Source organism: Filicampus tigris, chromosome 4 (genome assembly GCF_054856515.1).
Source record: "Filicampus tigris isolate MCC_2025a chromosome 4, RoL_Ftig_1.0, whole genome shotgun sequence".
Classification (NCBI taxonomy): Eukaryota; Metazoa; Chordata; class Actinopteri; order Syngnathiformes; family Syngnathidae; genus Filicampus; species Filicampus tigris.
The window spans coordinates 28,973,307-29,109,285 of NC_141220.1; the positions used below are offsets into that span (position 1 = coordinate 28,973,307).

At 46.2% G+C, this 135,979-nt stretch overlaps 14 protein-coding genes, 2 long non-coding RNA genes, 1 other non-coding gene and 1 pseudogene across 29 annotated transcripts in view; 8 read left to right on the forward strand and 10 right to left on the reverse strand.

Moving 5' to 3' along the window:
• Positions 1-857: 857 nt before the first annotated feature.
• On the forward strand, positions 858-2,329 carry LOC147149342 (uncharacterized). Its single transcript, XM_086028435.1, has 4 exons — positions 858-1,212; positions 1,475-1,591; positions 1,690-1,911; positions 2,033-2,329. Exons 1-4 carry the CDS (start codon positions 1,149-1,151, stop codon positions 2,254-2,256), a joined length of 627 nt encoding a protein of 208 aa, XP_085884561.1. The 5' UTR covers positions 858-1,148; the 3' UTR covers positions 2,257-2,329.
• Positions 2,330-3,939: 1,610 nt separating this feature from the next.
• Positions 3,940-15,544, reverse strand: LOC147149343 (ceramide kinase-like). 2 transcript variants are annotated; one of them, XR_015086608.1, is made up of 13 exons: positions 15,188-15,544; positions 13,974-14,129; positions 13,036-13,158; positions 12,840-12,965; positions 12,237-12,303; positions 12,011-12,156; positions 10,691-10,765; positions 10,349-10,607; positions 9,391-9,470; positions 8,447-8,655; positions 7,153-7,370; positions 5,504-6,776; positions 3,940-5,434 (listed from the first exon to the last, which is right to left on the reverse strand). XR_015086608.1 is itself a non-coding variant. In XM_086029140.1 (12 exons), exons 1-12 carry the CDS (start codon positions 15,321-15,323, stop codon positions 6,689-6,691), a joined length of 1,683 nt encoding a protein of 560 aa, XP_085885266.1. In that variant the 5' UTR covers positions 15,324-15,544; the 3' UTR covers positions 3,940-6,688. The 2 variants fall into 2 exon arrangements, 1 of the variants encoding a protein (XP_085885266.1); XM_086029140.1 differs by having other exon boundaries at positions 3,940-6,776.
• Positions 15,545-17,188: 1,644 nt separating this feature from the next.
• LOC147149344 (zona pellucida sperm-binding protein 3-like) lies at positions 17,189-28,522 on the reverse strand. Of its 2 annotated transcripts, none has more exons than XM_086027439.1 (9): positions 28,067-28,522; positions 21,417-21,707; positions 20,537-20,655; positions 20,186-20,289; positions 19,936-20,113; positions 18,861-18,978; positions 18,667-18,749; positions 17,425-17,534; positions 17,189-17,292 (listed from the first exon to the last, which is right to left on the reverse strand). In XM_086027439.1, exons 1-9 carry the CDS (start codon positions 28,175-28,177, stop codon positions 17,228-17,230), a joined length of 1,179 nt encoding a protein of 392 aa, XP_085883565.1. In that variant the 5' UTR covers positions 28,178-28,522; the 3' UTR covers positions 17,189-17,227. The 2 variants fall into 2 exon arrangements, with proteins under 2 accessions (XP_085883565.1, XP_085883566.1); XM_086027440.1 differs by lacking the exon at positions 28,067-28,522 and adding an exon at positions 23,511-23,679 and having other exon boundaries at positions 21,417-21,712.
• On the forward strand, positions 28,054-32,457 carry LOC147149345 (chemokine-like protein TAFA-5). 5 transcript variants are annotated; one of them, XM_086027445.1, is made up of 5 exons: positions 28,054-28,670; positions 28,754-28,871; positions 29,390-29,539; positions 31,564-31,691; positions 32,230-32,457. In XM_086027445.1, the coding sequence occupies exons 1-5, from the start codon at positions 28,479-28,481 to the stop codon at positions 32,236-32,238; spliced, it is 597 nt and encodes a 198-aa protein (XP_085883571.1). In that variant the 5' UTR covers positions 28,054-28,478; the 3' UTR covers positions 32,239-32,457. The 5 variants fall into 5 exon arrangements, with proteins under 5 accessions (XP_085883571.1, XP_085883572.1, XP_085883573.1 ...); XM_086027446.1 differs by having other exon boundaries at positions 32,242-32,457; XM_086027447.1 differs by lacking the exon at positions 31,564-31,691.
• On the reverse strand, positions 31,138-37,158 carry LOC147149346 (uncharacterized). Its single transcript, XR_015086404.1, has 3 exons — positions 36,834-37,158; positions 32,199-32,351; positions 31,138-31,716 (listed from the first exon to the last, which is right to left on the reverse strand). It is a non-coding gene; the product is annotated as an uncharacterized LOC147149346 (long non-coding RNA).
• Positions 37,159-37,918: 760 nt separating this feature from the next.
• On the reverse strand, positions 37,919-51,778 carry LOC147149347 (bromodomain-containing protein 1-like). 2 transcript variants are annotated; one of them, XM_086027437.1, is made up of 12 exons: positions 51,453-51,778; positions 47,447-48,839; positions 46,454-46,613; positions 46,250-46,378; positions 45,419-45,547; positions 44,974-45,286; positions 43,909-44,571; positions 43,088-43,235; positions 42,688-42,821; positions 40,136-40,230; positions 39,706-39,887; positions 37,919-39,346 (listed from the first exon to the last, which is right to left on the reverse strand). In XM_086027437.1, exons 2-12 carry the CDS (start codon positions 48,826-48,828, stop codon positions 39,175-39,177), a joined length of 3,507 nt encoding a protein of 1,168 aa, XP_085883563.1. In that variant the 5' UTR covers positions 48,829-48,839; positions 51,453-51,778; the 3' UTR covers positions 37,919-39,174. The 2 variants fall into 2 exon arrangements, with proteins under 2 accessions (XP_085883563.1, XP_085883564.1); XM_086027438.1 differs by lacking the exon at positions 40,136-40,230 and having other exon boundaries at positions 39,176-39,346.
• Positions 51,779-53,169: 1,391 nt separating this feature from the next.
• Positions 53,170-54,045, reverse strand: LOC147149348 (uncharacterized). Its single transcript, XM_086028782.1, has 3 exons — positions 53,938-54,045; positions 53,607-53,828; positions 53,170-53,473 (listed from the first exon to the last, which is right to left on the reverse strand). The coding sequence occupies exons 1-3, from the start codon at positions 53,996-53,998 to the stop codon at positions 53,247-53,249; spliced, it is 510 nt and encodes a 169-aa protein (XP_085884908.1). The 5' UTR covers positions 53,999-54,045; the 3' UTR covers positions 53,170-53,246.
• Positions 54,046-55,164: 1,119 nt separating this feature from the next.
• On the reverse strand, positions 55,165-55,985 carry LOC147149349 (myoblast determination protein 1-like; annotated as a pseudogene).
• Positions 55,986-56,131: 146 nt separating this feature from the next.
• ftsj1 (FtsJ RNA 2'-O-methyltransferase 1) lies at positions 56,132-59,868 on the reverse strand. Of its 2 annotated transcripts, none has more exons than XM_086027442.1 (11): positions 59,799-59,868; positions 59,259-59,394; positions 58,915-58,984; positions 58,646-58,757; positions 58,438-58,516; positions 58,311-58,363; positions 58,181-58,234; positions 57,616-57,718; positions 57,446-57,529; positions 56,874-56,977; positions 56,132-56,800 (listed from the first exon to the last, which is right to left on the reverse strand). In XM_086027442.1, the coding sequence occupies exons 2-11, from the start codon at positions 59,377-59,379 to the stop codon at positions 56,636-56,638; spliced, it is 945 nt and encodes a 314-aa protein (XP_085883568.1). In that variant the 5' UTR covers positions 59,380-59,394; positions 59,799-59,868; the 3' UTR covers positions 56,132-56,635. The 2 variants fall into 2 exon arrangements, with proteins under 2 accessions (XP_085883568.1, XP_085883569.1); XM_086027443.1 differs by having other exon boundaries at positions 59,259-59,397; positions 59,799-59,849.
• A 929-nt stretch (positions 59,869-60,797) lies between these two features.
• Positions 60,798-64,137, reverse strand: LOC147149351 (serine/threonine-protein kinase pim-3-like). Its single transcript, XM_086027095.1, has 6 exons — positions 63,866-64,137; positions 63,579-63,688; positions 62,820-62,870; positions 62,200-62,563; positions 61,594-61,770; positions 60,798-61,474 (listed from the first exon to the last, which is right to left on the reverse strand). Exons 1-6 carry the CDS (start codon positions 63,942-63,944, stop codon positions 61,308-61,310), a joined length of 948 nt encoding a protein of 315 aa, XP_085883221.1. The 5' UTR covers positions 63,945-64,137; the 3' UTR covers positions 60,798-61,307.
• Positions 64,138-65,500: 1,363 nt separating this feature from the next.
• Positions 65,501-65,574, reverse strand: trnan-guu (transfer RNA asparagine (anticodon GUU)). The gene has a single exon. It is a non-coding gene; the product is annotated as a tRNA-Asn (tRNA).
• Positions 65,575-66,565: 991 nt separating this feature from the next.
• Positions 66,566-68,863, forward strand: kbtbd13b (kelch repeat and BTB domain containing 13b). The gene has a single exon (XM_086027391.1). It carries the CDS (start codon positions 66,566-66,568, stop codon positions 68,021-68,023), a length of 1,458 nt encoding a protein of 485 aa, XP_085883517.1. The 3' UTR covers positions 68,024-68,863.
• A 960-nt stretch (positions 68,864-69,823) lies between these two features.
• Positions 69,824-77,515, forward strand: LOC147149354 (peroxisomal succinyl-coenzyme A thioesterase-like). Of its 2 annotated transcripts, none has more exons than XM_086027094.1 (11): positions 69,824-70,150; positions 72,452-72,682; positions 72,851-72,950; positions 73,163-73,350; positions 74,333-74,502; positions 75,491-75,610; positions 75,783-75,865; positions 75,950-76,043; positions 76,362-76,442; positions 76,526-76,667; positions 77,200-77,515. In XM_086027094.1, the coding sequence occupies exons 2-11, from the start codon at positions 72,487-72,489 to the stop codon at positions 77,298-77,300; spliced, it is 1,275 nt and encodes a 424-aa protein (XP_085883220.1). In that variant the 5' UTR covers positions 69,824-70,150; positions 72,452-72,486; the 3' UTR covers positions 77,301-77,515. The 2 variants fall into 2 exon arrangements, with proteins under 2 accessions (XP_085883220.1, XP_085883218.1); XM_086027092.1 differs by having other exon boundaries at positions 72,449-72,682; positions 77,200-77,514.
• A 783-nt stretch (positions 77,516-78,298) lies between these two features.
• Positions 78,299-80,290, forward strand: LOC147149355 (uncharacterized). The gene is made up of 4 exons (XM_086027096.1): positions 78,299-78,548; positions 79,030-79,183; positions 79,444-79,590; positions 79,970-80,290. Exons 1-4 carry the CDS (start codon positions 78,394-78,396, stop codon positions 80,237-80,239), a joined length of 726 nt encoding a protein of 241 aa, XP_085883222.1. The 5' UTR covers positions 78,299-78,393; the 3' UTR covers positions 80,240-80,290.
• A 953-nt stretch (positions 80,291-81,243) lies between these two features.
• On the forward strand, positions 81,244-109,907 carry LOC147149356 (metabotropic glutamate receptor 8-like). Of its 3 annotated transcripts, XM_086027088.1 has the most exons (11): positions 81,244-81,473; positions 82,912-83,590; positions 89,325-89,541; positions 102,907-103,042; positions 103,889-104,043; positions 104,129-104,266; positions 104,813-105,013; positions 106,635-106,774; positions 107,555-108,499; positions 108,963-109,209; positions 109,497-109,690. In XM_086027088.1, the coding sequence occupies exons 2-11, from the start codon at positions 83,084-83,086 to the stop codon at positions 109,544-109,546; spliced, it is 2,736 nt and encodes a 911-aa protein (XP_085883214.1). In that variant the 5' UTR covers positions 81,244-81,473; positions 82,912-83,083; the 3' UTR covers positions 109,547-109,690. The 3 variants fall into 3 exon arrangements, with proteins under 3 accessions (XP_085883214.1, XP_085883215.1, XP_085883216.1); XM_086027089.1 differs by lacking the exon at positions 108,963-109,209 and having other exon boundaries at positions 109,497-109,907; XM_086027090.1 differs by lacking the exons at positions 81,244-81,473; positions 82,912-83,590 and adding an exon at positions 83,643-86,820.
• On the forward strand, positions 89,841-96,657 carry LOC147149357 (homeodomain-interacting protein kinase 2-like). The gene is made up of 3 exons (XM_086027091.1): positions 89,841-92,549; positions 92,688-92,901; positions 94,273-96,657. Exons 2-3 carry the CDS (start codon positions 92,889-92,891, stop codon positions 95,577-95,579), a joined length of 1,320 nt encoding a protein of 439 aa, XP_085883217.1. The 5' UTR covers positions 89,841-92,549; positions 92,688-92,888; the 3' UTR covers positions 95,580-96,657.
• Positions 109,908-116,285: 6,378 nt separating the features above from the next.
• On the reverse strand, positions 116,286-118,451 carry LOC147149358 (uncharacterized). Its single transcript, XR_015086385.1, has 3 exons — positions 118,169-118,451; positions 117,496-117,638; positions 116,286-116,780 (listed from the first exon to the last, which is right to left on the reverse strand). It is a non-coding gene; the product is annotated as an uncharacterized LOC147149358 (long non-coding RNA).
• pot1 (protection of telomeres 1 homolog) overlaps positions 118,036-135,979 on the forward strand; it is a 22,926-nt gene continuing 4,982 nt past the window's right edge. The window contains exons 1-13 of one of the 2 annotated variants that reach the window (XM_086027329.1): positions 118,036-118,154; positions 120,840-120,962; positions 121,082-121,154; positions 121,250-121,341; positions 122,817-122,924; positions 123,816-123,893; positions 123,987-124,104; positions 125,504-125,634; positions 125,708-126,001; positions 126,986-127,141; positions 133,601-133,785; positions 133,891-133,988; positions 135,306-135,332. In XM_086027329.1, coding sequence (XP_085883455.1) covers positions 118,047-118,154; positions 120,840-120,962; positions 121,082-121,154; positions 121,250-121,341; positions 122,817-122,924; positions 123,816-123,893; positions 123,987-124,104; positions 125,504-125,634; positions 125,708-126,001; positions 126,986-127,141; positions 133,601-133,785; positions 133,891-133,988; positions 135,306-135,332 — 1,591 coding nt within the window. In that variant the 5' untranslated portion in view covers positions 118,036-118,046. The remainder of the gene's footprint in view (positions 118,155-120,839; positions 120,963-121,081; positions 121,155-121,249; positions 121,342-122,816; positions 122,925-123,815; positions 123,894-123,986; positions 124,105-125,503; positions 125,635-125,707; positions 126,002-126,985; positions 127,142-133,600; positions 133,786-133,890; positions 133,989-135,305; positions 135,333-135,979) is intronic. The other variant, XM_086027330.1, reaches the window with a different exon arrangement.

A 135,979-nucleotide genomic window follows, 5' to 3' on the forward strand; every position in this document is an offset into this window, starting at 1 on the left:
ACAAAAAAAAAAGAGTGATAGAAATGTATCTTGATTTATTTGATGAAATGCTTTTGCCCGTAAAAGAAATAAAAGTAAAAATTGTATCCATGGTAGAGTGTATAAAATAAGGTATCCTATCAGACATTTTGAGCTGGATGTTTTCTTAAAATTATTTAATGAGCAAAAGTGGTTTGTAAAACAGATGAAGACAAAGTTTTATTTAGCTAGGTTTTTTTTCATGATGATAAAGACCTCAAGGTGCAATTTAAAGCACATTCCTTTCCTTTAAAGATGGAGAGTGCATTACAATGAAAGGAGGCCCTTATGAAAGCCTTGCCTTCATTTGACCCCACGCCCGTACGGCCTCATGGGGGAGAGAAGGGCAGATCTTGTTGAATCATTTCATCTCATCTTTTCCCGCAAACTCCCATTTTCTTGAAAATGGGACTGTCAGCACATTTTTGTCCTCCAATATATTGAATTCATTGTCAAAAATGACTTTTTTCATGAAAATGAATCAGACTTGATCCATTTCTTTCATTCACTCCTCTCTGCAATTCTGAGAAAGTGTTTCTGAAGAAAATCCCACCAACAAAGTGTGTCTATTGACTGATCCAATATTGAAAAAAAAACAAGACTTTTTTTTTTGCTATCGATAAAAATGCCCTCTTTTCCTCAACTTTAATTATGACATTTGCTGAAAACTGTCCTTAAACGGTATTCTTTGTTGCCCACGTGGACAAGGCCTTGAACAAGAACGTCACGTTCGTTCCGCCGCCGACGTTGCGTCATCAAAGATCTGGAAGGGGTCAAAAGCAAAGCAGACGTGACGTCATCGAGCCCGACCGACCGAGGGCGAGAAACGGAGGCCCGGCAAGCGTGACTTTGTTGTGTTGTTTTCGCTGCATGACGCAAGAGGGCCTTTGATGCCTTATGACGACGACGGTGGCCCTGTCATGCGCCTCACGAGCGCTCTATGACGACGTCGGGCCACAGAGGCCAAAAAGGAGGCGCGGAGGCGAGCGAGCCGTTCAGTCAGTCTCCAGCAGCCATCCGTCCGTCCGTCCGTCCGTCCATCCGTCCGTCCATCCATCCATCCGTCCGTCCGTCCGTCCAGCCAGCCACCCGGTCGACCGATCGCCATTCTTTCCGCGCGGCAGGCCACGATGAAGAGCCACGTTTGCTTGGTCCTCCCGTTCCTCTTCCTGCACATGATCACGCACTCGTCAGGTAACGCGCGCACACGCTTGTGGGCGGGCAGAAGGCACTGCAGGAAAGCCGAAAATCCACATGATCGGGAAAAGATTTGCGGGTTTGTCACAAAGGCGACTCTGACGCCCAAATTGCTCTTTTGACGCGAATGGCGGAGCTCCTGCAAAGCTCCTGCAAAGCTCCTGCAAGCGCCGCCGTCTGCCCGGGGGCCCCGCAAAGGCCGCCCGAGCGCGCTCGAGCCATCCCATCGGCGCATGCATTTTGTGTCTTTGCTCGGCAGCTGCGGTGAAGTGCTACAAGTGTGCCGATGAGACAGCCTGCGCCGCTTGTCTTGGCCGGACCTCGACCTGCACCGCCAGCGACTGCGCTGACGAAGAGCAATGTTCCACCGTCATTGGTGAGTTTGTCATGACCCGACCCGACGCGACCCCATGCCATCGACGACGCCGATCACGCGAAGGGACGCGTGCTTGTCTTATTTCCGACGCCTTGCAGAGAACAACAAGGTGAAGACGTTGGCCTGTAAACCGACGGCGGATTGTGCCACCCTAACCGATGGCACAACATGCTGTGACAAGGACTCGTGTAACAAGCCCTTGACATGCTACGCCTGCACCGGCACCGGCGCCGACTCGTGCAACAAGTGTACTGGAAATTACTCAAGCTGTCCGAAAAAAGCGTGTGGCGCCGGCATCGGCGGGTGTTTCACTACCCCGGGTAAGTTTGGTGCGGCGAGTGCCTGACGCGCCGGGTCACGTGATCGTGGGGCCGCTCCTTCAAGTGCTTGCTTGCTTGTTTGTTTGTTTGTTTGTTTGTTTGTTTTTCCGACGCCTTGCAGACACCGCCGACAAGACCAAGATAACCGAGTTGGGCTGTAAAACGGCGGCTGCTTGTCCGGCCACCGCTGGCACAAAATGCTGTACGGAGGAATTGTGTAACGGCCCCCCATCCGCCGACGCCTCCAACGCGGCGGCCAGGCGGCCTGGCGGCCCCAGCGGCGTCTTGCTCCTGCTGCAGCTGGCCGCCGCCGCCGCCGCCGCCTTTCCGCCGCTCTCGGCGTGAGAATTGCGCACCTGCAGGCATCCTTCCGCTCACTTGCAATTGTGTCCCGTGCAATAAAGCGCATGCGCCGGAACCGCCGGAGTCCGTCTGTCTTTGCCACCCACACCCACGTGCCACGTGCCTCCAAAAGTGCAAACGCTCACATCTCTCACGCGCAAGTGCATGAATTCCATATTCTCCCCAAGGTATTGGCCCATTGCCACGTGTGTGCCCAATAAACAAACGAGAGGCTACACAAATACAATGTTTTCTAATTCACAAAACAATAAAAGCATGCAGGGGCAAAGTTGCTGTCAGTTGGTGTAAAAAAATGTAGCCAATGGCTTATATTTATTTCACTAACTTATGTTTTCACCACTCTTATGTTCCGGAATATCTTATACATGAGACACAACTCAGTCTGGATTCTTAAAAGGATCAATTCATAATAATGTACGACTGGTAATGGATATTATTGAATACAATAATCTTATTGAGGATGAGGGATTCCTTCTATTTTTGGACTTTTACAAAGCCTTAGATTCGGTGGAGCATTCATTCCTCCTAGCTGTGCTTGAATGATTCGGTTTTGGCATTAAGTTTAGAACGATTGAAAGTCTTTATCAGAATATAAACAGTCTCCTTACATCAACTCCTAGTTTCAAAATAAATGTAGGAATCCCCCAGGGCTGTCCAATATCACCATATTTGTTTATTCTAGTCGCACAGATGCTAGCCGTATACAGAAAAACGTGTGTTGACGTTAAAAAACTAAATAGGAACTGAAGTAGTGATCAGCCAACTGGCTGATGACTCAACACTTTTTCTTAAAGATCCTTATCAAATACCCATAGCTATAGAAAAAAAACATTTCTCTTTAGTGTCAGGGCTAATTCTAAATCTTCAGAAATGTGAACTTTTGGCTCTACATGACACACAATTAGAAAATATTCATAACATTCCAGTAAAATCTAATAAAATACCTAGGTGTTTATCTAACAAAGAATAAGAAGCAGATCCAGACTCTGTTTTATTAAGTCCCAACTTGATTTATGGCTGCAGCGAGATTTATCGATCGTAGGCCGAATCGATTTAACCAAGTAGAAAGTTTGTCAAGATGCACTACTCCCAAGCAATTCCAAATAAACGGATCAAATCTATCAACCAAATTAATTTCAACTTTATTTGGCGAAATAAACCATATTACATGAAAAAAAGGTCACCTGGTTAAAGAAATAAGTGAAGCGGGCCTAAAGGCAATCGATTTTGACTGCCTCAATGGAACCTTGAAAAGAAATTGGCTTCAATCATGGATTATTAATAGACTCCTCCAGGCATCGCATCCCTAACTATATATTTAAAAAAGGAGGCTTAGTTTCTTGCTTTCTGGCTGCTGTACGTAGACTTTTGTACGGCAAAATCGATTTTATATTGGAATAATGTAGAAAAACTGAAGCGCGCTTCAAACTCTTTAGATGCACGTTCAATGTCTTGGGGTTTTTTTTACCTTTGAATTTGCAAAATTTCCCAAAATATTTTTTTCCTCTTTTCATAAGCCGTTGTGTGTCGATTTTTGGTTTTCCTTTTAAAAGAATGCGTGTGGTACAAATGAAGCGCTGTGAATCCAGGTTTTCTCGGCTTTTAGAATTTTGAGATGAAAAAATGAATTCCATCCATTTGGAAAGAAAATAAGAAACAAAAGCAAAACTTTTCTTGGTTTTATTTCTTCCATGTGAGGCTACAGCCGGCAGGAGTGCATAGAGATCCAAAACTTGCATATAATTCCAGTGGCTAGCATGCTAATGACAGCTAACTAGCATGCAGTGACATAAATACTAGCAAGGTCGCCATAGTAACAATTCAAGAGAAACTGGACATATTGTGGAACCTCTGGAGTGTCTTGTCATGTTGTTGTTGCTATCGCGTTAGCCTCAACGCTACAAGGTGGTGCTACAAGGACACAAACATAGAAACGCTAACAGGCTAAATGAGATGCCACTACAGCTACTCATCATCATCATCATCATCATCATCATCATCTTCACCGTGAGTCCAGCTCAGGTCCGCAGAGGAGACGAACTACCAATCAACAGCGATGGCTGTCAATCAACAATCAAATACAAGACGACAACTAAAAGCGCTACATTAGCGGCGGCTACAAAAATGTCCATCGGGGAACGTTCATCCACCGCATTTACATCACTTGGAACGTTCAGGGAATGACAAAAAGATATTTTTGTTTCACAAGACCACGTTTAAGTCAACGCCCAGGTAGCGTTGAGGTTTCGGGGAAAGGAAAAAAAAAGTCATATTTTGGGTAAAAAACATTTTTTTCATAGCCTTTCCTAAACTTTGAATTTGCAGAAAGCGACAAAAATCTCCATCCTTACACCCCAAAAAGTTCTATTTTTCGCAAAAAAAAGGTTGTAATCCATGAGGAAAAAAGGACATTTTCAAGAATATTCGCTTTTGAGAAACCACTGTGGTTGTTGTGTAACAGACGCTAATAAATTAATAAATTAAAACGTGAAGTCATGTAAGAAAAAAAACCTGAAAGCATGAAGTCGTATTTTTCAGAAAAATTGTCGTTTTTCCCCCTTGAAACTTAAGTTCTATTTAAAAAAAAAAAAAAAAAAAAGCATATTTTTGGGGAAAAAATCCTCCAGAAAACAACTTGCAATTGGTCAAGACGTCTTTTATAATAAAAAATTTAAAAAAAAAAAAAAAAAAAAAAAAAGGGTTTCAGGAAAAAACAACCAAACTCATATACACAAACAACGTAAAAATATTTGGAGCAAAAAGTGAAATTTTAACAAAAAAGTCAAACTTGCACGAATGCAGTCAAATTTCTTCAATGTTAAAATCATTATTTTTCCATTTAAAAAAAAAGGAAAAATCACCCTTTTTACATATTTTGGGAGAAAAGTATGACTACAAGTTTATTTTTTGGGAAAAGGTTTTTCTGACGTGAGAAAACGTCAAATTATTTGGATGACAAATTATTCCTTTAAAAATAAACTTGTCACAATAATGAAAAAAAATTTCATTCATTTCAGTTTTGGGGGGAAAAAAATCTTCCAAGGATAAAGTGTGAGTTTCTCAAGAAGAAAGTTGTGGTTTTTAAGAATACATTTCCTTTTTTTTTTTTTTTTTTTTTTTTTGCTAACAAGGTCCCAATCGTCTGAGAATCAAGTTGGATCTTTCAACTTCAACCCTATGAAGTAAACGGCGTAGTAAACGGCAACATCCAGCTAGCGTCAGCGTTTACCTTTGGAGGAACCATGGTCAACGTCATGTCTTTTCAAAAAAACGTCAGACCTTTCGGAAAAATTCTCAAATTAACGTAGAAAAACTACGACTAAAACATTGCAATCCTTTGAGAACAAATCATATACCGCAACAATCGTTGTGCAGCAGGCGCAAATAAATAAAAACATTTCAATATGGACAAGACGGGATGGGGGGGGGAAATAAACATCTTTGGAAGAGTCCCAACAAGTCGTAATCAAACCCGACTAGACAGACAAGACTGAGACGAGACTTGATTTGGACATGTCGTTTTAGCAGGACTTTAGACACAAGAGTGAAACCAGACTCTACTCCAAATTCAGGCCCGACTAAAGTTGGGACTTGAGTTGGCCTCATCACTCTCGAGGAGACTCAACTCCCAAGACTTCTAGGCCTCTAATCTTCGATTCAACAGTCAGACCCAACTGAGGTTGGGAGTTGAACTCTATCTAGCAGGACTTTCCAAATCATAGACCCAACTCTATTCCAAAATCAGACTCAACCGAAATTGGATTTATCATTCGGACTGGATTCGACGAGGACCAACTAGAGCCAACGGTCGGACCCAACTCGACTCCTGATTCAGAGCTGACCAAACACGGGACTCAACACTGAGACCTGAGGTGGACTTCTCATTCAGACTAGCGGGACTTTGACGCTTCGATTTAACAGCCCTAGCTCCACTCCAAATTCAGACCCGACTAAAGCTGCAACTCATCAACTAGAAACTATGAGCTGGGTTTGTCATTCAGCTGAACTCACTGACTGACTTTTAACGATTAGAATCGGATCTATCAAGTCCAAATCCAGACCCAACTAAGCCCTCAGACTAGATTCGAGTAGGACTACTCAATATTCAGACCCGACAAAAGCTACTCAACACTGAGCGTGGACTGGAGTTGGTCTTGTCATTCAGTAGGAGTTTGACACGACAGTCAGACCTAACTAACTCTTGTCTAAAGTCAGACCCGACTCAAGTGAGTCAAAACTGATGCCCAACTGTCTGGATGTTACGTGGCTGGCCTTTCGGGTTCTTTGCCCCAACGCTGTCACTTTCCCCTCATGAACTCAACCCGATCAGACCCGCTGAACGCAAGACGACCAAGAGGAAGGGAAGACGGGGCTCGTCCAGGGTCCGAGGCGGCCGGCCGGCCACTCGCTCGGCCTACGCGGAGCAGGCGGGCGCCAGCTCGTCAAACATGGCCGCTTCCTCGATGCCTCGGGCAAACAGTTGGATCAGCTGGCAATGCACTCTGGCAAACAAAAACACACACCGCAAACGTCGATGGCTAATACACGGGCGGGCGCCGGGCAACGGCACATTTCGGCAGGGGGACATATATTGAACTCCTCAAAACGTGTGTTGATTCATCTCAGAACTTGTTTTCTCATGTCAGTTTTACGTACTGAAACTTTTGGCGGGTTTTTAGCATGAAATTGGCAAACACAGACGGCGGGCACGATAGTCGTGATAATTCTCTCATTAAAAAGTCAGTATCTTTTGAGAATGGGTTTAAACATTTTTTAAAAATTGTTTAAACTAGGGATGCCCAACTTGGGTTTGAATATTTGAAGCAACCCATGAACTACAAGCGGGTTTTGTGCGAAGCTGCGGTCGCTGCATGTCACCTGACGTCGATGGCCGTGTGCGGGAGGATCTCGCCGTCGCAGTTCCAGCTGCTGAAGGCGGGCGCGCAGCCGCAGGCCGGGTGGTCTCGGCAGATCTTTCCGAAGATCTGCCGCTTCCCGTCCAGCAGGTCCAGTTCCAGCTCCGAGTCACTGCCGCAGTGGCGCGGCGTGAAGCGGAAGCGCCGCACGCGGTGCACCTCCACGAAGGACAGGTCGAACTGCGGGACGTGAGGACGGACTAGGGGTGAGTATTGGCAAGGATGTTGCGATACGATACGTATCACGATACGATATCACGAAGTTCTACCCGGGTTCCGTATTTTTCCGGACTATACGTCGCTCCAGCCATAAAATGCATAATAAAGGGGAAAAAACATATATAAGTCGCACTGGAGCGACTTATATACGAGATGAATTGTGGATGATTGTAGGTTGTTGACTCAAGATATTAAATCGCTATCGCTAATGCAATCGCTATTCGTTAGCATAGGCTCATCTTGTTCATGTCTATGAAAATACATGTGTATGTAATGCATAGATTGATAGTATTTTCTGTTTCTTGTGCAGTTTCACAATATAAACAGGCAACTTAGCTGCACACCTAGAGTCTGTGGAGTTTGTTTGTGAATGATTAGCTGTTTGGATAAACTGGCTTCCTCCACTAGCAAGGGTTTTAATTACTTGTTTAATAAAACATTAGACTTTAACCGTTTAAATTCTTCATGCATTTTAATAGCTTTTAGGATGTATCTTATGTTTCTTTATGTTGGTTACAATAACATGTGAAATGATATAGAAGTAATTGTCATGGCTTGTTAGTGCTGACTTGCTGTATTTATGATATTTTGTCTCCCTCTCTGCAGTGGGAGGCAAAATATAAGTCACAAGTCAGCACTAACAATCCGTAACAGTAATGTGTTAATAATTTCACACATAAGTCGCTCCAGAGTATTAGTCGCATCCCCGGCCAAACTATAAGAAAAAAAAAACTGTCACTTATAGTCCGGAAAATACGGTAATATCAAAATGACATATAGAGAAGATGAGAAATGAAGTTGCTGTATATGTTCAGCAGAAGAGTCAAAACTATTTGCTTCAAAACATCCTATTTTTTATTTGTGCTTTTGTACATTTTCTCTGGAAAAAAAAAAGAAAACACTGCCATCATTAAATCGAGATTAGAAGCTGAAAAATCGATATTATATTTGGCGGCCGAAAATCGCAATATATTGGCAAATCGATTTTTTTCCACAACCCTAGGAACGTGACGCCGGCGACCGGATTGGGTCCTCACCTGGTCGTCCTTGCTGGTGTGGCGCAGGAGGTGCCTGAGGAAGTTGAAGCGAGAGCACTTGCGCACCAGGATGAGGTCGGCGGTACCGTCGGCCAGGTGAGCGGCGGGCGACAAGCCTTTGGGGCTGCGGGGGCACGCGCAACTCATGCTGGCTGCGTTGATGGCCAGGAACTTGCCGCGGATCGTCCGCCAGCCGCCCTCGCCATTTTCTGCATCGGAATCACACGTTTGTTGGGCTGTTAGAATTTGGTGCGGTGTGCCACAGAGGTCTGTCCACGTTCCTCTTCTCATTTTACCTGTTTAAGCGATACATTTTTCCTGCCCAAATTTTTTTTGTCTTAAAACAGCTTTATATTTTTTAGCAAAACATTTTTTTCCCTTCAAAAAAATTCTTTTTTTTTCCTTCCAAAAATCGTTTCTTTGCGAAATAGTTTTTTCTTCATAACCCTGTTTTTTTCCAAACATATTTTTAACAAAATAAATTTTATTACTTATATATAAAATATTAGAGATAGACCGATATGTTTTTTTTCAGCGCCGTTACCCATACTGATTATTAGTAGTCAAGGCGGCCGATAACCGATATTTGGAGCCTATATTCATTTTTCGTAAAATAGACAATGTTGGCATCAAAATCAAAGTAGTCGACAGTAAATGAAGCTCTCCAAAATTTCAAAATGACAGAAAATTTAACATTCACGTCGTTGGTTTGATTTCAACAGTTTTAAATTGATTTATTATCGGCCATCAGATGTTTTAAAAAGGCAGATTCCGGTGTTTGTCAAAACACAGAATATCGGCTGATAATCGGTCTATCCCTATCAAATATTTTCCCTACCCAAGTACAGCCCAGCCCCACCTCCCCCCGCCCCTATATTTTGCGGATTTTGTTTTTAGAATGTATTTTGAGAGACTGTACAACATGTAGACAATGTGTTAGCTACCGCTGTCTTCCTTTGGGTCCGCCCGGTACACGCTGGCTCTCTCCAACAAGACTTTCTTGTTGTCCTGACAAACCGAGCAACTGCAAAAGAAAACCAAAACATTTTTGTTCATTTCATGACGGTCCCAGCACAACTTGTTGAAACCCTAAAGCAGGGGTCTTCAATCCTGTTCCCCCGAGGGCCGGTGTCCTGCCTGTTTTCCTGGATCTCTCCCTGCTGCAACACACACCTGATTCAAATAATCAGGATCGCTAGCCAGCTTCTGCAGACCTTTGGTGAATATCTGTAGCAGGGAGAGACGGAAAACAGGCAGGACACCGGCCCTGGAGGAACAGGATCGAAGACTCCTGTCCTAAAGCCAATAGCTTAATTTCAAACCTTAACCGAAGACAGGTTTGATGCCCTACGTTGAAACGCTAACCTTTATTTAAAAGGTTTCCTACTGTCTTGAAAGCCTACTCTGGACACGGGCGAACCCCGGGGTTTGCCACACGCGCCACGAGTCCTCACCAAGGTTGTCGTAAACGGGAAAGAAGGAAATAACGAAAACTAAAATTTAAAAAACATTTTCGTTTACGAAATCTAATAAAAACAAAAATGTTTTGGGAAAAAACGATAACCGTTGTCCGCTCACAAGGCCAACTAAAACGAACGATAATCGTAGCGAAAATATCATTCGTTTTCCTCTTTGTAAGCTTTTGTGATCATTTCAAATGTAAAACATGGCGCTGCCGGTTGTACGACAGTTGTACAGCCGTACGGGCACTTTGACGTCTGAAGGTCTGATGGGTGTAAAACAAAAATCAAATGAAAGTGGCGAAATCTTTTTGCTCGTTTTTATGAACGAATCTATTCTAAAAACTAATGAAGACTAACTCCATTAGAAATAAAGAGTCAAAAGGAAATAAAAAGTCAACTAAAATGAAAAGTGCCAAACTATAATAAGCCTGGTCCTCACCCGGATCGACACCTGGACGCGTCCCTGGGCTCTCCCACGCCGGCGCCGGCCGGCAGGTAGGACACGGTGCCCTCGTAGTGATGGTGCGTGAGGAACATCTTGAGGCCCGCCAGGTCGTACCTGGCGGGGCCCATCCAGCGCTTCCTCTCGCTGTCCGTCAGCACGTCGCCGTAGAAGCCGTAGCCCAGCAGCGACACCGAGTAGCGCAGGAAGGTGTCGTCGTGGTGCACCGAGCACACGTCCATCGGCTGACTGTCGCCTGGCAAGTTCATTCGCTCGTTACTTAGTCAGATGACTATCAAATTTGTGTTTCTCCTGCTGGGCACGTGGTGCCTGACTGACCCACGATGATGTGCAGGGCAGAGGTCACGGGGTCGTTGGTGCCCACTGTGGCAAAGCAGATACAATCTGTGGAACCTGAAGAACAGAAACAACCAAAGAGAAAGGAAATCAAAAAGGATCACTCAACTACAACGGGCACAACCGACTAACTGACCAACTACAGTGACTAAAACCAACTTGCTCGTTAACCACCTCACTGACAACCGAACAAAGCAAGAACCTACTTCAAGTTCATACCCATGTAAACAACCAACATACTATACAACTAATAACCGACCACCCAACAAAATAACTAACTATCAAACTAACCAACGAGCAACTGAACTTACTAACCAACTGTTTGTCTGACAGCTGAACAACTAAACAAACACAACCCTACCTACTGAACAAAATGTCAAACCAACTAGTAAACTGAACACACAATAGCTAACCAACAAGCAAACTAACTGACCAACTAATAAAGGGCCTGTCTGGCTGAATGAATGACTACCAAACCAGAAACCAATCAACAAGCCAAATTACTAACTAACGAGTATACAACCTGATCTAGTTAGTCAGAAAAAGGGTCTGTCTGTCAGACTGACTGGTTGGCTGACTAACTAACCAACCAAAATCCTATTCACCTACCTCACTAACCAACATACTAATTGATGAACAAGCTATCATACCCACAAAATAAAGTAATTGCCATACTAACATGCAATCACTAATCAACAAGCAAACCAACAAACAAAATCTGTCTGGTTAACTCACTAGCTAAAAACATATCGAATCTGAGACAACAAAGTATCAACCTACATACTCGCATATTAACCTACTAACCGATGTAAACTAACATAACCAAAAGAGACAATAAGTCAAGTTAAGTAACTAAACAAGCAACATATTTGCCAAGTGACTGAGTGACGGCAAAATACGACAAACGACCGAGCTAGCATACTAACAAACCAACGAGCAAACTATCTGACTAACAAACTGTCCGTATAGCCGAGTAACAACCAAAAACCTGCACCAACATACTAATCAACTAACAACCTACGCACCAAAATAACTATCTACCATAGTAACAAACAATAACTAACCAACAATCAAACTGACTAGCTAGCAAGATGTCTGTGGAGTTAACTGACGAACCAAATTACCCAACAAACTCAACAAGCAACCGACCTACGGTACCTAAAAAAATTAAGCTATCAACCAACTAACCAATGCTAGCTAACAGAACCAAAAGGTGTCTACCAGTCAGTTCAACTTCGTGACTTGCCAACTAGCAGAGGCATCAAAACAGAAGCAAAAAAACTACGTGGCGCGAGCGGCGACCTGCTGGTATGATCCCAATGCGTAGCGAGCAGGCGGCGAGCGCCTGCTCGGGGCTGTTGACGTCCACGCCGCCGTCCCTCTGCGTTCGCCACACCAAGCCGTGCACCATCTCGCTGAACATTCCGTCGCCGCCCACGCACACCACGCTGGCGACGGAAAACACGCACGTTAGCGCTCCCGCGCTAGCGCCCACCGTCGCCTCCCTCATCGGCCGCGTTGCTCTCACCCGTCGTACTTCTTTAGCTCCGCCTCCTCCCTCAGGTGGTCCCGGGCATGGTTGGCGTACTCCGTCACTGTGGTAACGCACATGCGCACACGTCAGACGGGTTTGAAGCACATTCACGCGACAAATTCATGCGCTTATCGTTATTACGTAACGGTTGTGTCTGTATATTTCCCCCATTTCATTTTTCTCCCCCCGTTTTATTTTGCATTTATTTTCTCACGAATGTTCTACTTTTGTATATGTTCACCCCCACTTTCTATCAACTCATTTTTCTTTTCGTTTATTTTTCACAAAACAGTTGACATTTGTTACACTTTTGTTCCCACCAACTCAAAGTCTTTTCAGGAGACCCCACTTCGGATTTGTCTTCCCCCCCCCCACTCACATAACTACCATTTTTGCCTTGTATTTCCCACTTCATATTTACTTCACTAATTTGGTGTCTTTTAATACCACTAATTGTCTTTTTTTTCTCCCCGCGTACTACTTGTGTAATGATAGAGGAAATTTTAAAAACTTTGACGAGTGGCAGGAATCCACGAAGGGCCAATATTTGAGCCAAACTTTGCGGTTTGAGAGGAGTCGAGTGTACGGCCGGCGTACCGATGACCTGCGTGCTGATGCCGGCGAGGGCGAAGAGCGGCGCCACCTTCTGCTGGTAGACGCGCTTAGCCTGACGCTTGCCGCCGTACGGGTTGATGTACACCAGCAGCCGTGTGGGTCTGCTGCCTGCAACAACAACAACAACAATACTCACGACCTACCTGGCAACTATGTATGTGTGTGTTGCGGTACATACTGATGGCCGCCAGCTGCTCTCTGATGGTGCTCACCCAGCGGCGGCACAGCGCCACCTGCAGACACGTGAAGGTGACATCGGCGCACCGCCAGCGGTGCTGCCGACACCTCTCCACGTACGACACTGCAACGCAACACAACGCAAGCCAGAGTATGCTTAGTATTCTTTACCATTTATGGTCATTTTTTTTTCCCCGCAGAAAATGTGCAAAAACAAATAGGATGTTTTGAAGCAAATACTTTTGACTCAATTTGTCCTCCGATCTATATCTTCTGATTAACATATACAGCAACTTCATTGCTCATCTCTACATGTCATTTTGATATTAACTGGGTAGAACGTCACAATATCGCGATATCGTGATCATATCGTATCGTGACCCAAGTATCGTGATAGGTATTGTATTGCAACATCCTTGCCAATGCTGACCCCTAGTCTCGCGGGATAACGTAACTGATCAACAAACATTTGTCGACTAAATATTAGCCTAGTTACCCAACTAGCCAAGCAATATTCTAAAGACAACTACTAGCCAATTTAGTGACTCATACAAAAGCCCGTGCAAACTAAAACCGAGGTTGCACTCTATTTCATTGGACTGCCCTCCCTTTGGTACAGGCAGTTGTCACGTTCATCCTCAGTTGAATCAGATCCGCTGGAAGGCACTTTGTTTCAACACGGATGTGTCGTTATATGGAGTCACAAATATGACAGCGATATATTTCCAAGGGCTCTTTTTCAACAACACGTTTTCTCTACTCTTCGTCATTTGGATTCAAGTGGCTTAGGGGAAGTCAGTCGACAAAGGCAAGTTGCAGGGTGACAAGCGTTCCGAAGCGCTGCACTCCAAAGGTGGGCCTTGCTAAACGGGCGAGACAAATCCAATTTGATGATCTTCGCTATCATGGTTATTAGACGGCCAAGTTTGCTGATGACACCTGTGAAAGAACGCCGGCGCTCTTTGTCTTGTCTCTCTCTGATCTTCTTCCAGCTGCCATCGACTCTGCCGCTCTTCTCCTCCTCTTCCTCTTTGGCCTCCTCCTCCTCCTCTCGCACGCTAATGATCTCCGACACACACACGCTGTGACACACACCTGACAGACGCACACGCACGGAGAAGTCATTAGTGCTAAAAAGGCAGTTATTTCCTGGGGAAAAAATTCATGTGACTACAGCGCGAGGTCCTGACTTCCTTCGTTTCCTGATTGCGGAACAATGTGATGAATGAGAAGGGCCGCGGTGGTGGCATTCACAGAATGAAACCAACATGCTAACTTGTGCCCCACGTCTTTTTCAAGAGAGCCCTGGCCGAGACAGGCAGGCAAGCAGCAAAAAGTTACTGACCAAGTAGAATTTACAAAGCACAACATTTGGGATTAGAACATCTACGAGACGTTGTTCAAACAGCCAACATTTTAAAACGACATGGAAACTGCTTCAATGTCTTTCAATTGACATTAAAAAAACAATTAGCGACACGAGTTCCTTGATGTGAGCGTGATGCTGGAGTCAGCCTAAGCCGCACCAGCAGGCAAACAAACGTTAAAGATTCACAACCGGGTTCGACTATTCCAGCAGTTGTCATGGCGACATGACTCAGGTGCGATCATTAAATCAATAACCGACTGAAGGCGTGAACCTGTCACGAGAGTTAAGCCCTTTTGGAAGTCATAACATCACTAGACTGTTTTTTACTTGTCAGGGCACAGACAAATATAAATGGAATAGTCGCCTCGCCAGCCAATGTTCAGTCACGAAGAGACAAACAAGCAGGCTAATTCAGTTCAGTACGAAAGACGACAAAGAAACGAACGTAGCATATTTCCCGTCAACAATCTGCCATTTTCTTTTCATTCATATTTTTACGAGCAACAGTGATTTTCTTCGGGGTTGATGATGATGGCACGTGGCAAGTTACGTAAGCGGATGCTGTTGAAAACGTGTGTTGTCAAATCAATCTTTTAATAAAACAAAAACAAAATAATCAGGTCGCGTGACATTGACACGCCAACAATTGCGCTCGACTCGTCGTTAGCTCGTCGTCTTTCTTGTGTTTGCCTGCCACGCACGCTCTTCTTCTTCAGTGTGTTCCGAGGGAACAAATGTTGCGACACGATTCGGTTCGGTTCGGCTTGGCCGTTTGGATTCTTACTGGCTCTGAACGGGTGGTACACCGAGCTGGAGGTTTGCCTCTTCCAGGTGAGCAGGGACCGGCACAGGCTCACTTCGTGGCCGACGTTGCGGACGCTCAGCTCGGACAAGAGCAGCAACCTCACCGGCCTCTCCATCGGACCGGCTCCGTTCGTCCTTCAGGCCCGGGGGAAAGGTTAGCTCGGTCGGGCCATGTTGTCTCCGACAGCCCCTCCCACCTCAGCCGGTAAAGGGTGCCCGAAGAAGACCCGAAGAAGAAACGGGAATCGGTCTTAATGGCCACTGAGTAGCGGAACGGGCTCAGGTTGTTTTTTTGTTGTTTTTTTCCCCCCTGAGACAGTGGGTACTTAACGGAAGTGGGAGTGGCCTAATGCTGCATTCAAGTATTGGCGTCATACTCGGAGTTTCATGCTAGTTTACATTTTAAAGACTTTCATTTCACATTAAAGTTTTATTTCGGACTTTTTGTAACCTAATAACTATTTAAATACAATTAAGTATAAATAAAATTACATTTTAAGGTCCACGAGTTTCATTCATCAGTACATATTGAAGTAGTAACACTGCCAAATCTGACGTTGTCCTACAGTATATGAAATCATCTCCACGCCGTTATTTTAACGATGAGCAAGATACAGACCGCGGGCCAGGTGTGGTCTTAATTTAGCGGTTTTCCACAAAATAAAAAAAATAGTTATTTGTTAGGATGTGTGTGTGTGTGGGGGGGCTGTGTGAGCACAGGCGTGCTTGTGGATATACTGTCTGTCTTTGTGTATGTTAGGAGGGAGGGGACGGTTCTTTTTATGTTGTATTTTAAATGTTTTTATTGCAAAGCACTTTGAGTTGCATTTTAATGTATTAAGTGCTATATAAATAAAATTTGATTAATTGGTTAATTATACATACACACACATACAAGAACTACACAATTTAAAACTCATTTGTATTTTTTCTTGAATTTAGAACATTACAATTTATTCATCTCTCATTTCACATTAAATAATTGGCTAAACCAAATTTAAAAAACGTAAAACATTTCCATTAAGACCAATTTATACGCGCATACATATGCAGTTCAAATATATTAAATAATGTAATTAAGTGCAACTAATAAAGACCTGTTTTGTAATTAAAATTAAAGCAACACTGTGTCATGTCAGTTTTTGTTGATTATGGCGGCGCCATGTGGACAAAAATGGTAGTGTTTTGACAGAAGTCAACCACATTTCCCATGCGGGCCAGCGCGTAGTGTCGTGAAATCCTGAGCTCTCGCTGGCCTGCAAGTTGGACTGAATTACATTTCTATTTCCAGTGGCTGTGTGGAAGATGAATAGCGATGAGGTAATGCATCTAATTTTGTTTAAACAATACTTTTGTTTCTTTGTTCGTATTGGGGCTTCTGCCGTGACACCAGTAATAGCGCGTCGACATCCGAATCGACTTCCGTCCTTTTAGTGAAAAGAGAAATTGAGTATGCCGCAAAGCAATTCAGGACATTTGTATTTCTTTTGTGTGCCAGGGTTGATCCCATCCTCCTCAAAGTTGCTTAGTGCCAGTAAAAACGATACAGACCCCCCCCCCAGGGCATGACAAAGTTATTAAGGTCGATTCCTTGCCCAGTGCTGCTTTAAGTATTGTAAATACAGACATGGCCCGTTTGTTACTTTTAAAATTCAAATGTGGCTCTTCAGCGTAAAAAGTTTGTGCACGTTATAACATTGAGCAACTTTTTTTTTTTTTTTTTTAAAGCATTTAAGAGCCAAAGTAGTAAAATCGCACCAAGCAACATTTAGTATGCCTTTATCTGTCCCTCAAATTCCCCAAATAAAAAAAGAAAATGAAAAACGTACATTAACATATTGACCATATCCAGACATATTTCGCTGAAATAGACACAGTGCTGTCATGAGAGTGCGATACTTGACTGAAACAGCAGGGGGTGCTGGTGAAGTCAAATGAATATTCTCTGGCATTTTGTGGACGCAAACAGAGTGAGGTCATGTGACTGCGACCAGAGGAATTTAATCTTGCTCATAAAAGGTCACTTGACAGGTTTTTCCTTCACTGTGATTGGTCCGACTGCAACCTCCTCTTCCCATTTCGCATCTGCAATAGTCAAGAGTCACAAAAAAAAAAAAAGACATTTAAAAAATAACACACTGTCACAAACTCCATGAGACTGATGATATTTTGCAAAAGTAGAGCCTGAGCAGCCCCCCATCTTGTCTTGATGCCAACCTGTTCTGGTGAGGTTACTCGTGTTTCCTGTCACTCCCCGCCAACTTCCTGTCCCACAGTCCGTGTCACAGCAGGAACATGCCCGATGGACCCCGCTTGCCTCCGTCCACCTGCCCACACACACAGTAACAGATCTGAATGTAAATTAATTTTTTTTAAAAACACAAATAAAATAAAAATTTGTATTTTATGCTTCCTTTTTTTAATTTTACATTTGATCATTTGAATTTCAAATATTTCAATGATTACATATACTACGGATGGACCGATTATTATATTATATTCTGCGTTTTGACGAATATCGGCATCTGCCTTTTTAAAACATCTGATGGCCGATAATAAATCCATTTAAAACTGTGTTGGAACCAAAACAAAGATATGTGAAAGTTGAATTTTCGGTCATTTTGAAATTTTGGTGAACTTCATTTACTGTCGAAAACTATATGGAGCTTTTTCTTTTTTTAACGCCAATATTTTTCTTTTTTTAAGAAAAATGAATATCGGCTTGAAATATCGGCCCGGAAAAAAACCATCTCTCTCTAACATATACTTGCATATTGTATTTTCATTCCTATGTGTACAATTTTGACACTATTTTATCATGCGTGTATGGATGCATGTGCTGTATATGTATTAATGTGTATGTAGATATTAAATAAGAATCTTATTGGTGTATTATATTTTTACATTTGTACCGTAGATATAAAAACAAAGAACATCTGAACTTTATTTGGGGTAAATCAGAGTGACTTTAAATGGTGGCAGGTGTGCGCGCCGATCTAAATTTGAACGTAATTGGCTAAATGCCAACACGGCCACATCTCAGTTTTTCACAGCGCACTTAGCAGGGCGCAGTGTGCCGCCGTCGACGAAGCCATTCATTGTGCACGTGGCGAGGGGCGGGCGCCACGGAACGGAACGTCGCTGGGCAGCATGGCAGACAGTCGTCTTGCCGCGACGACAGGATGCCTCCGAATAAAAGATGATTACCCGATTCAAGAGCGGCGGCGCCGTGACATCAGACAAACACCATTGAATGCTATTTTGGCAGACTTATTTTCATGAGGGCAAGAAAGTTTTATGCTGCAATCAAGAAAATGACAAAGGTCAGAAACTTGAGCCATTTTCATGTTTGACTGGACCCGGCTGGGGATTCAAATCATCTCAACGTGCCCTTTTTTCTGAACGGCCGTCAGTTCGGAACGCAGCACGAGGATCGGCGTCCGGCGATCGGCAACTCACCCGTCGGTGAAGGAGCAGGCCTTGTTGGTAGAATCCGCCACCGATGTCACGGCCGTGGCCTTCAAGTTGCAGGTGATGTAGATCTGAAGAAGAAGAAGCAGGAAGTATTGCCGACCCGAGCTCGCGGGGGTCATCGCGGCAACAGAGGCCGCCGCGGTCGGGTCGCAACGTCTACGGCGCGAGCGCGGTCTCACCGCGCCTCTGTCGTCCTGCTGGAACTTGAACGCCTCCACCTCAAACTGCAGCCGCTCATCCCGCGAGCGCGGAAGGAAGCGGGAGTTGGAGCCCGTCAACTGGCTGTCAAACAAGCACCTGAGCCCACCGCAAGGAGAAGAGTCGAGTAGCCAAATACAAACGCTTGGCGACTGCGATGGTAAAGTTCATCTTTGATATTGTACAGTTGCTTTTTGCATCTTCAATAATGTATCGCAACAGCTGGTTGAATGGCAGCACACAAGTGACTCCAGGCTGTCTGCTCAAGATCAAAAGGTGGAGGTGTGCGTGCAAATCCACGAGGGGAAGGAGCCATCCCCCCGCCCCCCACCCCCCCATCTGAAACCTCCCGGTTTTACCTCAAGCTCTCTTTTTTGTTGTTTTTTTAGCTTTCACCAACTTAGTTTGTCTGTGGTATGGGTATGTGTGTGTACTTTTACTACAAGCTGAGTACTAGAGATAGACCGATATGCTTTTTTCAGGGCCGATACCGATTATTAGCAGTCAAGGAGGCCGATAACCGATATCTGGAGCCGATATTCGTTTTCAGTAAAAAGGAAAATATTGGCATCACAATCGAAAGAAAAATTTACTCTTAACTTTGTTGCAACGTCTTTAAACATGTTTATTGAACAATGTTTCAGGTTTGCATAATGATTTTTTAAAACCTATTGTTTCAAGAAATGTTGGACAATGTATATTTCTGTTATAAAATTCTAACAAAAAGTTCAGTGAGCACCCGGGGTTGTCAGCATGTCTTAAAATGGATAAATGAAAACTTAAACAATAGCTCCATGTAGTTTTCTACAGTTGTTTAAATGAACATTTTAAAAAGACAGAAATGTTCAACTTTCACATACCTTTGTTTTGATTTCCACGGTTTGAAATCGATTTATTAATCGGCCAGCAGAGTTTTAAAAACATCCAACGCCGATATTTTTCAAAAAGCCAAATATCGGTGCCGATAATCGGTCCGGCCGATAATCGGTCTATCCCTACTGAGTACTTTTGCCTACTCTGCAGGAAGGTTAAAAAAATGAAATAAAACAGACGCACCCGTTGTTGCCGAGGAAGGCGTAGCGAGGGACCGTGTCGACGTTCCTGACCACAGTGGCAACGCAGTCGTCCACCGTCACCCTGAGGGCCGCGTGGTGAAACTTCTTGACCGCAACCTCAAACTTCATCATGTCGCCCAGCAGGAAGTGAGAAGACGGCCGGGCGAAGCGCCAGTCGTCTTGAGAGAGGACGACCACAAGCCAGAGCTTCACCTCAAACAAATTTCACCTTGAACCCAAAAGGCACCCACCGGTCATCAGTCTGAAGGAGAAGTGAAGGCTTTCCTCAGAAACTTGAGAGTCACTAAAAGGGATCCAGGTGGGATTCAGGAAGCTGCTGCTCACGTCATGCTTCCTAAAAAGGCAAAGTTGGAGAAAGTGGAACATCGATGCGGCTGAAGGTCACTTCAGCGGCACCTTGACGTAGGCGTCTTTGAATGACATTTGGTTGATTGTTTTCGTTGTGTTGCGAGACAGCTTCCGATATGCCGGCGCTCAAGGCAACATTGACTCGATAATTGAGTAAACTGAGGTCCCGGAATGAATTAAAAGTCCTAGGTCAAGGTAGCGCTGTACAGTACTTCAGTTCTGTAGACTGCCACCTCTGGTATTGACACTGGACGTTGACGGTGACATCTCTGGTCCGGACGATGGCCGTGTCTCCCAGAGGAGAAGGGCTGTACTGCAGCGTGAAGACGTAGACGAAGGCGTCTTCAGACATCTGAAACGGGTAACAGGTCAGTTTGCCTCATCCAGAAATCCATCCACGGTTAACCTCAGGTCTTGGTCGCAAGTGCCAAGTGTTCCCAGGTCAGCTGTGAAACTGTCTAGTCCGAGGTCTACCCTGAGGCTCTCCTTGGGGTTGGTCCAGAGTACCTTCACAGGGAGTAGCCTAGGGGGCATCCAAGATGGATGCCCAAGCCACCTTCTGGATCTTCTCCATGTGCAGGAGCCACTCGGAGAACATCCCGGACAGCTGTGCTCCTTAAACTCGACACCTTACAAAGGAAGATCCTTACCCTAAGGTTTGTGACTGTAGGTGAAGGTAGGAACTGACTGGTCGAGTGAGACAAAGGTGTCCTCAGGAATGCCATCGGAAACCGTTTGCAGGTCAGCTTCAAATCAAGAATCATTCTGGCATTTTCCCGAATACGTCCGGCTTTGGGTCACAGGGTGCAGATTGACCTGGACATTGCCAGGCCAGCTGTGAGACATAGCCGGAGGTCTGGCCCCAGGCGAATACATTTCTGGCTTTAATTAGAATTGGCATTTTGATCATTTTTGTTCCTGAAATTTCACACCAAAGTCTGATTTCCTGAAACTTTTGGGAGTAGTCGCGTATCTCAAATAGCTCCGAGGCTACTCCCTGAGGAGGTACTCCGGGCATGTCCGGGCCGACACATCATTCTCCAAAGCAACATGAGTCAAGGACTCCTCGGTATGTGTCAAGTCTTAGGACTTCGGATCCAGTAAGAAACTCACCAGCAGCCGGCTGTCGCACCCGTGCAGCTCCGACTCAAAGACCAGGACCCGGTCCTGAGCGTCTTCCCCGGTGGCGTGACAGCCTCCCAGGGTGACATCCGCAGCCTTGACAAGCTGACCGATCCCCAGCAGATCTCGCTTGACCTCCACCCGGATGGAGTTTTCCTCGCAGACGACCAGGATGCTGTCGGGCGCCTCGGGAGGCTTCAGCTCAAACTGCGGCGGGAAGCGGGGCTCCTCTTCCGCCGGGGCAGGCGGAGACCTCCAGGACAACGCTTCACGGAAGGACTGCTTCTCTTGGGCGGATGGAGGAAAAGGTTGGAGAGATAATCAGCGCTTTTTCTTGAAAGCGTGTGGTCTCCAATGAGGATTCCGTGGAATTAAGTCATGAAGTAGCTAAAAGTTAGTAAGGGGCCTTTTGGGGACCAAGACATCTTCAACCAATCAGTAGAGCAGTGGCCCCCAACCTCTTTTCTGCCACGGACCGGTTCATACAAGTCCTTACCGTTGGCGGCCCGGCCCCGTAACTATTTGCCGTTAGCGGGGGCCGAAACATTGGTTTCTTCAATAAGTCTGTTTGTTTTACTCATTTGCTAGCTTGTGCATTTGATATTAGCGTTACGCAACGGAGATGCTAGCACGGATATGCTAGCTTGTGCATTTAATGTTTGCGTTACGCGACGGACACAACTTGCCTTCCCGGGGGCGGGGTGGTTCGGGTTGCCGCGGCCCCGTCCTAAGCGGCCCGCGCGTGGCCCCGGTGGTCGACTCCCCTTAGTTGACGCCATGATGTCTGCTTCTTTTGACGGCGCACAAATTGAGACGTCATTTCCACACAAATTGACCGAATTCTGGACAGACTGAACCTTTCATTGATTATTAGGAATGTAACGATTCACCCAAGCCCCGATTCGATTCGATTTTCGGTCCCTGATTTTCGATTCGATTTTTAAAAAATTGCTACCATGCTTGTCTTTGTGCACTGGTTTGATTCTGCAGCCATCCACGAGCGCAAATCGCAACGATGTTAGGCGCAAAAGCATCATTTGATCGACACATTCAAAATGCGCTATGCGTCTGGAATGAAAAAACGTTTCAAGACATCATTTTCTAGATGAATTTAATCAACTCGATTTGCGATTAATCGAATCGATTAATCAAGGCGAAGCGATTTTTAAATAGATTTGCGATTAGTCGTTACATCCCTATTGATTATCATACCCGAAAACACCAAAAGGGCGCTTGGCAGCAACGTATTGTCCAATCAGAAGCCAGCAACAGCTCGTAAGCATTTTGGATTAAGATGTTAAAAAAAAAATTTTTTAAATTAAGAAAAACTGGATTCAAAGGTACAGAAAGACAAAACTAAATCTTGAAGTATTTCTCCTGAAAAAAAAAAATACATATATATATCTCAAACTTTTTTACATAAAAGAGCAGCCCCTTACTAATAGCTGTGATTATCATAGATAATTTTGTTTAAAAACTTTGTCCCAAAAACTTTGTACTCGATTGTTATAACATTGCTACTTTTATTAAAGAAGGATTTGTGGTTGATGAAAAAAAGATGAAGTGTATTTCAAAATACTTGCAAGTATTTAATAGTAAAATCTCATTTTCTAACCACAATACGATATAATGTACTTCACTTAGCACATGTTAAAATGAATGACACGGTAAATGCATCTATCTCGTTCTCTCATCTATCCATTTTACCATTTAAATAAAATGAAAATGAACAAACTAACCGCTTGATTAATGAGTACCAAATTTTGAAAAGAGAATACTACACCACGACTGATTTTAATGAAAACATTTGACAATGAATGCAGGAATGATTACAGGATTCTTGTTAACGTAAATGCCGCTAGCCTTGCGGAAGCCATCAAATGCAATCGCGTCTTGAAATGTCGCTAAATGAACAACGAGAAAAGCAGGGGAAGAAGTTCACCAAAGACGACGTGTTGGCTACAAAACCCGGAAAGCGTAAAAAGCTTTTCCGTGTCCGCTTGTAAATGTTTAATTTCACGTACAAAACGTCATGAAATATTAACTCCTGCTCAATTTATTAATGAGGACGTTGGAAATGTTTACCTGCTGCCTGCTGGACCTTTGGCCTCAAATTCAAGCCGTGGAAAGAGGCTAATAATGCTACTGCTAAAGCTAGACGTAAAAGTACTTTGTTAGTCGTCATGCTGATGATGTTACGCTTCAGTGTGTTTCTTTTTTTTGAGAGCGACTCAGCTGAACAGCAAGCAAAAAAAAAAAAAAAAAAAAAGCTAATATTGCTCATAGACTCCTCCCACTGGCTGATTGCACCGCTTCTCCAGGTGCGCCTCGTCCACCTGCTGACTGCCTCTCACCTGAGGGACTCGAAAACATGCTGCGTTCAAGACAACACAAAAGAGGGAAATTAAGATCTCTGACTCAGGAACGCTAAATGCTAGCAATGCTAGGTTGTCGTCAGCCATGATCTTTGTGTACTTTGCCAGTGTCATGTGACATATTTCTTGATGTAGGCTATGTACTAATAAATACTTTTCAAGTATTTTTTTTCATCCCAAAGTGAGGAATACCCCACTTTCGAGCAGTATTGAATGCACCACGAGACCAAGAATGGTCGAGAATGGTTGTCGTACGACTTCATTTTATGAGACTTTCTAAAAACATACAGTCGTCGTGGCAGAAATAAATTGAATGGAAAGACTCAAACCCTTTTTAGTCACACTTTTTCCTTCAATTCAATGGACAGTGCCTTGCTCCTTGTGCTGTGAGCGCCTTGGCCACCGGGGGGCAGTATGATACGGACGTAGCGATATATTAAACATGTAGACAGTCTCTCCTCAGTAATATTCGTAGTCCTTCACAGAGGATAAAGAATATATACGCCTGAGAGTATTGCTATACTGTACAAGTTTCGCTCAGTAGTAGTTTATGGGACTAATAAAGTTTATCTGATCTCATCTTATCTTATAACTAGTGTTGTTCCGATACCGATACTGGTATGGGGAAGTCACCCGTGATACCACATTAAAACACTGGCAGGATCTGTCAGTACTTACAAATAATGTGCCGATGCCATTTCCCGATGCTGTACTAGTAAAGAATGTTGAATGCGGCGCTTTGTAGTTTGCTCCCTGCTGCTTTTTCATGTGTGTGTGTGGGGGGGGGGGGGGGGGCACAGCGGGGGACAGGAGATATAATGTCGGCGATATGTAACTACTTCAACACAGAAACTCCAGCTAGAGCGAATGTTGCACGAGGCGGAATGCCAAAAAATGGCATTGGAACAACACTACTTGATAGTTGTTATTTGTTAGCCCGTCTGCGGGGGGGGGGGGGTGCATTGCTTGTTTGACATCCAAAGGAACAACTCCTCAAGTCTTTTGCTTTAAAAAAACAAAAATGATGCAACGTCAGCTCACCTCAGTTTAATTTAATTAATTTAACAGAATTCAAGTTTTGTTTTTTTTACACTTAGAGCAGTTAAAATCGTCATGTAAAACATCCGCACACACAGCGAAAGGATCATGCGTAGTCGCGTTAAATCTTTGAGATGACGTCATTTTTGATTTAGCAACTTCAGTTGATAAATGTTGTGAGACTCTGACCTATACAACTTTACACGCACACACGCACATTTAAAGGTCAGGTGTGCATACTCTTTATTTCCACAAACGAGATTTTTTTTTGTTTTTTTGGGGGGGGGCGTAAATGTTAAAAAATGTTTTATGCATAAGAAGACTTATTTATTTCCAACGTCATGTGTTCACTTCATGTGGATTGATGACATCACACACCTCCTCCACGGAGGGCAAAAAGTACAAAGTGTTCAGGCAAAGCAAGAAACGCATTGTGGACTCAACCGATTCGGTTGCGTCACTCACTCAAGCGGACAGACTCGGGGGGACACAGACTATTCCGTTTGCGTCGGCTCAGATGAGTCGCGTATCGCTGCGGTGACACAAGTTAAATTCAGGCAATTTGATTCCATCCCTTCACAGACACCGACTCAGATGACTGGGATGTGTCGGTTCGTTGACTGACATAAGGCTCGGATGATAACTGACTCGAGTAAGCGGAGTCGTGGAAAGAGGAGATTCCAATGTCTCGGATGTGTCGCTTTGTTGACTGGATTTCGCCCGCTCGCTGTAAACGCAGCAGACTCAGATGTCACACTTGAGTCGGTCAACTGACTCAAGTAGGCAGACTCACCATAAACACTGCAGGCTAAGATGACTCGATTGTATCGGTTCACTGATTCAAGTTCACAGACTCAGCAGAAACAAGCACTGAAGACTCAGATGATTCGGTTGGTTTAAGTCCACTGACTAAACCTTTGACCCGTGCCATTCATTTGCGTCGGTTCACTGACTCAACTTGGCAGACTCAGATGATGCAGTTGTGTCGATTGACTGACTTGAGTACGCGGCGTCGTAGTAAACAGAGAGGATTCCGACGATTTATCGGTTTATTGACTCAACTCAGCGGACTCACTGGAAACTTAGCAGACTCGGATGATACAGCTGTGTCGATTCACTGACTGAAATCAAAACCATTCGGTTGCGTCGACTCACTGAGTTGAGTTGGCTGACTCACTAGCAACACCGCAGATGAAGATGACTCGATTGTATCGGTTAACCGCCGCAAGTTTGCAGCCTCAGAAGCAGCATAGGCTCGGACGATTCGGCTCTATCAATTCACGGACTCACGGTGAACACTGACGACTCCGGTGATTTGGTGGATCAGTTCACTGACTCAACGTCAGACTCCGATAATTCGGTTGCGTCGGTTGGTTCCCCGACTTGACATGATGATGTTGATGCACCGGCCCAAGATGAGACAGGAGCCAAGGGGCGAGGAAGCGTGCGCGCGCCCGCCCCCCATCATGCTTTGCACCTCATCAACATTTCAGGTGACACTGAGCAAGTGTAAACATGATGACGCAACACAACCGCCTCAAAGATGCATCAGAGGCATCACGCCGGTTGGCGCTTCCCCCGCCCTTCTCCGGATGGGGAGGGGGGGGTGTCACCGCCCACGATGAAATATTGACCGAGTTGAATATTTAGGAGGGAAAACAGGAAGTTCCCTCGGGCACCATCAACTTGTTAGCATATGACATGAAAAACCACAGTTAGCTGTTAACAGCTAGCATGATAGCGGACTCACAAAGAAGAATCGGTTGTATGTGTTCACCGACACGTCGTCGTGGACTCCTTTGATTCAGCCGCGATGGTTCACCGATTCAAGTAAGCGGACTCACTGCAAACAGGGAGGACGCAGATGATTCGCTTAGCTGAGTCATGACCGGATTCAGCTCCAATTTATGGGTGGTGTCGGTTCGCTGACTCGATTCAACCGACTCCCTAGAAACACAGCAAAGTCCGATGATTTGGTCAACCGATTGATCACCCGATTCCCCGTATGCACCACAGAAGAATTGGTTGTATCGATTCACCGACTTGAGTTTGCCGGAAACACAGAAGACTCAGATGTTTTGGTTTTAACTGACTCGTTACCCGATGCACTATGAACACCTCAAACAAATCGTGTGACTCTATCGGTTCACTGACTCCAGTTAGCGGACTCAAAGGAAACACTGCAGACTCTGAAAATTCGATTGGGTCAGTCATCAATTGGACTTCCAAGAAATTGAGCTTTTCCGACTCAAGTTAGCGATCTCACCCAAATCTCAAAATGAAAAATAAATGCACAAACTGCTACTATAATTTCCCTTTTTCCATGTTTTGTCTGTTTCTCGTCAAGAGCGCACGCTGCTGATTGCACAAATCGATTCCCGCCGGCCAAACTTTCTGAAAGGATTCAGCCTTGTATATGAATGGACAAAGAGATCTCCCGAAAGGGGCCCGGTTTTCCCCTAAAGGTCCCGCCGCTCCCGCGAGACGTCGGGGAATTGTCCCGCCGTGACAAAAAGCCTTGCGGAACGTTCAAGTGTCACACAAAGACTTCCGCGTCATTGTTTGTGACATTTCTCTAGAATCCTCCGGAGGGTTCTTCACTTCTAGTCTCTGCCACAAGCTAATTATTAGCATAGAGCTAATTAGTCAAGCGAATCAATGGGCTTCATTCATCTAAATGTTTCTCAAATGTGTTCTTTCGAAAGTTCTTAGTCTCCCAAAATTGACATTTGGCTCATTAGCTGAGCTGGCTAATGGACTCAAGTTAGCAGGCTCGTATTAGCATTTTGGCTAAAGTGTTAAAGACAACATAGCACTACTCTGCGACAATTCATTGATGATCAAACTGATTAAACTGATTAAACATTTGCGGACCTTGTTGAAATAGATACATCTCTCTCTCCCATTCATTTAAATGGAGAAAGATGATTTGCAATAGGAACGTGGGATATTAAAGTTTAAGTTGTTGTTAGGGTTAGTGTTCAACCATCCTTTGTCTTGATTTTTTGATTTTTCAAATGTGTTTAAATTGTCGCCAATATGTTAGAGCGCTCCTGTCATATTAGTTTGCACAGATATAAACGGAGGGGGGGGGGAAAGTAAGCCTCAAACGAGGTTTTGTGACTTCTGAAATGCAAAGCTCACGCATGCGCACGCGGTCGCCCCCATTTGTTCGCTTTACGCACCGCTGTGACGTCACAGAGACGAGAGTGAAAGTGAGCTTTCTACCTTCTTCTTCCTTCGTCGCCTCATCTTGTCCAGTGAGTCAAGCAGCTCCGTCCGGCCTACGTCTCCCTCTCTTCCACCGACTCCTTCGTCCCGAGCCGGGCCGGGCAACATGTCCGCTTCGCCCGGAGCTCCGTTCCGGTGACCCGGTGACCCGGTGACCCGGCGACCCGGCGACCCGGCGACCAGGCGACCCGGCGACCCGGCGACCAGGCGACCAGGCGACGGCTCCTCGGTCAGTCCAGCTGGGATCTGTCATTGCATCGCTGTATGCTCGAAGCGGACACGTGTTCGTGCGTGGGATCGTGACTTCAAAAGTGGATTTTGTCACGTGCGCGTGGCATGCCGTCCCTCCGACGGAGCCGACCAGGACCGGGGGCCGCCGCCGCCTAGCTCGGTCCACTTTGGGGCTGCCATGCAGCTCCTGCGGCTGCTGCTGCCCGTGAGCGCCGCCGGGCTCTGCTGGTTCCTCGTGTGCGCGCTCCACAGGCACGCCCTCCTCCAAGGTGCGTGTCGCTCGCGCGCGCGCGCACGCACGCGGGCATACCTACGTGCCGACAGGTACCCCGTCGTCCCTGAGTTTGGAGTGAGACGTTTACATGCACTGGTAACCTTGACGTATCAATTTTAGTGACGAGTAAACAAAAAACAAACTCAACTTGTATGTTTTTCGAACCATTTTTCCACCAGTTGATTCTGAGGGTGCGTGTGCAAAGTGAGGCCGCGGCGTGGTCAATTTTGCATAAATTGCGCAACCGTGGTGCATTTGCTTCATCTTTCCAACTTGAGAGCAAGCATCAGAGACCGCGTGGGTTAATTGGCTCCCACGTGACATAGTGGAGCGTCATCTTCCTAAGTGAGTGCGATGAGAGGCGGGACAAGGACGTTTCTCTGTCTTCTATTTTGTGTTCAAGTGTCGGGCACGAAGTGAGAAGCGTGCGACTGAAGAAGAAATCCACTCAAGGTTGTTCTTGATTTTTCCATCAGCTCCACTTCACGAGTCCCTGCACGCACACGCACACGCACGCGCACACTCTGCCAGCGGAGCAGTGAGCGTGTGCATCCCTTCTGACTCCGTCTGCTTCAAACAGTTAGGAATGAGCCCTGCACGAAGTCTGCCTAGCAACAAGTGACCACGAGAGCGTGGAAAAACCGGGTGATCAATATTGATTGTTGTGGCTACTTCGTTTGGAAGTTTTTATCATGAATCACAAATTACTCGTGGAAAGGGGGAAAAAAAAAAAAAAAAAGGTGGAAAATGGCAAATCCAATCTCGGCAATCAAAAAGCCGATTTTCTTTGAAGGTGCGTCTTGTGTGTGGCGCAGGTGAGCCGCCGACGGGCATCTGCGAGGTGCTGACGCTGGAGCGCCACGGCGGCCGTCCCGGACCGAGCGTGGCCCGGCAGACGGCGCGCTGCGCTTGCGTCGCGGGACAAATGGCCGGCGCCACCCGAGCCCGGCCCGCCTGCGTCCGCGGTGAGAGCGTTACGCCTTCCTCACCGATGCTGTGCATGCTTTTCACACACAATAGCAAAGCTGCAAAAGGCCAACGCCGTACTTTCTAGTTTCGACTAGTCCCGCAGGGTTCTGTCCTAGGTCCATTTACTCATCCATTTCATTGCCTTTATTCTTTCATTGTTGATTTGAGTTTGTTGGTCAGTCAGTCAGTTAGTGAAGATGTTTGCTATGTAGCGAACTAGGTAGGTGTGTAGTAAATAGACTAATGGGTAGTTAGAAGGCTGTGCATCTCTTCACAAAAGACGATTCCGACTCAATACAATTCACGGATGTAACGATTTTAAAATTGAAGGTTGAATTCAAGTTTGAAGAAGTTTGAATTCAAGGCAAACCGTCCAAGTTGATTAAATTCAAAGAAACAACACATCATCAGCAACATCAAACCGATTTCTAGCTGGTGCGCAACTCTCATAAAAGACAATGCGATACGATACGTACCTCCATACACGGGGTGCGATCCGATTCAAGGACGCAACAATTTTAAAATGTAACACTCCGATTCGGTTGGTCAAATCCAAGCCGATTTTCCGATTCAAATCGGGTTTTGGCACACCCCTTGTAGTTAGCTAATCAAACAGTTCCTTTGTTTGTTAGGCTTCTGGTGGTTAAGGGGCGGTTAGGTAGGCAGGCTGTTGGGTAGTTAACTTGGTTGTCTGTTGGTTAATTAAACTTCTGTGTAGTCAATTAATTAGGTGTTAAGTTTATTAGTTGGGTGGTTGGTTAATTAGGGACTTAGCATGTTTGTTAGGCTGTTGGATGGTGCTGAATTTACTCCATTTTGTCGCGGTTGCCAAAATCAAATCGTCCGGATCCGCGTGATTTTACATTGTGCAACCACTTCACAAAATAAAATAGAGGAAATTAAAGCAACATTTTTTCAGTGTAGTTAGTTTATCATTTAGGTTATTGGTAGGTAGTTAGTTTACTGGTAACGTTGGTAGCTGAGCTTTTGGTTACTTAAAGCGGAAGTCAACCCAAACATAATTTTTTCAAGAATATGTTCCCAGCAGGCCCACTAGTTGAGACACGGCAAATATTATTGCGTTTGTGGAATATAAGTTAAGCAGCGAAATGCACTCGTTTTTCGCCATCTCTGGAGGCGGCCATTTTGTCTTGTGTCAACTGAAAATGACATCACAACTGCTCCCAACGACCAATCACTGCTGACCTGTTTACTGAATCTGAGCCGTGATTGGTCGTTGGGAGCAGTTGTGATGTCATTTCCAGGCGACAGAAGTGACAAAATGGCCGCCCCCGGAGATGGCTAAAAACGAGTGCATTAACACTTATTCCATAATGCCCCGTTTCAACTAGTGGGCTTGCATAGAACATATTCATGAAAAAATATGTTTGCCTTGACTTCTGCTTTAAGCTTGAGTGGGAGCGCTTGAGTCGGCCATTTTGAGCTTGAAGACACTTTTTTTTTTTTAGGCATGCAGCACCGATGTTTGTTGTTCACGTGTAGACGTCACGTGACAACATTTGTGTTGCTCATGCCAGCTGCAGGATGATCAAATGTTGCGAAACAAAAACATCTTTGACCTTTTCCACAGCACTTCGTTGGTATTTATGTCACGTTAGCTTTATTCTGCTAACCGACAACAACATAAACGTCCTTAAAAAAATATTTTAGTCCGCATTTCTTTTCACTTCCTATAACACTTATGTCCATATTTTCACCACTTTTTACTTTTTACTTCCCGTGTATGTCACAACACTTTTGTCCAGTCCACATTTTCACTTCCTGTATGTGTCCCAATATTTTGTCTAAACGCCCCATATTCAATCCTTGCAGGCGCCCCAATGCTTTTGATCACAATTTCTTCACTTTTCACTTCCTGTAGCCGAGGCATCAGTTAGCCTAAATTAGCATTCGCATACAAGCGTACCTAGTGAGCTTGTGCACGGTCACTTTAAGGTTAGATCATCTAGATAAGAGCTAATGATGTCAACAACGCGTTTGCCCCTCCCTGTCCGGTCAGCTGACATCGTTCGGAGTCGTCAGTGGTGCGAGATGAGTCCGTGTTTGGACGGCGAGGGCTGCCAACTGCTCGTCAATCAGTCAGGCTGGACCTGCGCGCAACCGGGGGGGCGAGTCAAGACCACCACGGTGAGGACACTGAGGTCAACCTCGGCTGCAGAAATGAAAGACATAGAACCTGACTTTTTATTTGATTTTCATCAAAGAAAGCCATCAAATTGATATGGTGTCTCACAGGGTTCTGTCATGGGTCCATTGCATGTTTGCAAGCTCTTCATTTGATTTACAAAATAAAGAAAAAATGAATTGGTTGTATTCATAAATGAAAGACATAAAATGGACAAGTAGTCCCGCGGGGTTCTGTCATAGATGCATATATTTTTTATTGTCCTCGTTTTAATTTTGGCTTCATATATAAAAAGCCGTAACATCTTTTTATTTAGTCTTCGTGTTTACTTCTTTACAAAAAGCTGCCTTTATTTTTATTTTATCCTCATAAATGAAAGCCATAAAAATCAGCAGGTAGTCCCACAAGGCTCAGTCATAGGGCCGGTCCATTTTTGTCCACAAACAATGTCCTTTTTAGGGCTAACAACAGCAGCACCATTTTCTTCAACCTCCCCCACTTCTAATCACCTGTCGACCATGGACTGGTCCTGTCCGGCAGGTCTCCTGACAGTGGTGACGACGGGACGGCAAACTCGCATCATGGATCTCTAGAGCTCCGCCCAAACATCGGCCGCCATCCGAAGCGGCGAAAGCAAGTCGTCATGTCGGACTCAAATTTGCCTTTCGGGAGAAAATTTGTTTTTTTGTCAAAGATAGAGACATCAAATCTATGAGAACGTGTTGTGATATTGTACCTGGACAGTGCGGAATAAAACATGTCAACAACTTTGAAGGACTATTCATCATTATTCTGATGATTTCCGCACATCATAAGGTTGATGGCTCCGCAGCACAAATGGGTGAAAAAGATCCTTTGTTTGACAAGTCCAAAAAAGAATCATGACAAGAGCCGCACAACAAATGGGGATGAAAATGGAGCGGCCATGAAAAATGCAGCGGTTAGCTTGAAAGCGCTTGTGGATGCGGTGTGTAGCATTAGCATGATCTACGCAAAGGTGCACTTCATCACAGACTTGCACGCTTGTCACTACGCGCACACACAAAAAAACAACAACTCAGTTTTCCATTAAGCTGAAGGATGCTGCATGCATTGTAGCATGCGTGCGTGCGTGGGTGAGTGCGTGCGTGTGGAGAGAATCAACATAAACATGCATCATATCCCGCAGACATGGCTGAGCTTCAACTCAATTATTCAAATTCAATTATAAATAAAAATGATACAAAAATAAATACATAAATACAATTCATTATTCAAAAATTCCTCCAAAAATATGCACATTCAAGACCAAGATCAAGACCGCCAAAAGCTGCTCATTCTAAAAAAAAATTACAAAAAAACCCAAACAGGACAGATGATGTTAAAACCCTTTAAAATTGTGCATGTTAAGGTAATTCACCAAAGAGCTGCCCTCCAACAAAACAAGACCACTGTAAACCTACCTCAAAAGTTGCGCAGGTTCAACCAACCCCGCCCCCCATAAATGACACAAAAGTATAGCATCTTCAGAAAAGGCCTCAAAAGTTGTGCACATTCAAATAAGACGAGCACAAATCCCCCAAAGTTGCGCAGGCCGATCGGGCGCGACTGTCAAATCTTGCAGAGTTGTTGGATCAAGGTTGGAGTGAAAAACTCGATCGACTAGCCAGGTAGGAGCTAGCCGAGCACTTTCTGCAGCTCTTAAATCATCTTAACCACTTGAATGCATTTGAAACTTTTCCGAAACAGCCTTTTAGCGGCTGAGAAACAAATCCACTCCAGGCTGAAGGCGCCGCACGCCCCAAGCAGACCGCGACTTGCTCGGGGCTCAGCTAACCACCAATCACGGCTGACCTCTTTTCGGAATCTCAGCCGTGATTGGTCGTTGTCAGCAGTCGTGTGAGAAAATGGCCGCTCCCAGAGATGGCTAAAAAGGGCTGGATTAACTTTTATTCCACAAACGCAATATTCATCAGAATGCCCTGTTTCAACTCGTGGGATTGCCTAGAACATATTCTTGAAAAAAAAAAAAAAAAGGTTTGGGTTGACTTCCCCTTTAAGTGTTGTTTTTGAAACTATGTGAAGCACACAGATTTATTTACCTAGTATATGAAACGTGCGATAGAAATACAGCTGCCTTGCCTTGCCTTGCCCGAAGATGAAATCAGAGAAAGTTGGACGGTCGCATTTAAGTCGACAAAGTGTCGTGACGTGAGCCTCGCTGGGTGCCGTCTTTGTCCTAGAAAATCAAAGTTCCATGATCAAGTAAAGAATTTTGGCGTCGCAGACGACAAGCGAAAAGTTTGTCAGATCGGCGCGAAAAGAAGCCGGCCCCAAAAAAAAAATACAAAAAAAAAAAAAAAACTTGAAAAGTCGTCAGGTGACGAAGCCAAAGTCACGTGTCGCTTTCATCGAGTCACCTCGTTATTCCTCCGGAGGTCCAATTAGCTCGGCGATGGCGACAAATCAAGCCAACGGCCGGACCGGCGCCATCAACGCTTTGGCGGCGTGTACAAAAAAAAAAAAAAAAGAACACTAAAAATAAAACGTTTCAAGCTAATGTTGCGGCCAAACCAAACTGGGAAAAAGTTTGAAAGTTTTAATTGTTACGGCGGACGCACGTGAGCGAGCGCGGACATTGTTTGACGTGGCGCCACAACACAGCCACTTCCCCCCCCCCACCCCCCACCCCCCCCCGCAAGCCGCTGAACACACTTCTGTTGATTTGGAGTTTGTTTGTTTGTTTTTTTTACACGGGCGGCCACGCAGCGAACATATGGAGACTCCACGCCGAACAAGCGTTCCGTTGGCTAGTTTGACTCGCGTAGGTCATCCAAGTTGTTTTCCCGCCGCACAAGCTGCTCTTACACTTAACAAACGGCAACTCTTACGCGGAAACGACTCAAAACCTAAACGAGCCGAAATCAACAACAACAAAACGGGACAATCTTAGCAAAATTCCGCTTGAGCTGACTTCTTTGGACCAAAAGTGGAATGGATGACGTTGTTCACTTTTACACTGCTTAGAAAAGGCGTGTTGGAAAAGTTTGGTGCAAAAAAGTAAGGCGTCAAAGTCAGGGGTAGGATTTCAAGTTTGGGCTAAGTGAGGTTTCCAAGTACTCCATCCCACGGTTATCCGATCGCGTTCTACTTTGTGCGGCCTCTACGTCAGTCGACGCTCGGGGGCCACCGTCCTGCCTGTTTTGCATGTCTCCTTCCTTCCTTGTCTCTATGTCTCCTTCCTTGATGCATTCGCAGCTAATGGCGGGAGCGGGACCCCGTCGGTTAGCTGCGGACGCTAAGGCTAACTCGCTCGTGGATGGAGGAAGAAAAAAAGTTAAAAAGTAAAAAGTGTTGGAATTGTGTGTTTGTCGAGAAAGAAGCACCGAGGCAGTCTGGAATACTCAAAGAGACATTTGAAATCATTAGCAGCAACGAGAACAACAATTGGGATGTGAAGAGGAGACGCGATGTCGCAGCGCAGCTAACTGACGGGCCTACTTGGCGGCCATGTTGGGAGGGGCGACACTTCATTCAAAGGCAACGCATGGACATCTGTCGTTCGTTTACACAAGCAGCTACCAAACATGACAATAGCACGTGTTTAGGCTTCGTTCTTGTCTGCATATTAGAGGTGTCAAAATTCGTCGACAACTATTTTGATCATCGAGTAATCGTTTAGAGTCATTGGTGAACTTGAAATGGTCCAAATTCTCTGATTTTGGCCTCTCAACAGTAATTGTTCTCTGATTTCTGCTGTCCTTGATGAAAGCAGACTGGTTATCTTTTGGATTGACTCACAACAAGAAATGCGCAAACATCAGCTTTTACTGCGGGAAACAAAGACGGAACCAATTTCGTAAAGGTTGCTGAGTACAACAGCAATCCCTCTCATGTGATATTGCTTAAGTGTTGTTTAGTTGTTTTTTTAATTGGCGAACAATACCAAATGAATAATATTTGGTTAATACGCAGCGGTTGTAAATAACGGTTTTCTAACACATTTTAATGCAAAATAAAATTTTATCCGATGATCGATGGAATAATTGATCAAGTAATTGATTCTAAAAGTAGTTGATACCGACAGCTGTAACACATATATCATATTAGTATAAGTAAATGACATACGTAGGGGCTGGGCGATATAGCAAAAAAGAAATAAATAAATATAACACATTTGTTTCATACCATACAGTCTTGATTATGATCACTTTTTTTTCATATCGTTTTTAAACTGCCATTTTCAAAGCATCTGTACTGAAAATGAAAACTAGACTAGTCAACATATGACATACTGTAAATGATCAAAATAAACAGACAAATTCGACAACTATTACAACATTTCTTTTACCCAGCATAGCCAAATTTAAATGCGGTGGCAATTATGTACAGCAGGGCTGCCCGTGCAGGTCCAGTCCTTGAGAGCCCCCATCCAGCCCGTTTGCGATGTTTCCCTCCTCCACCACACCTGACTCAAATGATCAGGATGCCCACCAGGCTTCTGCAAACCTTGCTGATGAGCTGATCATTTGAATCAGTCATGTTGGAGGAGGGAAACATCGAAAACAGGCTGGATGGGGGCTCTCGTCTCGAGGCGGGACTTGGCCACCCCTGGTGTAAACTATTGTGAAGTGATATGAAAATGTCAGATGACATTCATTTGTGTGGTTTTCCGAACGAGCAGAAAGCGACGAAAATGACGTTGACAGCCCTCACACAAGTTGGGCGCTCAAGTCGCACGGTACGCCAAAAGAATGCAAAGGGAGCTCCGTGATGACGACGTTCTTGGGGAAGATTCAGAGTTGAGGAAGGGACTTGAGCACCCCCCCCCTCCCCCGCTATTACCACCTCCACCTTGTCAAAGAGACATTCGGCCACAAAAGAAAGTGCATTTCATTCGTTTTTCTTACTTTTATTCCTGCTAACTTTTCTAACTTTTCTAACGTTCCTCATATTTTGGCACTCTCATGGGGCTAATTCAGTATGTTGTAGGGGTGGGAGCTGTGCATCGACTGGATTGTTATGGTAACTAACTCAAATACACCGTAAGGCCAATTTGTGGGGGAGGGCATCTCTTTTTGATACAGCAGTTCATCAACATTTGTCCTGTTTGCAAAATGAATTCGCCAGTCCACCTCGACAAGGATTTGATGTAACACTCTTACCTGAACCTGGCTCTCGTTTGCTGAAAAAAAACATCTTATTTCCATGAGGATACCCTCTCATTCTGCGCGCACATGCACAGTTTGCCGCTCAAAAACAGGTGAGGTGGATGTTTATTCATGAGTATGCTGTTCAATTAGCTAATGCTAATCAGCAGTTTAACAGCACAGTCACGTTCATCTCCAGAGACGTTCAAGGAAGCACCAAAATATCTTCGGCGACGAGTCAGACGGAACGAATTTAGTGGAACAAATAGAGTAAACATGGATTTTGTCGCAAAAGTGAACAATACAACGATAGAACACTCACAGGAAATAACTTTTGACATTGTGAATATACTGTTACAAATCATGTTTTGGCATCCACGTAGTGTTTTTTTTGTATTGTCTTCAACTCGACAATTAGTAGCTTGACCACCACCGCCCCCCGGTGGCCCAAAAATAAATGCATACAAATGCATTTTATTTCTTTATTTTTAAAATGGAACTCAAACATTCAAATGAGTTGCAGTTAAAAGCAAACCAATGAAGTCCAATGTCAGGTGTATACGGCAAAGTTCAGGACTAGGACACAAGGAAGCAAGGAGGCGCATTAGAAGGCGAGGATCTGGGGTGTCCGTAAACCCTCCTTCGAAAGCCTGACTGATTTAAGAACTACAGCTGTCTACTTCAGTGAGTCGCGTGACGTGGGGGGTTTGACATAAAATCCTGCGCTGGCACATTTTAAACGTTGACGTTTTAGACTACCCTAGATTTTAGAAGCCCTGTAAAAATGTGACACCACCTTACATTTGGATTTTTACTCCATTGTATAACCGCTGTTAAAATCAGGACCCTGCGCGAAGCCAAACCGTCCTCTGAATCCACGACTGCTTTAAAAGCCGAGGTCACGCAATCTGACAGCTGAAATGTTCAACTCGATTGTTGAGCGCTTGCAGGTTATTCGCCTTTGCCGCCTTCATCGCTCCTTTCAAAGCCTGACTGATTAAGAACTCAAGTCTTGCAGTGTTTTGGCATTGAGGAGCGGGCCCGTCCAAGGATTATATTGCCTCAGCCTTCACACAATTAATCATTTCATAGACACAATCAGTGATTCAATACAGATTTTAATTTTTCAGTGTTTTAGTATAAAAAAAGAAAAAGCCAGCATGTTGGCTTTTTTCCACTCCCGTTGGCTATAATGACTTCTTTTTTTGTTGTTGTTTAATTCCCAGAGAGAAAGTACCAAAACTATTTACACACACACGCGCACAAAAAGAAAATAGGAAGTCGATCCACCCAGTGCTCTACCCTGTCAAAACTTAAGCTTGCTCGCTACGTAGCTAGTATGAAATGTGCCCCCACTGTCATCTCACTATCATCTACTCATTCATATACATTTACATTTATATATGATCTGCTTTACAATAAATAAACACAGCCACATACTGCTTCCTCCTCTAGTTTGAAAACACACATACACACACAAGCTAAGGTCCAAATTAAACAAAAGACTAGAGTAAAATAAGAAAAAACAAATAGTTGGTGAACTTGTGGGGAGTTTTTTTTGTTTGTTTTTGGTTGGTTTTGCGCCGCTTCAAAGGACCAGCATGTCTCTATAGATTTAATATAAATATGTACAAACGAGTAGTTGTGTGAAAACATACTTTTATAAAAAAAAACAAAAATTAATGCCAAAGACGTTGTAGCTTGACAAGTCAATAACTTAGAGTCCAAAAAAATCCAAACAAAGTGATACAGTATGAATGAGATAGCACCACATGATGACGGCGGCCGTCGTCGTCGTCGTCGTCACCTCAAAATGTCCGATGACGGGAGGACCAAGTGAATAAATTAGTGTCAGGTCGGGACCTCGGGTTACAGGAGCTGATACGCACATACGCGCACTCGGTCGCATTTGCGCAAATGTGTCAACGCACATGCGCACTCACACACTCGCGAAAGGCAAAAACACGCTCACACCCAGAAACAGTTGCACAAACACACATAAGAACAGACACAAACATGCACAAACATCGACGCAACCTAGCTCGCAAATGCCTGGACGCGCACACACACACACGCACGCACGCAAACAGACAAACACACACACACACACACATTTCGTGGCAGTAAGATAGTTGCAGCACATGTGAGGCGGTCGGTCTCACGGGCACATTCGTCCGTTGGGGCGTCTTTCTCCCGTCACCAAAGTGTCGGCGTTGCATAGGTCTGGTGACAAAACAAGATGGCCGCCGCAAGCTACAGAATATCAGACGTTTGCACGCGAGGAGGCGTTCCCGTCCCGGCGGCTGAAACAAACGGAAAGCAGGGGGGAGGTGACGTGGGACGGCAGATGTGCGCGTCAGTGTTGAGCCCTCCCGCCCCCGGCCCCGCCCCCAAGGTGCTTCGTGGCCCGCTCGAAGGCTCGCTGCACCGACTTGTGCAGGCGAGAGCGGCGAGACTCCAGCAGCTTGATTCGGTCCAGGCCGTGGTCCACGCCGAACGGGGACATCTTGGATCTAGGAAGCCATTGCCTGAAGGGGGGGGGCGTCATGTGACCAACAAATATAAATTGATTCAGTTCCTGATCGGAAAAAATGTTGATCACTGTTTTCCAAAGTAAAAGCAGATGTCTTATTTTGGGGGGAAAAAAACAAACTAACAAAAAAACAGTCTGCTCTCACGGAGGTCTACAGAAATCTGCGATTTCCCATTGAGAGACTGACTTTCCGAGGAGTTTTCTCAAATTAAGCCAGGTATTGAAACGATGAATCCATTTAATCATAAATAATTATTGATTAGTTGTTGATTAATCAATCAACCCCAACAAAGTACAAAGCACATGAACATTGGAAAAGAGGACTCGCTCGACGTCGACCATTTTGCGTCTCACCAGCTGCGCTTGCTGTCGAAGAAGTGGACGAGGAAGAGTTTCTCTGCGGACCTGAACTGCATCCGCTCGCCGGCTCTGAGCACGTCCCGCGGGGGGCGGGGAAGCTCCGCCCCCGTTGCCTTCGCCCCGCTGCGCCGGCGCCGCGCCGGCCGCCCCGTCCTCGCCGCTCGCGGGTCCGCGATCTGCGGCAAACAAGGCGCCGAGAGGTGAGCGCGCTCGTCCGACAAAGGAAGGAAGCAGGCCAAAAGGAGGGCGTCCACGTCTCAAGTCACAAGCATGCAAATCAAAACGCCGCGTGAGCCCAGCGTCACCGGCGCCGCGAGCGACCAATCACAAGCACGCACGATGGCACGGGGGGGGGGGGTGGGGTGGGGTGGGGTTGTGGCTGATGGGTAATGAGACATGGCGGGTGGCTTGGCAAGTCACTCACCAGGGCGGGATAGGAGGGATATCCACTACATTTAGCCCAAACTAGCTTAAGAGGCTCCACAACAAAGGGGAAGGCGGCCGAGGGCTTCCACGCCTCTACAGGAACAACACAAGTCAATTACGAGCCAGCACACAGCACGCACGCACGCACGCACGCACGCACGCACGCACGCACGCACCACAACTGTTGAGCACCAGGATTGAAAAGTTTGGGATCAAATGTGCGATGACCAGCACTTTGAGTACACTACAACCATTTGGCCCCCGCATGCATTTTGCATCTATTTTTTATTTTTATTTTTTTTGCATGTCCAGGGATCATACTGATTTGACACATGAAACCTCTCACCCCAAAAATTAAGATGGAGAAAAAAAAAAAAAAAAAGAATAAAATAAGATCAAAAATGAAAAAATATCGAAGCAACCATGAACCTGTTTGAACGCAAACATGTCCACGGACCTCAAAACAGCCGCCGCCGCCACTTTTGGGGCACGCAACCACGTCGCGCACGCGAATGTGACACATTTTGTGCGCCTTCTGGCCTTTTGTCCTTAACAGCTTCGTTAGAAATTAACGGCAGCGTTTCAAGAAAATGCTGTAGTCTATAGGAAAAGGAAAAAAACTGTAGTTTGTCTTATGAGGAAAAAGTAAAAACTGTTTTGATTTTTAAGGAATGAAACATCAGAAGTTGTTTTTTTTTAAGGGTAGACTAGACAGGGTCCTGCATTGCACCTTTCAAGATCTATTTGTTTAAATGATTATTTCTTTAAGAAGAGATTAGTTCTGTATAGTTACTTTTTATGCAATATAAAATCTAACTGAACATTTAACTTTTCCTGGACCTTTTATCTTGTTCCTAATGGAAGGTTTTAACACGACGCCATTTTAAAAAAAATTTTTTTTTAAATCAACTGACCAATTTCCGTGGCAAACTGGAAATATGAAAAGAGCAAGAACGTGCTGGTTTCATTGCGTCAATTCCTGCAAAGTGTACAGCGTCGGTCAAGTCGAGGCGGTGCGACGGTCGCAGCTCAAGGCCGCCGGGCCACTGTTGATGTCGAGGCCCGCTCGAGCAACCGCCATAGTTTTCGTAGTCTTCGATTGACTTGAGTGGCGCACCATCGTTGGTTTTCTTTTGAGGAAAGATCAACGTCAAATAGTTTGCCCCCTTTTAAGGAAAGTGGGGCAGTTCGTCTTGTTTGAGTGGGAAGCTTGAACACCGTTGGTTGCACATCCTGTCCCTACCTTGGGTCACCAAGTCGGGTCGGGTCCTCAAGGGCACCTATCCTGCATGTTTTCCATCCCTCCCTGCTGCAACACACCTGTTTCAAGTGATCTGTATCGTTATCAGGCTTCTGAAAAGCTTGCTGATGAGCTGATCGTTTCAATCAGGTGCGCTGCAGCGGGGAGAGATGGGAAACATGCAGGACAGGTGCTCTTGAGGACCGGACTTGACACAAAAGTCACGGTTCGCTACGGGTTCGCTACAGCAAGAAGTTTCAAATGCATAAGACTATGTTGTTTTTTTTTTAAATTTAGTTTTAACAGAGAGCAAGCTACAATTCAATTTGCTATAAAGAAAAAAACATTCCTTGTTATAAAAGCACAAAACAGACTAAAAACTTGCACATTAGGGTTGTCCATAAATAATAATAATGATAAATAAAAGATTAAAGGGATGAACCCCCCCCTTTCTTGTATGGATAGAATGAGGTCGCAGATAAAGTCAGGTAGCACTTGCCAACTCGTAACTTTTCATTTGGTTCTTGGAGTTAGGGGGCAGCAGAGGACAGCTCATGCTCCACCACGGCTCTTGCGCGGCGATTGTATATGACAGGGGAGCGCGGTCTTGCTATTATGCGCCCGGGATGGAAAAATTCACAAAAAACGGGGCTGCAGCATGTTTCATAAACGTTTGCAGCCCGGCTCCTCGACTAAAGCGCATGGGCAGCGCATAGATGTTGCTTCGTGTATGCCGATTGCTTCAGTCATTCCGAATATCTTTGGCTCCGTCTGCTTTCACTTGGCCACGCTGCTTCAAAGTAGCGGGGATAAGTTGTTGGTGTTGAGCGGCTTTCTTTTTTCCACCCCGCCAGGTAACTGTAAGTGTTACCTGCAACATACCGAGCGGCGGTCCAACAACGCCGACACACAGTTCTTGTTGGCTCCAGCGCTCGCAGCCTTGCAGTCCATCGCCGCCGTACGCAAGCCGAAACGTGCAGACGGCTGATTATACAATGCACCATACAAACGGCTGATTTGTATCGTGCAGACGGCTCCTCTAGTTCCATGCTTTCTCCCTCACTAACCATTTTTCTTTTGATCTATTTCTTCTTAAAACAACAAATGTAGCGGTCGCTTGGTCTCAGGTGTTGACTCCGTATCGTACACTTTCAACGACGTACAAAGCGATGTTGTCACTCTATTCATGAATGAGGGCGTCCGAATTTGAGCCAACGCGAGCTGATGTTTTGGCGGCCAAAATGCAGCCAAGAGATGACGGCCGTGTTTTCACACGGAGAGCGAAGCGGACAAACGAGTCAACCAATCACCTGACGAGACCTTGACGGCGTGGCTCAACTCTCCGTTGTCGGCGCAGGACGCGGGAGCGCTTTTGTCGTCCAGCGTGTTGCGTCGAGCCGCCGCCGCCGGTCGCCCTTTTCCGCTTTTGCAGGCCGCCACCGTACTGAAAGGCACAGAAATGAAACAAGCCGCAATTGCACAGGGAGAAATCGGCGAGTGTCAACGCAATCACAATTCGGGCTGCTCGATTATGAATAAAATATGAATCATGATGATTTTGGTAATAATTGAAATCATGATTATTCAAATGATCTTTTTTTTTTGCACAAAACAAGTAAATGTTGAAGCATAAAAAATATAATGACAAATACATTTCTTTGGAACACTAGAATTATGTAAGTTCCTTTTGAACAAAAGAGGACGGCCCACCTGGCGCCGCCGGACAGGGCGCTGCCGCCCGACGAGATGCTGGACTCGGAGGCGCAGCGGCGTCGGGGCTCCGGCAATCGAGGCGGCGAGGCGTCCTCCTCCTCCTCCTGGTCCGCCTCGCCCCCCACCACAAAGCCGTTGGCCATCCCTGCCGAGACAAACCAGTTTTTGAAGGCTTTGGCGACGCAGCGGAGCGCACAAAGAAAGCCAACGGACGCAAGCTCAACCATTTGCTCTTATTGAACAAATGAATACATTATACTCCAGATGGACAGGGCAGTCGTTCATATTTTCTGCATATTTCCATACATTCTACAAAGAAATCCTGCCGCTGATCCGAGGTCGGGTCGCGGAGGCAGCGGCCCGGACTTCCCTCTCAACCCTCGACGGCGTCCCTCCCAAACGACCGAGCTTCTCCCCCCTATCGCTAAAGGAGGAAACCCATTTGGGCCGCTTGTATCCGAGATCTTGTTCTGTCGGTCACGACCCGCAGCCCGTGACCAGAGGTGAGGGTAGGAACGTAGAGCTACAAGGTAAAAATAGAAATAAAATGAAAAACCTAAAGCGGTACCCATCGCAACTTTGGAATCTGTCAAGTTAAGAGCTGTCGGCAGGTCCATTTTCGGCGTTGTTTTTGCAAGAGAGCTTTACGCATGCCTCCGTTCGAGCCGAGTGGGGGCACAAAATGGCCGGCGACAGTCGCCACTGCACTTTGGGTTGTTTGTTGAACGGGACCAACATTCAAAAACACAAATCTTGAATGAAAACACCGGCCAGGCGCATGGAGGAGACGCAAAGTGGGGAGCCATTTTCCTCGGTACCTGTGCCCAGGCGCTTGATGGGCGACTCCTCGTCTTCCTCGCCGTCAACGCTGCCGCTCCTCGGCCGTTTCTTGGGCAGCAGGAGCGTCTCCAGTCGAGGGATGACCACCGACAGGAAGGTCTTGGCGCCCAGCGGCGGCGGCGGCGGCGACTGCGAGGGGGTGGCGGACGCCTCCCGGCCTCCGGGCGGCTTTTGCGGACTGACGCTCTTGGACTTGCGGAAGGGGGCGTTGCTCCGTGGCTCGGCTTGGTCGCCGTCGGGGAGGTGCCCGTTGAGCTTGGGGCTGGGCGCTGAGGTAGCTGAGGTGCAAGTGACGTCGCCCGGTTCCGCGGGGACGCGCTCCGCCGGCTTCAGTTCGGGCGGTCCCAGGTCGGGCGGCGGCGGCGCCTCCGCCGGCGCCTCTAGCGCCGGCGGAGCGGCGGCGCTCAACTCGGGAGGTTCGGGCGTCGGTCGCTCCGCCGGTCGGGCGGCGGCCGGTAGCGACTTCTTGAGGCTTATCTCGCTCCGGACATCGGTGATGGTCTTCTTGAGCAGCTTGAGCCTCTTGCTGCGAGACGGACTGTTCTTCATGGCCGTGCTCAGGTCCAGCTTCTCCAGGAGCTCCTTCAGCTGTTCCTCCGGCGGAATCAGGCGGCGGTACGAGGGGCTCAGCAGGCGGTCCACTGGCAACAGGAAACACATGACCATCAGGACAAAGACTTTAAGCTAAATTGTCATATAAACTTCATGTAAGTTGATGTGGATTTCGACCTGTCTTGCTGCTGCTTCCCCCGCCCCTCAACCTTCAATTTTGCTCTGTCTTTGAGACTCTTTTGTGATTCTGGGCTATATAAATAAACTTGACTTACTGATCTTATACGGTGGGACATTGGGAGTACTACGGTCGTACACATTACTACCTTCAAGTACCGTTGTCTTACACAGAACTTGGTACGCCGATCTTCTGCGTGCCGTGCGGGGACATTTGTGTCCGGGAGAACCGAGTGGGGACGGAGACTCCTCCCGTTAGCGTTGCGCTCACTTTGAGGTAGCACTTGCAGGAAAAGTCCTGAAAAGTGACTCACCGTCCTCCCAGGTGAAGGGCGGCGGCGCCTCCACTTTGGGAGCCTCGGGCAGCAGCAGGCCGCTCGGGAAGTCGAAACCGATCCGCTCGGCCTCCTTGCGGGCGCGGCGCAGGATGACGCCGCCGTGGTCCTGCATCCTCTGGGCCACCTTGTAGAAAAAGGTCTCCTTGGCGTTGTATTTCATACAGTTGGCGATGATCAGCTCAAAGTCGGCCTCAAACTGGTCCAGGCTGCGGTAGGCGTGGCCGTCGATGCGCGTCCGCATGGTGGAGAAGTCCATGGGACGCTGGATGTGGTCCAAGTAGTCCGGGACCTGCGGGGGAGGATGCAATTGGTGAACGGCGGCCATTTGACGTCACGTGCGTACATCAAGATTTGATTTGTTTCGAGCCAAACTGGCCAGGCCAGCCCCGCCCAGGTAACCATAGCGTGTGCAGTGGCTGACCTCCTTGGTGCTGACGGGCTGAGCAAAGACATTGTACTGGTCCTTCTGCTGCAGCTGGCTGAGCACGGCCCTCAGCAGGATGTTGAAGGGCGTCAGTTGGACCTCCAGCGCCGACTGATGCAGCTTCATCTGGTCACCAAACACACACACACACATGCGTGAAAAGAACTGGCTTTCCACTGAGGTGGAAATGAAGTAGCGCAAACCCCGACGATCTGTGAAAATCGACAACCTACAGAGCGCACGCACGCACGCACGCACAAAAAGTACACGATTGATAAGTGCTGTGTGTACCCTTTGAAGGCAGTAATGGTATGCAGATAAGCGGCAGTGGGGCTCCTCCATTATGAAAAAAATATTAATCGCGATTATTTGGGTGATAACGGAAATCAGAATTATTCAAATGATCATTATTTTTGGGTTACAAAATGAGAAAATGTTTTAATGAAAAAAAAAAAAAATATGAAGACACATTTCTTTGAAACAATAGAATTATGTACGTTCCTTTTCGTCCAAACAAAATTTATGAAATGAATTGTAATAACATTTTAAACAGGTGCAAATGTATAAATTCAAGTATGATTTCCTTGTGTAAACAAAGAGTGTGTTGGATAGAAATGCATATTAATAACAGGGTCATCTTTTATCAGAAAAAAACTACTGCCGCGATCAAAATATTCTTAGCAATGAGTATTCCATCAATGATTCAAGTAATCGGCTAAAAATGGATTGTGCATTCTGAAACGCTACCATGTACTGTACGTGTATACGGCAGTAGCGCAGCGCACTAGGTGACCCCGGCCGGATAAAGACTGCTGCAGGTGTCGCTACCTCTTCCCTCTTGAGCTTCTCTCTCTTCCTGATGAGCTCCAGCAGCAGTCGCGCTCGCTCCAAGTCGTGTCGGAGTCGGTGCCACTCCTTCAGCTGCTCCTTCAGCGCCTGGTTGGTTTCCGCGCCAACCTGAAGGTTGGTTCAGCAAAATGAACCAAAGAGACAGCCGAAGCGCCACGAGCGCCAATGCGGGTGCAGGCTCACCGCCGATGTGGGCTTGGGCGCTTGGGACGGGTTGGCCTGCAGGCGGCGGATGAGCGGCACGTTGTTCCTGGACTGCCTCTTGAGCACCCAGTAACTCAGAACGCGCTCCACGAACAGACGCTTCCTCTGGACCGCCACCTGGTTCAGGATGGTGTCCAGACTGAAACAGAAGGATGTTCACGACACATTTGGAGACTAAAATGGGGCCGACTTAAGGCGATTTTGTCACTTCTGTCGACTGAAAATGACATCACAACTGCTTAGGGCTCAGGTAACGACCAATCACGGCACAGCTTCAGATAACAGGTCAGCCCTGATTGGTCGTTACCTAAACCCTAAGCAGTTGTGATGTCATTTTCAGCCCCCAGAGACGGCTAAAAAACAGGTAGATTAACTCTTATTCCACAAACAAAATATTTATCCGAATGCCTTGTTTCAACTAGTGGGCTTGCATAGAAGATATTCTTGAAAAAATATGTTTGGGTTGACTTTTTTCCCTTTAAGAAGGCGTTTTGTGAATGTTGTTGTAGCCACAATGGAGATGTATTGTATGGTATTGGGGAGCCGTTTGCTGCTGTGACATTTTCATTCCAAGGTTGGGGGCTTCGCATGACTTTAAAGTACTCGGCTGCCGCCGGCTTGGTTCTTGAACTCTTTTGATCGATGCAAGTGTTAAATGAGCGATTGAATGTATATTTTTAGGTAGGATTATGTGGACGTGAGCGTTCAATAGCAATCTAAGGTATAATACAACTTGAATGAAGCGTTGCCTGGGAACCCCAATGAGCTGGCGTTGTTGTTGTTTTTTTTTAACCTCCTGTAAAATTGTCATTTTGTCGCTACGGGGATTCTGCACGACAGCGACGAGGTCATGTCAATGGAGCACTTGCCGATGCAATTCTCCTGGCATGTTTGATGGGACAGGAGTCATCTCAGAAGCGTCAGTGTGATAAGCTAGGCTAAAAACACGTCAGCGTGAGCGCTTGGGCCTACCTGGAGGGGGTGATACTGGGCCCAGGGTTGCCGGGGCCCTCGGGGTCGGCCTGAGGCTCGCACGGCGGCTCCGGCCGTTTGCTGCGCTTCTTGCACCAGGCCTTGGCGCGGGCCCTGCCGCGCCGCTCGCCGCGCTTGTGGCAGGCGCCGTTCTTGGGGTGCGTCTCCTCGTAGACGTTGAGCGGGCGGCGGTCGCAGCCGTGGGGAGTGTGGCTGCAGCAGTAGGCCGTCTTCTTGACCGAGAAGGCGCCCGGCGCCGTCTCCTCCTTGACGGGCTCCATCTTCATGAAGAGGCCGGCCTTCTGGGCGCAGCTGACGTGGAAGGCGGCGTAGCAGTTGACCCGGTCGCACTGGATGCAGGCGCCCGCCCCCTTCTCCTTGCACAGGTAGCACGTCAGCTTCCAGCGGGCGGGCGGGATGTTGCGCACGCCGTCGATGGGCTCGATGAAGACGGTGTCCGAGAAGCCCACTTCGGGCACCCACAGGGCGCAGGCCACGTGGCCCCAGCGCCCGTCGTCCGTCTTCTTGAGGGCGCCGCCCCGGTTGGGGCAGAAGACGCAGTCGGCGGGCCGCGCCGGGCACTGCAGGCAGTGGCGGCACAGCCACTGGCCCTCGGGCACGTAGGGCACGCCGTAGCACTCCTGGTGCACGGCGATGTTGCAGGCGTCGCAGAAGAGGATGACGTTGCTGTCGGCCCCGTCGCCGTCCATGCACACGCAGCACACGGCGTCCTCGTCCACCAGCGACTGCGGCTCGCTCTGGCCCCGCGTGGCGGCGTACGACTCCTTCTCCAGCCGGTCCATGAGGAACTCAAAGAGGTTGTGGGACACCTGGCTGACGCCGTCGCTCTTGCGCTTCTCGTTGAGCAGCTCCAGCCAGGCGTAGTCCTCCTCGTCCATGTCGTACTCCACCTCCTCGTCCAGCTCCTCCGCCGTCCGCTCCGTGTACGTGTAGTACGCCGCCGGCCTCTTGGGCACCACGGGCAGGTTGTACTCCACCGTCCTGACTTTGGGCTCCAGCAGGGCGGCGGCGGCGGCGGCGGCGGCAGCGGGGTGGCCGGCACCGTGCGGAGGCGCCAGGGCGGCGTTCTTCTTGCGCTGGCTGTCTTTGAGGCGCGCCGAGCGCACCGGCACCTGCTGGGGCTTCTCGCTGTTCTCCTTGTTGCTGTTGCACTCCAGGATCTCCTGCGCCGTGGGGTCGTCGTCGCCGATGATGTCCAGCTTGTCGTAGATGCTCAGCCGGTGCACGCGGCCGTCCACCTCCAGCTCCACCATGCGCTGGGCCTGCGCGTACGTCAGCGTCTCCCGGTTGGGCGACGGCTTGATGGGCGACGAGTCCCTCTTCAGCGCCGCCGGGCGCTGGAGGCGGGCTTTCTTCTTCATGCCGCGAGTCGCTGCGAAAGCAAACAGTGGGAAAACCGGTGAGTGAGTTTGCTCACCGTTGCTACTGAAAAGAGAGCCAACCCCCGTTCATCGTGGGGGAACACGCTTTAGACGCACCGGCAATCGGCGAAAATCCGAGCCATCGAGGAAAGCTTGAAGGAATTGAAATTTCCGCCAATGGAAATTTTGCACCAAAAGTGCAAGTACAGTTTGTTTTTTTCCAGTATGGGGGTGTCCCCGTAGGAACTGCCATTCAGCTGCTGATGTGCTTGTGACATCTGGGGGACAATGACCATAAATTCCAAACACTTGCTTCTCTTCTCCCTCGGTAGAACAGGAAATCCTGGCTAAACCCGCAACCCGACCCTCCCGCTTTGCAGAGGCTGCTCTTTCGCATACGTTTTGTGTTCACGTCCTAATCCGTTTGCCGCTTTGTACACTTCACTATGTTTCCTCCTCAGGTTGCGACACCCGAAAAGCTACGCAATCTCTCGCGCTCTCCTCTCACAAAAGCTTTGAAAATAAATGAAAAATGACAGTCGGGGGGTTAAGGAGCGAGACCCACTGCAAATAGTAGACACCACCCCCAGAAAAATGTTAACAGTTACCTTTATTAACTCCCTCACTGGCAGCCGCTTTAAAGCGTTCCGCCTGATCTCTCCAGACTGACAGAATGCTGGGGTCTGTGACAATATCGGCACCAAACTTACCATAAGAAAGAGTAGTCATCTTTCACCAGAAAGTTTATTTCTACCTCTTTCAGTTCTTTGATTATGAACAGAAGAACCTGGGTTGGTTTTACCAAAAAAAAAACCGCCAGTTTCTGGCCAAGAAGTAGCAAAAACAAGCTTTTCCTGCAAAGAATATTGTAGAAAAGACACTTTGACGCATTATCCCTTTTTTTTTCTGCTTTTGTGACACCTCAAACTCAACACAACAAAACTAAGACCGAGAGTGGGCTTTTGATAGGAAACAATTCTTTCACAGCTTGACAACGATGAAAAAAAACATAGGCGTTCATTTTCATCTTCTACCCAAAAGATGCGCTGACCTCAAATCCAAAGCAATGCAATGCCGACATCCATCAAGATCTATTGGTCATTATTATTACAGTGCTTAACGAAATTGCATTTCACAGACCAGCTGGTCTATACCCCCTTCCACACCTACTTGATACTGCAGTAATAGTTTTTGTTCCTGCACAACAGAGAGCATATTTGCCTATGAGCAGAGGTGTGCACATCAGTCATCATTTCAGGCCAGCCCAGTCCGTCCGGCGGTGACGGTCAATCGACATTGAGAACGTACTTAGTCCGTCACACGCAGCACAAGCAGACTGGAGTTTAAAAAACAAAACAAACAATTTTGTATACTTTTTGGTCCCACAGACCACAATGGCATTGCCTCATATTGCTAGTATTTCACCACGCTGTGTGTTTTTCCATTTGTTTGTTTGTTGGGTTTTTTGTATGTGTGTGCATGACGCAGTAAGTACGTTCCCAATGCCAACAAAGTTTAAAGGTTTAGCAAGCGTCTCCTTTTGTTTCCTCGACGCGATGTTCTATTTTATTCATTTATTGACTTTGAGAACAAAAACTGCTGATGAAGTGCATGGTAATAAGTTATTGAGAGGTTCAACTATTATATGAGCTCAAAAGTTTCGCGTACAGTGAGAGGAAAGGTGTGACTGAACTCTGCAGATATGTAAGAAATTCCAAAGAGTTCACATCCTTTTTTTCTCCCAGTGGATATGCAGCCGCACCATAACAAACAACTTGAGTTAAAGTCCAGGGCGCATGTGTAAGATCACTACAAGTTCAGTGGGTCAGTCACATGGTGCAGTCGCCTCACTTGGCATCCCAAGTGTGTTGCGCGTTGCTGTGCACGGCAACAGACAACAAAGTCATATCTTAATACTTGACATGACGACCGTTTTAGCCCCCACGTCTAAACAAATGCAACTCACTTTCGAAGGAAGTTAGCGGTGCAAAAAAGGGTCGGAGGGCTGCGTTTATTACAACAATTTTGTTTTTAGTAATATAGATTTTAAGCGGTTCTAGTGAGGATTATGACGCTTGAAGGTCCGCGTCGCTGCTGACTGTGTGAGCAGGCAAGCAGGGAGGCGTTGACGTTCTCTCCAGATGAATGAAAGAAAGGAGGCGGGGTGCTCAGCACCTCCGCGCCGACACAAGCGAGCCTCCCGCGGCTCGACCAGAGCCGCTGGGTCGCTCCCCCCTCGATCGAATGTGGACAAGCGACTGTTAGCCGCCGCGGCTAACGTCCGCTCGGCGACGACGTTTCTTGACGACACGACCGCACGACATTTATTTCAATGGAAGGCTTTACCACAAGAGTAGTTTTCATGTTTCATACGACGAAAAGCCCCCGTCGTGTGCCGGATAAACTCATTCGGACACTCGGTCCATATCGCTGGCCGCGGTTAGCCTGTTAAAAGGCGCAGAGGGGGAGGAAATATGGCGACTAACATAACAAGAAACCGACGGGGCTTTAAAAAAAAAAAAAGTTGTCAGATCCTCACAGCCGTCGACGGTTGTGTCTGACGACCAGCCGGGCTTGGTGGTAGAGGGCGAATATGAAAAGCTTGACCTGGGGGCTGAACTTACCTGGCTTTTCTCAACAATTCCGCTTTAGAAGAGCAGCAGCGCGACTAGCAATGGCGTCGGCGGCGAGGCCTGCGGAGCCCAAGCGGCGGTTTGAGGTTAAATCCGCATCCAGCCGGCGCTTGCTGCTGAACCGAACGCGACGTGAGCGTGGCCGCCAAGTATCCAGGGCGACAGAAGGCCGTGGTGGGGCCGCTCCGAATGTCGCTGGTGGCCGTGCTGCCTCGCGGTCGTTGCAGTGCTCGGGCCGAGCTGGCTAGCTGAGCTGCTTCTCTTCCCCCAACAACAATGCGGCTGTGAGTCCTTTGCGTCGTGACGTCACGCGTACATACCAGCCCAAACCAGGAAGTGGCGAAGCCAATCTTTTTTTTTCTTTTTTGTCTTTTAATAAATCTTTATTTAGCCAAACAAGTACAAAACAGTATGTGTTAAACATACTAATGGACAACAGAGTAGAAAAAAAACAGTGCCAGGGGTTTCATATACATTCCAATAAATTAAAAGTTTTCCATGTATTTATAGTCTTCAGAGCCTTTACGTTACTAGTCTTTTAGAGTATTTCAACATAGGAAACGGTATCAATATGAAAGTGTGAAAAAGTTGGTTTGTGATTGCTATACTTGCATTTATGAATACAATTTTTATCCCTAAGTATCAGCACATTAATTATGAAAAAAGCATCTTCGTTAGTACACTTCAGAAAAAAACAAAAACAAACAAATCAAAACAAATGGGTCTCCAACTGTCAATATGTAGCGTGTCTTTGTTGGGTTTAGGAATTAATATTATGAGGCCTTGAGTAAGATTTGGGGGGAGGGCACTATTCTCAACACCTTCCAAAAATACTTGTAATAGAAATGGAGCTAGCTGATCTGAAAAAAACTTTGTAGAACTCTGAAACCAAACCATCACTTCCAGGTGATTTATTTTTAAGGGAAGCAATGGATTTCACAACTTCCTCAACAGTAAGTGGAGTGTCACAGAAAAGTCTATCTGATGTAGTGCTTTGTTTCAGCTCTAGCTGTTGTGAAATGCGCTACACCAATACAATTATTGTATTGGGCTCCTGAGCGGACAATTGATTAGGAACACGATCACTCGCCCAAACAGCATCAGGTGGCCTGACAGCCGCGTGTGACGTCATCCTCGTCGATTGAGTCCACACGAGTGCGGTCGGGCGACGGCGTCACCATCGATGAAGGCGAGCCAGCAAACACCCGAAGGCACAGCGGGGAGAGGCTTCGACTTTTGTCCGCCGAGGGCCGGCCATGCAGGCAGTTTTGCCCTGTACGATCCAATTCGGGCTATGCTTTAATTGCTGTCCCTTTTTGGATCAAATCATGATTCGCTGCTCTTCCTGACTCAAGTGTTTATTCATTGAGCAAAGTGCAGAAGTGGCCCGGTTGGTTTTGAGCGTGCATGTGCATGATTGCTTTTTTTCTTTTAGATATGACTGTTTGCGGTCAAGTTCGCTATAAGCCATTGGCTACATTTTTTTACACCACCTGACAGCAACTTTGCCCCTGCTTGCTTTTATTGTTTTGTGAATTAAAAACATTGTATTTGTGTAGCCTTTCGTTTGTTTATTGGGCACACACGTGGCAATGGGCGAAATACCTTGGGGAGAATATGGAATTCATGCACGTGCGCGTGAGCGTTTGCACTTTTGGAGGCACGTGGCACGTGGGTGTGGGTGGCAAAGACAGACGGACTCCGGTGGTTCCGGCGCACGCATGCACTTTATTGCACGGGACACAATTGCAAGTGAGCGGAAGGATGCCTGCAGGTGCGCAATTCTCACGCCGAGAGCGGCGGAAAGGCGGCGGCGGCGGCGGCGGCGGCCAGCTGCAGCAGGAGCAATACGCTGCTGGGGCCGCCAGGCCGCCTGGCCGCCGCGTTGGAGGCGTCGGGGGATGGGGGGCCGTTACACAATTCCTCCGTACAGCATTTTGTGCCAGCGGTGGCCGGACAAGCAGCCGCCGTTTTACAGCCCAACTCGGTTATCTTGGTCTTGTCGGCGGTGTCTGCAAGGCGTCGGAAAAACAAACAAACAAACAAACAAACAAACAAACAAGCAAGCAAGCACTTGAAGGAGCGGCCCCACGATCACGTGACCCGGCGCGTCAGGCACTCGCCGCACCGTCGTGCCAAACTTACCCGGGGTAGTGAAACATCCGTCGATGCCGGCGCCACACGCTTTTTTCGGACAGCTTGAGTAATTTCCAGTACACTTGTTGCACGAGTCAGCGCCGGTGCCGGTGCAGGCGTAGCATGTCAAGGGCTTGTTACACGAGTCCTTGTCACAGCATGTTGTGCCATCGGTTAGGGTGGCACAATCTGCCGTCGGTTTACAGGCCAACGTCTTCCCCTTGTCGTTCTCTGCAAGGCGTCCGAAAAAAAACAAGCATGCGCTTGATGGCGCTGTCCCTTCACGTGATCGCATCGCGTCGTCAGGCACTCGCATGGCATCGGGTCATGACAAACTCACCAATGACGGTGGAACAGCTTCTTTGAAATGATTCAACAAGATCTGCCCTTCTCTCCCCCATGAGGCCGCACGGGCGTGGGGTCAAATGAAGGCAAGGCTTTCATAAGGGCCTCCTTTATTTATCATGTCAAAGAACACCCACAGAAATATACAAGCCTCGCTTTTAAGATTAATCTAATTTGATGACGTGACAAATTCCCATTTATTTTTTCATTTTTGAGACAATTTGAACACAAACTACCAAATAGACCTTATACGCGATATATATTCATTAGTGCATGTGATCAAGTCTGTTTGTTTGAAATAAAGTATAATTCCTCTAAATCAACAATGAGAGTATTTCTTTAGAACACACAAAATATATTGTTTGAATGGCATAATAATCAGGTTAGCTATTGAAAAGTACAAGGCTTGTACAATTTGTAGTTATAAAAAACACTTTTGCATATAAAGCGTGACATGAGGCAAACGAGTTCACTAAAAATGTCCAAAGTGATTCAAAGAGCAAACAAGAACTTGGTCCAACTTTTATTCGCCACAATGACTTTCTTGAAAGAAATGAAATTGCGTCTTTATTCATCAAATGTCGTTGACCTGCCATAAATCAAAAATGCAGTTGAAATACCAGCAACCAAAAATACGCAGATATACAGATCCAGGTAACCCAACTAATGGAATTAGTTACTTGTGGCCCAAAGGACGCTCGGCTCACATGCATTTCAACTGTGCTGATCTTTCAACTTCTACTCGCAAAATTTGTGTTGCTACATGGAGGTGAGAACACTGCACGTGAGCAAAATGTATGTCATGTGACAAAACGCATACAAAAGCATGTTTGGTGCGTTCAAGAATGTGTGTTCGCGTGTACAAATTGTTTTTGTACGCTTGCTTCTTCTCTCTACTACGCGTACAATACGCTGATTGACGCTTGCGATTCGGGCGTTATAATTGCGCCACAATTCTTAACCAATCAGGAGCGGGCCAGTAGGGCTAATTCTGATTGGCTCTTTTCTATCCAATGGCATTTTACAACAGAAAGTTCGGCGTCCGGGAAGCCTCAAACACAAACAGTCGATGGAAGGGTATGGGGGATTGTTGTGGTTCATAATTCAAACTAGATCGTTTTTCAAAGTATCTTTGTTTGGTTCGACGTTATTGTCCCTTGAGACGTTGGCATTTGTCCGTCCCCCCCCCCCCCACCCCCACCCACACACTTCTTTGTTACGGTTCAAAGTGACACGATCCTTCCTTGACCTTCAAAATGGAAACATAATCATTCTCCAGAAACACACCAGCAGTTCTCCCGCATGCGAGCGATTGGAAAATGAGGCCAATCCTTCGAGTCGGCGTCGCATGCAAACGTTTTAACTGGACGGCCATTTTTGAATTGGGCCTTGAAATTAAATCAAGAATGTGACGTCGCATCTTCTACATTTCCTCCCTGAAAAAGGGGCAATAGTGCGCTATTTAAATAAAATTGTGTTGTATGTATATATATTTTTTTTACTTTATCGATGTAGTATTTATTTTTACTAGAGCCGCGTGAATGCGTCTCCCTCTACCCGGCCTCCTCGCCATGCCGTCGGAGCAGTTGGAGCACGGTCTGGAGGCGTCCGAGTCAGCAGCAGCGCCTGAGGCGTCTGCATGTATCCGCTCGATGGCGTTGCAGCCGCTGCAGGTTGGGGTTGGCCGACGCGCACCGCTTGAGCGTCTCCAAGGCGTCGCTGACTTCGCCCAGGCGGCGGCGCTCGCTCAGCGCGGCGGCCTTGCCAAGGCCGGTCGGCGTCGGTGGTCTTGCGCTTGCATGCCCACAACAGACAGCCGCCCGCCGCGTGCATGGTGGCCGCTAGGCGCGCGCACGGTGCTCTTGCTCGTCGTCCTCGCCCGCGGGCGAACACCTGGACGACGACGACGACGACGACTGCGGCGGCGAGTCGTCCTGCTTGCAGGCCTGCAGCAGGCCCGCCGCGTGCACCAGGCGGGGGTCCAAGTCCTCGAAGAAGTCGCATGTCGCTCGCGTCGACGCGCGGGTCGTCGCAGACATCGCCGCCCGGACAGCCCGCGCCCGCCACGTTGGACGGCTGGTCGGACAGCTCCAGGCTCCCCAGCGGCCAAGTCCAGCCAGCCGCCTTCACGCGCGCTCATGTTGGGCTGGGCTAACATTGTGAAACACAACCTCGTTTTGACGCATGAGGCACAGAAATGTCTTTTCTTTCCATGTTGGTCATAAAAAATAACCGCCAAAAACTACATGAGGATACAATACATCCATCCATTCATTGTCATTCTTACTTATACTCAATTTAGGGTCGCATGCGTGCTGCAGCCTTGGAACTCCAAATACGTTTTGGGCGAGAACAACGGACTGGTCGCCAGTCATTGTCAAAGTCCATTTCGAGAACCTGACTGGTCGTCTGTCAATGTAAAAGCGCATAAACAAACAATGGACTGGTCTCCTGCCAAAGCCGGGGCACATATAAGATACGCTCACTAACTTGGGGCCAATTTAGAGTCTTCAATGAACGTAATGTATGTTTTTGAAGAAAACCCACAGAAGCACAAGGGAGAACACACCAACCGATATTCAGGCAACAATCCTCAGAAGTGTGAGGCAGACGTACAGACCACCTGCTGCCTGAAATAAAAAACATTTCAAATATAAGCTTGTCCCGCATAATGCTGATAAAACTGGGTCGAGTCAGTCGGCCTGAGCCTGGTCTCCGCTCTGTTGTGGTGCTGGTGCAGAAGGGGAGTCCTCCTTGGAGAGCAGGTTGTTTTTGCGCAGGTGGCAGGCCTGCTGGTAAGGGGGGCTGATGGGCGGCTGGGTAGGGGGGGTGTACTGGTACTCCTTGCCATCGTCCAGCTGCAGCAAGACGGATCAGAGTCAAATTGGACGGGCATTAAGTGAGTATTTTTTGGAGAAAATGCGGCCTCACCTGCAGAGGGTAAGTTCTGTCGGAATCAAAAGCGCTAAGGTCCCCGCACGCCAGGAAAGGAACAATGATGCGGTTTGGACCTTCTAACTGGTTGAAGTCTACATCTGTTGACAACAAAAATAGGATGAGGAGAACCAGGCTTCTGAAATATTGGGATTTGTAACCCGTGCACCATAGGAAATGATCAAATTTCACTTCATTTGTCCAAGAGCTATTATTGACTACATTGTCCGTAATGAATCAAATAAATAACAGGCTATGTGGGGATTGCAAAATAGTAAGGATTTGTGAACAACCTTGAAATTGACCAACTTTGGACACAAGAGGTTTCCACACGAAACAGAAAACGCCTAAAACCAATGCCACTTTCACAGAGAGTCCATTAAATAGCCGTAACAGAAGATATGGCATTCGAACGGCAGCACCCGGCAAAAAAAAGAATTGTTATAAAAAAATAAAAAAAACATTCTGAAAAATAAACTTGAGTGAATCAGTAAAACAAATGAATTGATCGGTCTTTCTAACAGATATGCAGCACATCTTTGTTGGCGATTTGTAGGTGCACTAGTTACCGTAGGAGTGATCCAGCAGAGGGTTGGACATGTTGGGCACGTAACCTTTTGGAGGACGGTAGTTCTGACACACCACAAACGCTTCTGCACACCAGCAGAAAAAAAATACTTTTTTTTTTTTTTGTTCAGGAGGGAGAATTAAAGAAATGTAGGCAAAGGCGGCGACGGACCTATGCTGGAGTTCCGGCTGCTGCGAGGCTTGGCGCACGTCACGCCGCCGAAAAAGATCTTGAGCTGCGAGTACAACAGCGTCACGTCCTTACCTCGGAAAATCTGACAGGGGTGGGGGGGAAAAAATAGAAGAAAGGAAATGGAACGGAAATACAATCGATTAACATTTTGGGGGTCGGCTTCTCTCGTGCAAAGCAGGTCCCCGGTGACGTCATATCTACGTTGCTTTACGTATGACAAGATAGGAGGCTGCTGGACTCCACCAGGTGGAGTCAATGGCACTGAACATTGTCAAAAGCACAGTGACCTTTAATGTTTACGGAGCAAAAGCAGTCATTTAAACACATAGTGGAAACGTCCGCCCTGAGGTATGTGCATCCAAGCCACAAATATTTGGTTGAGGTTGCCTTGCTTCACCTGCACAACTCAACCTGAGAAAATAGCGTTAAATTTGTAGAGGGTGCGGCATTACTTTTCAGCCATGCAGTTTGATGGCTCATTTTATGATGCTAAAATTGTAAAAAAAAAAACTGTTAACAGTAAAACCAGGTAAGCTGAACTAACCTTTGCCACAAAGGTTCCTCCCGGTTTAAGTAAGTGAGTGGTGATATTCAATGCCTGAGATTAAAACAAAAAAACTGTTAAAAAGACTGACTTCAGTCATCCTTGAGTATAACAAACCCTGGTGACTCACAGCCAAGAGCAGCTGAGCCTGAATGTACTCGTCCACATCATGGAGGCCCGTTACTATGGTGACAAAAACAACACATGAGGGATTCGCATTGGGCAGCAATGGCGGCGATAGTGGCCGAGGGTCGGACCGTCGGGAGCGCCGTCGCACACCACCAAGTCGGCCGGGCGACCCTCGAAGTGGCGGACGATCTCCTCTGCTGTCGATACCTGAGACGCCGGAGGAGAGGATGTCCGCTCAGTCGCGTATTAAGCTAACTGGCTTTTGTGTGCTTGTATGTATGTATGTATATATATATGTGTGTACATATTTTTTTTTAAATCAAACTTGACTCTGACATTGGTGATGTCTCCCTGAATCTGAGTGACTCCTGGAAGAGGAGCCATGGCCTGCAAGTCCACCGCCACAATCTTCACCTCTTCGCCGGCCTCAGACTTCTCCCCATGACATCTAAACAACAACAAACTTGTTTCAAATCCAGACAAATTTGAGGTTGACCACCATCCATGATCAGATTGCGCTGGACTTCCGAGATTCCTTTTTTTCCCCTTCTTTTCGTCAAATAGCGGCTTGTTAAATAGATGTTGTGCAGAATAACTATGTCTACCTGAGTTTCCGACTGAGAACTTGACTCCAGCTGCCAGGAGCAGCACAGAGATCCACAGCTCTGTTCACACCTGACATTGCCACAAACAAACAAAACAACACAAATAAGGCAACGTTTTTACATGACAGATGACCTAACAATAAATAATATGAATAATGCCTGGGGTACAAAGATTTGCAAAACACTATCCACTTTCCAAATACTGTAGTTAGATTTACTTTTTGCTTAAAGGGTATGAGCGGTGTCCTTAAAGTCGATGTTAAGTTTTATTGACTGCTGTGAAACGTGATTCTATACTTAATGCATTCAGTGCGGAGGTAAACGACGCGAGCACACAGTCTGACCAGTGAACAGGTTGAACTCCTCGTCGAGCTGCAGCAGCTTGAAGGCGCTCCTCGCTCTCCAGCCTTCCTCTTTGGCCAGTCGGTAGTAAATGTCCCGTTTGTCTTTGGACGAGCGACCCATCCTGACCAGCCTCCTCTGCTGGACAACATCGCCATGTTACACGACCCAACTCTTGTTTCCAAAAGATTTCTTTCTCCATCTCACAGTGTATCTCGTCATGCCACATCGCACTTCCGAAATGTACACAAACAGCTGACATTCGACTCGTTACATGATAGCCGATGTAAAGGCGGGTATTTAGTCTCTTGCAAAATGCATTTTGCTGTAGATTATGAATAGTTTACCAACTTTAGAGCGTAGGTACAAGGTTTCAACATTAGGTGTGGTGCCTTGTGCACACGAGACGAGATTGCCTGTTTTGTTGTGATCGATTAACAAACGTTGAGCTCAAAACGTAAAGAACAGTTCTAAATATGGATAAAACGTTTTGCGAAGTAACGTGGCATTCAATTGAATTGTTTTTAAAATGTTGTGCTTACAGCAGAAAAGACGACTCCGTTTGTTTCCCGGTAGGACCCCCACCTCTGAAGGTGTCCCAAGCGCGCCTGTTCAAAAAGGACAACGTCGCCACGAAAACGCCCAACTAAAATAAATACCATTAAAGATTATTAAACTGAAATCCGAATTTCAAAAAGGTGAGAACGTTTCTACTCAATCTGTACTAAACAATCAACATACACATTTATTTAGTCGTATCAAAAGAAGTGTTTAATAAATCGAATGTACTTTGAAACAGTAATCCATGCCTTGGATTACTGCAAATCACTTTATTTTGGAATCAGATGGTCCTCCCTCGAGCATCTCCAGATGGTCCAAAATGCGGCTGCTCGCCTCCTAACTGCTGCTCATAGAAGGGAGTACGTAACTCCAACTCTAGCATCCCTTGACCGGCTCCCTTTACATTTCAGAATAGAATAGTATTATTTTGTTTTCAAATCTTGAAATGGTCTCACGCAGTTTACCTGTCTGAGCTCCTCCACCTCTCTACACAGCTGCCCGGAGCATCAGGTCAGCGGACCAAATACTACTGGATGTAATGAGGACCAAGCGAAGGCTCAGAGGGGATGAAGCCGTTTTTCCGTTGCCGCTTGCCCTCTTTGGAATGACCTCCCGTTAAATGTTAGGCAAGGCCCCTCTCTGTACAGCTTTAAAACTCATTTTTATTCTTTGGCTTTCAACTCAGCATGACACAGCATGTTTTGGAGTTTTTACCGTTACTTTTGAAAGTTTTTGTTATTCATTTGTTGTAACCGTCTTTGTTGTACGAATAAGTCTTGCACCATGTACAGCACTTTGTATGAAGTGGTGGTTTGTTTTAAAATGCTCTATAAATAATTGAGTTGAGTCTATGTGCCCTGGCTGCTGACCAGTCCAGGGTGTAGAAGGCCCCTCGCCCCCAAATCAGCTGGGATAGACTCCAGCTCAGAGACCCAAATGAGTGGAAGCACTGTCGAAAACAGAAATCCAACTACATGAAATTACTTCTCATACAAAAAGGTTTAATTGGGGAAAAAGTGTAAGAAAAACAAGTATGGAAGAGTATTTCAACGTGATGTTTTATCACGCTGAAACGTAAAACTTAAAGGCAAGTCAGGTCAGCAAAGTCCTTTACAATAATTTGTTCCATGTGGCCCAATGTTGATCTTAATCATTAAAAACGCAACATAAAACAAAAGTTCAAAAATGACCAGCTCTGCACGAATAAAACAAAACAATAGGAAAACAGAAAACTTCTAGAAAAATAAAGTGTATAAATAATGTGGAATGTTCTCTATAAATAAATGTACAAAATATATTTGCCTCAAACGCAAATATATATTCAGTATACAAACATATATATATACATATATATATATATATAAATATAAAATACATCAAAGTGTATCATTACATTGACTGTGCGTGAGGAACTGACGATTGCTACAAGTCTACAACGTGAACAAAAAAACCTGAGAACACCAGCGCCTGTCTCTTCATCTTTGGATCAATCAGACGCTTTCCTGAGATGATGTATGTAGTGTGACGCCCACGCCCCCTTCCTCTTCCTCCTCATTGCCACTGTCACATGTCACCCACGGGTGCAGGAGGATCTGCTCCACGGTCGGACGCTCGCATGGCTCCAGGCTGAGGCACCAGCCAATCAGCTGCTGGCAATCTGTCACCACACAAGAGGAAACTGAAAGAACCATAGAACTGGAAATGGAACTCGGGCGGCGTCCTGGCTGCTCAGTACAACACGTCAAACGGGAGAGTAAGCGTGGAGGATGTTGGTACCTTTGGAGACGCTGGGGCCGAAGCACAGTCGCCTGCTGAGGATGTCGTGGTCGTGCTCGAAGGGGATGTCTCCGCACACCATGTCGTACAGCAGTACCCCCAGTGACCACACGGTGGCAGAGCGGCCGTGGTACCGGCGGAGACGGATCCACTCCGGGGGACTGTACACGCGAGTACCTAAATACACATCCGGCACTTCCAGATAAAGCGATACTTCCGCTTATGACTGACACGAATTCATCAATTCACATCAAACGAGGAGAATTACACTTTGTGTATTTAATCAAATCATATCCACTTTGATGTATTGTCTTGAATACATCAAAGTGGATGTGATGTGATTTTTTATTTTTTTTTCACCACTCAGATGAAAAGGTTTTTTTGAAATACGGATCAAATTATTACCCTTCAAATTCTTTTCATGGCTACTTTGATGACTGATGACTTTTTTGGTCTCACAAAGTCCATTTTAATGCCACACCACACAAAAGACACAAAAATACTTGTGGATAGACTTTTTCAGCCACTTGTTGACTTTGTAGGAGCTTTTTGCTCTAATGTAAGGTTTTCTTTGCTGCCCCTCAATGCAGAGCATCACAAACTCACCATCAAAGTCTGTGTATATTCCATCTTGGAGCAGCGCGCCCGAGCCAAAGTCGATGAGTTTGATCTGGCCGGTGCGCAGGTCCACCACCAGGTTCTCGTCCTTGATGTCGCGGTGGACCACGCCGCACGCGTAACAGTGACGCACCGCCTCTAGCACCTGGCGGAAGAAGCCACGCGCCACCGCCTCGTCCAAGGCGCCACGCTCCGTGATGTAGTCGAAGAGGTCCTGGCCCGACTCGGGGCGCTCCATTACCATCAGCCAGCCGTCGGGGCGCTCCCGCCAGTCCAGCAGGCGAGCCACACCGGCGAATGCTTCGCCAACCTTTTTCAGTAGCACAATCTCCAGCGGAACCACGCCGCCACACTGGCAGAGAGAAAAAGTATTTACAGGTGGTCACAGGCAAAATATTGGCAGGGGTGTGGGGGGAAAAAAAAAAAAAAATATATATATATATATATATATATATATATATATATATATCACTCGAGCAAGCAGTACCAAGTGATAGACAATCGTGAAATTACCTTGATGGTACAAGCTTGCTTGCATTCATTATTTTTCTTACTACCATCATTAATATGAGTGGAATTATCCAAATTTTAATTGGGGGGAAACTCACCAGAGAGCCCCACTCGGTCACTCTGTCTCTGCACACGTGTTTCACAGCCACCTGCATAGACACAACAACACGCTGTTAAAATCTAAACAGATGACCACAATGTAGCCTCCAGTTGTTAAAATCAAATATGTACAGAATTCCATAAGCAGTGGTAGGCAAATGTTTGCACTCAAGGGGGACATTTTATCTGCAAAACAGACAGATTTGGTAAAAGTGTTCATTTACTTGCACCTAACTGCCAGTTCATTAGAAACTAATGTAAATGTGGCTTTATTAGAGCAGATAATAGAAAATACAGCTATATTGGAGCAGAAAATAAATATATACATATATGAATAAATAAAATAAATATTTTCAAAATATTGCTTAAATTTGGAGAATTAGGGCCAAAGAGGCTCAGGATAAAGGTTTCATTTAAGCAGTCAATACAGCTTCTTTGTGAAAACAAAGTGCCCTTTCATAAAGCTTGCAAAAGTATGATCGAAACGGAAATAAAGCATCCTTCAGAATAAAAGCTACACGTCGAACAGTCACGACTCCGCTATTCTACTCGTAAATCTATTGTTATTCTGTAGTAATTACTCAACTACTCTTTGCAAATTTAACACGACTACAAGTCAGTCATCTTCGAAAGATTCTTCTGAGACAAGTCGGTTGTTTTATTTTAGACGCCCCACGACGGAAGTCGTGACGCTACACGGCTCTGTGTCCATACATCCCCACGTGCTTCCGAGCAAAACAAAAGCAACGTTTGCTTACCGGCACGCCGTCCGCCATGCGGACGGCCGAGTAGACGGTACCGAAGCCGCCGCTGCCCAGCACCGAACCCACTCGGTACACCTTCTCAAACGGCGGCACGTCCTCTTTGGCTGAGGAACACAGAAAAATAAAATTGCTGAATTCATTACCAATTACTAAGTGAATGCGAACACACCGACATGCACGTGTCGTGCTTCAAGAAGGCTAAAAACCATGACATGGTAGCGTTTGAATAAATATAATTAGGAAGTTAAAACATGGCTTAAGAAAAATGATGTTGTTGTTACCTTGTTGTGGTTTGAGCGGCGGCAGCTCCACGCCACACGCCGCAGAGGACAAGCCATTGCCCAGTTTGGAGAGTAGCATTATTATTCGTCGGCGGTCGGTCCTTCGAATTCATACATGGAGTTAAAAACAACTCACAGACGTGTGGCCAACGACTCCCGAACAGCGGCGGAAGCCTCGGTCGTCCTCACGGCCGAAATAAAAGAAAAACGCCACAAATGTATACAGCCGTGTCGGCCATTTTAGTAGAAGCGCGCCACTCATGTGGCCAGTGGCGACTTGACCCAGCGGAGGAATTTCAAATTCACGCATCGTTTACGACACGACAAGTATTCATCCGCCATAGCACGCTCGCGAGACAACAAAACCGTGGACGTTTTATACATACTTAAACAAACGATGTGAGGAGAAAAACACGGGTGTTTTCATGACGGTATTTAATTCATACGGAATTCCCATCGACTCTGGATATAATATAACTCGTAATTGACGACAGAGAACGCGAACTACTTTTACGTAGTAGGATAAACGCAGGGATATCCCGGAAGGCGGTGACGCGGTTCGAAACGAATCTGGTATCTGGTAAGTCATTCTAATTAATTAAAACACCAAAGGTACAGATCATAAATAATTTCATGAAGGAATCCCTTGTTTTGAGTTGAATGTCTACATTTATTTATTTTTATTTTATTATGTTTTGTTGAATTAAAAAATATGTATACGGTACATATTTGATTTTGTTATCTACTACATGCTTTTATATTACATGCAACTGCGGCTCCATTGGCAATTATGTTGACTTTTGTTGAAAAGTAGCTTGATTGTTGCCAGTTTTGTATGTTGTAATACACTGTTCAAATCAAGTATAAGCAAAAAAGTACAATCAAAACAATCATCGCAATAGACAATGAATTTGTGATTAAAAGCAAGTACGAACACTACTTGTCAATGTCTAATTGATTAAAATATACAATTGTATCGGGATAATGATTATTAAAAGCCAGATAATAAAGCCGACACCGAGTCAACATTTTGGGACCAATCACAAGGCATCTCCGGTCGCACTGCCACCGTTTGACCCATTACAAGTGTGACATTTGGGACGCGCACTTTCACTGCGGAAGCAGAGGAAAATAGGAAGCCGCTTTTATCGCGCCAAACAGCACGGAAAATAATATAATGTACACGATTTATCAACCGATATCTCCTAAATGATAGAAATGATCTGTCAGGCCAGAATAGCTTCAGGAGGTATAATTTCCACACGACTCTTTTTGCCGGTCTACTGCTCAAGCGAAAAAAGAAACCGTTGGGCACCTGATAAATCCACACGCACCTTTATAACACCGTGTATCACATATTTTTTTAGAGAGAGGCGAACATGTCTCTGTTGAGATAGACTGTCAAAATTTCAATTTTCCGCCGCAAATTCACGACAGGTGTGTTCTGGTTGGTTAAATGCCATGCCAATTTATGCTAAAGAATCGATGCCTCTCTGATAGGCCAACTGTTCGAAAGGTGCACAGAAGCGGATGCAATCAGCGTGCCCAAGAATTTGAAATAAAGATTTGCGACTAAGTGATCGCCAAGATTGTGATTTCTTTATTTCACATTTCAAAGAAGACAAAACAAGTCAGCGTCCCTGGGTGGGCTCGAACCACCAACCTTTCGGTTAACAGCCGAACGCGCTAACCGATTGCGCCACAGAGACGTCTTCGTCTGTCAGCGCTCGCCGTTTTGTTTTTATTCGTAACGTGCAAAGAAGGAGCATTGTCTTATTACATCGATTAAATATCCCTAATTAAAATCATTATATATGAATAATTACATCTAAATATAACATATTAAAGCGGAAGTCAACCTCAATATTTTCTTCGCAATGTGCAGCGTACATGTTTGAAAAGGTGTTTCCACCTGTGCAAATTACGCCGAAAGCGTACAATTTGACACTGGCAAAATTGCTGCCCCCTGAGATGGCTAAAAACGGGTGGATTTTTCTGCTTAACTCATATTCCACAAACACAATACAGTATTAATCAGAATGCCGTGTTTTCACTCGTGGAGGTCCATAGAACATATTTTTGTAAAGACATTTTGGGGGTTGACTTCCCTTTTAAAAATGAGCATTGATCATCATATTATCATTACAATAAATGCTTTCCATAAAATGAAAAAATAAAGCTCGGAAATAAACAATTTCCCCAAAAAATGACTGTGAAAGGTAATCAAATAAAAAATATTGACTATATGATTATTCCAATTAACAATTTCACAATACATACAAAATTAGCTAAACGTGTCGTTTTATTGAATAATACATCATCTTATATTTTAATTCATTGTAAATAATAAAAGGAGCAGGGAGGGTTTTTTTTCTAATTGAAAGGAACTATTTTACATAAACCTTTTATTATTATTATTGTTATTATTATTATTAGCATTCAATATGATTATTGTTATTATTTTACCTCACCAACAAATTAACATTTGAAAAATCCAATGTGGCCGTTGCACACAGGAGTTGCCCACCGTTCGTTCGATTACGACGATGCGGTCAGCGTGGTGACAATGTGACCCACGAGCGTCGCGAATGTGACTCCGCTCAGTTGTTGTCGTCTATGTTTAGCTGCTCTATTTTAAAATGGAGTCTCCCGTCAGAGTGAAGCAGTTCCTCTCCGGCTCCCGGACAGCACGTCCGGAAAATGACCAGCCGCTCTGATTTTGGCGAGGGCGTCTCAATGTCACTGCGCAGTGGCGAATCCGCAGACTCGGGCGGCGGTCGTCGGGCTCGCTGCCCCGCCGCCGCCAGACTGACGGTGGTGGTGGAGGACACCCGCTTCTCAGAGGAGAAGTCGCTGCTAGTCCGGAGCTGCGACTACTTTGGCGCACTCTACCGCTCCGGGATGAAGGAGTGTCGCCAGGAGGAGATCCGTCTCCAGTGTCTGCGCGCTCGTGGCTTCTTCATCGCCTTGGCGGTCACGCGAGGCGAGGCGCCCCGTTTGGATGCCGACGACATCGTGGAGGCCATCCAATGTGCTGCTTTCCTGCAGGCGGCGCCGCTAACCAGGCACCTGGTGGAGCTGGTCGACTCTGACAACTGCTTGCTCATGTTCCACACCGCGGCCACCTTCGGACTACTGGAGCTCTACCATGCCGCTGCGCTGTACATCCGAAACATGTACGTCGACATAGAGGCGGAAGTCAGACGGACTTTGCCGCCCGAACTGATTTCCTTTGTGGACTCACTTAGCCCGAGCGCTTTCGTGGCCGTCGGCGCCCACGTCACCTGCGGCGCGAGTGAAAGTGTCCACGCCGCCTCCAGGACGGTCTGCTACCTGGATGAAAGCGGGAACGCGTGGAAAACGCTGACCGATCTCCCTCTGGAGGCCAGCACCTCCATGGCGGGCGTGACCGTCCTAGACAACAAGCTGTACGTGGTCGGCGGGGTCCGCGGCGTCTACAAAGACGTTGTCGACGCATGCTTCCGCTACGACGCGGACAAGAATATCTGGACCGTGCTGGCAGGTCCGACCCAGCCGCGCTTCAACTTCAGCCTCGCGGGACAAGACGGCCGCCTCTACGCCCTCGGAGGGGAGTACGAGCGGACGGTGATGCCGTCCGTGGAAATACTGGAGGTCCGGACCGGCAGGTGGACTTTCGCCGCGCACCTGCCTCGGCCGGCGGCGGGGGCGGCGTGCGCCAAAGCAACGGGGAGGATTTTTGTGTGCTTATGGCAACCCATGGAGACCACCCAGATCCACGAGTATGTCCCGAGTACGGACCAGTGGCGTCCGGTCACCAGCCTCATCCGCCGCCAGAGCTACGGCCACTGCATGGTGGGCCACAGGGACGATCTGTACGTGATGCGCAACGGGCCATCCGACGACTTCCTGAGGTGCGTGATGGACTGTTACAACCTGAGCACAGGCCAGTGGACCTCTCTGCCAGGACACTTTGCCAATAGCAAGGGTTCGCTCTTCACCGCCGTAGTTCGAAGCGACTCGGTCTTCACGCTCAACAGGAGTGCCACGCTGGAGTACGTCATCCGCGGGAAGACCTGGAAACCCGGACGTCGGATGAAAGGTTTTCCCCGGAGTGGTTCGGTGTGGACGTTCTTGCTCAGGCTACCCGTGGTCCAAATTGCAAATGCAAAGAAATGATTTTTTTTTTTTACGTCACTGATGGGACGCCACTGCTTCCTAGAGCACAGGGATGTTGCGTACGTAACGTGAAATACGACTTCTTGAGTCCTACGTCCATCCTTTTTTTTTTTGCATCCGCCAGAGTTATTCCAACTGACTTAGGAGGAAAGGCTTAGTTCACAATCAGCTGTTCACTTGTCTGATCTGAGGAGCACCACACTGGTGTATGCTTTCCATCGCAAGACCTGGAAACCCAAAGCCAAGGCTTCCCATGTAGTGGATCAGTGTGGACGTTTCTGCGCTGGCTACCCACAGTCCAGATACCTCGGACAAATAATTGACACGGTTTTTATCCTGATCGTGATCTGGATGATCTTAGCAGTCCTTCTTGTCTTCAGTTGAAAGGCTGGTTAGAGTCTGGACTGCTCATCGGTCAGCTGAAGATGTTGTCGGAATCAGGAGGTTTGACACATGGAGTGAATCAGTGCAGATATTCTTGGGAAGACCTCGAAATCCTGATCAGTATGGCTAACAACAACTGATAAATGATCAACCAGACCGGTCACCTGTATGATCCGACACCAATCTATGGGCCACAGGGACAAACCGGGTGTGATACAAAACGGGCCGTCAGACGGCTTTGCGTGTTTACCCCAAAGTGGATCAGTACGTACGTTTCTGCACTGGATACTCACAGTCCACGTACTGTACTTCAAACAAATCATTCATACGTTTTTTTTTAAATCCTGATAACAGTCTGGATGATATTGGTGATCCTTGTTGACTTTGGTTGAAAGGCTGAGGAGACTCTGAACTGGTCATTCTTAAGTAAGAAGATTTTTGTCGTGGAAAGGACATTCCTGCACTGAAGTACCTCATCATCGGGAAGAAGTTTTGGCTCTGGCCACCAGTGGTCCAAACACTACCAACAAATGAGCAACTGGACTGGTTGTCACCACTGTATGGGGTCACAGGGACAACCTGTTTGTGAGACAGATGACTTCTTGAGTCCTTGCCCCATCCATTTTTTTTATGAACACACCCTGGGTTGTTCGTCAGTCAGTTGCAGACTGAGACGAGAATACACTGTGACCTTTGCACTCACTGTGCGTGTGTCAATGTGTGTGTATGTTTCACAAAGTGTGTGTGCGTGTGTTTGCGCGTGATGAATGCTCTACATTTGTCTCAGTGGCAATGCTGGATGTTACAATGCTAATAATAACACGACATTGTGAAAAAACAAATCGAGCCGAGTTAAAGGCTTAGATGTCACCAGTCACAACCCTAGTCAGAAAGGTCTTGGGCCGCGCCTACGCACACACACACACACCCCCACACACACAGGCACGCACACGCACACAACACTATTGTTGTGCGCTCAGTCGGCTAACGAGTAGCCTGAACGCTCCGCCTCTCTTCAGATTGCTCTGTATCACAATGAATATTGATTTATCCCCGTTGTCTTATTTACAAAAGAGGGTTAGGCTCACGCTGAAAAGAAAAGTTTCGAAAAAATAAAAATGTTCTTTTTGCACGGGAAAAAATGATAAAAGGTTACTTCTATTTTTTTGAAAGTCAAATAATGATTATAATAATAGATTTTATTTATAATACACTTTACATTTGGAGACCAATCTCAAAGTGCTCAAAGTTGGGTGGAGGGAGTAGTTATCTCCTAAGAATCAAGTACACAATCACGTTTTCCTACAGTATGACTATATTACTCCTACGTCACTACCTTTTAAAGTTTTCGTTGTTGTATTCTGAATTTGTTTTTGCGTTTGCAGTATTTTGATTACGTTTTTTTTTTCAAATTAGTTCGACTGTGATGCTGAAATTCATCCCCGGTTCGGACAACTTCCTTTTCGGAGCCTCAGATGTTTCTCTGCCGCCATCTTGTGTCCGTATGGACTTATGGCGACATTTTGTGTCCACCTCCGGGGAGGAGACTCCCCCAACTCCAAGACGGCCCGACAGACAGACAGACAGACTGACACACTGAGTGGGAGCTAGTGGGAAGCTCCACGCGCGTGGCGGCTCCGCGAAGTACATATCACCTCATCACGTGGCGATTTGGAGATTTGAAGGTTGTTCAGCACCGAAGAAGACCCAGCGAAGCACGCCAAACAACCTCTTGCGCTTCCGGTAAGTCTGGTCATGTGACGCACTGACCACACTTTGAGGCGGAAGTAAGCGTCAAAACAAACTTTGGAGATCAGCCGAGGAAAGGTTTTGCGCTCCAAATCATTTTTTGGGTTTTTCAAACAGACACTTGGGCCATCAAACTCTGAGATTATTTATTTATTTATTTATTTGGGGGCATTTTCATTAATTTACAAATAATTTAATGTAAAATTGATATTCTTAAGTCCTTTGTGTAAAATAGTTTAATTTAATCATGCACTAATGCATGAATTTATCAAACAATGATTTAATCGAAAACATTGTAAATTTTAAGTGAAATGGCTAGTGTAATAATTTAATGTATTATGTTATTTTTATTCGAAAATGTAAGTAATTTACCAATGATTTAATTTAGAAAAACGAATAATTTTTGCATCTTATGAAAAATTGTTTGTTTTAATCGTACAATAATTCATGCCTTTTTAGTTAAACGATTCAATATTAATTGCACAGTAAATGAATGAGAGGTTTTTGCAATATTTTTGTTTTTGATTTAAAATTGTTTGTTTAATCTTAATAATAATACATATACATTTTTTTATTGTTATATTTGTAATTAGTTAACTAATTAGTTACTAAAATGTATTCTTTATTTTGCTCATGTATTTCTAATTTATTAAGCAATTATTGAATAATTACATGCTTTTAGTAGTAACATTCTGTACTGTATTATTTGAATCAATTAGCAAATTATTTAATTACTAAACTAATACATTATTTTTGGAGAAAATACGGCTAGATGAATGCAAGAAATATTCTAGAACACAAAACCAACAAAATGAACGACGCCACCTGACAGTGCTCACCCTCGCACACTCTGAAGTGGACTTCAGTCCGCCTGTTAAACATCAACTTTGTGCTCACCTGCTGCATTGAATTCAGCAAAAAAGGCAAGATGAGTCTTGTACTGAATAACTTTTGTCCATCACAAAATGCTGCTCGTGTAAATGCCATTTGTGTGTCCTTCTGGGGTTTTTTTTGTTTTGTTTTTTCAAAACAATTGCTGCCTGTCTTTTCATGCAATATTGACTTGTGAATGATTAACTAACAATCTGGTCATCATCAAGTTCTTTATTTGAAGCACAATTCCACCCCACAGGTAGCTTACTCCTGAGTATTGGTGCTTGAAGTGCTTTGTGTCAAGGTATTGGTTAGGACTTTTGAACATATCGGCCTTAACTTAACATTCCAGAAGTGAAGTTAAGAGACCGTCAAATCAGTTATCGGCCCATGCCTACTTGCATCTCGAAATAATTTGACTTTAACCTTGTAATGACTTTTTGCTTTAAAGGGACAACGTGTCGAAAGTTTAGATTTTTCAAAGATCATTCATTTTAAGAACCCACTATTCGTTTCAACAATATGCAAAAAAATATGCTCTCTCACATCAACGTACCCGGTAATTATTTTTATTTAATCGTAGGTGAAGTAAACTTTAATAATATTACATAGGGCGTGCCTCCCCTACAAGAGGCTGCCATGTTTCGCTGCCATCTTTGTGCTACGGGTAATCGAAGGAGACAAACTTAGCGAACGTAGTTCCTAAGCATCATAACTACCGCATGCGTAACCAGTGCAATGCACTTACTTCATGACTTGGTGGAATACGAGACATTGTTTGTGATGACATTTTTCTCGCAACTTTACTGAAGAAAGTGTTGGTAGCCTTGCGACGTGTGCTGTCACGCAGGCACCGTAGTGCGTGTGCTTCAAAATGCACGCGCTTCCATCTTAAGTCGTTAAATCCTTTTAAAAAAAATACACATTTAAACTTGTAATATTTCAACTTTAAAAAATATATAAAGTTTTGATCTCGTAATGTGATACATTTTTCTTAAAGAGGAAGTCAACCCGAAAATTGCCATTACAATAATATGTTCGATGAGTCAAGCAGCAAAATGCAGTTGTTTTTAGCCATCTCAGCGGGCGGCCATTTTGCCATTTGCTGTCGACTGAAAATGACATCACAGTTGCTCGGTGCTCATGTAACAGCCGATCACGGCTCAGCTTCAGAAACAGGTGAGACAAAATGCCCGCTCCCTGAGATGGCTAAAAACGGGTGGATTTTACTGCTTAACTCAAAATCCAACAAACACTTTCGACTAATAGGGCTGCATCGAACCTATTATTGTCAAGAAAATGTTGTGGTAGACTTCCCCTTTAAAATGAATTTGACTTTAATCTTGTAACATTTTTTCTTTAGTAAAGTACGATAAACATGTCCCAGAAAATAAATTGCACCTCTTCCACAAATTCCAGAAGCTTCCTAATCGTGTGACCTTTTGTGGGAGGTCATCATGTCGCGTCGGCAGCGCAGCGTCCATCTGTCGGTTCGTCCGTCCAGAGGTCTGGTGGACGAGAAGGTGGCCATCCTGGTGCAGGGTGCGCCCCCTGGAGCCCGGCTTACCCTGCGCGCCTTCCACCGCTGCGAGGACGGACACGGGTGGGAGGCCTTCGCTCACTACCTGACGGACGCCGCAGGCTCCCTCAATGGTACGTCTGGGGGGTGGGGGTGGGGGTGGCCTTGTGCGGATTATTACGGGAACGTTACAAGACCGTGACAGAAAGATGACCTAACTCTTACGGGGATGTTAAGGCACCATCGTGAGACTGTTGCAGGATTTTCACAGAGAACTTGCGGTGGTCGTCTTTGCTTTGCAGTATCCAGGGATCTCAGCCTGGGTGGCACGTACTCCGGGGTGGAGCAGATGGGTCTTTTCTGGAGCATCGGACCAGCTCCAGGAAGCAAACCTGGACTCAGGTAGACCACCAACTGCTCGACCGCATTCAGAGCCACTTTTGCACAGAGATTGCACAAAAATCCCGCATCACAGTAGAAATACAGCTCTGGTAGCACATCCCGAAGCTAGGAAATTGGTGGGTTGCCTTCGCGCCTCCATTTCTTGTCTACATAAGAGCGATGGAGGAAAAAGACAGGCAGCGAGAAAGGGACTAATCCCGCATCATTTCTAGGTTGAGGAAGAAGAACGTGCAGACCCCCATGGAGTTCACCATCTCCGTCTACCAGGATCACCTCACCGACTTCACGGATCAGGCTCCGCTGGCCTCCCAGCTGGTGGAGCGCTGGTACATGGCGCCCGGCGTTCGCAGGACCCCCATCACGGACAACGAACTGACGGCAACCCTCTTCATGCCTGCAGGTACTGGCACAACAATCCAAATCCCCAATAGACTCTTTCAGAACGTTCGTAAACAATCGGCGCCAGGATACTTCCGGGTGGCAGAAAAGGGAGAGACTACCAGGGGCCTTATTGTGGAAATAAACACAAAGGACAGGGTGGCTGTGAGAGTGGCGAATCGACTCGTTTACTTGACGCACAGTTTAGATATCTCCACAAGTGACGTTATCAGCCTCGAGGCAGTTGATAAAACACGCTTCATATCGGTCATACCACAGTTGTTGGTCACAAGCTCGTCTAAGTCAACCAAAGTTAAGAATGAGTTCTTTCTCCAATTCAATTTCCGCCTTTTGGGGCCACTGAACCCCCAAACCAAATGAAAATGTCCCAATCTGAGAAGAATGGATGGGCGTAGTCTCATCTGCAACGGCATCCTTCCTTCAATGCGGCTCTGGGTTTGGCGTCGTGTTGTTCAGACCTAGCCTCAACAGTCTCTGACCCTGCAACAAACACGTCCTGACCCATAACAGACGCTCGGACCACCATGGTCTGTTACAAGTCCTAAACAACCTACAACTCCAGAATCCAACAACCTGGACTGAAATCATTACAATGAAGTGTTGTGTTTGGGATCGCGGTGCGAGATCAACCCCAAACTAACTAACTCACTAACTAACATCAGTTCGACAGTGAGCTCTCCGTTTCCTTCTTCATTTCTTCATCTTACCTACCGAAATGTGAATGACATCTGGCGTTGCGTTACCCTTCTAAACAATTTACCTGTTGAAACATCTTCTGTTCCACGAATACTTCACACATTCAAACGACGGCGTTAGAGAAGAAAGCGAAAGTCATCACTCAAGCCATTTCCCCTGTTTTCTCAAACGCTCTGCCTTGGCCAAACGGCATGGAAGGCCTTGTTTTCTCATGGTTTCATTTGAACTGTTGCCACCCGGAAGTACAGTATGCGTGACCACCCCCATAATCCAAAAACGGTCACCAGGTCCCGGACCGTTCCCTGCCATCCTGGACCTGTGGGGTGGCGGAGGCCAGCTGGTTGAGTACCGGGCGGCGCTGTTCGCCTCGCATGGCTTTGCTGCACTGGCTCTGGACTACATGACCCCCAAGATCACCATAGACACCGGAAAGATGGTGGACAACAACTACTTTGAGGTGAAGTCTGGTCCATGTCCTGATTCTGTTTCCTGGTGCTGTTTCTGATTCATGTCCTGGACCGAGAGGCCTGATGTTAGTAATTATGGTAACGTGAGTATTATGATGAATGAGTTAACAACAGCACTCCGTTTGACAAATGTCATAGTCCCGGTTCTGATTCTGGTTCTGATCCATTCCCTGGATCTGGTCCTACTCCTGGTTGTAGTCCTCGTCCTTGTCCTTCCATAACCCGGCTCTGTTCCATGTCGTGGACACACAGTAAGTCTCATGTTAGTAGCATAGCATTAGTATTTGGGTGATCGAGCTCACAACATCATACCGTTTGCCCTGGCGCTGGTCCTGGTTCTCATTATGGTCCATTTACTGGACCTGGTCCTATTGATGACCCTGGTCCTGATCCATACATGTCCTAGTTCGGTTCTGTCTCGATCCTTACTGTAGTTCCGGGTTCTGATTCTGGTCAATCATGTCCTAGACATGTTAGTAGCATAACCTTATCATTTTGCTAACGAGCTAACTTCTGACTAATGTCTTGGTTCCGGCTGTGGTTCAAGTTCATGCCCTGGTCTTGTACTTGGTTTTCATCCTGGTCCTTGTTCATCCGTGTCACTGCTCCGTTCCATATTCTAGTTCCTGGTCCATCCGTGACCTGGATTTGTTCCATGTCATGGACCTACCGTAGGTTTCACTTTAATAGCGTGCCGAACGAGCACAAGAACGTTAGACAAATGTCTTTGTCCCAGTCTTGGTTTTGATTATGATCCACGTCCTGAACCGAAGCATCACGTCAGTAGCATAATATTTGTTTTTTCGCTGACGAGCCAACAGCAGCATGGCATCATTTGATGTTGTTCATAAATGACTTGAAATGAAGACGCGGGCGGCCGCCGTGCACGAATTCCTCATCTGCTCCGTGTGGCTTAACGCGCTTAGCCAGTGTACGTGTTGCCATGGTGACCGATGACATTGCATTCCGCGCTTGCAGAAGGCCTTCACGTTCCTGCAGCAGCACCCTGGGCTTCTGGCAGAGCGCGTGGCCATGTTGGGTCTCTCCTTTGGAGTCAGCGTCGCACTCAAGATGGCCGCCTACTCCCAAGTCGTCAAGGTTGTGTGAGAATACACTGCGACCTTTCGACTCACTCTCTGTGTGTGTGTGCGTGTGTGTATTAGCGTCTTCATAAACGTGTACACTATACGCGTGTGTTTGTGTACTTGTATTTGGGTGTTTATATACACTGTACCTGTACTTGTGTACATGTACTGTGCACGTGTTACAGCCCAGGTGTGTGGTGTGCATCAGTGGAAGTCACGTGCAGCCCGTGGAGGGAACTATGGTGGACATTTTATCGTATTTTGATCGGTAACACTCACCGTTGTTACTTCGGCTATTTTGTCGGGAAGCCGAGACGTTTCTCCTCATGTGTGTTGTTTGGCGTCCAATCAGGAACGGGCACAAAACTCAACTGAATGACAAGAAGCAGGCCATCCTGAGAAACTTGCTGCTGCCAATACCGACTGACCCCGCCTTCAAAGTAGATGTGAGTTCCCGGTTCTGGTTTTGCTCCGTGTCCTGGTCCTAGCCATGGTCAATGCCCTGATTGATTCCATGGTCCTAGTCCAAGTCCTTGCTCCGGGTTTTGGTCCATGACTTGGTCCTGGTCCACAGCCATGTCCCGATTTTTCTATGTCCCGGTTCCGCGCTTTTTTTCCTTTCCTGTCACATGCCCTGGTTCTGTTCCATGTCCTCATCTGTGGTCTGGTCCTGATTATGTTTGATCCGTCGTTCTGGTCCATGTGGTGGTTGTGTTTATGTGGTAATGGGTGGATTGTGACTACAGTGTTTTGTGTTTTGTCAGGTGGGTCGTGTGCAGTGTCCTCTGTTGGTGGTTGCGGGCGAGGATGACCAGAACTGGCCCGCCTGCGAATCCGCTGAGGACGTGAGGAGCACAAGTTCAATGACTGGTGTCCAAATCAGTCCAGTTCTCATTAACCTAGAGCAACAATTGTTTTGATTTTCCAGATGAAGGAGATGATGGAACATGCGGGAAACGTCCACCTGCTGACTGTTCTGTCTTACCCGAATGCAGGACACTTGCTGGAGCCTCCGTACTCGCCCCACACCAGAGCCAGCTCATTCCGATCCGTAGGCACTCAGGAGAAGCGTAGGTCAACACTCAGCGAGACAACATTTGACGCAAACAACGAGGGGTTGTGTCCTGGTCCCGGTCTCCTCTGTTCTAATTTCCGTCCTGGTCATTGTCTTGGTCCTAGTCCATGCCTTTTGTTCACGTGTTGGTCCATGTCCTTGTCTCTTATTGGGTTTATGTCATGTTGCTGAGCCATGTCTTGGTTCATGTCCCTCTTTCCTGACACACTTGTGTCTTGATTTATGTCCCGGCCCCTGTTGTGGTCCATGTCTTGGTACATGTGCTAGTCCTGTTCCATGTTCTGGTCAATGTCTTGCTTTTGGTCCGGGTTTGAGACCATGACCTGGTTTATCTCCTGTTTCATACCCTTGCCCATGTCTCATTCCTGGTTATTGTCTTTGTTCATGTCCTATACCATGAATCTGGTCTTTTTGTCCGTCATGTCTTTTTTCACATCCTGGGACACGCTCTCTCTTGAATCAAAACGGTAGCGCCCTTTTTTTCCATCCGTTGACAGTAATAGCGGAGTGGCGTTGTGTGTTTGCAGTCACGGCTCTGTGGGGAGGCCAATGTGCGGCGCATTCCCTCGCTCAGGAAGACGCCTGGAAGAAGACCTTGGACTTCCTGCGCCAGCATTTGTACGCATGAAGACTGAACGCCAGAAAAACGACAGCAATTCAGAGTTGACTCACGGCATTGAATCGATCGCAGTTGCGCTGGTGTGGTTATGGAAAGCCCCGCACACACAGTTGACGAATCGGAAGGTCCAGTCCAGTTGCAATCGAGTCAATGAAATGACCTGGATCAATGACGATATTCAGATAATATGTGTAAAAAAAAAAAAAAAAAAAAAAAGCACTTTGAAAATAAACGGAAGTGGATAAACAGCCTCTGTGTCCATACTATTCACTTTTACTACTAACATGACATTTTTGGCTCTATTGTAAAGGACAATTGACTTGAGAAACAGTTTGGACCACTTTACAGACGCACATACATCGTCTACTGTTGCTGCTCCTCTTCTGTTTCATCATCAAATCGCCACTTGGTGTGTGTATCGTTCATACTGCCCCCTGGTGGGCAAGGTGCACACACCAGACACCTACTCTAAACTCCCATTGAATTGATGCACAAATCATAACGTGCTGTCTCCATTTCATTATTTTATTACTGGATTATTTTGTAAAGCACAATACTGGAGAGTATTATTTTTCTTCTCCAAAAATCCCCACAATGTTTTTTGCCTGCATTTCTGAATGGATGAATGGCATTTCAAGATGAAGCCTATTATTTTTCTTGTAATGGTTTTGTCATCTAGGAAAGTCCATTAGGTATTGTAACTGCATATATATAATCTGGTGAGAAAAATGTAATGAAATGCATTAACTGCAAAATGATTGTATTTTCTTAATCCAGAAAACATATGAGGTATGAAGTGATGATCGGAGGAGTTTGGAGAGGAAGAAGCAGGACCCCAATGTCGAGTTTTGCTTCAATTGTGAAATTTGCACGAAAGGAAAGAAGAAAGGATTTGGATTGGATCCGGTTTCATAGAAAAGGGCGTGCGTGTGTGGGCGTGCGGCCCTCCTTCAGGATTTCCTGATGAGTTAATGAGAGCTCGTTACCTGCACGCACGCACACACATGCGTCTTTGAGAATCTATAAGAGCCCGTTGGTGTCAAAGGTCAACCCATTTGACAAACGCGACCTCAAAGTCATAGCGGAGCTCGTCGGGATCAAGATGGTGGACAGCGACATCCGCCTGGAGGCTCTGTCGGTGCTGTGCAACACTCCGGTGACCTCCCGGCAGGCTCGCGTGTCAGGCCACGGCCCGTGCCTGGCCTCCGCTCTGCCCATGTCGGTCAAGGGCTTCGTGTCGGCAGCCATGGGTCGCAGGTAACTTCCCCGCCAGATCCAAACACAACATTGAAGATGGGCACTTCTTCAAACTGCCTCTGGCATCTTGAGCTGATCTTTCGGACTTTCTAAAAAGTCCCAAATCTGGCCTAGTGAAGCTGGCTGGCTGGCTGGCTGCATGCGCCAGCCAAAGCAGTGTTGGCGACTTCTTTGCCTCGTTTGTGAGCCCGTCGCCACATATCGGTGACATTAGGCCGCTTTGCTGCGTGTGAAGCAACTATGAATAAAAGGTACTTGAAAGGGGCGGTTTGGAAAAAAAAAAAAAAGAAAAAACGCAAACTACTTTTGATTTTGCTAAAACTGTTCTCGCGACTCGACAGTGGTACGTGATCAATCTCCAGAATATTCTGCGGCCTTGCGCTGGCTGCTAGAAGTGGCGAGTCAGTGGCGTTAAGCAAAGAGTCCAAACGCACTCCAGCGCGCCAGTGAAAAATGCCATTCCCAATGTGTGCACGGCAAGCGGCGCGGGTGACGACGGCCTGGTGATCGACGAGGACGAGTTCTTCGACAGCCGGTTCGACTTCGACTTCAGCAAGCTGAAGGACACGTGCACCTACTACCGAGGGGGCGAAGTCTACCGCAGGCCCTGCGGATGGCTGCGCTTTGCTCTCAAGGTCGGCACTCGTGCACGACACTCTTGTTTGCCGCCAGGGTGTGTGTGACGCTTCTTACTGTGGGCGTGTCTGACCTGCGCGTGACCATTGTGACACCACGCGTGTAACGTGTATATGTTGTGTGGTTTGCCTGTGGGCGTGCGTGCGCTTGGATCTTGGTTCGGATCTCGATAGCGGTGCGGATTTGGATATCGCAGTCCGCCCGCATTGGGGCCCAGTTATTAGGAGGGTAACTTGCCTTTGTGTTTTGGGCGCCGCAGGTCCGGGATAAGTACCCGGACGGGAACGTGTGGCTGGGCGAGCGCGGCCACAGCACCACCACCTACTCCAAACCCGGAGAATGGCCCGTGTCCTACCACGGCACATCCAAGAGCGGAGCCAGGGCCATCATCGTCACTAACTACCAGGTTGCCATTCAAGCTTCTTTTTTTTTTTTTCCACACTGTGTTCAGGGACACCGTCTTTGTGTGCACATTTGTGACTTTGTGAGACTTATACTCTACGTGTATACATCTACTTTAAATTCTTGAACTCCAAGATTCAATCTTCAGGCCCACATTGTTCTCATCTTAATTTTCATCAAGATGACCCTTTTAGTAGTTTGCGTAATGGAGTATTTGTAAGTTAAAGCTATCATTAGCATTTCTGTCCGCCATTTTGACGTTTTTTTTTTTTTTTTTTATGAACGTGTTTGAATGGCAATCTTTTTTATTTTTTATTTTTGGGTACATTTCCGTGTTTGGTTAGTTAAATCCGTTTTGGGTTTTTTTTGTCTTTGGGGGCCAGCCTGGTCCGGGCCAAAAGTACGGTCGCGGCGTGTACTCGACGCCGTATCTGGAGCACGCGGTGGAATACACACAGACGTTCCAGTCGCGAGCGACAGGCAGGAAGTACCGCGTGGTCATGCAGAACCGGGTCAACCCGGCCTACCGCGAGAAGCACAACGGCGGCAAGTACTGGCTGCTGCCCGTTCCCGACGGCTTGACGCAGGACCAGGAGCAGGATCTGGTCGAGAAAGCCATCCGGCCCTACGCCGTGCTCATCAGGCAGCTTTGACCGGAACAAGTTCACAACAAATTGTATATAATACACATTTCAAAATGCAAACTCTCTATGTCCTCCTGTTCTATGTGTCTAAACCTGCAGCAAATATTTTTTTTATTTGGTGTACAAATGACCAATTATTTGCTACTGTTAAAAAATATGAAGTCTATTTTTCTTTTGATAGGTTTTAATTCTACAGTAGGCTATTTTAATGAAATATTAAATTTTCATTTTTAATTCCCACAATCAATCAATTTGATACAGTTATAAATACTGAATGTTAACTGTACTGTTTTTACGGTTTACAAGAATGTTGCACTATTTTAAATTGTATTTGTAAAAAATTTACTAAATGACTTAAAATACATCTAAAATCTACATCTAAAATGATGTTTTAGTAAAATCAACTCAATTTAATTTAACCAAGTTATTGCAAAGAATGTTGCTTAGTTAAATTTACATATTTCTCAAATGTTTTCAAAAAAATTACATTTCATTAACTCATAAGAACCAAATGTTGACTTAGTTTATCTATACATAAAAAATGAAAATTTTATTTTGAATTTCATTTTAAATGTATGTTTGTATACATTTTCCATATCCATTATAAGGCGCACGTACGCCTATCCTTTTTGGCCCATCTAGTCGGAAAGCTCCATCTTGGTACAGCGGCTAAACGGTGCACTAGTTGACAACTGGGTGCTAGTATTACTAGTGACAAATGATGCACGTAGCATTTAGGATTTTATGACATGAAATGCCAACCGTATGAAATGGTAGCAATAAGGTATGTGTAAACAGTGCAACCTGCAGGGGGCAGCAGCTATCACTGCATTTCCATGCAGCTGCCTCAGTTTTTTTCAAACCAGTTTGTGTAATTGCAGCGTTATTCCTTCGCGGGGCGCCCGCGTAGCTCTGGCGTTTCCCGGGAAGAAGCTGCGTTTGGTTTCAAGCCACCTGTGCACGCGCGCGTCACTTTACGTACACGCTTGTTGTCTCGCGCCCACCACCCACGCGCACGCACGAGCCAGTCTCCCTCTCTTCCAGTACGCAGTCCGGAGTCCGAGGAGTGACGTCCTCTCCGCTTTTCTTTTTGCGTACCAAAGTGTTTTTTATTTGTTTGTTTGTCTTTGTTTGTTTTTGTTTTTCGTGGCGCGGTGGCGGGAGAAAGGAGCAGGAAAGGCAGGAGAGACAAGAAAAAACGGCGCGGGAAACTCCGGCTACTTTTGCACAGGGGACGAGAGAGGTACGTGAACGCACCATTCGGTCAATTTTCAAGTTATTGATTACCACCACCAAATTACTCAATGTTAAGGTTTGACTGAATGTTTTTGTTTAGTGACGTAAGGCTACAAAAACAAGGCACTTGGATACGCCTCATTGTCCCCAGTAGTTGAACACCGCGCAACTTTTGGGAGGGTCGTTAAGATCTGCAAGGATTGCTATTGTCGAAATGTCAAAATTTCAAAAGATTTCAAAGTAGTTCCAGGGCGATGCACTGTGGCTGAGAAAAGTCCCTGCTCAGGAGGGGAGGACAGTGGTGCCTTGAGATACGAGTTTATTCATTCTGTGACCACGCTTACAACTCAAAACACTCCGCTCATCGTTCCCCGTTGAAATCGAGGGCAGCTCCAAATTTGTAATGGCTTTTCGATAAGAAAATAAAAGCACTCTATAATAGTTTGCTGCATCAAAACCTACATAATGACATCATTGCATTTGTAACCCTTTTTATTGAAGAGCCATTATGTCTAAACAAGTGGAATCACCCCAGTACCAAAGTAACTCTGTTACACATGGAATGTAAAAAAATAAAAAATAAATCTTGTTGATCACATTTTTCCTTTTCCAATTAATGAACGTTGTGCTGCTTCATTTGTTGTACGCACCTTGGTCACCCGGGGGCAGTATGGAGTTTGTGGAAGTAGACATTTGCTCAGTAGTTGTTCTTCACAGACAATAAAGAACATATGCTTTTGAGTATAGTTCTAGGTCAGAGGTGTCAAACTCTTTTTGTTGTATCGTAGTTATGGTGGCCCGTGGAGGGCCGTTCCACTGTGAACCCATATAAATGCCTTATATTACCACTTATACACAACCAATTAATGGATCGCTAGTTTTGAAATCTAGCTAGCTTTGAAACCAGTAAATGCTTGTTTGTTCGACTGTTTTTCAAATTGTTTTAATATGAGTGATTGATAAGAAAAATGCTAGCAATATCTCGTATCTTCAGTGTTGTTAAACGTGAAGATAATTTGCTACAATCATGAAGTCCACGCACATGATTTGCCTTCAGGGGCCACAAAATGATGTTGTGGGCCGGATCTGGCCCCCGGGCCTTGTGTTTGACACCTGTGTTCTAGATTATAGCACAGGAAAGTTTTAGGTTAAAGTACAAGTACTGTAAATCCTCAAAAGTTGCACCACTTGAAAGAAGACTGCAGTATATTTTTCCTTTTATTTGTTTGTTCAAACAAGGCTATGGTGAATTCCCCCAAATGTTGGATAGGTTAATGTACAATTGCAGAAAATCCCTCACAGGTTGCGCGGGTTCAAATGAAATGACCCCAAATCCACCCCAAAGTCAGACGATTAAAATGTAATTCCAAAAAATCTCTCAAAGGTTGAGCAGGTTAAACCTAAAGTCCCCAAAAGTTGCCCAGTTAGTTTTTTTCGTGTTTCAGGAAGAGGATCCTGCCTCCAAAATGTCCTTCAACAAAACCAGAACCTTGGGAGAACGCGGGGGACCGGCTTTTTAGGTGTGAGACCCTCCACTTTGGATCCTCGGAAGAGTGGGGTGGCCCCCATGGTCCCTCTGGCCGGCTGCTCGTCGACTAATCGAGTGACCACACCAAGATGGCGGTCAGCAGGTGCTACTTCCTGCCTTTTCTGATGATGAAGAGCTGCTGGCTGCCGGGGTCCGCCGGTCCCTCCCCCAATGCGGACCCGCAGCAGGAGTACGCTCACTCCATCCGCCTGGACGGGGACATCATCCTGGGCGGCCTGTTCCCGGTGCACGCCCGGGGCGAGCGGGGGCTGCCTTGCGGCGAGCTGAAGAAGGAGAAGGGCATTCACCGTCTGGAGGCCATGTTGTTTGCCATCGACCTGGTCAACAAAGACCCCGAGCTGCTCCCCAACGTCACGCTGGGGGCGCGCGTCCTGGACACGTGCTCGCGAGACACCCACGCCCTGGAGCAGTCGCTCACCTTCGTGCAGGCGCTCATCGAAAGAGACGCCGGCGACGTGCGCTGCGCCAACGGACAGACGCCCGTCTTCGCTAAGCCCGACAAGGTGGTGGGCGTCATCGGGGCGGCGGCCAGTTCCGTCTCCATCATGGTGGCCAACATCCTCCGGCTCTTCAAGGTAACGCCAAGGGACCCTTGTCACGTATGTCGTTTGGGAAGGTAAACGAGACGTTCTAAAAGATTTTGGAGTTTGTCACGCTTGTTTGTGTATCCATTGATGCCCATGGTTAGCATTAGCGGCTAACAGTTGTTACAGAGTCGAATACATGGAACAGCTTCTGGGAAAGCTTTCGACAAGATTCTGCAGTTTGTTACGCTTGTTTGAGTTGATGCCCATGGTAGGCATTAGTGGCTAACAATTAGCAATTAGTCGCTAAACGTTGCAGTGTTGCTACAAGAGTCGAGTACATAAAACAGCTCGCCAATCTTCTTCGCAGTCTTTCTACAAGATTTTGAAGTTTGACACGATTGTTTGTGATTGGATTGACACCCATGTTAGCATTAGCGGCTAACAGTTAGCAACTAGCCGCTAAACCTAGCAAAGTGTTTTTTGATGTGCAGCTGGAACGCCAAGAAACATTCCTGCTAAAGAAGTGCCGTCTATACTTCCTTTAAGTAGATTATAGCCACATGCCTTACTCTGCTGAATTACAATCCAATGAATGATCTAGTCGACTCCGGCTTCTCATTTTCATATCTCGTCAAGTTAATCCTCATGGCGTGTCTTTAATTCCCAACACGCCCTACAGGGGAGGTCGGAATTTTGCTCTTTTTGTCGATTTCCAGGATATCACTTGTGTGTGCATTTGGTAGACGTAACTTCAACACAATAGAGCACTCAGCCCCCCCCCCCCCCCAAAAAAAAAGCTGTGCCGCCCCAAATTTGTCCTTTTTTGGGGGGTTTGTTGAAATAACACTGTAGTAAATTCCTGACTGTAAAACCCCCACCCCCCCACTCTGAAATCCCCTCAAAAAGCACGGGTTAAAATATACAGTCATTTTCGAAAAAAAACCCTTCAACTTGCACAAGTTAAACCAAGACTACCGGCATTTATTATTTATTCATTTATTTTTGATAAACAAGGCTACTGGAAATCTCCCAACTGTAAAGCCCACAAAAGTTGCTCAGGTGAAAGTCAAATTTCTGTAAATCACCAAAAACTTGCAATAAGTTAGAACAAGGCCAATGGCAATTTTTTTTACTTTTTGTTTTCATTAAAAAAATATCTCTGTCTCTGTTTATATACTTAACTATATCGATTAATATTTATATGAATATACATTGTTTAAAAATAATTACATTTTGGGACCCCATACAGTCACACAGCCCTGTGGGTCTTTCCCTTTAAGATTGAATTTTTTTGGGACATCATCGTAGGTTTTTGAAGCCAGATAACACTTTGTCAACAGTACCAAGTTGTGCAACATACCTTATAATGATTTTTTTAGCTGACACACTCAAAATAGTGATGACTGGATTTCTAACTTGAAAACGCAAGTCTCTCTTCTCCCTGCATTATTTTTTATGTGGTCCAAACGTGAGATGGCGCGTACATGATGTCACTCCCCAGACACGAATGCTAAATGTGAAGTCCCAGAATGCTTCATTTCAAGTTGTAAACATTGTACTTGCTCTTTCTTATGTATTCTATAGTGGACCGTTATCTGCTGTAAGAGTCTTTATCTAGGAATGGGGTCTCCTCCTTGTTGTTTGTTAATTATTAGTTGAATTAGTAGCTAAAATTAGCTGGTGATGCTGGCAAGGTGGCTGCTGCGGATGATAGTCTCGCAATGGTGGCGTGCCCATGTTAGCAGGCTGTGCGGCGTTAGCGTGGAGTGTCGCTTGCCGGGTGAAAACGAGTTGCAATGTTCGCACATCTTCGCGGCGTGAGAAGATCTGCTTCTTCCGACAACTTCCCTCACCTCCTCTCTGCTAACAAGCAAGAACGCTGTTGCTTTTCAACCTTTGCAACCATTTTCAAAGGCAATCCAGCACTTAGTCGTCACAATAACGACGCATAAATGCACGGCGTGAACGTAATCGAGCACTCGGTCGACATTTTTATGAGGCGTAACGGCCGACAAACATGGCATCTCCCTTTTCCAACCATCGTAAGGGTCCGACGAATGCCAAGGCCCTGATGCACCAAAGCGACGTCGGAGGTGGTGAAGCGTCGTGGCGTCTGAATGCGCCGTCCGATTGGCGCAGTGGCCACCGTCGTAGTGTCGAAACTCGTCAGTCAGCGTCCGGGGGCCGTTTACGCATGTTGAATCGGCGTCACCATTTGCTCACTCTGATTGGCTGTTAGCTAGCAAATCAGCGCGCGGAGCACCAACGGGAAGTGACAAAGGCGGAAAAAACAGTGAGCACGCCTCCGCCGCCTTCATCTTCTTTCAAGTACAAGAGCGAGGGTTGACAATTGAAGTATTTCACAATACCGCGTCAAGAGCGTGATGGTTTACTTCGCGTGGGAGTTCATCGTGAGCGAAGAATAGAGCCGAATGCATTGTTTACGTTTTTATAGTCCGCCCCCGGCCAACATCTTTCCGGTTGGAGTTTTCTAACCATGAGCCATGGTGACTACCGCCTCCGATGGTATGGAAGGGTATTACATCTTATGCATGCGCAGAAGGCACTTTCATGGTCAGCGTCGCCGTCTGTCGTTGCGGTGTGCTTTGCCAGCGTGACGCGCCGACAGCCGGCCGGAGGCCACGGGGTGGAAGCGTCTGTCGCTGTTGGTGAACGTGGTTTTGGTGCATCAGGGCCTTAAAATGCAATTCTCTGCAGCTGTTGCCATGAAGAGGAGCTGCTGTGTATGTCAAACTTTGACCAAGAGTCAATGGCTAAAGATTTGTGTGCCCCAGAATGAAAGCACATCCCGAAATCAGACAACAGAGATGAAACGACTTTACCCATCCTTGAACTATTTAGCATAGCTCCCTCTATTGACCAGCTGGACTGCCGTGAATGTGGCCAAATGACAATTTTAGCGATTTTCAGCCAGTTTCATTTTGGCGTTAAAGCGTCATGTGAGCGTTGTTCAAGTGTTGAAAAGCAGTTAACGTCTGCTAATTAGCGCAACAATCGAGCGTTGGCTCACTTTAATGACGCGGCCAAGTGTAACGTGAAAGGCCATTTACATCAAACGTCGTCAAGACGAACGACTTTGTCTGACCGATGTCACAAAAGCACTTCATTAATGAGCCGCGCGCTAGCAGATCTTATGTCCATTATCTTGTTCTGGGTTGTTTAAAAAAAAACAAACTTTGAATCATTCCCAAATGGATCCGATTGTTTGGGGGTCGATAAGCTTTCCCGACAGAAGCGCGTCATCCTGGAGGACACAGGTCAGTAGGATCATCAAGTCACTTTTGTTGTCATTTACACTGATCGATTCGTTGGTACGCACACACACTTTATTGATTCACGAATGAAGTGTCGCGCCGCGACTCGTTACGTTTGCTCTTGTTCGTAATAAATACGAGCACGTTAAGAATGTTTAAAAGAAGAGTGACGTAAAGGACGTGTTCGCCTTGATGCCGTGTTCAAGTTTCGACTGAGTCTTTGTTTACGTTTGGATAATTCCAAAGTCAATCAATTTTGAGGGGGAAAACGACTCTGAAGCTGTGGAAAAAAACATCCAAAAAATGCCGGCCCATTTTTTTTAATAAATTGATTTTTTTCTGTTAGCAGTGCTTCACTTAAGTTTTATTTAAGTATTAATTACTTGTTAATGTTGTTCTTGGTCCAGTTCTTTTTTTTGTTCTTCTTGATCTTATTCTTGTTTTCTTTCTGCTTTTCCACTTTTTCAAATGTTTTATCTTGTTGTTCTTTTCTTGGTGATCATGTTCTTTTTCACATTTGTGTTCTTGTTCTTCAGATTGTTCTTGTTATTTTTTTTTCCTCATCACGTTCTTGCATTTCTTCCTGTTTTTCTTGTTGCTCGTCTGTTTTGTTCGTCGCTTTGTTCTTTTCTTGATTTTGTTCCTCATGTTTTCTCCTCATACTTGCTCTTATTTGTTCTTCATTGTTGTTATTCTTGTTGGTGTTCATTTTCCTCATTTTTCTTTTTATTCTTGTTTTTGTTCCTGTCATTCTTGTTCTCATTCTTTGTCCTTCATCGTTTCTGTTCTCGTTTCTTCATTTTTTCTTTTTCTTCTTGCTGTTCCCCGCGATTTTATCCTTTTGATTGTCGTCGTTGTTTTTGGTCTCGCTCTTGTTGATGTTCTTCTTCCTGGTTTTGTTGCGGTGTCTGTGGGCGCAGTTCACGCCGAATCTGCATCGCGCCTCGGCCGCCCACACGTTCTCCAGCCGTCACGTCTCGGCGCCTCATCATCCCGCGTGGCCGCGGGGCGCCCGGAGAGTTTTTCCTCCCCCCCCCGACGCCCGCTCCTCCTTCCTGGCGCATGCAATTGTGCCATTCGCTCATTGCTAGCGCTAACCGAGACGGCCGCCCTGGCGGGAGAGTCACGGGAGCGACGGCGGCCGGGCGTCAGTCGGCGGCTGTCAGCCGGCATCACATCCCGCACGCCCGCAGCTTGACCCCAAAATGTCAGCGTGACTCACGTCGCCTTGTCATTGAACGCACCGCCGCAGCGATGATGTCATCGAACGCCCCGCCTCCACGCCGCCATGATGTCACCCTCCTGCCATCCTGAAAATCAGTTCCTCAAAAGTCAACGCCACAACGTCGTGGAAATACTGCAAGTTGGAAAGTCCGGCCAACAATGTTATGGTTGTGAATTGGAACGTTAATTCCCCAATATTGCGGATGTTGCTTGGAACTTTAAACTCCACAACGTTGTGGACGTCTTTAACAGTGTCATTGTACTTTGCTCTTCCGATCTGTGTCTATAGCAGTCATAGCCATCTGCTAGTCTCAAACAATCCTCTGGTCGTCTTTTGGTCTTACAGACTTTGTCTTGATCACTTTTACTGTCTTACAAATTTGAGTCTGAGACTCTCGAGCAAGGGTAGCCACGCTTTTTCAGCCTGAGCGCAACTTATGACCTGATCGAGTCCAAATGATCTACACCTACTAAAAATGCAAAACACATTATTTATGAATATATTGAGAATTATTTTTACCGTGTATGCTGGTGTACCTTGCATGACTGCATCAACCGATACAGCACAATACAACAACAACAAAAAACTTTACTCTGATGACTTTAACCGAATGGAATGAGCCAGGGCACGCATAGTCCGGACAGTAGCAGCTGATAGGCAGCCTCAAGCAGATTTTCAACAACAACAATCCGCCCGTTCGCTCCGAAAATAAGCGAAAATAAAACAAGCCAACTTTTTTGCACATTATGCTAATGCTATTAATATTGCTGTCTTGGTAAAGTTCAAGAACTGTAAAAAAAAAAAAAAAGCCGCCGAGTGAACAGGATGCTGTGTGACGTAGTATGCTCGAATGTGATTGGCTTCCGCAAGGCGAAATGGCCAAAAAGTTGACTTGTTTTACACGCAGCGATTGGCCTCTTTGTTGTCATACCGCTCAAGCCGTGAAAACAAAAACAACAACAACAAAAAACAATCTCGGATCCCCCACCTGGAAGATGGAAGAGAAACACTGAACAAATAATAATAATGGTGACTGAGCCATGAAAAAATGCAACTTTTTCTTGTTTCCGACCGAGGAACTTTGAAGCAGCATTCACTACGCCGGGATTGTGATATAGTCGACTAGTTGACAGAGTTCAGTCATCGGGCAAATAAAAAGAACGTATTCTTTTCTTCTTCATTCCTGACGCCTCATTCCGTCAGCACTAGGAACTGACACACCGGTGTACGGTGGAAGTGCCAGTCAAAGAGCTTCTCGTTTGGTTTCCCCCCCCCCCGCCAGATCCCTCAGATCAGCTACGCCTCGACGGCCCCGGAGCTGAGTGACAACACTCGCTATGACTTCTTCTCACGTGTGGTTCCTCCGGACTCGTACCAGGCTCAGGCTATGCTGGACATCGTCACGGCAATGGGCTGGAACTACGTCTCCACGCTGGCCTCTGAAGGCAACTACGGAGAGAGCGGCGTTGAGGCCTTCGTGCAGATCGCCAGAGAGTCGGGTAGGGACACCGTCGTTAGCATGCGTACAGTCTTTAGCCGTTTCCACCGCGGCGACTGATGCGCTTAAAGAGAATTTTTCTGAAGGGAGGAGGCGGCACAGGCTCCTCACCAGCATCACCATGTGACACTTGCTAACGTCTTCATTAGCAGCCAGTCTGTGTGCGTGAGATTCCGTGTGGCTACGTGTGTGCAGGCCTTAGTGTTTGTATTTGGCCAAATGTGTGTGTGTATATATATATATATATATATATATATATATATATATATATATATGCGTAAGCGTATGTGTTTGCTCAAAGTGTGGATTTATGAATAAGTTATTTGTGTGTGTGTGTTTAGTTGAATTTTTGTGTTTGGGGGAGCTAAGTGGGTGTGTGCGTGTGTAGCCTTATCACCCATTTTGTGAAACACTTTGTGTTGCTTTTTAAGTATGAAGGGTGCTATATGAATAAAGGATTGATTGATTGAATGGTGTACGCTTTTTACGCGCTTGTGCCAGCTAATGACACAACATCAAGGCTTTGCTGTGGGCTGATGTGCGTGATTAGCTGGCCTCTATTGATTAGCTCTGATGGCGATTAACGTCTGCTCGCTAACCGCGCCTGCTGTCGCCCTTAAACATGAATTAGAATTCATTTCAATTTTCTGCGTCAGCCTCAAACTTGCCGACTGCAGCCCCGTTATGACAAAAAAAGATCTCTATTCATATGCTTTCATGTCTACAATTAAATACACATGACAGCTTATGGTCTGAGAGTCTTCCAGTGTCCGGCCGGGTCTTCTTGAAAGTCGAAAGCTGTTTGACAGTCTTACGGCCCTGAAGTCTGAAGCACTTTTATGGTCTTAGCACTCTTATGGTCTGAAGCAATCTTAAGGTGTTTTATAACCGTACAGTCTTATGGCCTTGCTGTCCTTAGCCGTCTTGCTGTCTTCAGCCGTTTTAGTGCTCTGGAGTCTAAGGCCATGAGCGGTCTTACGGTCTAACAGGCTATAGCGGTCTTTGGGTCTGACAGTCTTTTCCAGTCTTGCAGTCCCTTTGTGTCTTTTTGAGAGTCTTTAGTCTTAAGCAGACTTGGTCTTTAAAAGACTTTCAACCTTAAGCAGTCTAATATTCTTTAGCAGTCTTATGGTCTTCCAGTCTTAGTGTTAAGAACTGCTAACGTCTTATGGTCCTAAGGTTTTAGGCAGTCTAATGGACTTGAGCGGTCTTGTGGCCCTAACGTCTTTCGAATTCCTATGATCTTAAGCAGTCTTACAATGTTTTGTAGTCTTAAAGCCTTGCCATTTTTAGCAGGTTTTTAGTCTTACAGTCTCAACGCCTTTTATCTGTCTCGCATTTTACAGTCCTATAGTATGACAGTCTATCATCTTGAGCAGCCTTAAGATCTTACGGTCCACCAGTCTTTTGAAGTCTTAAACTATTGTTCCACACCTCCTAATTTTGTGAATGGTTTGCAGGTTTGCAGAATTTGCATAAAATTTGGATTATTGCGGATTTAAGGAGCGGACCATTCTGAGAATGTGTGAGTAACAACATCCAGATGTTCGTCACGTGGACGGTGGCGTCTGCGGAGAGTCTCCACGCTAATGGATGCCACCGCCGAGATGCTAGACCCCCTACTAAGCCCGTCACCATGGCGACAGCTGGCTGCAGCTAGCTCTCCAGGAAAACTGGCGGTGACCTCCTCCTAGCACAGCTAGGTGACGGCTGGCAGATGGATGTAGCGCCCCGGGGTGACAATGCTAATTGCTGGCACAGCTGCCGTTCATTATATGATATTCATATACGCGATATGCTGTATCCAGCTACTCAGAGAGCCATTCCAAACCTGTCTTATCAAAGACACATATTAGGACAGAGGTTTTGGGACACCTACAGTCCTGAATGTAACACCCACATGTTGATTTTTACGGCTTTAGTCCCATGAGGGCCACTGTATTTCCTGGTGGAGGCACGTATGGACCTCTTGGGCTAAGCGAGACAAAAGAAGAAATTCCCCTGGGACGTAGATTAGCTTAATTCATTAGCAAAACGGTCTACGATAGTGTCGAAGAATAATCCCGCATTGAGTCATGAAAACTTTTAATACCTTTTGTCCCTCACAAACCACCATACTTTCTGCTACAGACCTCAGAGGCTAAGAGAAAAAAAAACTTTAGCAAATCAGCTTGACACATCGTCAGATGCGGCCGTTATTAGCAGCCATCGGTGTCAACTCAAACCGACTGCAACCACTTAGCTTTAGCAAATAGCCAGATGGTCTACTGAATCGTTTGAGAATAAATTCCAATTAAGTACATCACAGACTTCATTATAAAAAGGTCTCATAAGTTGGTTGAAGGTTACTGAGCTCTGAGGAAGTGTCACAGATGAAAGACTCATTTGCATACTAGCATTAAAAATAGAATTAAGTCGCTGTTCTCTGAGAACTTCCCAATCCGACTCGGCCCACGCTTGGTTGACACGGACTGTGAGAGAGAGCAACAACTTGAAAGAGTTTCCTCACTCTGTTGATCCTCTTAATCATAAATCATATATCGACAGTAAATATATGCATATTCTTGTCTGTTTGGCTTTGAAGTGTCATCAGCTGTTGGCGTTTTCCTCTCGGAGAGCCTCAATCTCCCTCACGCTCTGATGAGTCAATGCCAGCGGCGTGACGCAACTTGATCGAGCACCGTCAGCTAGCATGCTAAAAGCTATCGTGCCACTGCGCTGACAGCTACAGCGTAATGTCGTCGTCTGTTCTCCATTTAATGATAAACATTGCAGGTGATGTCGCAGAAGATGGCTAACGTGCTAACAGCGAGCGAGCTAACTGGCTGGAGACTGTCAATGTGGATTTCTCATGTGATAACCGCTAGCATGCTATGTAGCGGGAGGTTGTAGTTGAGGGTGCCGTGTCTTTAAATGTGCTTTTCGTCTTGGCATTAGTTGAGATGTCGATGTCGTGGCTCAAATGAGCCAACTGATTGGTTGATCGGTTCCATGGCGATGCTCATGTCGGTGAGTCACATGACCAGGGTGACGCCGCTGAAGCGCTGGCCGACGTTGTCATGTCAAACGCATTGCAATGACATCAGTGCTACGTGGTGGCACGTTAGCTGTTGATAACTCATAAATTCCCTCATTCTTTGATGTCAGACACTCCGCTTTGGAAAGTGATGTCACAGAGAAAGGACAACGGTTGTCACTTTCCCATCTTTGAGGCGCAAACGAGCTCGAGCGGGTACATGATGACGAGCGCGAAAATAACGACGACAGGTCAACAATGTGCATTACGTCGGACCTTCAGCCCGACCTCATCGCATCGCATTTGGCTCGGCCGTCAGCAGAAAGCCCAAAATGAATCAGACTGGTAGGTGTGGGAGCACGGTTAGTAATTGAGTCATACAGACAGATTGATTTATTGTGTCGATAATTAGAGATGTTAAGTGCATGTGCACAATGTCAATAGATGCAAAATAAAGCATGCCAAAGTTGATTGATAATAATAGCCGCTAACCAGTACTAGGGCTGCTCGATTAAGCGATTTTGAACCGTAACCGAATTTTCTGGATAAAACGATGTTCAAAACGTTCCAATCGGCACGTTCGATTTTGTTATTTTTGGTGTATCTAAGCCGCCGTAGTTTCCTCTGCATTTCCGCTTCCTCGCACGAGCGCGCAGTCCGAATCAACGACGACTATCTATGGCTACCGGCGATTCTGCCATTTGCTCAGACAAGTGGCCGTTTCGTTAATAAATCGGGCAAAAATAGATCTGTAGTGTGTGCCCCGCATGTGCAATAGAACCCCTGAGCAAGTAACTCAACGTCTGAAAGTCGTCCCTTTTTTTTTCTCCTCTGCAACGGACCTCTGGTCCAGCTGGACTATGCGTTCGTACTTAAGCTTGACAGTGCAATGTATTATTGAGTGACAGTTTTGCACTAATCATTGATTTATGTTTGACGTAAGACCAGGGAGAAAGGCGAAAGGCTAGTCACTAGCTAGTTGGCAAAATGACTTGCTGACACTGTTTGGTTTACAGACTTGACTGTCTACCTTCTCTCATGTTGATGATTTCGTTTCAGATGGTATATGCACTTTCTTCTTTCATTATTGGTTTAATTAAGAACAGATCTGAAATCTGTTGTGTAAGTAAAATGCTGTTAATCCCAATGGATTGTTCTGTGTGTATTAAATTGAATTGACTGGCATTTTGAGTTCAAAGAAAGAAAAATGAAGTTTAAATAAAAGACATTCAAAATACTTCATTTTTCATAATTTTTTATTTTACAAAGAAATCGTAATCGTAAAATCGTGTTTGAAAAGAAAATAATCCGGATTTTCCTATTAGGGGGGCAGCGTTGAGTTTGAACGTGATACATTTCCAGAAATGGTAGATACCATGGAAAAAAAAAAAAAGTCCATCATGAACCACATCTTGACTACAGCGACATCACAGACCACCACCACGTTTGCTTCTTGCGATTGCGGACCAAACGTTGCAGTATAAGTCGTAAACCGTGGCGGTAGTGTTGCAGCGGGCGTGAATCATACCACAAATAACCGTTGAATAGAATCCCCACAAAATATACCTCGACGTGATGAAGGATTTCACAGATATCCTCTGGCATTGTGCAGATTCACCTAATGCGGTGATAAGTGGGAAGTAAGCCAGTCAAAATCCTTAAATATTCCCCAAAAGCCGTCGCTATTTAACATGTCTGCACTCTTTGTTTGCGCAGACGACTTAAAGATGTACAAAGGGGTGACTCTGGGCGGGGTCCACACAGTGGAGGACGTCCTTGGCGAGGGCACCTTCGGCGTGGTGGTCAAGTGCCGCAACATCGAGACCAACACCATGGTGGCCATCAAGGTTTTCAAGAACCACCAGAACTCCGTGAATGAAGCCAAGGAGGAGATCTCCATTCTGAAGCAACTGTGGGGTCTGGATCCCGACGAGTGCAACATCGTCCGGTGGGAGGGCTTCTTCTTCCACAAAGAGAACATTTGCCTCAATTTTGAACTCCTGGACCAGAACCTGCGGGAGTTCATGCAGCATCACTGCGCACTTTCTATCCAGCAAGTAAGGCCCGTGGTGCACCAATTGGCCACCGCGCTGTCCCATATGAGCAGCATGGGGCTCGTCCATGCCGACATCAAACCTGAGAACATCATGGTGGTGGACCGGCGCCAGCAGCCACTCAAAGTCAAGCTGGCCGACTTTGGCCTGGCCAAAAACGTGTCGGATATCGTGCCGGGAGATTGCGTGCAGACGTTGTGGTACCGGGCGCCCGAAGTCATTCTGGGGATTCCCTTCAACGAGACGGTGGACGTGTGGTCACTGGGACTGGTCGCCGTGGAGCTTGCCACGGGCCAGCCGCTGTATCCCGGCAGGACAGAGTACGACATCCTGAACTTTGTCACCAACACTCAGGGACAGCCGGCCGATTACGTGCTGGACCGCGGAAAGGAAGTGGGTCAGTACTTCCACAAGGAGTGCGACGGAGTGCACAGGTGGAGGCTCAAGTCACCCGAACAGTTCGCCAAGGAGACGGGTTGCCAGCCCAAAGGCGGGAGATCGCTTATCCTCAACTCCCTGGATGAGTTGAAGCTGGTCATGGAGGGCGTCGTGGGACAGCAACGCACCGAGCAGCTCTTTGTCCGACTTGTGAAGAAGATGCTGGACCTGGATCCCAATCTGAGGGTCAACTCCCAGAAGGTTCTGCTGCACCCTTTTTTCCATCGCTGCCTTTCTTGCAGCCGCCAGTCCGAGCGCTCCCTCGGCAAATTGTCCAACGAGGAGACGCGGTGCCAAGTTGATGAACGATCGTCGTCATCCCGGATCGACTCCCTTATTCCGGAGACCCCCCGGGCCCCAAACGATCCCATCCCCTTGGAGGACTCGAGGGACAATCCAGTGGATCCTAAGATGCATGCCAGCAACGGTACCTGCCTGGGAAGGTTATCCAAAAAGATTGTAGCTGCCTTACGGAAGATCACCGTAGTGTTTGCCAAGATCAAACTCTATGGGAACGCCCCCATTTCCTAACCGCAGTTTGTTGTTTGACCTGGAATTGCCTTCAATGAGACGGTGGACGCGGGTCCACCAAGAGACTTTACACCCATCCGAGGGACTGGAAAGAATTCGGTCGACATTTTGCATTTCATGCAAGATCGGCGATCGACTATAATATCATCATTTATGCCACCTATCAATGATGCCATTGATCGGATCCGCCAAATTAGACATTGCGGCAAATACGACCTCGTATACGTGAGCCCGAAAGCGAATCTATTTTTAGTCTTGCCACGTGTCGTGTCAGTGGAAAGCAGTCCTAGGAGGCGGAAGTTCCGCCTCTGTGCCCTCGACCATCCAATCACAAAGTAATAACGTTCGTGTAGTTATATTTTGGACTGGTGAAAAGTCCGAAAACCATTTTGTTTACTTCCCAAAAAAAGAAGTAGCTATAGTATGTGTGTGTTATTTATTTATTTTTCACGTTTCTTTCATTCAAAATAGCTTGCATCACTCAGCGTAAGTTACACGAACCTCCGGGCCGCGGACGTTGCACCAATCACAGATGCGACCAGCAGGCAGGTGTGATATTTGTTTGAAACTAACATGGAAATAGCTGTATTGTTTACAAGACGCTCGAAACATTTGCTAAACGAGGATATGCGATATACTGTGGTCGTGCCGAACGTGAGTTGAGCTCTTCTCGCGACACGATTACATCTAAAGTCGATACGGTTTGCGTAGCTCGGGCCGAATCTGTACAGCTACATTGGAGACAAACGGCTTGGCGAAGGTGCTACTTGGTCACGTACACGGCAGGTAACAAGTGGACAAACAATGTCGAAGAAAATAAGCATTGTGGTCTGTCCCGCCACTAGTCCCGAAAAAGAAGCCCAAACTCGACAGAACACCCCGATTTCCCAATTTTGTATCTCTCTCAAGCAAGATTCTTGCGTATAAACCAAGTCGAGTGTGGCAGTGACTCATTGGCTTTGGGAACTCATGCCATGCCTGGAGATGGTGTGGCACAGGACTTGTGCGGTCTGCAACTTGACATCAACTTCCTTAAAGCGGAAATCAACCCAAACGCATTTTTTTTTTTTCGAGAATACGTTCCCAGCAGGCCCACTAGTTGAAACACGGCATTCTGATGAATATTGCCTTTGTGGAATAAGAGTTAATCCAGCCGTTTTCATCTATCTCCGGGGGCGGCCATTTTGTCACTTCTGTCGACTGAAAACGACATCACGGTTGCTCAGATAACGACCAGTCATGGCTCATCTTCAGAAAACAGGTCAGCTGTGATTGTTTGTTACCTGAGCCCTGGCAAACTGTAATGTCATTTTCAGGCGACAGAAGTGACAAAATGGCCGCTAAAAATGGGTGGATTAACTCTTATTCCACAAAGGCAATATTTATTAGAAAGCCCTGTTTCAACTAGTGGGCCTGCTGGGAATATCTTGTTGAAAAAAATATATTGGGGTTGACTTCCCCTCCTGTAATATTTTTGCCTTTAGCCAACACAATCCCTGCTGTGATGTGATTGCTGTACAACGACATCCATGGCGGCAGTTCCTAAAACTGTCTTTTAGGAACAAGTACCTGGTGAATTTGCATAGTGTTTGTAGTAAGTGCGAGGCCACCCCTCGTTTCCTGCCGATGTCTTGCCTACAGGCGTTGCAACATTCATTCTGGGATTCCCTGCAACGAGACAATGAGCGTGCGGTTACTGCTACTGCAGAACACGGCCAAACGCTACACCCGCACTTCCTTTTCCCTAATTTCCCTGCTTTCGTATAACTGCCCTTTTGTCATTTTACAACTTTATTTTTATTAAAAAAAAAAGATTAAAAAAAAAGAAAAAGTTCTTCTCATAATGTAGCCTACAACTTTTTGTCTCGTGAGATTCCTGTAATGAATTTATTTATCCACGACCTGTGCGAGATTAGGACTTAAAACAAAACTCTTGTTCTTGGTTCTGGCTTTATTCTTGCACTTGAGAGACTTGAGGTCTTTATTTTTGTGAAAAGTTAAGACTTTCATTTTGTGAAGCCTTTTATTTTTTTCCCCCTGGAAAAAGAATGCACTTTTTCTTGTGTAGCGTAAAATATTTTTTGTACGAAATACTTGAATACTAAAGCCATTTTCACCAAGAAAACCTTTAACCTTTGTCTTGCTGTGGCTAACGTTTGGAATGAGATTTTCTCGAAAAATACAGTTGTGTTGTCCAAATATTAAAATTGTATTCCCATGAGATCACACAACTTTTTGTGAAGAAAAGCAGAAGTCATTCTTGAAAGATTCCGATTTGGAGAAGGAGTTTGTGTTCCTGGGGTAGTTCTGTGGGGGGGGGGGGTGCTCTGGGGGTGTGGGGTACTGGATCCCCTGATCTGGCCCCTTCAGTCACTTGCAACACTGGCGGCGGAGTTTGGGCCCCATTGATTTCCGTTGAGGCTCGGACATAGTTAGGAGTGTGCTTTGCCGCCAAATTGGTTCAGAACCTTTCTGGACAGAGTTTTTAAGTGCAGCGGAGGCCAGTTTGATGTCTTCAGTATTATATGTCTGCTTTTTGCTGAGGATGTGGTTCTGTTGGCTGTATCCAGCCAAAATTCTCAACCATAGCCGGAGGGATCCATGGCCTATAGTGTGAAGTGGTTCCCATGAGAATCTGAGGTTCATGATGGAAAAAGGCTGGAGTGCCCTCCGCTGGGTCCAAGAACAAATCCAGCCCCTAGCGGAGGAGTTGATGTACCTTGTTGGGTCTGGTGCACAAGTGAAGCAAGAAGGGTGGCGTGGGAGACGGACAGAGCTGAGGGTCGTGGCCCGTAAAAAAACATCGTGGCTACGAGCAGCCGAAATGAGTTTCCTACGTAGGCTCGTCCTTGGAATTAAAGTCCGAAGCTCATTCCCGGGTGAGGGTTCAGAGTAGAGCCACAGAAACATGATTAGAATGCTTGTGGCATCAAGTTCGCATTCCTCCCTGCTGAGGTGTTCCAGGCGGGGGAAGACCCACAACATGCTGGAGAGTCTCTTGGCTGGCAAGGCAACACGGCCGTTTTTTTTTGAAGTATGGTTTTTGCTTTGCATCCTCTTTGGGTTGATCTCCATGATGACATCACCTGAAAGGACTGCTGTCGTGGCAATCGCACGGCAATTGCATCCGTCACGCTGTACGCGCTGGCTGGCTGGCTGGCTGGCTGGCTGGCTGGCCTTTGAGTGGCCCCTCACCGCTGGCGGTAGGCGTGCTGACTTTAGTTTGAACTTGTCTGGCATCCGCCGCCCGTTGAGCTCAATGAAGCTCTGCACTGCCCTGCGCTCCTTCGTCAGCTTTTTAAAGCTCCAAGCTGGGTGGACACATGGGTGAAATAAGATTCAATGCGTTGAAAAGTATTTGGACACAGCACTTAATCAGTAAGCGGTAAGGACAAGTGTGGACCACTCAAGGGGGAAAATTCCCTTCAAAGTAACCCCTGGTGGAAATATGTTTTTGCACTTTTACACAGCAATGTATTTGCTAATTCTAACAATACATGCCCATATCTACACACATGGCAATTTATTGAAACAAGATTTTTCTCCACGCATTACAAACAAGATCGATCAAGTTCAGGTGGCCCGTTTGCAAAACGAACGCTTGCATTCCAACTGACCAACGTCAACGTTCACGGCAGTGAAGGAGTTAACGTGCACGCCTCTAACGTAGCCTCTTTACTAGGGATGTCACGATATCCAAATGTCACCATATAATGATATCACGAGATGAACCTGGCCGTACGATAATTATAGCGATATTGTGGAGAGGTTGGCGCTGTATAAAAAGCTCACCGTACTGTAAAAAAAAAAAGAGCTCATATTAAAAAAAGCAAACATCACAATATTTCGATTTTGTACATAGCAGCATTCTCTTTTGAACAGATTTGCTGCTGTTAATATCGTGACGTGACGACGACGATATATTGTGGCAGTTTTAATAATGCGATATCAGCATATTGCCGACATTGTGACATGCCTAATATTTACCTCCAATTGAAAAAGACACCTCGAATGTGTCTGCGCGAAGGAGCACAGCAAGATAAACGCTGGACGTAACGGCAAGGCGTGGTGGGATTTTAATCAGCTGCGACATGATTTTGAATGTTTTTTTTAAGTGTTCAGTCAATGTGAGGAATGCTCACGTGACGCCAAGCACGACGACGCCGACGACAATGACACGCGAGCGAGCCGACGTCTCCGGGGAGGGAAAACGATAAGAAAATCCTAACAGGCGGAGGATTTTCTTGAAGCTCTGAAGGGGCGGTGGAGAAAAAAGACAATTTAGCTCTCATCCTTCTTTGCAGAAGAGGAAAAAGTCAGCGTTAATCTCCTAAATGAGCATTCGTCGTTCCTCAGCTACTCCAACAGAAAAAGAAATGTGCCTTTCGTCTTTTGTTTACCCCGAAACCCCACCAACCGAGCGTTTCGCTACCATCTGCTGCCTCCTCCTTGGAAGAGCACAAGACCCAGTCGTGCCCACGTCCACATTCATCAAGTGCGTTTTTTGGACGGGCAGGCGTGCTAAAGGGTCTCGGGAGCTTGTCTGTGAAATTCGGATTTGCAAAGCACTCTGATGACGACCAGATGCCCGTAGACGGCGGCGTTGCCTCGCTTTGGCGTAGTTGAGCACAGCTTTTGTGTAGAAGACAAAGATTTGGGGGGGGGGGCATCTTGGCTTATCGCATCAATGAGGGAGAGAAATGCCCACCACGTCCGACATCGGATAAATTTGGGCAGCTCATATTCAAATAGAGTTTGACATATGTACGCTGTAAACAGAGTAGAGTGTTCCATGGCTACTCGGCGGTTCGGTTCTTGCAACTTCAGATGATTGCGGGGTTTTGATCTTGATCTGTTGTGGGGTTATCTCACTAGTTCACAGTTGCTATAGTCTTCGTAATGACTGAACTCATTCAATCCCAAAGGCGTATTTACTGTATATGTCTTTTGACAGTCCAGCCATTCAATCCCAGGGATTTATTTACATTATTTCAAACGTTAGGGTAAAAGAGGGTCTGAAAATGTGTGGTACTGATTAATAGAGGTGTGAATCCCCTTATCCCCCCGATCAGTCAAAATGGGAAATTCTGCTTGTAAAAGGTCTGCCACTCAGTGAGTTTGTGACTTCTGGTTTGGCATTTCGCTGCCTTCTTCTTTTCCGAGGGTCTACTTGGATTAGCTCGCCGCAAGTCAAAGCGCAGAGAGTTCAAAGAACCTCGGCACATGTTGCCAGGCCGTGACGACGACGTGATTGGACTTAACTACTTTTAACAAGCTGTGTTTCCGCAGCGGGAAGTGAAACCAAAATGTCCACAACCTTCATTTGAAGCCGATTCAATGAAGGCGCCGCCGCGGCAACCGGGATTTATCGCCGCGTGCCGTGCGCAATCGCGGCCCTGCTTTACCGGCGTCCTTTTGCGGAGGCCGCCGCCCGCAATCTTGAAAGGTTTCCCGGGTGACGCCGGCGCGGCGGCCTTGACGGGACAAAGCATGCCGCCGCTGGAAAGTACAATTAAATGTCAGCTATCAGACATGAAGTGAAGACTGGAATGACATAGCGGCTACCGAGTTACCTTGAAAACATTCGGACGTGCGTTCCGAAAATAGCTTTGAAGTTTACCGTCAAGCTAAACATCAAACAAAAGAGAATTCTATGTTGAGTAGTTAAAACAACCACGCAACTGCGTTCCTCTGGCTGAATGCTAACACCCAATGCAAAACGCCATAGGACAAGCTAACAGTTAGCAGTGATGGTTGTGCTGTTACAAGTCATTAAAGCGTCGGATATTTGAACACAAACTGTTCATTTCTGTTGTCCACTTTTTAAGTACAATATTATAGAGGGCTGTTTTTACAAAAACATTTTTCCTTTGGAGGCTTATTATTCCTGGTGTTATAGTTTGGGGATTTATTTCATTACGTCTAATTATAGCTACTGTTCTTTTGGTTGAATTGATAAATGTTGTTATTAAAACCTTTCTTATATATCTGTTAGGGCAGTACGTTTTTTTAATCACATTTGACATTCGGAGGCATCCTAACTCGTGTAAAGAAAAGAAAAAAAAGTTGTTGTGTAAAGCAGACGGAGAAGAAAAATATGAGCGCAAGTTGGTGCCAATATTTGATGCTGCAAAAAGATTCATCATGTGTGGACAAGTGTGTGCTCAGCCAAAGTAGACTCCAATCCTACTGACAGTAAAGTAGACGAGTTTCATCTTTTTTATTGACGACAAACAAACAAGAAGAGGAGTTCAAGCTCCTTATTGATGATAAAGGGAAAAAGAAAGTGAAAAGTGCTGATCGGTGCCTCTTGCCGCCTGCTAGCTGAGAAGTTAAGAAGGTTGCGAGCGACTTCCCACGCCGACTGCACTTTTCCAAAGGGGATTTGTTGTTGCTCGGTTGTTCCTCCGAGAATTTGCGGCCAGTGAGCGGCGGCCAAACGGGAATCTTGCGCTGAGCCAATTAGCTCGGAACGGTCACCGCCGCGCGTCCGCTGCCTTCGCTCGCGCGCGCGCGCGCGCGCGCCTTCATGTGCACTAAGCCAAGTGGCTTTTAGGTTACATAAAAAGAAAGAAAATAAAAACAAGTGTTTTCTTCACCGCTTTTGAAAGCTGCCTGCAAAACCATACATACATCCACACATTTCGGTAGGATTTTCTAATTTAAATCTTTTCATTCTAATTTTCTAAATTCATCACGTAGGTTACTGTATTATGATTGACCCTGTTTTTGCACTTGAAAAGAAAGATGAATGTTGTTCACAGCTTTTAGGCGAATGCTTGAAATTCACTGTAAAGATTTGATACCTTATTTTATTTTTGCTTAATTTTTATGTTGAGGACCACAATGGAAATACCTAAGGCTTTATTCAGTTTTTATCCTTGGTGACGCTGGACTGGAAGTATTGATATGCGCTTTTCTGTGCTATCACCAAATAAATTCAATCAATCAAAATGTGCTTGTGATGTCATCAAATCATGACATCAAATCCACTCGTTCCTTGTTGGTTTACTTTTTGTAAATCCTTTCTTTTTTTTAAATATATTTCATTTTGATTTCATTCCAAATGTGAGACCATCGTCCTCAGTCACAAATGGTCCCCCTGATGTGTTTTGTGGGCCAAAATGAAATAGCTTTAATTACAGGTAATCAAATAATGAAGTCACGGAGTAATAATAATGACAACAATTAAAATGTGAAATTGCTTGTCCATTAGCTAACTAAATGGCCAAATAGTTTACTTGCATGTATTTTTATGATAACATTTGAATTCATGGATAAATGGGAGGGCGCGCTGGGAAAGTTGAGCTTCCTCCCGTGTGCTCAGGTGGCGTGTGCATCGCCCAGTCCCTGAAGATCCCCCGCGAGCCCGAAGCGGGCGCCTTTGACAAGCTGGTCATGCGTCTGCTGGAAACGCCCAACGCCCGCGCCGTCGTCACCTTCGCCAACGAGGACGACATCCGGTACGCCGTCGGCGAGCGAGCGTCTCCTTCCATGCGACGTTTTTGTATTTCATGTTTTGGGATTTTTGGTTGGTTGATGTCATTATTTTATGCTTTTTTGTTGCATCTGTGATTTTCATTTTTTTGGGCCATTATATTCGTATTTTTTATATTCATTGTATTTATTGTTCTTTAATGTTTTTGGATTTTTCAAGATAATTCTGTTTTCTTTCATCTTAGTTTTCTTTTCTTTCTTGTATGTTTTGATGAATTGGATTCAATGTTTGAGTATTTTTCAATGTTGCTTTTTTTTAATCTTATTGAATGTAATTATTTTCAACATTATTTTTATTACATGATATATGTGAAAATATATTCAATGGTGTTTTTTAACATTTCTTTTTTATTTCATGTGATTTGATTTATTTGTATTTAAGGTCTGACTTAATTTCAAATGTTTTGATTTCAATTTATTACATCATTTTTTTTTGTACATTATATTGTATTCATTTTGACACTTCATTTAGTTAGTTTTGTTTTTTTATTACGTAATTTTGCACTTTATTTGTTTTAATTTCCTGAGACGTTCATACTGTTTATTGTTAGTTGAGATATTTTCAGTTTTCATCTCATTTTATTTTTTTTTAAATCTGTGTTTGGGTTTTCTTTTATTTGACCAATGTTATGTTTTTTTTTACTTCATGCCATTTCTTTTTGCTGTTTGTATTCCAGTTCATTTGGTTTTGTGTCATTTTGATTTCCAATCTGTATTCGACTCGCTATTCTTTTTTTGGTCTTTCGGTGACACCCAAGCAAAGGGCAAGCGCGTTGCTGATTGCGGCCTGTGCGGTTGTGTGTGGCCAACAGTCGCCTCCTGGACGCGGCCAAGCGCACCAACCTGACAGGTCACTTCTTGTGGGTGGGCTCCGACAGCTGGGGCTCCAAAATCTCCCCCGTGCTGCATCAGGAGCTGGTGGCCCAGGGGGCCGTCACCGTTCTGCCCAAGAGGGCGTCCGTGCACGGTGAGAACAACGGAAACAACAACAAAATGACCACGTCACGAAAAGCAAAACGAATGAGCGGCTTGCTTGTGTGTTTGCGTCTTAGCGTTCGATCGCTATTTCAAGAGCCGCTCGCTGGCCAACAACCGCCGCAACGTTTGGTTCGCCGAATTCTGGGAGGAAAACTTCGGATGCAAGCTGGGGACGCATGGCAAGAAAACGGGAGCGGCCAGAAAGTGTACAGGTGAGCGCATGACTCAGGTGCCGTGAAAGGCGGCGGTTGGCGGCCATTTTGGGTGGAAGGCGCCATGAGGGACACCGGTTGGCGGCCATTTTGGGTGGAAGGCGCCATGAGGGGCACCGGTGGGCGGCCATTTTGGGTGGAAGGCGCCATGAGGGGCACCGGTTGGCGGCCATTTTGGGTGGAAGGCGCTGTTTCTAGGGGATGCTGGTAGCGCTCCCGCAGACAGTTTTTCTGTGGTCCTTGTTCACATCCCTTCAGCTCGTTCGATTTTCATTATTCCTTGTATCAACCAATCGAGCTACTCGTGTCTTGTCCAGGTGTTCCCCGTTGTATTCAGTGCTGCTTTCTTTCAGTCTGTGGGGGTTGGTTGCTGTCGCTGTCATCTTGCCTCACGTCAGGTTTACCTGCGTTTCTCTGTTACTTTGAATCTTGATTTTTGTCGGGGGGTGGTGTTTGTTTTTTTTTTTAAAGAGTTTTGAGTCTTTGCTCATTGGTCTGGCCTGAAAGATGTGTCCGAACCGTACTTTTTGCCGCTTGTTCCGGCAGGCCTGGAGAAGGTGGGCCGCGACTCCACGTACGAGCAGGAGGGCAAAGTGCAGTTTGTGATGGACGCCGTGTACGCCATGGCGCACGCCCTGGACCGCCTTCAGCGCCAGCTGTGCGCCGGGTACGCCGGTCTGTGCCCGCGCATGGCCAACGTCGACGGCAAGGAGCTGCTGGCGCATATCCGCGCCGTCAACTTCAATGGTAGGAGACCACCTCAAATTGTCGTGGGTTATCATGTTGTCTTGACGTACTCTAGCAGTATTTGTTTGTGGAAATATTTGTTTATCGATAACAAGAATTGCTGGAATGAGTGATGCGCATCGTTCCGCGTTTGAGGCTTCCCCAGCGTGGCCGCATCAAAGCCATGATGCCAACCAGAGCGGAGCTCCCCCTTCTGCGTCACTGGAGCGGGCGCGACAGTTACCCATCATGCTTTGCACGCAAACGAGACCAACAGAGGGGCGGCGGACGCTAATGGCTAATTGCTAATTCATCCGTGTTGCTCGCCCATGTGTTTATTTCTAGAGAGGCGGGCGCGGGGGTGTGCTCCAGTTGACCGCTAATGTTAGCGCATTAGCCACGGTAGAGCGCGGCGACGTGATTGTTTTGGACAGCTAACCGGGAGGCGCTAAATACGCGCGCTCGCCTTTTTTTCCCCCATCGACCAGGGACAGGAAGTGCAGGCGTAAGCACGTGAAGTGGAGCAAAGTGCAAACGGAGCAGGAAACGCGCACGAGCGTTTCGCACGCGAAAACGCTACAACAGCTGCTGCGGAGTGAAAGCTGGCTGTCGTCATGGTAACCGTGGTCATTTTCCCACACTTCCTGCTTCTTTCATGAACAATCAATTCATTTTATTAAAAAAATAATTTTCATCCTAGCACAATATGGGAGATTGTTGCTCTGTGTAGGACACAGCGGGCTGGTATTTGCCAAAAATACCCTTTCTTGACCAAGTTTATTTTTTAGGGGTGGGGGGGTGTGGCGATTGGCGAGAATACATTTTTGTACATTTTTCACCCTGGCCCAACATGGGCGATTGTCCCATGTGGGACACGTCAGGTAGTGCCAGAAATTCCTACCCTATAAATAAAATATATATGCCATGTTTTCCACATTTTCCTCTATGGGAGATTGCCGTAGCTGATATTTGCCAGTAATTTTATGTTGCTCCTTTCATGAACCAGATTTTGTGGAAAAATGACATCTAATCAGATTTTTCCCCTAGCCCAATATGGTGGATTTTTGCCTGTGCAGGACACTGCAACTTGCCTTGAATCGCTGCGTCTTCTTTCCTAAAAAAAAGTTTTGGGGATACGATCATGAAATATATTTCACACCAGTCCCAATTGAAGGGATTGCTGTTTCGTCACTCGTATAGGACACAGCCAACACTAGCCAGCAAGTTCTGTACCTCCTTACATGAACAAGAGCATTTGGGGGGGGGGGACACATTATTTAAAATATTTCTCTCCTTAGCACACAGTCGGTACATGCCCAAAATCTCTGCGTCTTCATGTTTAATGTGCTATCCAGTGTACGTTTGCGTTTTTAACACGCTAAAGGATTGCACACGTGTGACGTTCGACATTCAAGGTCAGTGGGGGAGGCCTCTGTATTATTTATAAATCAAACATGTCTGGTTCATGTGCAAGTGTGCGCACTGGATAGACAAAAACAATGACCAATAGGGCGATACGCAACGGGAGCCCACCGGGTTGCCACGGCGGTATTTACAGATACTTGCAAAGGGAGCTCGCATGAGTTTGAGCATACAATGTTTGCTTTAGTCGTCCGCTCTAAGTCACTTCCTGTCCCGACAGGAAGCGCTGGGACGCCGGTGACGTTCAACGAGAACGGCGACGCCCCCGGCCGCTACGATATCTTCCAGTACCAGATCCACGAGCACTCCGGCCCCGAGTACAAGGTCATCGGGCAGTGGACCAATCAGCTCAGCCTCAACGTAAGCGCCGCCTTCTTCATCATCATATTAACCTCTCAAAGTTTTACAACATACATTTTTAAAGAGGAAGTCAACCCAAACCTTTTTTTCAACAATATGTTCCTAGCAGGCCCCCGAGTTGAAACACGGCATTCTGATGAACATAGCGTTTGTGGAATAAGAATTAATCCAGCCGTTTTGAGCCATCTCCGGGGGCGGCCATTTTGTCACTTCCGTCCACTGAAAATAACATCACAACTGCTCACAACGACCAATCACAGCTGACCCGTTTTCTGAAACTGAGCCGTGATTGGTCGTCAGCAGAGCCCTGAGCTGTTTTAATCAGAATGCCTTCTTTCAACTCGCGGGCCTGCATAGAACATATTCTGCTCGGGTTGACGTCTTTCAGATTTGCTACAAAATGCTCAAACTTGCAGCATTTCTTTTTCTTTTGAAACTGCATATTTTTCTGACTTTGGAGAGAGTGAGAGAGATGTTGGGCGGAGGCCTCTTTGGCGCACAATTAGATGACTCGAGCTCGGCCTTGCTCAAGGAGGCAGGAGCAAGGTGCCCTTAGTCTGCCTTCACATTCCGTCTTTTGCACACTCTTTCTGCAAGATTCCGCGATCGAGAGCGAGAAATCTGCAACATAAAAGGAAATATGTCCGATTTCAAAATCGGCGAAAAAGTAAAGCGCGCCGGAACTCGCAGAAGTGAGCTCTCGTGGGAAATCGGAGCATTGCAGAATTCGGTGATGAGGATCTGGTTTGGTGATGAGCTTGTTCCCCCCCCCCCCGGCAGATGTCAGCACTGAAGTTCGACTCCTCCGGCAGCGTCGGCGCGCCCCCCCCCGCGTCGTCGTGCAGCGTGCCGTGCGGGCCGGGCGAGCGCAAGAAGGTGGTGAAGGGCGTGCCGTGCTGCTGGCACTGCGAGCGCTGCGAGGGCTACCACTTCCTGTCCGGCCAGTTCTCCTGCCAGCTGTGCCCGTACGAGCGGCGGCCCGACCGCGACCGCGGCGGCTGCCGGCCCATCCCGGTCATCCGGCTGGAGTGGCACTCGCCCTGGGCGCTGGTGCCCGTCCTCATCGCCGTGCTGGGAATCTGCGCCACCGCCTTCGTGGTGGCCACCTTCGTACGCTACAACGACACGCCCATCGTGCGGGCGTCCGGGCGGGAGATGAGCTACGTGCTTCTGACGGGCATCTTCCTGTGCTACGTGGCCACCTTCCCCATGATGGCGCCGCCGGGTGTGGCCGTGTGCTCCCTGCGCCGCATTTTCCTGGGTCTGGGCATGTGCTTCAGCTACGCGGCTCTGCTCACCAAAACCAACCGCATCCACCGCATCTTCGCCCGGGGCAAGACGGCGGTGGCGGCGCCCCGCTTCATCTCGCCCGCCTCGCAGCTGCTCATCACCTCCTCCCTGGTGGGCGTGCAGCTGGTGGGCGTGTTGGCCTGGTTCGCCGCCGTGCCGCCCCACGCTCTGGTGGACTACGGCGAGCAGCGCACGCCCGACCCCCGCCACGCGCGGGGGGTGCTCAAGTGCGACATCTCGGACCTGGCGCTCATCTGCTCGCTGGGTTACAGCATCCTGCTGATGGTGACGTGCACCGTCTACGCCATCAAGACGCGAGGCGTGCCCGAGACCTTCAACGAGGCCAAGCCCATCGGCTTCACCATGTACACCACCTGCATCATCTGGCTGGCCTTCATACCCATCTTCTTCGGCACGGCGCAGTCGGCCGAGCGGGTGAGTTTGCCGGCTCCTCAAAAATGGGAAACTTTGGAAAAGGGAACAAAATATGTGGACAAAATTGGCCGGCAATGACATTTCCATTCATCCGGTCATCGTTCTCGCTATGTATTCGCTCATCCGTCCAACCGCCACCCACCCAGTCATCCACGTAGCAGTGTGATGCTCCATCCGTCCGTCCGTCCATCCATGCATTCGTCCATCCAGCTGGTGATCCCTGCACCCGGGGATCCATCCATCGTTCACGCAGCGATCGGTCCAGCCGTCCATCCGCCCATTTGTCCATCCGTCGAGCTAGCCTGCACACGTAACCGGTCATCCATTCATTCGTCCATTCATCACCAAGCCAGCGGTCTTTCTTGGGATCCGCGTACCCAAAGATTGATTTGTGGAAAGGAGAGCGGAAGTCCCGGTCCCTTCACGCCAACTCACCTCCCGCCTCCTGCCGCCCTTCCCTCAGATGTACATCCAGACGGCCACGCTGACCGTGTCGCTCAGCCTGAGCGCCTCGGTGTCGCTGGGGATGCTCTACGTGCCCAAAGTCTACGTCATCATCTTCCACCCGGAGCAGAACGTCCCCAAGCGCAAACGCAGCTTCAAGGCCGTCGTCACCGCCGCCACCATGAGCAGCAAACTGTCGCAGATGGCGGCCGGGCGGCCCAACGGCCAAGTGAAGACTGAGCTGTGCGAGGGTGTGGAGGCCGGCGGTGAGTGGGGGCCGGGGGACCGCACGGGGGCTTCACGGTCATCGTTTTACATGTAGACGCACAACTGCAGAAGGTGGTTTGAAAAAAAAATAAAAAAAATAGGAAGCTACACTTTAAGGTATCAGCAGCTGAAGGTTGGCTTTCCTCGTACGAAAACCCAAGAGCCTTACTGCCGCGGCCGTGCATTTGCTACCTGGGCCTTCGTCAGGGACATGAATCCACCTCGCACTTCTGCAAACCATCAATGCACTTGTTGAACGTGGGCTCACCTTGTTTTCTCTCCGCAGTTGTACCGACCAAAACCACCTACGTCAGCTACGCCAACCACGACATCTGAACCAAACCCAAACGGGACTTTATGGACGCTCTCCGGTATCCAGTTCAGTTCAGTCCAGGAACTCTGGGAAGTTCCCGCCTCGGATTCAAGTTTACAGGGAGGGACGGAGAACATACAGGAGCCAAAAAGCGCCAGGGTCACATGAGGAAGTTGTCCGAGTGGATCCGAAAGGAAGAGGGAAACCAATGTATGTGTTGTTATGCTCATTGTAAGTGGCGAAAAAATGTTTTTGGTCTTGTCTGTCTGTTGAGATGAGTCTGTCGCCGTTTTGGAATTTGTACAAATGGAAATGGAGTGACGCATGCTGAGTTTTCTTTTTTACAAATGATTTCTACTTCGGATTAAAAGGGAAAACGCATCACGCTCTGCCTCCGACTACGCTTCGAGCACAACGTTAACGACGGAGCCAACAAGCAACTGTGTCTATCCCGGGATCCGTGTCTCCACCGATTCCTCTCGGGATCCTCTCCTTCCTGTGATTTGTCGACCCACGAACCCGTTTATTCCGTTTCTGATCGATCCAGTCGTCCATCCGCAGCACCTAGTGATCCGTACACCCACAGACGATTCTAGTGACACCTGTGTTCAGCCGTCAGTTGTCCCTTGGTCAAGAAATTTGCAGCAATAATCCAACCAGTCTGCTGCGATGCGAGGATGCAGGTTTTAGTCGGCCAGCCGGTTTACTGACCGCGGATTTGAGACTCGGAGACTCGGTCCGCGTCGGTGAGCCGAGCCTCGACAATGAACGGGATCTCTCTCTTACGCAACTCGATCGGGGCGGGCCGTGGCGCAGTTGCCAGAGCGCGTCGGTCCGCCGACCAAAGGCTCGGCGCTTTGAATCGACACTCGGAAAGGAGGTCGAGCGGAGTCTCCGTTTGTTGGAGCCAGGTCTGATATCTCGGGAGCGTGGCGTGCACGCGTGCGAGATTAGATCGAGAAGGTGAACGGACGCTTCTTCGTCCAAACGGAATGTGATTAAATGAGGCCGACGTGTCAGCGGATGGCTCGGTGGCAACACTATCTCGGTCGTCACTCCCATTTTCCTTCTTCAACATCTTCAACGCCGTGAACGGATTTATCCAGCGGCCCTGACACGGCCAGTGATCAATGCGTCCGCCCATCCTTCATGGAGCGATCATCTTTCCAATCCAGTCATCGACTTAGTCAATCCACCGCCTCTTGCGTTGTCGACCATCCGGTGACGGATCCGCTCGTCTCCAGTGGCCGCTCTCTAGGCAAAATCCATCCCGCGCTCATTCCGTCTTGTGATCCATTTCCAGAGCGGGCGACACTGGCGTGTTTGAAGAGCCCCTTATGCGTCGCTAAACACTTGATACCCCGACGACGAGGGGGGGGCGAGCAGCTGGACTTGACCTTAAAACAAAGCCGGCAGGAAGTTGGCCGCGCTGCGCGTCTCATTACGGACGAGGAGGAGGAGCGAGCGATCGATGCGGTCGATGGCGGCGGTGCGACAGGAGCGGCGGATCGATACGGGCTGCCAGCGGGAGCTCCTCATGCATGTAATGAATATTTCTGCATCTCCTGGCAGAGCCCATGAAGCTTCGCCGCTTCCCGACTTGATTTCCCCTGACTCGGCTCCCGTTGCTCGCGCCGGAGAAGAAACGCACCTGCGGGCGCGGAAGCAAAACAACAGTCTTTGCAAGAAAATTGGAAATCGGAGATTGCCAGTGAACCGCCGCACACGTGATGGAGCTCTCTCAATTAAGGCAAAAGCTGATGTGGAGCAAAGTATAAAGCGAACCCGGCAAAGCAATTCAGAGGTTTGTGACGACAGTTCAAACATTATACGCGTTTCAAAGTAGTGGCTGAAAACATGTGCAAAAACGGAGAACTTTGTCATGCTCAAATGTGGAGATAAACGGTCGGGGTTTTTTTTTTAGGGTTTGGCTAAAATGGCGCCGCGTGGCGAGCTTTAAAGTCCGGCGCGAGTCGCCCTTTCCTCGGTAGGTAAGAATTTTAGCACCTTCATTCTCGTCGCCATCTGGTTATCCGGGCGGGGCACCTGCCACGCGCCGTTAGCTAACCAGCTACCTACACGGCTCTAAAATACATCTTGTAAAGATGACGTCAAGGACTAGACAACCGCAACTCGACTTGAATCATTACTGTGAACCTAAAAAGACCCAAAGTCATGCAAACCCGACTAGCCAGTCGTCCTTTTATCCAGCAATGTAGGAACCTTTCCAACAGTCCAGAGAGCTGTCCATGCAGCACGCCGCCAGCTGGAAGGAAAGTAGGCGGGCGCATTTCAGCTGCCGCTTCTCCCTCTCAAACGTTTTAGTTGAAAGGCCTTCCTTTTTCCAGGATCGGTTTACACTCGTCTCGGAAAATTGACGTCTGCCTCCTTTTTTGAGCTAGCTAGCTCGCGAGTATGGCGGAATGAACAAAGGTGAACACATACCAGAGAGTTAGAGCGGAAGTGAACGCAAACATACTTTTTTCAAGAATATGTTCTATGCAAGCCCACTTGTTGAAATACGGCATGCGGATTCATATTGTGTTTGTGGAATATAAATGAAGCAGCAAACTGCACAAACCTTTTGGCCTTCTCAGGGGGCGGCCATTTTGTCACTTCTGCCCACTGAAAATGACATCACAAATGCTCAGGTAACGACCAATCACGGCGGACCTGTTTTCTGAAGCTGAGCCGTGATTGGTCGTTACCTGAGCTCTGAGTAGTTGTGATGTCATTTTCAGTCGACAAAAGTGGCCTCCCGCTGAGATGGCTAAGAACGGGCAGATTAACTCTTATTCCACAAACGCAGTATTTATCAGAATGCCTTGTTTCAACTAGCGGGCTTGCGTAGAACATATTCTTGAAAGAATATGTTTGGGTTGACTTCCACTTGAAGGTCACTTTGTCTCGTGCGACTCTACGAAAACATGTTTGCTTCCTTGAACTGCTTGCATGTATGAAAGTTGTGCTTTTGGGCGCTTCGGTGCTTATATTGTCACAGAAGGCAATCACTTGAGGCTCTTGAAAGATCAGTCGAAACGCACTTACAATGGCTGGGGGTCAGGAAGTACAAAACTGCAATTAATGGAGGTGTTCACTGTACAGTATTTGAATTGAATATTTTTTTTCTTCTCAGGAGCGCACAACGTGTGTGTGTGTGGTGCCTGGGGGGGCGGGGGGGGGTCTCAGCTTGTGTGCGACTGTCCCTAATTGGGCTGCGGGCGGGGGCCTCAGGTGGTCTGCAGGCCTCAGACATGCTGGGTCGCCTCACAGTTCACTCAACTCAACCAGTGCAAGAAAAAAGGGCCACCTCCCACACACGCGGTCTATTTTTAGAACACACACACGTGCGCACACCTGTGCAAAGTGGCAACGCACAGCAGTGCCCCTCCACATCCTCGCCCGCCCCCACCGGAAAGGGTCTCTATAGGCACCAGCGACCCACCTTAATGAGACGCGCACACTGTCCTGTCACGCACACGCTCAATTATTTAGTGCGTGTGTGCGTGTTTAAAATAGAAAGGCTTACATGTGCAAAGACTGATGAAAAAAAAAAACAGTATAAAAGATCACTTTTGTCTATGGATAAGTACAACTTTATGACTCGGATTTTCTCCTACGAAAAAATTTTGAATTTTTTCTTGGAAGAAATAAGATTATTCAAAAAAGAATATCCTTTTTTTTTCCTTAAAAAAAGGCGATATTTTTTTCTCTTTCTCAAATTTATATTTATGATTTGAACTTCTGAAATCAATACCTTAAATTATTTACTTTGTAAAATTTCTCAGAATTTTTCCCCAAAAAGCAAAGAAAAAAAATTGAAACTTTTAAAATAAAGGGACAATTAATTTTGTTAAAAAAAATGAGATAAAACAAAAGATATTTCTTGGAAAAATACAACTTTGCGACTTTATTATTTTATCCTTGTGAAAAATTGGTGAAAAGTGTGCGTGTGTGTGTGTGAGTGATGTCATTTGATGAATTGTGAGTATTTGTATTAGTTTTGACTAGAGCGTGTGTGTGTGTGTGTGTGCACGCTAAAGTGTGCAGATGGTGACACAATCTGTTCCTAAGAAAGTTTCCAAACGTTCCATCGGCTTGGAACACGACGCCAAAGAGCAGGATGAGGAAGATGAGGAGAATGTCTGTAAGCAGAACCTTCATCTTCCTCTTCCTCTCGACACGTTCTGACCACATTCTTCTCTTGCACGGCGAGCGCTCTCCTTTTTCTTCTTCTTTTCCCACAGTCTCTGTCTCGTCCCGCCGTATTGTCCTTCTTGCCACGTTCTACTTCTCGTATTGCAGTCATCATCTGATCCATTGCCCTAACTTGAATCGCTGTGGCCTGAATTTCACTTCTATTCTCAGCTGACTCGAGATATGAGCGACACAACTTAGGAGTTGCAAGCAGTCATTCAGCATATTTTTTTTTTTTTTCCTGTGACTTGGGAGCAAAAAAAAATCAAGCACTGTATTGCGGCAGTCAACTCGAGTCAACTCACTTCACAAAAAAGAGACTTCAAGGTGTTTAACGGCGCTCCCAGTTCAAGTTTACTGTCAAAGTAAACAGAATTACAGTACGTATAATTTGAGACACCCAAATAGCCCCCGCTAGCTTATTGCTAACAAACAATGGCCGTAGGTGCAGCAAGCGACACATGTATACAGACAAAATAACAATATTCGCAGGAATGTATTCTTTATCCTCTGTGAAGAAAGACTACTCGTGTGCTGAATCTCACTAAGCTGTTGTGACCGTCTTCTGTCCTTATGCCTGCACTATACTGCCCTCAGGTGGCCCGAACGAGCAGTAAAAGGTCTGTTGAATTGAAGAAAAAATGTGGGAAAAACGGTTTTGTTACTTTACAACTCGATGCACAACGGACAGTTCGACACTGACAATGAAAAGACTTGAGAAGATGAACTCGGTTGTTGTTTGGCTTCTCCGACTTTTTGGTGTCTTTTCTGAGCAACTTCTTTCATACAGACATCGTGCCAAATATTGTACATGGCATAACGGTGTGAAAGGTGCGATACTTTGTCGTCTTTTTAGGAAAGTACAAAGCCAAATGGGTTCGTTTTAGGAAGGCTCAACTTCAGTAGTTTCTTATTTTAGGTAGGTGCAACATCAGTTTGTCTTGATAGGAAAGTGCAACATCAAGGCTTTTGTCTTCTTTTTTAGAGAGGTGTAACTAACATCAATTGCATGTGTTCTTTTTTGGACACGAAGCAACTCCAAATAAAAAGCGTCTGCTCGTATTGTTCAAGTGACACACGACAACTCGCCGTGTGTCTTCCAAGCACGGCGGCGTGACAAGGCGTCGACGGCTTCCGCCAAAAATTCAAATCGAGCACACGTTATTTAACTATTTATGAACTAAAGTTAATTGGTGCGCTTTCTCAAGCCGGTCGCGGAACTACCAAGGCTTACACACATAATTCTGTCTGCCAGATCAGATCCAAACCACTCCAATCTGTGACCACTTGTGCTCGCAAGGTGGTGTAACCGATCCAATAAAATGTTGTGATGCAAAGTGCCCAACGCTGCAACTACATCCAGCAGGACAAAGTAGAAAAGGGGACCTGCAATTGAGCCTTGTAGGACCCCGCATGTGAAGGAAGCTGAGGAGGAAAGGGATTCCTAATGTTTTTTGGATGTTCAGGTAAAAAAAAAAAACAAAAAAAAACAGTTGTCTCATTCAGACTAAATTGTCTTCAAAGTTTGAGTAGTTTTACTTTAATCTGGTTAATATATAACATCAGTTAACTTTTTTTGTATGACAGATTAATTTACATTATTTCCCTTGGGTCAAAAAATGAAATGAGAACAATTTGGACAATCATAGCCTGGGGGGTTCAAAACGTTTTTATGATTCCAAATATACTTGACCAGCGTCACAAAAGTGGGAGGTTCCGCTTCTTCTTCTGGACCCGTTGTGACGGACACTTTTTGGACCGGAGCCGACAGCCTCGAGTTGCAACTCTGGGGTGATGAAATAATGATTGCAGTACCCCAAAATAGACAAACAGTGTTTAATTATGAACATTGCAGAGAGCTTGATGCTACTTTACAACAGCTGCCGCCAAACCTCCTTTTCCTGCAATTTCACGTGGTCACATTTTGTCGGATGCATAGAAACAATACAAACGAGGAAATATTCAAGCCACCGTGACACTGAATGCAGTCGTCGACTCGTTGCAGTGAGTGGGAGCCCTGCGCTTGTTTCTCTTCAACGAGCTGCGATCTTGCGCTAATGCGGTAATGCCCTTTGTTGATGTTTTTATTGTTCTGTTGCCATGATTTTGCAGTGCGACTACATCAGTCAATCTTGGAACGCCAAGACAATAGGTTCGTGAAAAACTACTTTTGGTCCTTCATATTTAGAAAAAAAACCACCCAACTTTGTTTCACCAAAAAGTAAATTGTCTTTGATGTATTGAAAAACACACGTTGATATCATTCATTCAGTTTACACATAGTTGTTGAAGACTGGAAATTTTCTATATTTTTTCCAAAATGTGTTGCCTAGGTTTGTACACTCGGAATACTCAAAAAAACATTTGTACGGTTTGTTGAAGGCTCTTTGGAGCTCACAAAAACATACCTTAGGTTTGTCCAAATGTGTTAGGCGTGTCGAAGACTAGAATTGTATTTTTAGGAATAAAACAATGTTTGTTTCAATGAAGACTATTTAGTCAAGTAAGTTTACTTTCGTTTTATTTGATTGCAGCCAACAATTTTTTTTACATTTGTACGACTGAGCAGTTAGTTTACATTCCGAATCCAACCAAAAGACGTTCATTGAAGTATGTTCATTGAATCGTCTTTGACGTTAGGTCGCCGTCTTTCTCACGTTCCATGTTGGAGTGTCTGCTGGGAAATGTTCAGGAGTGTCTCCTCAGAAGTAAATCTTTGCTGACGAAGCCGCCAAATCGTTCCAAGGAGTCAGATTCCCCTACTATCAATTATTCATCATGTTGGAATTAGAGACAGGCTTCTGGCTTTTTAGGGAATTATGGACTAAATTTAAAAATAAACAAATAAAAAACGCAGTAGATTGACTGACACCGTGGAGAATTTACTCATGTTCCCGTGTGTTGTGCCTTGAGGCCTTGACACGGCGCACGCCCACTCCCACTTGACGCAAGGCCGTGCAGCCCACCTCTGCGCTCCAGTTCCATCCGCACCACTTATCGTATGAAGGCCTCGCTGGTGTCAGCCCGAGGCTTGATGCTCGTCACCGCACTGAGGAACAGCTTAGCATCAAGAAAGCGGCAAAGTGGAAAGATTTCATCAAGACCTGTTGTGCATTCCACAAGACTTCAACTTGTTAGAAAACACGGATGAGGTGGTTTAGAAAAAAACATAACAGTCCATTAGTTTCGTTGAAGACTCCGTTGCCTTTACGTCTTTAACGTTTACGAGAAGACGTTAGATTCACCGAGGCCATTTTTGGGGGGGGGGGAGATTTACAAACATGTATGTTAGTTTCGCTGAAGTCCCAAAATGACCTTTGGTGTTGACAAAAACCTATACTTTATGGTCCATAGAAGACGTGTTCTCTTTTTGTCTTGTTTTCAAAAAGATGTACATTAGGTCAATTGAAATTGGATTATTTGAAATTCACAAACATGTGCAGGTACATTAGGGATTGTCAAACTAAATTCTTTGATCTTTTCAATGTAACCTAGCTTCATTGAACACCAAAATGTCTTGGATGTTTACAAAAAAATGTACGGTTAACTGAAGGCTGAAGGTTTACAAACATGCAAATTAGAATTTTTTTAGACCGGGCCGAATTTGTCTTGAATTGTCAATTTGCCTCTGTTTGTCAAAATAAAGACCTCCAACATCTGTAGTTGAGTATACAGTATAAACGCTTACAACCGGCATTTGACATGAATAAGGTGTACGTCAGTGGTTGTAACTTGTAAAATGTTGCAAATTTGAATTCTTGTGAACAGTGCCCACCGTGCCATGGTAAATGATTGCCGCCCATCCCCCAATGTGGAACAATCGCAAGGAAGCAGCTTTTCCATCTCGCTTCAAGTATGCACTTTATTGGCGACATTCTTCACGGCGGACCACCAGGCAGCACTGGGCCAAAGCGGCTGCTGTGATGGGAGAAAGTCATTAGCGCTGAGTGATGAGCCTCTTGCTAACACAATGATGCATTCCATCACGGCCTTCACAGTGTTTGCTGTTTTTCAGTGCAATGAAACACTTAGTAATGGCCTTGTAAACTCACTGCTAGGCTGTGCATCCATTAACATGACAAGGCCAAGACACACTTGTTGTTAAATGTGAGCATTTTATCTGTTTGTCCGTATGTCTAAAACGTAGGCGCAGATCAGGAGGGTCCATTTTCAAACAATTCGTTTTCTGTCAATTATTTCATGTTTCGGGCTTTGATTTCAATTTTAATCTCACGCAGGTAAAATACATTCTTTGATTTGTCTAATGCCAAACGCTGGATAAAGAATCACTCCCACCAAAATACCAGCTGGCGAATGTTAGGGTTGATGTTTCGCGCATGGGCGTTAGTGCATCTTCCGCATTTTCCTAGTACGCATGCGCATCTCAGCAGCCTGGCTGTTCGGAAGCAACGAGAGGGAAATACAAACGAAAAGGTAAGTTTTATCACCTGAATATTAGTCCATATCCCTACCACTCGTACTTGAGGAAAACCGCACAGCCAAATTTGTGAGTCATTTGTTATGGCGAGCGTTGAGTCACGCTACAGCAACTACCGAACTTTATGTAAAAGTCCTCCGCTTTTGAGCTTCTTTACTCGGTGGACGCACGACAGGCAGTTCTAGCAGGTTTGTCGTTACCTTTAAAGTCTTCGTGTTTCACTTTGATATTCGGCGTGTGTTGAATACGCAAAGCTGCCCCGAAATCTGATAAAAGTACAACAACTGCTCCTATTCATCAGGCCGCCTCGTCTACCGTGAGCACAATTCACAGTATGCTCTCAAAAGTTTCTCAAATTGGATTTTGTTCGAAAATGGCTGTTACGGTAGCTATTCTCTGTTTGCCGAATTGGCCGGTGAACAGTATTTGTTCATGAAAGTGTGTGATATGTGACCTATTGCGTATATATTACATCTGATAGCTTTTATATAACCAATTCATTTATGGCGTCATCCTTTTGTTGCCATCATTCCAATGTTGTCCAAAACAAACCTGTCACGTGAAGAGATGAGAATGTAACAGCTGAGGGGATGAATGCTGGCTGGAAAATCATGTTTGTTATCAAAAGAAATGAGCAAATCCCTAAAGGGGAAAAAGTACAGTTGCAATGATTAATCGACAACTAATTGCTTATTTTCTGCAGTCCTCCATGAAAGCAGACTTATTGTATTTGTGTTGAATCGAAATAATAACTTTGCAAACATCTGCTTTTACTCTGGAAAACAATGATTGACATTTTTGCCTGTTTTCTGACAAACCTGTAACTGCATTTTCGTTGATTTATGTATGTGAACGTTTGCACTCTCAATTTGAAATAACGCCCTATATTTGAATAGAGTGATGGAAATGAAAACTTAAAAGATCGGATTCATCGATGAATCGATAAAATAATGCAACGATTAATTGAGAGTTAAGTGTTGCAGCTCCAGAAAAAAACAAAACCTGTTTTGGACTAAAAGCCTTGTCATGTTTTCCCTTAGTAGGCTGATAACGTCAGAGACTAGAAATTGGATATGTGTTCACATTTTTTTATTTATTTTTAATCAGAGATTTCAATTTTAGGCTAAATCAGCCAGCCCTATGTGATGGAAGGTGCTTGACGTGTTATCGTTTTGAGTTTCCTTGCCTGGCTGCCCACTGAACGGAGTTCTTCCTCTTCTTAAGGGATCTGTGCCATGTTTCCGATCTGAAGGTCAGCAGATAAGACATCTGATTTATGGGAAACACGGATAGAAAAATGAAATAAAATGTACTGCATCTGTCTTTGACAGACAGGATTGAGAACTGAGATGACATGCTTGAACGGTTTATGCACGTGTCCAGATTGGAGCATCAGACTGAGAGAATGTTCAGTTGCTTTATGTGCAATAATATTGTTTTATTTCAACGCTAAGGTTTGCATTTAAAGCCTTTAGGTTGGGCTGGCGAAAATGAAATCTCCACTTTTTTTTGGAGAGAGAGAGAGAGTGACTTGTAGCATCTGGGAGGTCAAAGTCGGGGAACGTCGCTCAGCTCGGAGCTCCAGAATGACTCCTTCCTCTTCTTAACTCGACACCCAAGGCTCCACGCCCCCCCTCCCGTCCCCCCCCCGGCTCCTCTGCCGCACTCCAAAGCACCGAGGTTCATCCCATTAATTTCTTTTTCCGCGCTGGCATTTCCGCCCGAGCGAGCGTGCGTGCGAGCGTGGCGTCTGCCCGGCAGGCTGTTCCCACCGCAAGACGCTCACGCACAAGCTAAGCGATTCTGACAGGAAGCCACGCGCTACCTGCTGGGACCACTTTCCTGGGTTACTCTCCCAAAAGCTCTGACACACCCGCCCTCGAGTTAAGCTTGTTTCCTGGTGCAGCGTCATCTGTGGCGCCTTCAAAACAGAGGCGCGTCCGTCTTGATTTTCACGTCCGTCATGTCGGTTATGCTAATCCGCGAAGGTTAAATGGAGGCAACTCGACTCTTGTTGTTTGTGGAAGAAACTTTGCCTTGAATCCAAAAGGCTTCCTCACTTCTAAATGTTGAAGTGTGGAGTCGTGCTATTTATGTCAGGTGTCGTTGTTGTGGGGAAAAAAAAGCCCCTTTAGGATGCACACAGTGGCAATGTGATGGGTGGCCTCCATCTTTCTGGATTTGGCTGAGGGGGGAGAAAAAAAACACGGAATAAGCACTTCAAATGCCTGTAAAATCCGCCATAACAAAACTATTCATTGTTCAAGTGCACGACGCATTGTACTGTTCTCACAAATAAAGTTCCATTTGTGCTATTTATCGAGTTTTAGGGCAAGTGATGTCACGCTAATTTTGACGCATTTACATAGAGAAGTCCTCGGAATTTCGCCTCCTACGAGCTTATTGGAGGATATTTTTCGCTGAAACTTGTTAGCCAATCGGAAAGGGGGTTGCCCGAGCTTGTTTTGGTATCAAGTGAAATGAAGCAAATCCCGGAAGGGGAAAAACATCCATATCATTCTCATTTGTGAGCGAAAAGGGGGAAAATAACTTAGAATCATAAATCTAATTTTTGTAAAAAAAAAAACAAACAAATCTCAGATTTGTAATATTTTAAAGTCCTCCACAAAGCATTATCTAGAAATGAGACATGATCAAATTGAGTTTATTCTTTTTTTTAGGCTGCCGCCACTACCATGCCTGTCATTGTGTTGGCGGAAGGGGCGGGGCCAGGCGGCCACCTGACCATCATTCCGATTTCGCACATCAGCGCCGACGGTAGCCACAGTCACCACTCGGTCAAGGTGAGGTCCCGGCAACCACTCGCAGCGGTTCTGCAAAAGACCCTTGGAAAAGACGCACATTTTTTGATGAAATCCATTCATTGCTCAAGGTTAATTTGGAACACATTGTGTGCGTGCAGGGCAGAGTGGTCCACAAGGGACCGCTGGTGTCGTCACCGAGTCACAACTTCATTCTGAAGGCCGTCATTGAAGGTACAAATACGGCCTTCACTTTGGGCACTGGCTTGAATGACCTCCTGTTGTGTTTGGTTGCTGTTTTTTTTCTCTTTCTCTCTCTCTTCCGTCAGAAGACAAGTCTGGGCCTCAGGAGGCCTCGTCCATCAACATGGTCCTGCTGGGCATGCTGGCCAGTGACTTCTGTCAGGCTGTCAATCAAGGGGTACGTCCAATTGGCAGCTAATGGATCCTTTTCATCGCTTGCCAGTGTTTTATATATATATATATATATTTGTGTGTGTATATGTTTATGTTTTCTGAAATGTGAAGAATTTGTTTTTGTTTTATTTATGGTTAAAAAAAACAAACCCACCTGGGAGAACTACACCACTCTGTGTGTTGGGTTATGTATGCCTTATACGATGTTAGCATTACATGCCCTTTCAACTGCTCAGACACACTTGCGTCTCTTTTTTTTTTGGGGGTGTGAATCATATCGTATCGCATTGAAATTAGCGTTAATCATGTTGTATCATAATTGAGTAATAATGTATTGCATCGTAACCAAAATCAATCAGATTGTATCGTAATTGGAGTCATAGTTTGAGTGAATCTTACAAAAATGTATTAAGAGAATTGGAGTGAATTATATCGTAATTGAAGTCAGGCTTATCGTAACTGGAGTCGATCATTTTGGTTCGTAATAGGTGTGAATTCCGTAGCATCCGAGTTACGACTTTTAATCCACAGCGAATTGATGTATTAAATTAATCAACTATTTAACTATTTTGATCATTGTTAAACAGTTTCGAAATATTGATTAACTTTAAGATTGTGCAAAAAGTTTCAGCCTCTCGACAAAATATTCAGCGATTTCCTCGATAGTCGTCAATTAAATCAGTCTGGATATCTTGGCCTTTATTCCAAGTAAGACATTTGCAAATGTCTGTTTTTAATTTTGGAAGTAATGACCTGTTTTCTGACATGTTACGGACCAAACCAGCAATTGAATCATAATTGTTTTGTTGTGCTCTTTCAGTTTGCTATAAAGTTGTGGTTTTGAGAAAAGCAATGGCAATAAGAGATTTTTTTTAATCGGACTAATTGAAAAAAAGCAGATTAATTGATTCTTAAAGTATTAGTGGCAGCAAAGCAGCCCTAATGGTCATTTTTTTTCAGATCTTTGCCCGCCCTTTTTCAAACTCGGGACAATTCTAGCGATCTATTTATTTATTATTATTTATTTATTTTTCTGTGGCCTCGCTGGAGTCTTTTGGGCTCCTTTCAGAGCAATCATCGCTGGCTTACAGACAATTTTGCCTGCAGGCAGCCTCATGTTGTGTTGTGGAACTGCTGTTAAGTGGCATTAATGGTGGCTGATGTCACAACATCATCATCCAGGCAGGGCATGCCGCTTTTTAATCATCGGCGTTTGTCGTGTGTGCGCGCATGCCTCTGGCCAAACAAAGGACCTGACTTTTTGCATCAGCTTATCAGCGACGCCTCGTTCTGGAGTGTTCCTTCAAACCTCTTCGTGTGTCACATCTGCCACATTAATCCGCCCCGCAAATCCCCCCCCCCCCCCCCCCCCCCCCCCCGCCCCCGCAGCGGCCGAGAAGGAAACGCGCTTATCACCCTGGGCCCGCTCGCTTTGAATGCACACAATCTCCTCTTCTTCATCTGGTGTTTTTCCGCCAGGACTTGGTGACGGCCTCGGGCTTCACGGTGGGCAAATCTCCCACGGCGCAAAAGGACAAGCGGCACGTGTGCAACCTGCTGCTGTCGGGAGAGCAAGCCTTCATCCGCGTGAGGACTTGAACGATGTCGTCTGTTCACGTCGCCGTCAAGCATGTTGAGGACTGAGATTGCGGGAAAAAAATATTTCACAAACACTTATTAGGGGGAAAAAAATAATGTAAAAATTAGAGGAGAATAGATAAATACTAGCTAAAACATCTAAAACAATTAGATATATTATTTGCCAAAATATTTTTAGTCATTCAGAATTAATACAAAATATTAACAAGAAAATACCAGAAGTTTTTGAAAAAATAAATTGTCTAAAGCACAGTAATGCTGTACAGAAATATTTTTTGAATATTTTTACAAAATCTGAGGAAATTATACAAAAAGCAAACCAAAATATTAGATGGAAAAATACACCACAATGAGTTAAAATTAACCTCCCCAAAAATTAATTGTTAGATGAAAAATATTTTAAAATAGACTGTGAGACAGTTATTAAATGAATATTGAATAAATATGTTTTAGAAAAAATAAAATATTACAAAAAGTAAACAAAAAATACATTTAAATTACATGAATATGAAATAGATTTAAAAAAAACCATGTCGTTTACAAAACATAAGGGAATAATACAAATTATTACACAAATGGAAATATTAGACAGAAAATACTCAACGATGCAAAGTGAACCCAGAAATATTAGATGAAAAAGAAAAAATATTGAAAATAGATTTTGTTTTCTTTTTCATTTTTGCTCAAAATACCACTTAGGTGTTTGACAAAAACAAACAAGATATTCGTAAATATTCAAAACAATACAGAAATGGGCCAGCTGATTGTGATGCATCAAGACAGATTTTGTCTCGCTGATATGAGTAAAGCGCGGCGTCAGTTAGTCGCGTTGCATCGGAGTTAAAGAAACCAAAATGAATTCTGTGGTCTGTGCTTCAGGTGTCTCGTCGTCCGCCCAGTGACCTGGCGGCATCTCCACAACAAGCCGAGAAGAAAAAAAGCTCCCCCCCTGCTGCGGTCAGAAGCCCGTCGGGCTGCCGGACTGATGGACCGAACCTTGGCAAATCCTCCATTTGCAACAAGCGACATGCTTCTGGCCATTGTTTGCAGGTTTCCAGCACGCCAAGGTACACGTACGTCAAGCTCGGGGACCTGAAACCTGGAGCTGTGGTCAACATCTACGGCGTGGTGGTCTTCTTCAAACAGCCCTTCAAGAGCCGCGGCTCAGGTCGGTCGGCAGATGGCAGGCAATGCTCTCGCATTTGGAACTCAATCGTGTAATTGGAAGCAATTGTTAGCATCTCCTATTGAAACTGGTGTTTAGCCTGATAGCTAAGTCATATTTGAACATTTTTGCAAAACAAGGAAAAACAACATTTTTAAGCCAGCACATTTCTATTATTATTTATTACTTATTTCTTTTGATTGATTTAGTAAGTTAAAAATTATGCTGTTAGGCTAACGACATCCTTTAATCATCACCAGAGGGGGAATTCAGGTATCGCAGCAGCTCAAGAAATAATCCTTTTTCGTCCAAACATGCTTCTATCCAAACAAAAAAACAGTTGCTGACGTTGCAACACTTCTCTCTGTCTTTGGACTAGACTGTCACGATTGACCGCCAGCATAAGGCAAACAAAATACTATCATGTCGCATAGTAAGTACTCTGATCTTAAGTCAATTGTATTGTGTCATAGTACGAGTGAATCATATTGAAATGAATCAGATTGTATCAGGAGTAGCTTATACAGAATACATTTTGAATCGTATGACAATTGAAGACAATTAATTGCATCCTATCGGGCGCAGGTTTACACATCTTGGCTGAGTCGTATTGTATCGAGAATAGCATCATGTTTAGCAGCAATCGTGCGCTGCATACGGACATACTCGGTGATAAAGTTGCACGGCCTCCCTTTTGCGATCTGACGGCAGCAGATGTTCGCCTGGATGCAAATCTTGCTTCCCGCCACTCATGCGGCGAGGCGGAGAGGCGAGGCGCCGCTCGGGTCGTGTTAACACGCCGCTCGCTCAGCATTCACAGATCCTCTCGCGCACACGTTGAACACGAGCCGGATCGGGTCGCTTCGTTTTCGTTCGCAAATCGGCTTCAACGCTTCGATGGCCGTGAAAATTGTGAGTAACGGCTCAAGTGTATTGACTTGAAGACGCTATCGGTGACACGGTTGGAATTAAATGATGTCGTGCTCTTTGCTTTGTCAGAACATTCTTCCATGTTCGATGTGCATCATCATCGATGGTCTGGGTCGGATCAGAATTGAATTTGCCCATGTGTACCCTACAGTGAACGGGAATACAGCTGTCAAGTTTGACACCTGACCGCGCTCTTCTCCTGGGCGATCACTCTCCAACTAATTGACACCTGATGTCATCCGATTAGAGGAAGCCACCTTGCTGTACACTGCCCATCAAAATGGCACTTCGCCCTCGTTTCGCTGTTCTGTGTGAAAAGTACTGATCCATGAATGTTGCCCATTTGGTGTGCGCCTGTGTCATGTTCTCGCTAGTTCACCGTATCACAGTATTGCAATTTGAGCTTTGGAATGTATTAAAAAAAACAAAGTCTGATCAAACTGAGCAGCGCCATTTTGTCTCCTCTCCGCAGACCTCTGTTCCAGCGTGAAGATCGCTGATCAATCGGGGAAAACGATTAACTGCACCATTTTCTGCCCCAAACTGAAGTCGCACCCGCAAATATTCCAGATCGGCGACATCGTGCGCTTACACAAAGTCAAGGTTCCGTATCGCTGTTGATGAGTTACAAGCCTGTCGCTTTAGCCGTATGCTGACGTCCCGGCCGTCCCCGCAGGCTCAGCCTTACAGAGATACCCTAACGCTCATCACCACCTTTGGCTTTTCCGCATTGACCTTGAGCGGGATGGCGGGCGCCGACATGGAGCCGCGCACCTCCAGCCAGAGCGTCCACTTCACCGAGGAGGATCGCCGCATCGTGACGGAGCTGCGCTCGTGGGCGGCCGGCCAGAATCTGCTGCCCCCGGAGCCCGCCGTGCCGCTGTCGGCCGCCCGGCCCAAAATGTACTTCGACCTCACCTGCCAGCTGCTCGCCAAAGCGCCCGTCGACTCCACCTGCACCCTGCTCAGGGTAAGACGATTTTTTTCGGGGGTTGGGGGCGGCTGCTCGACTTAGGATCAACATGCCTGCTGAATTCCGGGGGCTGACTTTTCAAAAAGACATTCCGTGGGGCCTGAACTGGAAAGGACCTTCCGGTGTCTGTTTCAAGCCAAAATGGCAGACTAGCCGTGTCTTTTCAGTCATGGCTTCTTGGAAGTTTTTTTTGTGTGTATTGACTCATGCTAGACACGAGTCTCCACCACGTTTCATTTTGCCAAGTCAAAGTGGGCCGAATTGTCCAAAATTCCGAGGGGGTGCTTTGGAGTTTGTCTTTCAGAAGGTCCCTTAAAAATGATCCTTAAAATGGCCGCTTCAAAACCAAAATTGTCTTCTCAGGCATGGCTTCTGGAGACCTTTTTGTGGATCTCCTCAATGCAGACATGACAGGTTTCACAGTGCTACGTAGGAAACTGGCTCTAGGGGCTGAACTTTCCAAAAGAAATTCCAGGGCATGAGGATCCCTGGAAATGACCTTTGCAATGGCTGCTTCGAACCAAAATGCCACACTTCCTGACTCTTTTCAGGAATGGCTTCCTGAGATGTTTTTAGGGGTCTCCTCGTGGTCGATAAGACTGCCAAATTTCATGTTGTGAAGTCAAACTGGCTCCGGGGGCAGAATTTCCAAATAAAAAATCAAGGGTGGAACCCTTCAAGTTTGTCTTTGAAAGATCACCGGAAACGAACCCTAAAATGGGCACTTCACACCAAAATGGATGACCGTGTGCTTTTTTTTTTTTTACAGGCATGGCTTCCCTCAACTTATTTTGTGCACATACTCACAATAGATATGCGGAGGCACACAAAGTTTGTGTTGCCAAGTGACACTGGCGTTGGGGGCTACGTTTTCAAAATGGCTGCTCTTCCGTTTGGGACTGTTTGCTGAATTGATCCTGTCATCCCCATTTGTCACCAGCTGTTTCTTCTTTTTTTTGTCTTCCCCCCCCCCCCCTGCAGGTGTGGGATGGCACCCGCTGTCCTCACACTCTGCTGAAAGTGACAGTGGACTCCAACACTGTGGAGGGGCCGGTCTCCTTCTCCGAGGAGCACGAGGAGCTCATCGCCAACGTGCTGGTGTACGACAACCACGTGCAGTCCGCCCAGCAGCTCAAGGTCAGAATTCACACGGCGCTCCAGCTCCTGTCGCGAACCAACACAGCAACACCTGGCGTAAGCAATCTCTCCAAAGTGGGCAGACTTATTTTTAGGCTTTGCCACAATTATAAAAGTGTTCCTCGTTCCTCGGTCAAAGGATCGAAAATGATAGCACACATACACAGGAAAGGAAAAATACTGGAATGTTAGGAATAAAACCACACATTATTTTTAAATCATGAATAAACAAATATTAGATGACCGGGCTCGTAACTGCAAACACTCAATAGTTTCATTCATCTTTTCCCTTTGACAGGAATGAAAAGTCTGCTCCTGTCGTCCCCAAAGAGCAACAAAAATTTTTGTATTATGTATTTCAATGAGGAAGAATAACACACTATAGTATCGCACTAAAGCATACATTAATGACAAACGAATTTAAAAGTCATAGACTGTGTTTGGCGCACAGCATCTGTTGAATGGCCATTGTGCTGCTCTAAAAAATATACTGCCCATTGAGACATCTCAGCTTATCAGTGCAGCACTAATATCTGCGCAGAGGATAAAGAATATGAGCGAGTGCTGTTACATTAAGTGTGGAGTTGCGGTGAGTTGCGCTCACCGTCACCCTACAGCACCCATCTCACGTCTGCTCGCAACTCAAAGCAAAAAATCGGCCCAACGACAGCCAGTATGTTGAAAAACCTATAAATCGGGTCACTCGTACCTCAAGGCAGCCGTGGCCAAGTGGTTCAGATCATTGCCTGACACTCTGGGCACCCTGGTTCGAGGTCATCCATCAGACACGTGGCCGCGGTGCCCATCAGCAAGAGTCCAATGGCCTCGAACGGCTTGGCGGCGTGCGCCACTAACGGCGTGTGTGTTTGCTGTGCGAGCTCGAATTTCGGGTACATGACAAATACGCTGCTCAATTTTACACACGTCCCCTTTAATGGACTGTTTGTTCTCAGACAAAGACTTGGAGATGGTCCTGTGTGAGAGAAGTGAAAATAGTCCCAAGTAGCTCCTCAGGGATGCCAGCGAACAGCTCGGGCGGGGTAAATAAAGCTGCCGCGCGAGGCCGACGGATTGGCGCTCCTCTGAAATCTGCTGACTAAGCAAGCGCGCTTTCGCTTTTATCAGATGGAGTCGCAGTCCTCCAGGGTTTTATCCCCCCCCCCCCCCCCCCCCCCCCAGTTCTCTCTGTCTTGGGTTGTGCTATAAAGCCTTTGGAATGAAAGATAAGAGCATGTCAACAAGACCTCCAGATGAGTTCAGCTTGCGCTTTCCAATGCGCATTCACATTCTTTTTGTTGCATTTTGCTGAGGCTCAACATCCACAATAACGTACCAATTTTTGCATGTGGGTGTTTCTTGGTGAAAATGGGCTCAGAAACAGTTGGGCCATGCTAGATTACCTTTTTTTTTTTCCCCCAAACCTACACTGTCTAATACCAAGCATGGAGTCAAACAAAATTTGATGTTTTCGAGGATTTTCCATTTAGAACGAAACTACAAAAAAAAAAAAAACCCTGGGTGCCATTTTCACTGAACATGAAATTGGGTGGTAATTTATCATGACGGGACACACCACAAAGTTTCAAGGACCTATGCCTGAAATTAGACAGGAAGTCAGCCATTTTGGTTTGACGTGGCCATTTTAAACAATTGACCTCAGTAGCGCTTTTAGCATTAGAAGAACATAAAAAGCTAACACTGATGGACCCAAAATGAGGTGGGCGTGATGTCTATAACGGCAGGCAGGCCACACCAAAACGTTCCAAGAACCCATGCCTGAAATTGCACAGCAAGGCAGCCGTTTTTGGTTGAAGCAAGCATCGTGAGCAAATGCCCTCAGTAGCACCCTTAAAATTGAGGGGAGGAGGAATCCCCTAACACCAGGTTTACTTATTGACACAAAATTGGGTGAACATGTCGATCATGAGCGGACACACAAAAAGTCTCAAGGACCCGAACTCCAAATTGGTTCCGGAGTCAGCCGTTGTGGTTTGAAGCCGCCATTTTGGGCCAATTCCAACACTTGTGCAAGTTGCAGCATTAGTCAAACTGTGATGACCCTGTGTCATTTCCCTTTTGTTTTTACTTTTAAACTGAGAGTCGTGTTGACTTAAGCAAGCAAGTCAAGTTGTGTGTGTGCGTGTGTTAGCGGTGTGGAAGCGCATCCATCTTTATTCAGTTCTCAGAGGCGTAAATGACATTGTGGCAGTTGCAAAGTCACATTCAATGAACCCGCACAGGTCAATTGCGCCGCCACTGCTGTGTTAAAAAGCTCCTCCGTTGGCCTTGACAATTACAATCGGCTTGGAGCCCGTTTCAGTCAATCCCCCCGGGGGGCGTCCACTTTGTGACATCCCCACCGCGGGTTTTGCTTGATTTGCCAAAACGGACACATTCCTCGAGGTTGTCTTGTTCTTTTTACACCCGCTCGACGGCCTTGATTTGAAGCTTCATTGCCAGAAGTCGTCACAGACGGTCAGCCTTTTGTAACGAACCTCCTCCAAAGTCTCCGCTCGGCATCAACACGGTGTGCATTTTGGATGCCGACTGCTCATTCTGGACCTCCGAGGTCGCGATAATGACAACTGACGGCTTTGGAGAGGGCGACGTAATGACAGCGCGGGAGGGCCACCTACCTCTCCACTAATCACACACGCGTTTGCGCTTCGTGCAAGTTGATGGCGCTCACTGAAAGTGAAAGTCCGTCAAAGGCAAGAGCTGCTGAAGCATTCATGTTCATTTTGGATTGATTTGTCACCACGTGACAATGAAGGGGCACTTTTCATGAGGAACGATGCCACAGTAGGGCGGCATTACTAATCGAGCGCTTGTAGCGGTGAGGATGAAAACTCGTACGAGTTAGTGACAGAACAAAAAGTGCTTGCCGTGATTGCGAAAACTATGCAGTTTGTCAAATCACATTGGAGAGACGCACACCAATCATTTTTGCCATCATATTTTGGGTGGTTTTTGAAATGATTTTCTTCTCTTCTTTTTTTTTTTTCAATTTTTTTTCAATTTCATCCATCCAAAGCGCTTTTCCTCACGAGGGAAGCGGGCGTGCTGGAGCCTATGCCAGCTGACTTGGGGCAGTAGGCGGGGCACACCCTCGACTGCTTGCCAGCCAATCGCAGTCATCGTTTCATATTCAGTTCATATTTTGGTGTGCTTCTGTCTGATATTTTTGCATTTTCTCCTAATCAACCGACACAATCACTGTCATCTCTGTCTGCCTCTGTTTCTGGCGCTCTCCTCCTTTCCCTCGTTGTCTTTGTCGTGCGTGGGCCCCCGTGGCTGGCGCTCATTATCTCGTGTTTAGCGCTCACGCTTGATCAGAGCGCACGCTGCCTTTCTGTGTCATCGAATGCTGTCGGGCTCGTGCGGCTTGTTGTTTTCCGCCGAGCTAAAGCGCGGCTCCTCCTCTGTTTCCCGTGCGGCGAGCGCGGCTACGAGCTCAAGGAGGTTTTATGTCGGCCCGCCGGCGCCATTCTCCGTCAAAAAAAGGAGAAAAAAGGCAGCCAGCAGGGGAGAAGTGACACAAGTGCTGCCGTCTGTTTTGTTTTGAGGTGAAAGACATCAGGAAGCTGCCGCATGCATGCAAAATGAGCTTCTCAGTTCGCTTTGCTGCTTCACAATTGCTTGTTTTTCACCCATAGACAGCTCTCTGCTTTTCACCTTAATTTCACCTCAAAGGAGCAAATCCCAAATCTGAAAGTTTTTTTTGTTTTTTTATTCTGCCAGACCTGCCCGTTGCTTTCTTTTTTCACTCGCAGACACAGATGAAAGAGCCTCACCGTTCCAATGCTTTTGTAAGGGAATGTAGAATTCGCCAATCGGTCTTTGTCAATTCCCGTATTAAAAATGTGAAGGTCAAAGGTGTCGGCAATCAAGCGTTAACGTTCGGCTGCAGCCAAATACGAAAACGGTTTGCAGCGGGGAAGGCTTTTTCCTGCCCGGCTCGTCCCACGGTCCCCGAACGCCTCCTAGGGGTGCTAATCTGCTCATTAGAAGTGAGCTTACTCTCCGCTGAACCTCTTTTATTGGCCCAATATCTTGGAACCAGACACACTCGTGGCGATGCACTTAACACACTGCCCTGTTCTCCAGTTGCCGTGGCGACGCTCACGCGGCGACACCACAACTCCCCAACACCACCCCTTAAAAAAAGGAAATGTTCTTAATCCTTCATAGGCGCGCGAGAAAATCAAGGCAAAAAGGGGCGCACGCAGGCCACTTTATTAGGTACTTGCTGTAAAAGTACAAGGGGGGGTACAGGCTTGGTACGTACTTAAGTGTGTACCGGTATGATGATTCGGTCGACATCCTTAATGATGTCGGACTGGCTCCCAAGAAATGGAAGTTTCTTAAAAATAATTTTTCACAAATGTATAGCAACCATACCTTTTCTCTTTAGGAGGGTGCCACATGAATAGTTTCTTTGTTTTCAGGACAGTGTCATGTCAAGTATGTCTGAGGCCAAGTTATAACATCTTTTTAGGAATGTGCATGTGCATAGTTGTTCTTCTGTTTAGGAAAGTGCAACATGAATTGTTTGCTTTCATTTGGGGAAAGTGCTACTCAATGTTTTTTCTTGTTTTTGCTAAAGTGCAACATGAATTGTTTGCCTTGTTTTTAGGGAGGTGCAACAGCAATGGTTTGCCTTCTTTTTCGGAAAGTGCAACATCATAGCTTGTCTTCTTTTGCAGGAAAGTGGAACATCAACAGTTTGCTGTCAATTTAAAAGTGAAGCAAGTACTTTGCCTTCTTTTTGGACAAGTGAAACATCAATAGTTTGTCTTCTTGTTGAGAAAAACCCTCACTAGTTGTACATGTTTGTTACAAAGATGCAACGCAATTGTGTTTTTATGTAGGAAAGTGTAATATTTAATTTCTTTTTTGTCGTCATTTTTCTTGGTTGAGTTCTTCTTTTGATGGCAGGTGTTTTTATAGATTTGTTCAGCACCGTAAATTGATGCAAGCCCGCGCCCGCATGCCGCAAGCTGACAGTCAAACACACCCCGTCTTTATTTGTCCTCCCCCTGCCGTTTATTTTCTGTGCGCGCGTGGTGACTCCTGAGAGTCTTTGCGCTGCTTTTGTCTCCTCACTCAGCTGCTTAAACACTTTTGCTCTCCAGAGACGCATGAAGAAAAATGGATTTGCAAACTCAAATAGTGTGTTTACATGCCGTCTCCGTGGAATTGAACGGAGTGGGAGGAGGGGGGTGGGGGGGCGTTTAAAGTGAGCACCCATCAAGACAATGAAAGCATTTTCACTGTTGGAGGCGCAACTTCATACACTTGTCATGTAATGCAGTGTCACAAGTAGTCACCCGACGCGGCTCAAAAGCGCTGAAACAAAATTCACAACTGGAATTCCAATACGTCTTCCATTCCCAACAGTCTGTTCTCCTCATTTGCTGGCGTTTCCGTTGAGCGCACTGCTCCCGGTGCGTGTTTGTGGATGTTTCCAATCACGTTTCAAATGTGACGTCACTTTTGCTTTTTTTGTGAAAATGTCGCAACTCTCCACTGCTTTCTAGGTGTACTGCGCTTGCTCTTTTTCCGGGTTAGCAGCAGCGGCTTCGGCACCCCCCCCCCCGACGCTGGCAACAAACGTGACGCTTGGCTGAAGATGACTCACTCATCTTGTTGTTCTTCTGCTCTTCAGCTTTGATGCGATTACACTTCATGTATGTTTTGCGCTTTCTTGAAGACGTGAAGAAACAACAGCAAGGACAACGGTTGATTGCCTCCGACAGGCAACGTTGGCGCTTCCAATCGTCCCCGTGAGGATGACGATGATGGGGAGGAAGAGGTGGACATGTTTCTGTCATCTTCAGGCGTGTCGTGACAAACATTTGAGGGGGGGAAGCGAGTCCTCTCCAGGCATCTGACTCACTGGTCTGATGCAACGTTTAATGCAACAGTGCCATCTGCCGGCGTGCACAGTAAGAGCAGAGCAGTGCGAGCGAGCGAGGAAGGAAGCCAAACGCTTTTGACGCCGCGTCTCTTGCACTTGTCTGCGTTTCCTCAAAAGAAGACGAGCTGTTGAATTTGCACCTTCCTCAAAAGTAGACAGTGATGTTGATGTTGCACTGAGCTAAAAAGGTGAACTGCAACTCACAATGCATTTTACTTTTGAGAAGACAAGCTGTTTACAACTTTTTTCTTTTTAAAGCAAACTTTCAAAGTATTGATGTTGCACCTTCTTAAGAAGAAAACAATGTTTCATTTTCCCTGATGAGAAGACAAACTCTGAAAGTTGCACTTTCCTTAAAAAAAAAAAAAAAAGTCAAACTGCACTTTGCGCTTAAAGAAAAAGATGAACTTTTGTAAACCAAAGACGAACTGTTATTTTTCCAAAAAGAACGGTTTGAAGCAGTTACTAATGGTTTTTGAATGTCATAAGTGTAACGATATGCTGTAGTTTGACCGTCTTGCCTGATTGTCCCGCACCAGCCCGGAGACTTTTTGCGGATCTTCAACCTGCGAGCCATCCCGGGTTCCATCAAGATTCCCGGGCTGAGCAGCAGCCAGGCGGAGGAGGTCAACCATCTGGCCTTCCACCTGCACGGCGGCACGGCCTACGGCAGGGGCGTCCGCGTTCTGCCCCACAACGCTCCCGACGTTCAGGAGCTCCGGAGGTGACCTTGCTATCGCGCACCTCCACTCCGCGCCCGCCATGCACGCTGGCGACTACAGACGCCGACGTGTCGAGAGTCTGTGTTGACTTGCCGCTTTGCGCGCAGGGCCATTGAAGCTTTCCAGGAATCCGCCGAGGTCAACCACGCCGAAGTCAACGACTCTGCCATGTGGGAAGCGTGGAACACGCCTCCACAGTCGCCAGGTAAGCGTGAATGAAGAGGAGTTACATTTAAGTGAGCTGGCCTTCAAGAAAGTTTATCACGTCTGTTATCTTACGAGTCAAATCTTAAATACATTTTAAGAAATAGACTAAACCCTTTTCTGCTGCTCTTTTCTACTGGCCTTGCTCTGAAATGTTTTTGGGTTTATTTTTTGACTTTCTGCATGCAACAATTTAGCTTGTAGACGTATGCCGCCTTCTGGTGGCCAGAAGAGGCTTTTGACTCACTTAAGCCTGCTCATTGTGCATTAAAGCAACACCGCATACGTTTTCGACCAAAAAGAGTAAGTCAACACAAACATATTATTTTCAAGAATATGTTGTATGCAAGCACACTAGTTCAAACAAGGCATTCTGATAAATATTGCGTTTGTGGAATAAGAGTTAATTCACCTGTTTTTAGCCATCTCTAGGCTAAGGTAACGACCCATCTCGGCTGACGTGTTTTCTGAAGCTGAGCCGTGATGGGTCGTTACCTGAGCATTTGTTAATTCATTTTCCGTTGACAGAAGTGACAAAATGGCCGCCCCTTCGGATGGCTAAAAAGGCGTGGATTTTGCTGCTTAACTCATATTCCACAAACTCAATATTAATCAGAATGCCATGTTTCAATTAGTTGGCCAGTTGAGAACATATTCTTGAAAAAATTATGTTTGGGTTGATTAATTTCTTCCTTAATAATATATTTTTGTAACTCTTCTGATGAAACATGGACTTACAACTGGTTGAATGGTATCTTTGTCATGTCTTGAGGGGGTCTGTATCGCTTTTACTGGCACTTGGCAACTTTGAAGAGGAAACCATGAACGCTGCCACACAAAAGAAAATACAAATGCGCTGACTGCTTTACGTCATATGTCACTTTCCCCCTTTCCCCATTCGTTACAAAGACAAAACATAGTTGTATTATATTGTTTGGACACAATTAGATTCACTACATCATCGCCATTCATCCTAAACACAGCCGCTGGAAACAGAAATGCAATTCAGTCCAACTGCAGGCGAGCGAGAGCTCAGGATGTCCTGACAGTTCATCCTGACAGATCTCATGCAGGCGCTCTTGGGAAATGCGGTTGACTTCACTCAAAACACTACCGCTATTGTCCACATGGCGCCGCCATAATCAATGAAAACTTTGTTGCTTTAAAAGCAGACATGCGCATTTGTCACACTTTTGAGAAGTTCCGGCTGGGTGTCTCCATACATTTGCTTATGCTTATCAAATTATTGTACAACAACTTTTTGTAAGTCATCTAACCATCTTGATTCTGTCTGTGTCTCTCTCACGTATGTTTTTAGCGAGTGGGGCATCAAAGTTCAGCACAGGTATGAAACAATGCCTTGAATGTAGGGCTGGGGAGTAATCATTTCTTATTAATTTGAGTTTATTTTTCCAGGACACGTATACAATTTAAAAAAAAAAATTTAACGGCTTCCAATGTTCACAGTGCATTCTTGCTGATGTGCACTGCTTACACTAAAAAATTGTCTGTGAATAGAGGGATTATGTGATAATGTGATTGCGATTTGATTTTTCTGCAGTGAAGGGTTAAAAATTGATTAATATGGGAAATTTAATTTTTGTGGCACAAAAAGAAAAATCTAACTAGATTTTGAAGGGGAAGTCAACCCAAACATACATATTTTTTCAAGAATATGTTCAGTGCAGGCCCACTACTTGAAACAAGGAATTCTGATTAATATTGTGTTTGTGGAGCCATCTCAGGGGGCGGCCATTTTGTCAATTTTGTGGACTGAAAATGACATCACAGTTGCTCAGGGCTCAGGTAACGACCAATCATGGCTCAGCTTCCGAAAACAGGTGAGCCGTGATTGGTCGTTACCTGAGGGACTGATGTCATTTTCAATCGACACAAGTGACAACATGGGCGCCCCCGGAGGTGGTTTAAAACGGGTGCATTTTGCTATATTCCAAAAACACAATATTAATCAGAATGCCCTTTTTCAACTAG

Excerpts from the sequence above, each read along its gene's own strand:
- LOC147149342 (XM_086028435.1), top strand. The coding sequence starts at position 1,149 with ATGAAGAGCCACGTTTGCTTGGTCCTCCCGTTCCTCTTCCTGCACATG. Across the intron at positions 1,592-1,689 it reads GCAATGTTCCACCGTCATTG|AGAACAACAAGGTGAAGACG; the intron begins GTGAGTTTGTCA and ends GACGCCTTGCAG. Across the intron at positions 1,912-2,032 it reads CGGGTGTTTCACTACCCCGG|ACACCGCCGACAAGACCAAG; the intron begins GTAAGTTTGGTG and ends GACGCCTTGCAG.
- LOC147149343 (XM_086029140.1), bottom strand. The coding sequence starts at position 15,323 with ATGGAGAGGCCGGTGAGGTTGCTGCTCTTGTCCGAGCTGAGCGTCCGC. Across the intron at positions 12,157-12,236 it reads GAGCTAAAGAAGTACGACGG|CGTGGTGTGCGTGGGCGGCG; the intron begins GTGAGAGCAACG and ends TTCCGTCGCCAG. Across the intron at positions 6,777-7,152 it reads CACACGGCCATCGACGTCAG|AGTGCATTGCCAGCTGATCC; the intron begins GTGACATGCAGC and ends TTTGTTTGCCAG.
- LOC147149344 (XM_086027439.1), bottom strand. The coding sequence starts at position 28,177 with ATGTTGCCCGGCCCGGCTCGGGACGAAGGAGTCGGTGGAAGAGAGGGA. Across the intron at positions 20,290-20,536 it reads GTCCAGTGTCAATACCAGAG|GAAGCATGACGTGAGCAGCA; the intron begins GTGGCAGTCTAC and ends TTGCCTTTTTAG. Across the intron at positions 17,535-18,666 it reads GCCTGCTCCTTCACCGACGG|GTGGACGGAGGCAAGCGGGG; the intron begins GTGAGTTGCCGA and ends GTGTGTGGGCAG.
- LOC147149345 (XM_086027444.1), top strand. The coding sequence starts at position 28,479 with ATGCAGCTCCTGCGGCTGCTGCTGCCCGTGAGCGCCGCCGGGCTCTGC. Across the intron at positions 28,671-28,753 it reads TGAGACGTTTACATGCACTG|TTGATTCTGAGGGTGCGTGT; the intron begins GTAACCTTGACG and ends TTTTTCCACCAG. Across the intron at positions 28,872-29,389 it reads GAGCAAGCATCAGAGACCGC|GTGAGCCGCCGACGGGCATC; the intron begins GTGGGTTAATTG and ends TGTGTGGCGCAG.
- LOC147149347 (XM_086027437.1), bottom strand. The coding sequence starts at position 48,828 with ATGAAGAAGAAAGCCCGCCTCCAGCGCCCGGCGGCGCTGAAGAGGGAC. Across the intron at positions 44,572-44,973 it reads GCCCTTCACCTGGGAGGACG|TGGACCGCCTGCTGAGCCCC; the intron begins GTGAGTCACTTT and ends TCCTGTTGCCAG. Across the intron at positions 42,822-43,087 it reads GCCCTGTCCGGCGGCGCCAG|TACGGTGGCGGCCTGCAAAA; the intron begins GTGGGCCGTCCT and ends TGTGCCTTTCAG.
- LOC147149348 (XM_086028782.1), bottom strand. The coding sequence starts at position 53,998 with ATGGGGGAGAGAAGGGCAGATCTTGTTGAATCATTTCAAAGAAGCTGT. Across the intron at positions 53,829-53,937 it reads AAGCTGTTCCACCGTCATTG|AGAACGACAAGGGGAAGACG; the intron begins GTGAGTTTGTCA and ends GACGCCTTGCAG. Across the intron at positions 53,474-53,606 it reads CGGATGTTTCACTACCCCGG|ACACCGCCGACAAGACCAAG; the intron begins GTAAGTTTGGCA and ends GACGCCTTGCAG.
- ftsj1 (XM_086027442.1), bottom strand. The coding sequence starts at position 59,379 with ATGGGTCGCTCGTCCAAAGACAAACGGGACATTTACTACCGACTGGCC. Across the intron at positions 58,758-58,914 it reads GTTCTCAGTCGGAAACTCAG|ATGTCATGGGGAGAAGTCTG; the intron begins GTAGACATAGTT and ends GTTGTTGTTTAG. Across the intron at positions 57,719-58,180 it reads GAGGAACCTTTGTGGCAAAG|ATTTTCCGAGGTAAGGACGT; the intron begins GTTAGTTCAGCT and ends CACCCCTGTCAG.
- LOC147149351 (XM_086027095.1), bottom strand. The coding sequence starts at position 63,944 with ATGCTACTCTCCAAACTGGGCAATGGCTTGTCCTCTGCGGCGTGTGGC. Across the intron at positions 63,689-63,865 it reads GCCGCTCAAACCACAACAAG|CCAAAGAGGACGTGCCGCCG; the intron begins GTAACAACAACA and ends TGTGTTCCTCAG. Across the intron at positions 61,475-61,593 it reads CGGCCCCAGCGTCTCCAAAG|ATTGCCAGCAGCTGATTGGC; the intron begins GTACCAACATCC and ends GTGTGGTGACAG.
- kbtbd13b (XM_086027391.1), top strand. The coding sequence starts at position 66,566 with ATGACCAGCCGCTCTGATTTTGGCGAGGGCGTCTCAATGTCACTGCGC.
- LOC147149354 (XM_086027094.1), top strand. The coding sequence starts at position 72,487 with ATGTCGCGTCGGCAGCGCAGCGTCCATCTGTCGGTTCGTCCGTCCAGA. Across the intron at positions 72,683-72,850 it reads CGCCGCAGGCTCCCTCAATG|TATCCAGGGATCTCAGCCTG; the intron begins GTACGTCTGGGG and ends TTTGCTTTGCAG. Across the intron at positions 75,866-75,949 it reads ATTTTATCGTATTTTGATCG|GAACGGGCACAAAACTCAAC; the intron begins GTAACACTCACC and ends GCGTCCAATCAG.
- LOC147149355 (XM_086027096.1), top strand. The coding sequence starts at position 78,394 with ATGGTGGACAGCGACATCCGCCTGGAGGCTCTGTCGGTGCTGTGCAAC. Across the intron at positions 78,549-79,029 it reads TCGGCAGCCATGGGTCGCAG|CGGCGCGGGTGACGACGGCC; the intron begins GTAACTTCCCCG and ends GTGCACGGCAAG. Across the intron at positions 79,591-79,969 it reads TCATCGTCACTAACTACCAG|CCTGGTCCGGGCCAAAAGTA; the intron begins GTTGCCATTCAA and ends TTTGGGGGCCAG.
- LOC147149356 (XM_086027088.1), top strand. The coding sequence starts at position 83,084 with ATGGCGGTCAGCAGGTGCTACTTCCTGCCTTTTCTGATGATGAAGAGC. Across the intron at positions 106,775-107,554 it reads CCAATCAGCTCAGCCTCAAC|ATGTCAGCACTGAAGTTCGA; the intron begins GTAAGCGCCGCC and ends CCCCCCCGGCAG. Across the intron at positions 108,500-108,962 it reads CGGCGCAGTCGGCCGAGCGG|ATGTACATCCAGACGGCCAC; the intron begins GTGAGTTTGCCG and ends CCCTTCCCTCAG.